The 144,179-nt window shown below is 37.2% G+C and overlaps 1 protein-coding gene across 1 annotated transcript; it reads right to left on the bottom strand.

The window, feature by feature from the left end:
- Positions 1-42,914: 42,914 nt before the first annotated feature.
- Positions 42,915-128,971, bottom strand: LOC145989852 (superoxide dismutase [Cu-Zn]-like). The gene is made up of 5 exons (XM_083125308.1): positions 128,771-128,971; positions 75,277-75,347; positions 57,382-57,582; positions 52,321-52,571; positions 42,915-43,554 (listed from the first exon to the last, which is right to left on the bottom strand). Exons 2-5 carry the CDS (start codon positions 75,334-75,336, stop codon positions 43,458-43,460), a joined length of 609 nt encoding a protein of 202 aa, XP_082981434.1. The 5' UTR covers positions 75,337-75,347; positions 128,771-128,971; the 3' UTR covers positions 42,915-43,457.
- Between the last annotated feature and the right edge of the window lie 15,208 nt (positions 128,972-144,179).

The following is a 144,179-nucleotide window of genomic DNA, read 5'->3' as shown; positions in this document are numbered from 1 at the left end:
ACACTACAATTTGGTACTCTGGAGCAAAGTAAGTCTGAAATTTCGCCACATCCTCCAGAGTACAACCGTTTTGCGCATCAACCTCTACACCTGCAAGCCTGCTTAATTCGATGGCCCTGTTCTTTTGTGTTTTTCTGACTGGGTTTTTAAGGTTTTTAAGTAAATTCAAATCTTTATCTGCCTGCGCCTTTGCTATGACCAGAGCTCTTGGAAGACAGTACACATCTTCCTCTTTAATCTTAAACAAGCACTTTTGGCGTTTTATACCATCGAATATTTGATGCAAAGGCGCATACTTTATTAAGGCACGGGCTCTCCCTTTTCCTAACTGAGGATCAACAATACAAATATTAAAGGTGACCCTGTCGGCTAGAAGAAAGTTCTCATTAGAATTGAGAACTTTTTCAATGTGCCTAAACATAATCTCGGTGTTGAGATTCTTGAGCCTCCGCATAGGAATGAAAAGAGGTCTTTGAATTATGCTGGCGGACGACTCAATTTGTAGACCGACATGTGACTCGGGGACTACGCCACTTAAGACCTCCTCGAGCACAAATTGGAAAAGGGAATTGACATATTCCCGAGGATCATCAAAACGATAGTTCCTCGGCTTTACCACTACTATCCTACCTTCCGTAGAAAACTTTGGAAAGTAGTGGGCCTCTTCACCTACAATTTCAAAGCTACCACTGTCTGTTTCGCCACCCTCGGTTTGGGTACCAGAACCGTGTTGCGGGACTTTGAAACAGATATTGGAAGGGCCAGGCTGTGGAGAAGGTGATCTAGCATCCGACCGTTGGTTGGATTGACCTTCGTACACTTCCATTGCTTCGATTAAAACATCGTCTTCATCGGACAGAATGGGCGATGGTGGCACAACAGCTTGTTTTAACCACTCTAACATTTCATCGTCAGAGGGTATGTCATAGATTGGTGACCTGGGTTCAAATCCTGATGCATCTGGTGTTCGATTTTCCACAGCACCAACAGCAGAGCGTGTGGGTGGTAAATTTGGAAAGTCGCGATCCAAGTTAAACAACTCTGCTGCTGCCATGTTGTTACCATTTCCATTCCTTTCATCATCATCATCATCATCATTCTGTCCGATGTTCCTAAATTTCTCTATATCCTCTTCGCGGCGGCGGTCTCTAGTTTCATCCCGTTCAATATTTAGTTCCATATATTTCCAGAATGCTTCAAAGTGATATTTCTCATCACGAAACATTCCAGCCATATACAAATCTAAAATAAACAAGGACGAACAACAATGATCTAAAACTTCACATGGTCTTGAATGGAAATTGCGGGCAATAAATTTCAAAAAGTTACTCACCGCTTCCTGGGAGACCCCCACACGCTCCTCTTCGCGCACGGACCTGGATAGCAGAAACAGAGCTTCCAAAAGTTGCCTCTCGTTTGCCTGCTCGGGATTCTCAATTACATTGTTTGCATTGGTGGCCATTTCCCTGAAAAATGAAATCTGGATAAGTCTCGAAGTAATTTTTTTCTTATTTTATAAATTTACTATATATAATAGAATTGCTATCAATATTTTTCCCCCACTGTACTTTGCATTTAGTCAACTACCCCCCCCAAAAAAAATATTTATCCACGCAATATTAAATCCGTGCCCGATGCGTGTGTGGCGATATGTTCCGCAGGGGGCGCCCTCTTCGAAATTTCCGTGAAGGTACATACATTTACATGGTTGACACAATATTATATTCCGATGCACATAACCTTATGCCAGAAGACAAGATTCCCAAATATCTTACCGTTTGGTGAAATGATTAGCACAGAGATCCTGGGTTCAATTCTCGGTTTTTGTATTGTTGTTCTTTCATCAATTGCATCAAATCATTACTTATCCTCACCGTCGCGGTTACCCAACGGTAGAAAGAAGCGACATTAGATTACAAAAGTTATTTTATAGCAATGCTGGCGCGCCAAAGGGGTCCCTTGTTCGAATCCCGAATTAGGCAAAAATAATATTTGTAAATATCCCTTCATCACATCATCACTCATCGTCGCGTTTAGCCAAAAGTGGCAGAAAACTAACATGAAATTAAAAAAGAAAAATCTTGGTACACACCAAAATAAAAAAAATCTTAGGTTCGAGTCGTAAATGTGCAATTCTCTTCAAATTTCTCTGTTTTGCTAATTACAAATATCTATCTCTTTCAAATAACGCTAGCTTCTTGGGTAGTAAAGAAAAAATCCTCACTGTAATACATACTGTTCTATTGCAAATGTAATTAACACATTTCATCTTCCACCGCCCCCCCAATACGCTCAGTAATAAACTCCGAAGCAACATCACTAGTTTTCATAGTAATAAAATAATTATATGCACTACGCTGTAACTGAAACTATTAAAATAAAACAAAAAATATTGTTCTTGTTTAAAAATTACTTACCGCTTCGTATTATCAAATGCACTTCAAACAAAATAGAAAAAAGGATCCGCACAAGTAATCTGAAAATAAAAAAATAATATTAGTGTTTTCGGTCCATTGTTCAATTAATCAAAACTCTAATAAATTTAAACAGATTATCGTATGCAACAAATTGTATTTGAAAATTATTTACATGCATTGTCAACATTCTTCCAGGCGGGGAAGTTAGCTACAAAGCATAGAATTCAAGATCGTTAAAAATGTCGGACCCCGTGGTCGAGTGGTTAGCACATCGCGCTCCGACGCTAGTTGTCCCGCTTGGGCATAAATGTTTGTGAGTGTCCATTCATCAATTTTTCATCCCATCATCACTCATCCCCATCATCGTAAATTAGCCAAAAAGCACAAAACACAAAATAAAATAAAGCAAATCAATCAACCAATGAAAATCAAAATCGTTAAAAATAGTTAGCGTGCTACAATGCCAAAAGAATCTAAGTTCAAATCCTATTTTATGTTTGACTCTTGATACTCGATGATACAGTGATAGTTGTGTTGTGTGTCTTGGCGTAGAAACATTGCACACACTATATACAATCTACATTTAATATATATATAGATCCAGTCACAATTATCCTATGCGAGCATAAAATAAACTTAATAAAACAGTTTTAATCTTGTCAACATTCAGCCTCATCGTCGCGATGTATTCAAGGAAATCTCTGTGTAGAAAAATATTGCATACTGACTCGTTTTTTCAACTTAGCAGTAATGAATGCATAGAAATAATATAAATATATTCATTGCAATGTTCACTGAATCATTAATTAAAATAAAATAGTGTTCTTTTAAAATTTACTTACCGATTTTTTATTTTCAAATATGCTTCACACGAAATAGAAGGGCGATTCTGCAGTGTTAATCTGAAAAGAAAAAAAAATAATAATATTAGTGTTTTCGGTAAATTTTTCAATTCATCTTTGCTCTAAACTAAAATCACAACAGGCCTCCCCGATGGCGTAGTGGTAACGTCGTCGCCTTTTAATCAAGGGGTCCCGGGTTCGATACCTGGTTGGAGACACATGGCACAGTGGTTCGGATCCCACTTTAAACTGTAGGTCCAATCCCGATTAGCCTTCCTGTACATAAAGTAGACTTAAAACAACAAATCAATCAATCAATAAAATCACTACAAATTTTATTTTGAAAGACATTCAGATGTCTTGCTACCATTCTCCGAATCGTAGCGGTTGGTTAACATAATACAGTGCCAAAAAGTTCCAAGTTCGCATCTTTGTGGCGTTTCCCACTCGTGGAGCCTCACTGCGACCGATGTCTTATATTAAAATATCGGTCTAGAAACAGCACTGGTTCGGATCTTAATTTAAAATATAGACACAGTCCTGATTAACCTATCCGAACATAAAATAAACTCGATAAGCCATTTTTAAAATTGTCATAATCATCATCATCATCGCGATTAGTCTAATAAAAAGTTAACAAAATGCACAAAATTCGATTTAAACTTTTATCTCAAATACGCAATTCAATATTAATCAGTAAAAATTATAACAATTTACTGCAGTCTTACCTGTTATTAATTTAGAGATGCAAGTCGGCAAATACAGCTTGCGTCTTCTTGAGCTTCTTTCAGAAATGTGACAGATGGTGACAATCATCTAATTTTATACTGTTGTCGATACAGTGGCTACTTCAACGTCATCAGTGCACAAAATTTTCCGCAAACACATTGTCCATGTTTGTCCCCATTATTAATCAGACGACACCAAATTTGGGGAAGTCAATCTTCCGAAATAGTGCGTCTCCCGTTAACACTTCAGGATATTAACAGACAATCGCAATCAAAATAGAAAATACACTTCTTGTCGATGAACGGTCATAGATCCAAGAAAGTATGTCATTACGCTATCTTTGAAACACCTTCCTGTTAGAAACCAGTCAATGTACTGGAGAAAGGGTGTCACAGTCCTATTCTAGCATTTTGAAAACAACATCGGGCATTTCCTTGTTTGGAAAAATTCAGGACACAACAACAGTTCCACGGGGGATCAACTTTCTTGCTAATTCTTCCTATATTCTCAATAATCATCTTTTCTTTCGTTCTCGCCTTCAAACTGACCACAGGGCTCGACTCCCGAACAAAGCATGTTTTGTGTGAGTATTCTTCCATTAATTACCATTTACTCAACTCTCCCTCTCTCTCATTTTCTCTTTCTTTCTCTCTCTCTCCCTCTTTCGTATTTCCTCTCTCTCTGTGTGTCGTGTGAATATTCTTCTATCAACTACCACTTATTCAACTCGCTCTCGCTCTCTCTCTCTCTCTCTCTCTCTCTCTCACACACACACACACACACACACACACTCTCTCTCTCTCTCTCTCTCTCTCTCTCTTTCTCATTCCCTTCATCTCTTTCTCCTGTTCATCATCTATGATCTCGCACTGTCTTTATCCTCTCTATCTCTCTATATCCACTTCTCTTTTTCTCCTGTTCATCATCTATGATCTCTCACTGTCTTTATCCTCTCTGTCTCCCTATATTCCCCTCTTTTACGTATGTGGTCATAGGAGTTTTTTTTTAATGTAATCATTCGGTCCAACATGTTAATTCATGTATATAATGAGTAAATTTTATGTTAATTGCCTCGCCACCCTCGTTATAGATATTAGTGGGCGATTCAGATCAATGTTTGTACACCTGGTGACAGCAGTGTACAGGACGGATGAATCAGCTGTTCATTTGAACAGTTCGTAAACAATACGTGTTCTCAGTCGACCTGGTGTTTGCATACAAATCAATGACTGTTTTCTCTTTAATTTATGTAAATGATTTATCATGAAAGCAAAGCCATGGTTTAATAATTTGTTTTGTGAAGAAGACACAACTTAAATTGGGTTATGGATGCAACGGTGCACGTAAGATTCAACCTCATCAAGGAACCGAAGAACGGATTCGCTTTCTGATGAGCAGGTCTAAGGAGCGATTCGTGGACTGGTTCGAGAGGAAGGAAACATGGAGTTTGTTTGAGTTTACGCCGATCAAAGACATCGGTGATCATCCCAACGCACAAAGGATTGCGATAGAATTTGATTGGATCCAACGAAACACAAAGGACTGTGTAACATGTTTTGCCAAAAATCTATGCGCGCAATATATAGTGTGGACAGATAATTGAAATTTTCTTTGACGATTGTGAGCTGCGTTATGAGGTAGCCGGATGGTCGTAAGTACAGTATCTTTACTTATCTAAGTGTCCTCGGAAGACTGCAGGATATTTCGTGGTACAGCGGAATCTATTTGCATCCAATTATAAAAGCTAGCTTTCGTGTGCATCGAATTTGGCCATTTTCGTCGACGCGTCGCATCGTTAATTTAGGCGGGAAGGGAGAGCGTCAGGTAGCCATCTTGGCGAGTATAAACAATCGGTCAAGAAACTGTAATGTATATATCAATTATTGTAAATATTCTTTGATGCTCTTATTCTGTGTATTCGTAACTTCCTTTGAACAGATGGTTTGGGTAATGTTTTATGTTTAAGCATCGGGTAGGTGACGTATGGTAATACGTAACTGCCTCACACAGAGTGAATGATTGACTTGTATGTTGCCAAGTTGTAACCGTAATCGTTCAAATTTTTATTGAAAGATAGACTCTTGATAATACTAGTCACCTACAAACTGCTTGTTTTAAAAGGGGTTTACATTGTAATTTCACAAGTGTACACCAGTAATTCGTCGAATAGATTTTAGCTGGGGATGACGTCACGTCATGTTAGCTTGAACAGCTGAGTTCTATAAATAACTGCACTGTTTCTTTATCGGAGTCAACGGACACAAAATGCTACTTGAATATTATGGCATGCAACTTTGTCGTTAATAATTGAGTAAAAAAAAAAAAAGGCGCTTGATCAGTTGGATAAATCTTTGTCTGTGTTTATCAAAATAAATATATATTAATAGTTCTTCCTGGCGTTAACATTTCACCACAAAGCAATCCCAGTGTTAAATGTATGGTTATGTATGTATTAATGACAGTGTTCCTTTTCAGAAAAAGGGGGGGGGTACAATTCGCACTAGTCTCTCTGGGATGATAAGTGTCAATTAACTCATAAATAATTGGGAAGTCATTGTTGCAGGATTATTTTTACTTTAGTTTGATCTGCCTTGTCTTATTTGATCACTGTAGTTCTAACGTCATCCCAAACAGCGCTACCAATCGGGTGGATGGCTCTGAAACTCAGCGAATAATTGGATGCGGTTTCAGTGTTTAAATTAAATTGGTAATATTCGTGAATGTTCATGCTCCAATTTAATATACCCATCTTACGAGGCTAAACGCTTAGTTTTTAGGGATTCCTATCATATACAGGGCTTCCCCTGGAGTTGTGGATTTAATTTGGGGTTCACAGGACCCACAGAGCGTTAAAGTAGATTATGAGACTCAGTGTTGTAAGTTTCATAGGTATTAAGCAAATTGTTATTTTAATTTTTTAGTAACAAAATGGGAACGGAAAACGAACCTGTGACGTTGGAATCGTTGTTCGCGTTCATCAAGCAGAGTGATGAAAGGAATGATCAACGGTTCCAAGCGTCAAAAGCTAGTATTCAGTTGCTGAAGTCAGAATTGCATGACTGTAACCAATTGCTGAAGTCAGAATTGGATGACAGTAACAGATTGCTGAAGTCTGAACTTACTGCCCACACTAGTAGCTTGGTGGGAAAACTTCAGTCAGACCTCAGTGATACCAGCAAATGTATCTTGGACTTGCAACAAGAGGTGGTCAAAACAAGTGAGGGTCTTCATGATCTCACTTTGACAGTATCACAATACAGGATTGAGTTGGTAGAAAAAAAGCATGAGTCTTTGACGAAGGAGTTTGATTTGTCAGGGAGTAAAGTTGAACTGATGAATGGTGTGGTAACTCCTTCTGCGGTCACCAATTGCATGTGTACTTCACATTCGGTCGAACATGACCACTGCACAGACACTCTGACTTCCTGGTCAGAAAGTTATGCACAGAGTACCAGCGAAATGAACCGAAACAGAACGTTAGAGCAAGAACACCACAAGGGTAATAAAGGAAAATATTTGATAAGCGAGGAGTGGTCTTTTGGGGTGTCGGGTAACAGAGACGAGTCTTTCCCTGTCGGCTTTTGCACAAAAGATGTATCTTTCCCAAAACCGAGCTTGCAATTTTCTTTATTGGGTGTTGGTTCTAAACAAAGTGGTTCTTCGGGTTCATCTTCGTTGTGTAAGCTTGTCTACACGGTGCAAGCTGATACAGGGTGTTCGGAAAGTAAGGTGGTTTCTCATTGCCTACACTCAAATGCAGTATCATCTCAGAACAAATCTACCCTGTCTGTAGTGTCAGTTGGGGAAAATAGTATTGACTTACCTTTAGTGTCAATAGTTCAAGATCATTCGGTACACAACGTAGTCATACCAGTAGTTGGTTATCCATTGCAGACTGGTGTGAGGAATTCAGTAATCCAACCCAGAAGTTGCATTAGGTGTGGTCCTATTCGTGTTCTTATGCCCAAAAGAATTGCCAGTATGGCATGTGTCGTTTCTTTCATGAAATTAGGCACTGGTTATTTAGTCAGATATGGGAGGCGCATCAGAGTTAAAATGAAGTCACCTACTGACTCACTTCCCAGGAAAACTTTGGTAGTCAGTCGAACTGTTGCTGGAGGAAGAGTATCTCTCCATCCAAGCCATATTAGGAAGAGAAGAACAAAAAGGTCTCCTCGGAAAAGTACCAATACAAAAGTTTTGGGGAAAATTTTGAGTATTTGTCTTCTCTTGGCTTTGTCTCTTTGGTACAGGGTTAGAATGATCTGGCATCGCACTCATGTCAGAAGAAAATGGCATGGGATGCATATGGTTGAGTATGATTGCTCAAAGATGAAGCCTGTTGAGATCATCGGAGCGATCATCACTCTTTGATCAGTGAAAGCAACTTCGCTTTGTACAAAATGTAAATATTAAAGATAATATATTTAGTTTGACGGATTTAATAACGTATGTATCTTTGGGAAGTTTAAAATAAATTTGAATTTAATTATCATTTGAATACTAACTTTTGTTTATTTTCAAACGTCAGTTCAGTTGGGGCTAGTGTCAAGTTTATAGCTCAGAAAAGATATCTGATGGACAGTCTGGTGCGGGAAATTTAAAATGGGAGCATTTAACAAGTCAAGCAGCCTCACTATCATTTTGGAGCCAACAGCTTTTAAGTGGGCAGTATCATTTTGAATTCGTTGTTACATGTGCTTGCAAGTTTCATTGTAAAATTTTGTGCGAATTTCTCGGGTAGAATCGTGTTGATTGGCGTTCTAAAGAAACACAAGGGAACATCAGGGACACTAGATGTTGTATTTGTTCGTCCTTGGGAAAATACGTCTCCACACATAGAGAATGTGAGAATGATAGGGTGTCGAGGGGACATTTGCCATTAGTGTCGGCCTAGTCCTGACACAAGTTCGTCTGGAGTCTGTATTTTGGAGAGTTTAAGTAACGACATTCAATAGGTTTGATTTCTCTGTATACATGACATGGTGATGGTAGGGGGTATCTGAGATATGCCACCCGATGGTAACCAGTATTCAAGAGGGAACAAATTAATTTCAATTAATCTTGCATGGCAGCATAAAATTATAAGTCATATAAAACGAATCTTTGGTTTACTCAAGGCGAGTATCCTGGTTCGGTTCCAGTATTAATAACAAAAATGTTAGTGGTACATTTGGTGGCAGTGATTGCGCGCCATGTAATTACGGGGCTGTTGACGTCAGTTGTTTGATGTAGCTTCTGGCTTTGGTGAATTCTCCTTGCACAGTCGCATTTAAGGTTACTGAGTTTGTCCAAACATCGAATTGTGTTTGTAAGAAAAACATATTTCTAGCTATCTGACACACCAAATTTTGAGTTTTATGGGATCTATTTTGAATATAGATATTGCGTATTAGTAAATTTAACATGTTAAAGGATTCCACGCTTTCATTAATAGATTGTGTGACAGGAGAAAAAATGGATCACCAGTCGATAGAAAATTGTAAATTATGGAAGTGTTCCATTGACAAATTAAAATTTTGGGTAAATAAAGTACTAGATATGAATCTGGATGGGGTAGAAGAAATGTTACTGAAACTGTTGAATTCCAATGAACAAGAAAAATCCGAATGTCAGGGTTCGAAATGAAGTTGAGGGTCGTTAAGCTTAGGGAGATTAATTTCTTGTGTGTCAAGTGAGTTAGCGCCTGCGGCGGGCAAGTTTGCCAAGTCGGTGCAATTTCGCGGCGGACCGGAACATAAGTGCTCCTCCCTTCCTTTCCGATGCTTGATTGCATATGTTCCATGTTGGTTCTTGCTTTTATGTCAATCTTCATTTCTAGATTGATGCTGGAATGCATATTTAAGGAAATTGTTGACAAACTCAAAACTGTTTTCGCTCTGGCGCGTGCTGGGTAACGGGTGGAAGTTCCTTCCATTCCAGTATAAAGAGAACACTGATGGTGTTTTGCACAAATAAGAAGGCCATGGGTATTGACATCATTAAAGACATCAGGCCAAATCTTTAAGTCTCGTGCACAATAAATTGATCTATCCTTTATGACGCTGAGTTTCGGAGGCAATATGTCGGGTTGACTTTTGCAGTTGCGTGATCAAGTGGGCATAACCTTTCGCCTGGATAGCATGCAATTGTGGGTTTTAATCAGGAGTCAGCACTAGCTGAAGTGTTCAAGCTCAGGGTGACTGGTGCGATTTGGACATTTGTCTCTCTGGGAAGATTCTTGTTATCACCAAGCAGTGAAAGTTAAAGATAAAATGTTGTATATAATTGATGATGATTCATAATTGTTAAGTGCATATGTATGTAATGGTTTTTTGTTTCTTTATAGTCTTGTAATATGAGTGATCTGTATTATCTAGAGTGGAATTGTACTGGTAGATATGTATTTTTGGGTTCAGCCTCTTGTTGGGCGCCAACTATGACGTATGTGGTCATAGGAGTTTTTTTTTTAATGTAATCATTCGGTCCAACATGTTAATTCATGTATATAATGAGTAAATTTTATGTTAATTGCCTCGCCACCCTCGTTATAGATATTAGTGGGCGATTCAGATCAATGTTTGTACACCTGGTGACAGCAGTGTACAGGACGGATGAATCAGCTGTTCATTTGAACAGTTCGTAAACAATACGTGTTCTCAGTCGACCTGGTGTTTGCATACAAATCAATGACTGTTTTCTCTTTAATTTATGTAAATGATTTATCATGAAAGCAAAGCCATGGTTTAATAATTTGTTTTGTGAAGAAGACACAACTTAAATTGGGTTATGGATGCAACGGTGCACGTAAGATTCAACCTCATCAAGGAACCGAAGAACGGATTCGCTTTCTGATGAGCAGGTCTAAGGAGCGATTCGTGGACTGGTTCGAGAGGAAGGAAACATGGAGTTTGTTTGAGTTTACGCCGATCAAAGACATCGGTGATCATCCCAACGCACAAAGGATTGCGATAGAATTTGATTGGATCCAACGAAACACAAAGGACTGTGTAACATGTTTTGCCAAAAATCTATGCGCGCAATATATAGTGTGGACAGATAATTGAAATTTTCTTTGACGATTGTGAGCTGCGTTATGAGGTAGCCGGATGGTCGTAAGTACAGTATCTTTACTTATCTAAGTGTCCTCGGAAGACTGCAGGATATTTCGTGGTACAGCGGAATCTATTTGCATCCAATTATAAAAGCTAGCTTTCGTGTGCATCGAATTTGGCCATTTTCGTCGACGCGTCGCATCGTTAATTTAGGCGGGAAGGGAGAGCGTCAGGTAGCCATCTTGGCGAGTATAAACAATCGGTCAAGAAACTGTAATGTATATATCAATTATTGTAAATATTCTTTGATGCTCTTATTCTGTGTATTCGTAACTTCCTTTGAACAGATGGTTTGGGTAATGTTTTATGTTTAAGCATCGGGTAGGTGACGTATGGTAATACGTAACTGCCTCACACAGAGTGAATGATTGACTTGTATGTTGCCAAGTTGTAACCGTAATCGTTCAAATTTTTATTGAAAGATAGACTCTTGATAATACTAGTCACCTACAAACTGCTTGTTTTAAAAGGGGTTTACATTGTAATTTCACAAGTGTACACCAGTAATTCGTCGAATAGATTTTAGCTGGGGATGACGTCACGTCATGTTAGCTTGAACAGCTGAGTTCTATAAATAACTGCACTGTTTCTTTATCGGAGTCAACGGACACAAAATGCTACTTGAATATTATGGCATGCAACTTTGTCGTTAATAATTGAGTAAAAAAAAAAAAAGGCGCTTGATCAGTTGGATAAATCTTTGTCTGTGTTTATCAAAATAAATATATATTAATAGTTCTTCCTGGCGTTAACATTTCACCACAAAGCAATCCCAGTGTTAAATGTATGGTTATGTATGTATTAATGACAGTGTATGTATTAATGACTAACGCAGAAAACCCCATGTTTCTACGATCATCCTTTCGAAAGTTATCGAAAAAAAAATCGGCAGTTGGCCCTTGACCCCTTCACCTTACAGGACCACCAAATTTTGTACGCGTACTCTATGTTACCAAAATTGACAAGGGAGTCAACGGGGGGGGGATTTTTTGAGTTATTTTGCGCTTTCTCTTACCGTTTTCGAGATACGTCCACTTCTGGTAGCTATTTCTTTTATGATTTTGCAAAATTTATGAGCAAAAAAAAAAAAAAAAAAACAGCCGTTGGGACTCTCGGATGTTGGAATTCTGCCAACTCTTTTTTTCAGTACGTCCCGAGAAATTCTCTATAAATAACACACCTGAAAATTCTACCGTACTTGCGACCATAGTTGTTTAACTTGTATTTAAGCTATATTCGATCAAATATTTCAAGTTAAAAGAGTCTTTTGAAGGTGTTTCAGGTTTTTTTCACCAGATTTCGACCAGATTGAATTTTGACTTGATCGGGCGTTACGTGTTGTTCCCGAGAAATTCTCTATAAATAACATACCTGAAAATTCTACCGTACTTGCCACTATAGTCTTTAACTTGTTGAAAGCTATATTCGACCAAATATTTCAAGTCTAAAGCATTTTGGAGGTGTTTCAGGTGTTTTCATAGTGATTTCGATCAGATTGAGTTTTACGTGTTGTCCCCGAGAAATTCTCTATAAATATCATATCTGAAAACTCTACTGTTGTTTACTTGACTTTTTATTCTCTTTGATTTGTGTGATTCCCTAGAAAGCGTGTAAATACAGTATTAAAAAAAAGTGGCATCCACCAGTTTCACTCGTAAAAATGACAAAACCAAATGCGATACTTGTGGAAAGCTAATCTCATGAAACAATTTATCAGTACATAGGGCAAGGTGTAGCGAAACAGGTACAAGAATAAATTGTTTGTTACCTTCTAAGCCCTGTCCTCAATGCGGAAAGATGGTTAGCATTCCTAATCTAAATAAGCATCTGAAAATTTGTAAACTATCGACCGGACAAGTAGCGAAACCTCTACTGAAAAGGAAAATTGATAATCCAGGAACTGAAGCTTCTACTTCAAAACAAATTAAGTTATCCAATAAACATAAACCAATTAGATCTGCATTTAACGGCCAGCTCGAGGATTTCCCTTTTACGTCGAACCAGGCTGTGACATTCCTAGTCTCTTGAGTGAAATAGAAACTTCTAAAATAAATATTCTGAAAAATAAACTGGAAAACAATTCCATTAAAGTATTTGTTGATCTATTTTCTGAATACGAGATACCCGATGGCACAACGAATATTTTTTATCACAGAACGAAAAACCAAGTTCTTCATTTGGCAGACATCGATAATTTGGACGACTTCTATTCTAATTTTTACAACAAACTGGTTAAGCAACACGACGATCTCGAGGCTAAGGGGTCAGGCTGGTCATTATGTGGAAGTCCTCAAACATTAACCGTTTACGTAAGCCAATTCACACCTCTTTCGGCTTCCAGCTACGTGTCTCTTCCACTCGATATTCAAAATACGTGTTACGCTGACACGTTCACTCTTACGCTTGGTCAGAAGTCAAACAACCAAGCATGAACAATACATCGAGGTTTGTACAAGATGCTTAACCACGTTCAATGGTCAAAAACAACTCAACTACCGAAAATACACTGGACACCAAATTGCTGCTCAAATACTTGCCGACCATAAAATCTATTGTGGCATCAACAGACCAGCTCGCAAGTTGATGCCAAAATCGAAAAAGATCGAAGAATTTAAAATGCACAGGGCTTTGTTGGAGCATCCAACCTTCGTCATGGCAGATTTTGAGGTTTTCCTCAAACCATTTTCCTATTGTGAACCGGATCCCGAAATTTCCTCCACCACGCCGTACCAGCTTCATGAACCAAATAGTTTTAGTTACGTTGTCGTATGGCAGGATAGAATAGATGAATCATACATATACCGCGGACCAGATACAATCAAACACTTCTTGGAAAAGATGGTTAAAGAGGTTGAGAAAATTGGCAGCTTCTTGCAAATATCGAAACCAATGCTTCTGTTATTCACTGATGAACTTCAACATTACAATAACACTGATGTCTGTCCAGTGTGTGATCAACATTTCACAGATGAGAACTGGAAAGTATTTCACCATTCACATACAGACAGCCGCTTCAACAGTGGAATCTGTAACACCTGCTATCTTAAAATTCAAAGACCTACGTTTGTACCCATATTCTTTCATGATGGATCCAATAACGACTTCCATCCCTTAATTAGGAATCTTGTGACTCAGTTGTTAGCATATGCAGATGATGTAGACTTATTAGGGGATGATATAAATACAATTAAGAATAATGCTAAAATATTTTTCAAAGCAGCTAAAGAGATAGGTTTGGAAGTTAGCAAAGAGAAAACTAAATATATGGTTACAGGCCGAAACTAAGTGTTAGGTAATAATCAAAATCTAATTATTGATAACAACTCGTTTGAACCAGTTTCCAAATTCAAGTACTTACGAATAATACTAACAAATGAAAATGATATTAAAGAGGAAATAAAAAGCAGGTTTAATTCAGGAAATGCATGTTACTTTTCTCTTCATAAACTTTTGTTTTCTCGTTTAATATCTAAGAAACTAAAAGTTAAAATATACAAAACAGTAATTTTGCCTGTATTATTATATGGATGCGAAACTTGGTCCCTTACATTGAAAGAGAAACATAAATTGAGAGTATATGAAAATAAGATCCTTAGGAAAATATTTGGACCTAAAAGGGATGAGGAGACAGGTGAGTGGAGAAGGTTACATAATTTAGAACTACATAATTTGTACTCATGTCCAGATATTATTAGAATAATTAAATCAAGAAGACTTAGGTGGGCAGGCCACGTGGTACGAATGGGAGAGGAAAGAGGAATTTACAGGATTCTTGTTGGGAAACCTGATGGTAAGAGACCTGTAGGAAAGCCAAGACGAAGATAGAGTGATAACGTTGAGATGACCTAAAGGAAATCTGTAGGGATGGAAAAGAGTATATAGATCTTGCTCAAGATAGGGACAAATGTTGCTGCAGCCATGAACCTTCGGGTTTAAGAAGGCTAGAGAGTTAGTTAGTTCGTTTGGATATGATACACAAAAAATAGATATTCTTGCTGAAAATGAAGAACGTTACATCTCTATAAGTAAGAAAGTTGAGATTCAAGGAACAAAAGAAACCATAGAGATGAGGTTTCTACATTCATACAGATTTCCAACGCCAACGCTCTAGCGAGTAAATTTTCAGACGATCAATTCAAAATAACGAGAGATAGTTTTCCCAACATAGATATAGAACTTATTAAACGTAAAGGCATTTATCCATATATATAAGTAATGAATCTAAATTTAATGTTAACAATCTCCCACCTCAAAGAGAATTCTACAGCAGACTCAGAGAGACAGGCATCACAAACGAAGAATACGAGCACGCGAAATTAATGTGGTATGAATTGAAATGCAATACACTTGGAGACTATCACGACGCATACTTGAAATTAGACGTAACAATACTCGCAGATGTTTTTCAAACATTCAGGAAAACGTGAGCGAATATTTATAAATTAGACCCTGCACACTTCTATAGCCTCCCTGGATTAGCTTGGTCAGCCATGTTACTCCAGACCAAGATCAAACTGGAACTTATTTCGGATTGTGACATCTTGCTTTTTATAGAGAGGGGGATACACCTTCAAACGAAAGATATAGAAAAATTGAAACTTGAACTTGAAGAGCCATCTTCTAATCTAGAAAAAAATTGTCCGAACTTCAAAACTTGATAGGCGACATTAAAAATGATTTTGACGTTGAACAGTTACATAACGCCATCTCTAACTTACGTGATGAATTTTTCACGATCGAAAGTTAAAAACTTACGTTGGATTCTATCAAAGAGAAGCTTCAAACAGAAGAAATTCATAATACTCTTGAAGAAATTAAGAGTAAATAGCAGATTTTGGCAGACACAATTACAAATTTACCTTCCTCCGAAGAATTGCGAATTATCGGTAAGAGCGTAGCGAATATTAAGCTTCAGTTTGAGGCGTACTAAGATTTTGAACACATTCAAACTACGATTGCTACACTTCAAGCGTCTTTGGAGTTGATTAATGACGAAATTAAAAATATCATGCTCTTATAGAGAGCTTCCAAAATCTGACGACTGCGTTGATCAGTATTCAAGACACATTAACTACGGTTCAGCAGAAGATTGATTACTTAGAAAATTTGAACGTTCAATCTAATCTTAACCATTTTCATCATGTCTTGGACAACATAGAGCATGGTCTCGAAATCTTGCAGACGAGTGTTCCATCGAATGAAGATTTACAGAAGTTGAAAACAGCGGTGTCGACATTGTTCGAATCTAGTGATGTGGAAAGTTTGAAAACTTCTCCGACTGCACTGGAAAACACAGTAGGTGGTCTTCCCACCTCGCAAGAACTTCGCACCCTTAAAAGAAATTTTGCACGCATACTGAAACAGATAGAAAAAGAAGTGACAAATACGGAACAGATTCGGGATGAAATTTCTTTGCTTCGTGACATGGTGTCCACGTTACCAACATCGCAGAGTGTAATCGATCTCCATACGCAGTTTACCGAGATAAGAAACGTAATAAACGATCTTACTGTGAAAAGTTCCAAATTGAATCTATTAGAAAATCTTCAGCAAATTGTCGTCAGTGTCAGAGAACAGCTTGGTGTTCTCGAAACCAATGCTGCTTCGCAGGAATCGACGCTAGCCGCTTTCGGATCTAAGTTACAAGAACTGAACGAAAACTACAAACAATTGAATGTTGAAATAAAAATCAAACCGTCATTTTCGTCTATAACGGTTTATATCGTCGAGCAATTGTTACCCATAGAAAATAAACTAAGACGTGTTAACAGTCATCTTGTTACTGTCGATACTAAAATTGCTAAATTGTTTTCCTTGCAAGCTATCGAAATCAATAGCATACCAAACAAGCAAAAAACTTCCACGTTTGTTAAGGACAACAAGTTGTAAGTATTAAGCCCACATAAGCTATATTACAGATTTTTAATGTATGGTACTATACCAATACACGAATACAAAACATATTGGGCTCATGGAAAACAGCTCGCTATTCCTACACTGATATTAATAAGTAAGCGCGGAGTCCAGAAGGTAGGAAATATCCCTTTACATACAGCTCGCTATTCCTACACTGATATTAATAAGTAAGCGCGGAGTCGAGAAGTTAGGAAATATCCCTTTACATACTGGGATGGAACTCATTCTGTATATGGAATACATAAGGATGAAGATCTTACAGTTTTTGATGTGATCGCTGGAGATAAACTTTTTATTCAAAATACCAGTGAAGTACCACATTCAAAACATCCAATCACGTTAGTCATTCTCTTCAAACGAAATCTCTCAATCAATGTCTAGGAAGGCTATAGTGAACGAGTTGCACAAACCTGCACGTCGCAACTACAAACGTTTAACGGTGGTGACAAGAGGCATAGACGATTTTTGGCATTGTGACCTCGTGGAAATGAGCAGTGGTAATTTGAAACTACAAAAAAGAACGGGGAGTTGCTGCCCGATAACATTCGTTGTCTAATCGTAGGCCCTTCTGATTGTGGAAAAACTACGTTACTGGTGGACAATTGTCTCCTCGCAACGAATTGGTTAGACTGGAAGAACAGGCATCTGTACGTGTTCTCCAAAAGTTTGAAGCATTCAAAGTATCAGTAACTTACGAAACTGTACGAGGGACTGGGTATAGCAACTTTTACATCCGAAATAAAACCTCTCGACCGTTGTCACGAAATTTCGGTCGTGGTATTCGACGATTGATGCTGGAAAATCAAAACAAAATTAGTAACTTCTTCACTCAAGGTCGTCACAGGAGAATGGATTGCTTTTACCTAGCTCAAACTTTTTCCAAAATTCCAAAACAGTTACTACGGGACAATGCTAATTTTATTTGTTTGTTTCATCAAGATCACACTAACCTCAAGCATGTCTATGATGACTACGTAAGAGGAGATTTAAACTACAATCAATTTTCGAAATTATGCGCTTCTTGTTGGAACAGGGAGGATTTTGGATTTGCTACACTCGATATGACTCGAAAACCAAACGACGGACAATACAGACTTTGTAAATGTTGCAACGTTACACGACGTTTAAAATAACCCCATATAAAAAAAATGACTAAACGAAAAATCGAAGACAACTTGAAATTGCGCGATTACCTTGCTAAACGCTTCAAAGGTTGGAAATCTGAGAATAGTGGATTTTACGCAGAGAACAAGCGCGAGGGTCAACCCATCATCGACGCCATAAGCGGTCTCGGTAAAGAGATTAAAAATGTTACAGAACAGAAAAAGGTTCTCATCACGGAACTCGTACCTCTTGCCGCTTAAAATTATGTCGATTTTCCATCCACGCCTCTCTCTAGCATTCACACTCCTCTCGAACTCAGACAACCGCCACCACCGAAACGTCAAGCCATAGGTAGCACTTCATCTTCTTCGGATAAGATAGAGTTGGGTCCATTGGCGAGAGATTATGTGAGCACCGGGATATTCGACAAGGACGAGGTGTTCGGATTGTATCCGAGCAAGGAAAATAACGGAGTGATTTGGAAAATTGGAAAATCGAATGTCACATTCAAAGGCGACAACGTAAAAGTTAATTTAGGTTAAAAAAATATTTGGGCCAGGTACCCTGGTACGGTGGGACTGGGAACTCATCACCAAAAAGTATCCGAAAGATTACACGGACGAAGATCTAAGTTACACGGACATTTTAATATTATCGGATGCACTGTACCAAAACAACGACGCTTCTCAGAACCGAGTGAAATCTAGCAGCTGAGAGAAATACAGGAATCTCATCAAACCTATTTGGAACGATGTAAAAAGTGGAAGCGGCGTCAAACGCTACAACACATTGCCGAAGGAATTCGTGTGGGTGGACGATGTTAGGAAACTCGAGGATCGGTTACTTGTTATAGCAGGCGAAGAAAATGCAAGTAATCGTAACTTTTACAATGATAAGGTGGGCATCGTGGACATGATCAGCACCAAACTCTCCAACTTCATCGTGAATGACAGTAAAGGAATAGGATACCTGATCAAAATAATCAACACTCTTTCACCAAAATTTTGGAACGTGGCCGAAGGCAAGGGTCACGTGAACGACATCATAAACAAATTACCGTTCGAAATGCACTTACCGGGTTATCAGTACTGCGGACCGGGTACCAAACTCGAGACAAGATTGGAAAAAGGCCACAGGGGAGTGAATCCTTTTTTGCGCTGCATGCAAAGATCACGACATCGCTTACAATACTCACACAAATCTAGATGTACGTCACGAAGCAGATAGAAAATTGGAACATGCAGCATTCGGGAACTTCTCTGGGGGAACGGGTTGCAGCGTTGAGCACGACCATCGCCATGAACACGAAACAAAAATTGGGATGGGGATTGTAACACATATATAAATATCCGATAGTCAAAAATAAAAATAATAACAAACTTATCACGCTAATTATTCGCAAAACTCAAAATTAGTTTGGTATTGAGAACTGAAGGAACATGCGTCACGGTGTTGCCATATCATGCGGTACGGTACGCAGTGCAGCCGTCTGACGCTGTGTCGAGGAACACGTGTTATGAAAATGAACAACAATGATGAAATGTGTTATTGTTTTTCGAGGAAAACGGGATAACAACGATGACAGCAACAATCATGAAATGTGTTATTGTTTTCTCTCTTCATTTCCATTTCCCTTACATGGATGAATTAACGAAACGAGCATTGTTTACAGGTTTTCAATCCATTCTGAAAATATTGAATATATACACTTTCAATAATCATTTCTTTCCGAAGTCGCCGTTAAAGTCTGCTCATCTTTCAATTATACCGCAACTGAATTGCACAAAGTCCAGTTGGTAGGGCGTCTGACTTTCACGCGGGAGACCCGCGTTGGTTTGTGGAACTTTTTCAAATATCCCGAGCGGCTCCGGGGTCGATTCAGCCCAAGTGAGTGCCTGGGGCAAACCTGGGGTAAAGGCGGTTGGTGAACCACATCACCTCCATAATATGGCTTAGGTCGAGGTCGAGAATGTGTGGAGCCCTACCTCCACATCCCCATATGCCTCCATACATTACTTTATTTTGCGTTCATTAATTTTTTTGTATGAGAATCCCAGAGATTTTATGACTGTCCTTAAGAGTGGGCTGGAGGTTGGCATGAAAGTAGTTTCCTGGCCCGATGCGATACAGAGACACCTAGCGACATATCAGAGGACTAGGAATTCTTTTCGGCTGTCCTAAGCCTGAGGCCAGAGAACCTTCCTTCCTTCACCACCCCCTCCCCTCCGCGTGACTCCCGCAGCGAGGTTTCCAGGAAAAGGACACCCACCTGTTTCTTTTAATTCTGGTTTCGGAGGCTAAAATTTCTCCACTGGCAAAGCAATTCGCATTTCTCTGCATGCTGGCTGACTCTTGCATGGAGCGAGACGAGTGGCAGGCTCCAGAGACAGAACATTCATGACTAAAGTTTTGATTGAATAAATTTGTTTGATTACAGTGGCTACTATAATTATGTTGAATTTTCTTGTTGAGGTTGGAATTTTATCAATTGAGAGTAAAGAAGGCGGTAGAGAATATCAGTTGAAAGAAAGTATTTTCCTTTGAAGGGGGTGTTTTTTTATACAAAATCAATATAATAATAATAATAAGGCAAGAATTAGTAACAATTATTATTTCAACTATTAATAATCGAGTCCCTATTAGAGATGGGCAGGAGCGAAACTACCTGGAATTTAAAAAGGGGAAACGTGGACATGCGTAATAACATATGGAAAAACTGAAAAGGAGAAAGACGGACAAAACAATGTAACAAAATGTACAGTAGTAACAAAGATGTCAGGAGACAATAGTATAATATTGAACATACACTTTGATGAAGTAGTTTTCTTTGTTATGATCTGAATTAAGTCCCTTTGCACAGTTCTCATCGTTGGAGTTCACAGCAGCTTTAATCGGCCAAGATTGATTGATTTTGTTTATTTTACTTCGCCTTTCTGCCACTCTTGGCTAATGATGATATGATGTAATCGATGAAGAGACGCTCACGAAGGACACGTATGCCCAGACCGGATTCGAACCCGGGACCACTGGCGTCGTAGCGAAATGAGATAAATACTCCGCCACGGGGCCGGCTAATCGGCCAAGGGTGGGGACAAACTCTCAGTGATGATGGGAATCCCCTGTGGAAACATATGACCAGTTCCTGCATCACATTAGTTGCTCTCTCCTATTGTGATTTTTCCCAATGTTAATTGATTGCTTGCCAAGTGAAATTTCAGTCCAACTAATTATAGTATGATCTTCAAGATCAGCACTATACGTGTTACAAAGTACTCTTAAAAAAATCCCAGTGAATTGGCCAAAAGAAAGTGACAGAATTTCGAGGAGAGGCCGAGCCTCTGTGGACCCACACTTGGTTACGCCAATATACGTAAGTAAACCCGTGGTGCTACAGCCCCTGAGGGCCAGAGCCCACCTACCGACTGTAGGCCTCACTTCCAGTCCAACCAGTTATGTGCGGTCAGCACGACGAACCCCTAATCTTTGTTGTAGGTTTCCGTGACTCACGATGGTGGGTGGCAACCGGCCCTATACACAGGCCGAAATCTCAGGAGAAAAGTTGATACGTTTCCCCTAAGAGACTCGAACCTGCGCGCGTCCCGTAGACGGAGCTCAAACCATGATGCATCGGACCATACAGTCACGATGCAGAACAGCAGGGCCGTAGCCAGAATTTTATTTCGGGGGGAAGGCTCATCCCTTATCAGCAGCTGCCATCTAAGGGCGAAAAAGTGGGGAATAGAACCCCTGAAAATGAATTTCTCAGTATATTACAAGTTATTGTACAGGATGTTTAATGTAAGTAAAATTAATCACCGCTATACCCTATTTTAATTACATATTTGTAGGATTTCGGAACGGTCTTCAGCTTCACCCTCCCTCCCCCCCCACCCGGTCACGTGCCTGCGGGAGAAAATATACATAAGTGCTGATCCCTTATTATGATTGGCGTTTTAAGAATAGAATATCCTTCAGAGCTTCTCTAAGACATGGTCTTTTAAAAATCAGTTCTAGAGAAGAAACCTTGTCCAATTTACATTTTCAACTTGTTTCCTTGTGTAGTTTTTAAAGAAGAGAAAAGTTATCACAATTGGTAATCTGATGGACAAGATCAACGTCGAATATGTAATTGAAACAAAAATTTTAATGTTCGTACCACGATGGTTTTACTGACTGAAAAGTTTATGTTTCATAATTTTGATTGAGCAGAGGGGGCTCTCTAACTGCACCAACCGCCGCCAACCCTATGATAATCGTTTGAGTATCTTGAGTTTCTGTTTTAAGTCTACTTTATATACAGATAGACTAATCGGGACTGGATCTATATTTATAGTGGGATTGAACTAACTATTAGGCGTCCACCTTATACCAAACTCAGGATATTTTAAATTACAAGGGTCACCTTTACCATTATGCTATAGGGGATGCAAAATATATCTGAAACTAAGAAGAAATTTTGAATGCAATGTAGAACGAAGGAGGCACCATTCACATTGAAGGGGAAGACGCCAGGAAATCCTCCCTCCACTTTCCTAACCTGTACATCTCTAATTTGATTCTCAGCGAAGGCAAGAATTTTATCCAATATTTTATATCACTTTTGTTATTTTTAATGAAGAATTCGAAGTAATAATTTGTCTTTAAATCTCAAGTTAGAAAGTCAGCAAAAATTATGTTTTTATACTAAATTTTACATTAATTGAAGATTTGCAAAGAAACGGTAAACCGTTTTGTTGGTTGATTGATTTAGTGTTTTAAGCCCACTTTATGCACAGTAAGGCTAAGCGGGACTGGACCTACAGTTTAAAGTTGAATCCGAACCACTATGTGCCTCCACCGGGTATCGAACCTGGAACCCCTTGATAACAAGGCTACGACGCTACCACTGCACCATCGGGGAGGCCAGTGTAAACTTTTCGTCATTGTTCCACTCCAAAACAGATGTTTCTGTAAGAGCCACATCAAGTTTGTTTGGAAGTAGTGATGTTCTATGACACACACACACACACGCATATATCTCCTCAACAGGTACTATAGACCAGCAATGTCAAACTCAATTCGTGAGTAGGGCCGCATAACGATAATGTCAAAACTATCCGGGCCACATATCTAGAACCCCAACACCTTAAAATCCAGAACTAAGTGGTTCGACCCAATGGGGTTGGGGAGGGGGGGATTCCAGTGATTATTATTGCAGCATCGATATGTAAATTATATAGACCTCCACCCATATTTTTTCATGGTTATAGTATTTTACATGTTAGTTTCGAGTATAAATTGGTTACAATTGTAACTGTTTGTGTGCAATTAAAGTTTCGTTTCGCACAGATTTCACTGTTTTTTTTTTAACAAGCTTCTCATAAGTCTGCAATAAGTTTTTTGTTAGCATGAAACTCTTAATGCAGACAACAAATGTTTTGTCAGTCATTCTTGATCATTCGGCTGTTTCATTAATCTTCATTATGGAAAACAACTTTTCACCAAGGCAAGTGCAACCAAAATTAATAAAATTTCTACAGCAAAATAGCTTATTCGAGGGTACTGCTATTGGAGATATAAGAAAAATCAAGGATAGCCCACCTCGCAATATTTATTTTTCAATACGAGTTGCACTGCAATTAAATAAGTTCCATTCGAAGTCAGGACTTTCACACGCACCATCTTAAAGAAAAGGGAGCAGAGCAGAACAAGATTATTGCCCTTCGCACCCTATGAAGTCTTGAAACCTGTTTCCAACTTCATCACGTAGTATTTTTACTTTGGACAAATTATAACTTTATTAAAAAGTTTTAATATAACGGAAGACTGTAACTTTGCAAAATGGCCTCCACTTCCTTCAAAATATCAGCTCTTGTGTCACGGGGAGGAATCATTCAAGTAGTTTTACTGTCATATCGAGATAAGAATCGCATCCACGAGTGAAGGGAGCAAACCGAGCTAGCTCACAGACGTCCGTAATATCGCATATTGTGAGCGAAAAGGCAACAACACGAACAATTTTCGCTTTCAATTGTTCGTTGACTAAGTAATAAATCCTCTCCTCTGATTTTTTTATTAGCGTTTCTTTTCTGCAACGTTTGGCTAATGGCGACGATGAGGATGAGTAATGATATGATGAAATTGATGAAGGGACACATACAAAGAAAACCCATGCTCAGGCCAGGATTCGAACCCACAACCTCTGGTGTCGCGACGGGTTGTGCTAACCACTCCGCCACAGATTATGGCAAATTTATTTCGTGATAAAGAAATATTTCTGAATGAATTTACTTTATCAGGGTACAAAATTTCTACGCTTTTCAGTTTTCACTTCACAACAAAAGTAAGCACTTCACTTGAAAAATCTGCATTCCTCTTCTATAGTCCTTTTCTTACTCCCACGAAGTTTGGGCAGCGATATGGTTCTCTGAAACTTTTACAGAAACTGGCTTTTCTTCCAGGTAAATCCTTAAAAATCAAGAAACAGACTCATAGGCGACAGAAAGTATGCACGCTGCCCTCCCCCAGCTGGCAAGATATTTTCGTACTTCAGAAGTAACCTGTCAATCAGCTTGCTTAGTTGACACAACACCTACTCTATAAGGGAATGTATACCTGTGTAGGGAAAATTGGTCAATGTGTGTTTGGATGAGTCTGGTCTTGTATCACAAGAAAAGAGAAAACGGGATAACTACAAATGTATAGATAATTTCAAGCATGAAGTGTTAAGTGGGGCCAAGGCGGGCCGCATTAACGAATGCTGGGGCTCACATGCGGCCCGCGAGTTTGACTGGCCGAAATATCAGGAGAAAAGTTGTCACGCTCATCCACGAGACTCGAACCTGCGCGCGTCCCACCGTTGACTCACAAAGTACTACATGTGAGGTAAAACTATCGAAATGTAAAAAGAAGAAGCGTCACCACCCTCCCCGCCTTTTCTACATTTTATTCAAATCGAACACGAGGCACGTATCTATATATATATTTCGGAGCGGCGTCCTAACGTAATGTCTCAAAATAATAATATTAATAATGTTAAATTAAAATAAGTATAATTATATAAAATTAATTAATATATTTTTATAAGATGAATAGGTAAGAAGGCGGTATAACAACAGTGATACAGTATAACATCACGTATTCATTATCTAGCTTACGTGTAGTTAAGGTCGGCAAAATTTAAAAAAAATAGAAACTGCCCTGGCAAGGAAATTAATGTCAAATAGATAAAGAATATAATATTTATTGAGTATGAAAAAATGATGTTAGAATCAGTTGACGAAAGTAAAATTCCTGGTAATATTTTGCATGTTATTATAAGTAGTAATAATTCTTGCATAAATCTTCTTTGGTACTGTCATTCAAAGTCGTATTACTTTCCAATATTTTTGCGGAAATAAACAATTTACGATTAAACAACCACCTTATTTTCATTACTTAATTGAAGTTTTATGATCTCATTATTTAATTTTTTTGTACTTGGTAAGTCTTTCGAGTAGTGGTATTTATGATACAACCAGCATCACTTACAAGTGTAGAAAGTATGAACCCCCCTCAAGCAGATTTTGCTACACTTAAAACAGGCTCAACATGCCTACATGAGCTTTTTGCTCAAGTGTGGAACCCCGTCTAATCCAAGATTTTTGTAAAAATGCCCTCGGGAATTTTTCGGAAAGTATGACCCCCTCAGATTGATGAGGCTACACTTATAAAAGGCACTTCTGAGAGATTGTTGTCCATAAATTTGCTAAAAATATGCCCCTCTTGTGGCCACACTTAAAACTAGGCCACCCACACCCACATACACACATACATACATATTTATTTCTGGTTTAAGTTCAATTGGATACCAGGTTCAATTTGTTTATCTATTATTAAAACAATGTATTGTGCAGAGACCTTCTAGAATTGCTCCGTGACTCTCTCATTTCTTACATCATAAACATATGATTTTTCCCCTATGAGAATAACACTACAAATGGTGTCATCAGGTAATGCCTCATGGAATTCACAGATAATTTTAATGTTTGTCCTGTCATTCACCACAACCTGTTTTCTTTTTGAAGTGTTGATTACAAACATGGGTCTCTGTGCTTTGAATTCATCTGGAGTGTAATACATGTCAGTATTGCCAATTGTAGAAAATTTGCCTGTTTTAGAGATATTCCATATATTTGATAAGCAACAACAACAGGGCCATCTATGTGCAAATGTCTGAACTCGGTGAACACTTGGGTACAAGTCAATTTTTTTCATTATGTCAATATTTTTAACTCTTTTTGCTAGTAATAGGGAATGGTAGTAAGTGTTAGACAAAGTACTTTGGAGCCGAATATGCCTTTCTTAGACGTCGTATATTGCTAAAATATCTTTAATTCACATATTTCTCATACCGCTGTATCTTGTTCTATTAGGCTTTTTCAATAAAATTGCCTCTTCAAGAAAATTGCACAACAGCAAAAGAGGTGTCAATAGGGCAAGCATACAATGATATGGGGATATGTGAATTGTTGGTTTCTTCGATTCAGATAAATGGATTGAATTGAAACTGGGATATTTTGCATATACAAAATCTGATATTTGTTACATCCAGCTTGTTTGTTGTAATCTATTCATATTCTGTCCAAGTTGTTATATAAAATCAATATACATGGCATTAGGTCAGTGCCTTCTGGGACATGCATGTCTATACAGGTATTTGTGCTAGGTCAGTGCCTCTGAAGGCCAGTTCCTCTGCCCGGATCAATACTCGGGGCAGTTTTTCAGATTCTCGCACCGAGGAACTGTGGTATGGATTGCATGTACGCTCAGCAGAAAAACGGGATGTACGCTCAGAAGAAAATACTTCAGCAAAAAATATTAGAGAAGAGCTCATGTTTCTGAATGCACCCCCAACCCACCCCCCACACCCACCTACCCACATCCATACATATTTACTTCCCGGTCCACTTCTATGCATCATGTTGTGCAATATTAATTGATTAAATGGTTATGACATAATGTGATGATGTGGTGTTTTCTGATTGGTTTAAATAAGCAGTGTTTCTATTGGCTCTGTAAATCTATATAAGCCAGGGCACAGTGCAGATTCTTCACCATTGCTGGATCGGCAGTGGAACCCACAAGTGGGGGATAGAACCTGAACAGGCTCCACCAAAGTATAGGAGACTTGAAAGCATATAATTTGGCGGAATAACCCAAGTAAGGTCATAGAGACAATATACACTGATACAATAAAAGCCAAATTTTTGGCAGGGGGGCCAAAGTGGTTCCTAAATACAAAACTCAAGAACTAATTGACATAGAGCTATGCAGTTTTTTTTTGTCTGCACTGAACCCAGCTGCTATTTTTATCCAGCATAGAGTTTTGATTTGAACCCCAAGAAATTGTATATAAATACCAAAGCCAAAAATATTAAGTGTATACACACATACACACACACACACATACAAAGCACAGTGCTGAACCCAACTGATATTTTTTATTCAGTATAAAGTTTTGAATTGAAACCCAGGAAATTGTATATAATAAACAACAACAAAAATGCCAAATCAAAAATATTGTAATCAATGCAATAAAAATATATCCAGCCCCAACTGGGCCAAGCATCAAAAGATTTGTAACCCGGACAAATACAGAACTCCCACAAAAATTTGCCCCAAATGCAATAGAAAATACAGCATGCAATACTTCACATATACACATAAAGATACTTGCTCTGCACAATCATCAACACAACCATCTACATCTGGTCTGAAAAGGAAGCATGAAGCACCTCTTAATGCCAGAGCAGCAAAGCAGCCAAGCTATGAACCTATCCATAGCAGTTTTAATGCCCAACTTAGGGATCACCGGTTTGTATCAGAGCTAAGATGTGGCATTGAGAATTTCTTGAACAGTATAAATTCTGATCTACAGGCAATTCTCAATGCACAAAATGGCTCTTATAAGCTCTCCCTCAAATTGTTTACACAATATAAGAAAGCAAATGGCACAAAATTTATACAGCCCCACATAACAGAAACTGTACCGGTATATTCAAACGCAAATTCCGACAAAATAATAAGCAGTTTGATGGATCAACTGAACATCAAACACTCTGAATTTGCAGCAAAAGAGTCAGGATGGAGCCTATGCGGCTCTCCGCACAAGTTATATGTTAATATTTCTGAATTCAACCCATTACAAGGATCTACATATTTGCCATTACCTGCCAATATTAAAAACAAACAAGCCGTGGTCAATATAAAAAATACCGACCAGAAATGCTTTTTGTGGTGTATATTAGCTGCTTTGTATCCAGTTTCAAGAAATCCTCAGAGAATAAATTATTACAGACAACATGAAAATGATTTTGATGAAGCAATGGAGGGTTTGGAATATCCAATGTATGTTCAGAATATTGATAAATTTGAAAAAAAGGCCAGGCACATCAATGGCAAACAATTATCTATTAATGTATTTATTTGTTCCACTGGCAATTGCCCGATAGCACCTCTCAGAATCAGTACATTTGATGATGAATCTGCTATTCCGATTGATCTGTTCTTAATTGAAGGGAATGATACACACCATTATACTCTGATACATAATCTTGAAGCTTTGGTGAGAACACAACTAGACAAATCCAATACAATATTCAAGTTGTGCAGAAGATGTTTAACTGTATTTGATGGTCAAAAAATGGTAAATAGGGTTCCTGAATGTAATACAGAAATTGCAAAAAACAAGTTAATTGAGCATCTGAAATACTGTGGCAACCATAAACCTGTTCATATGGTGATGCCCAATCCAAGTGAAAATTGCAAATTCAAAAAGTTTGAAGCCTTGTTGGAACACCCAGCATGTATTGTCTGTGATTTTGAATCGAACCTCAAACCTCTTGCATTCTGCAATCCAGATCCCGAAGAATCATCAATTACACCATACCAGCGACATGAGCCTTCCAGCTTTTGTTATATGGTTATACGGGATGGTGTTGTTATTAAAGAATATTCATACATGGGACCAAATGCCATCAAAATATTTAAACATAGAATAGAAAATGAGTGCCGTGACATAGCATCTAATTTCTTATTAAAATCAAAACCCATGTTGCCTTTAACAGAGAAACAGATTGAGGATTTCAACAATGCAGAAAAATGCCCGGTATGTCATTCTGAATTTTCAGATACAAATATCAAGGTGAAACACCATTCTCATACAGATGGTAAATTCTTAATGGCCCTGTGTAATAGCTGCAATATTAAGATCAAGAGACCAAGATTTGTCCCCATATTTTGCCATGGAGCATCCAATTATGATTTCCATCATCTAATCAGGTACGAGGGGTTTGAGAAGCAGAATTTAAACATTTTAGCTGAAAATGATGAAAAATATATATCTATTAGCAAAATAATTAAAGTTGATGGTGTTCCTATTCACATAAGATTTCTTGATTCTTACAGATTTTTATCTGCTAGCCTGCCTACACTGGCCACTCAATTATCTGATGAACAATTCAAAATCACACGTGCCATGTTTCCAAATCAGGATTTGAAATTAATTAGGCGGAAGGGTGTATATCCATATGACTATGTTACAGATTTTTCTAAATTTGATGAGTGTTCCCTGCCACCACAAGAAGAGTTTTACAGCAGAATCAGAGGATCTGGAATCACTGATGATGATTATCACCATGCCAAGTTGATGTGGAACAATTTAAAATGCAAGACATTTGGTGATTATCACATGGCATATTTGAAACTTGATGTCACCCTCTTAGCTGATATATTGCAGGCATTCAGAAAATCTTCCATGCAAAATTATGGACTGGATCCAATATATTTTTACAGTGCCCCGGGCCTAGCATGGTCCGCAACGTTTTTGAACACCAAAATGCATTTGGATCTGATCCACGATCAAGATAAGTATCTGTTTATGGAGAAATGTATAAGAGGGGGGATGGTGCAATGTTCCCAGAGATATGCCAGAGCAAATAACAAATATATGCCTGATTATGATCCAGCACGGCTATCAAATTATATACTGTATGTAGATGCCAACAGCCTCTATGGTCATGCCATGATGAAAAAACTGCCATATGCAGGGCTTGAATGGGTTGAAAATTTCAATATTGAAGATCTTAAGAATTTTGATGACAGTGACTATGGCCTATTCTTAGAGGCTGATCTGATAATTCCTGATGATTTGCACAATAAATTTTCTGATCTGCCCCCAATTTCCGAGGTTCAGTGCTCACCTGGCTCTAAACAGAAGAAGCTCATGATGACTCTGGAGCCAAAACAGGGTTATGTCACATATTACAAAAACCTCCAGTTCCTGATGAAACATGGTGTTCAAGTGACCAAAGTTGGCAAAGTTTTGAGGTTCAGGCACTCAGAATGGTTGAAACCATACATTGATACAAATACGGAGCTTCGAACATCTGCAAAGAGCCAATTTGATAAGGGCTTGTTTAAATTGATGGTGAATTCAGTGTATGGCAAAACTATTGAAAATGTCAGAAAACATACCGATGTTAAAATAATTACTGACCCCAGCCTGAGCAAAAAATTGGTTGCAAAGCCTAATTTCAATTATAGAAGAATTTATGATGAGCACATGGCACTTTTCAACATGAAGAAAACAAAAATTAAGTTTGATAAACCTATTTATGTAGGGGCTGCAATATTGGAATTGTCCAAATTACATATGTTAACATTGTATTATGATGTGTTGAAACCTTCTTATGGTGATAATATAAAATTGATGTACATGGATACGGATAGTTTTATTCTTGATATTAAAACAGAAGATGTTTATCAAGATATGTCACAGCCTGAATTGTTTCAATATTTTGATACCAGTGAACATACAATAATTAAACACCACAACAAAAAGGTGCCTGGCAAGTTAAAAGATGAGACACTTGGTGATGTTATTGTGAAATTTGCTGGGTTAAGTGCCAAGGTGTATAGTTTTAAAACATGTAGTGCTGTTGTCAAAAAGGCCAAGGGCATTGGCAAAGTAACTGTTGAAAAAGACCTCCAATTTGAAGATTATGAAAATTGCCTCAAATCCCAGAATTTAATCAAAACATCAGAAAATAGAATTCAGAGTGTGGATCACTTGTTGACTTCAAATATTGTAAGAAAAGTGGCCCTGGACCCACATGATGATAAGAGATGCATTTTATCATGTGGCATACATACTTTACCATGGGGGCATTGTGATTTGAAAAATGGAAATCAATGCCAAATTACAGAGCATGATTTGAAATAAATAAACATGCCTATGAACTTATTTGGGTTCAAAAAACAGGCTATTATGGATCTGCCAACACCACAACCCTCTTCTGATATGCTGTCTAAACTGAGTGGCTTGTTAATTATTCATCTGAACAGCATACTTACAGATGTTGATGATGAAACAGGCAAAACATTGTACATATTTAACAATAATTTAAATCATTACCAATTACCTGTAGGTGGGCAATTGCAATTTATTACAACCCCTGAGGGTGATGTTAAAATTTCAGTGGGGAGAAATATTTATAGAATTAAGCACTCAAACATGATTTCTGGTACTGTATATACTGTTTCTGCTGGTGACTGCTTATATATTGAGGTCCCGGGATCATATGACAAGCTTATACCCTTTTTTATAGAATTAAGAATCAGATACTCTATAATAAATAACCACTAAAACAAAAATGCCTAATGATATATTTGGCCATACAAGACATGAAGATCACAGTGATGAGATTCTGATGCTTGATGTCAGAGTCAAGAAATTAAGAAGTGATTTACAAGCTTTACAAACCACACTCAATGCCAGTCTTCAACTAGAAATTACAAATTTGCAATCACAATGCATGGACCCTCTTCTTAAAATTGATTCTGAACTCAAATTGTTGCTTCAAAAATATACTGATTTGGCCACATTGGATAATTTTCAAAGTTTAGAAGAAGCTGTAGCAGCTCTTCAAGCCAAATTTAAGACCCAGGCTAACAACTCTGAGCAATTGAAACAGCAATTGGAAGAGCAAATAAATAATATCCAGACACAGCTCCAAACAATTGTCAAAAGCATAAAATCACAAGAAGATTTTGATCTAGTGATTTCCACTCTAAAAGAACAGATTCAATCACTCCAAATACCTAATCTGGACCCCCTGAACAATGCCATAGCCGAGGTTAAAGAAAAAATTGAGACACTTGAAAATTTTATGAACAACTTGCCATCTTCTGATGCTTTGAATGCAATAACTCGGAGTGTTGCAAACATCAAGCTGCAACTTGAAACATATGAAGATTTTGGAAAAATTCAAAGTACCATAACCCATCTTGAAGGTACAATAGCAGCAGTGCAAAATGATTTGGCAAATGTACTAGAATCCCGATTGCCTGGAATTGTAGATACCCTTGTCAGTGTCCAGCACCAAATCACAAAGCTTGAAAACCTCAACACTGAATCTGAGCTATCTCATTTTCATCACTTGATCGATGATATCCAAACAAAACTTGAAATTTTACAACAATCCACACCCTCTCAGGCAGATATAGCCCTGCTCCAAAATGCTATGCAAAATGTGGCTGATGCTTCTGAATTAAACAATGTAAAATTGGCACTTGAATCTTTGCAAAATACTGTATCAAATCTCCCTACATCACAGGAACTTAAAAATATTAAGAGAGCTGTGAATCGCATATTGAAATCAGAAGATATCAAGAATATCCAGACAGAGATCAAACATCTCACTCAGACAGTGGCCACTCTACCAACCAATCAACATATTAATGAACTGCATGCCCTGTTTGAGGATATCAGAAGACAGGTCCATGATCTTACTGCTCAAAATTCAAAATTGGCAGTTATTGAAAATTTGCAACAAATTGTAGCTAATATCAAGCAACAGCTAGGGACCATGGAATCCAATCAAGCAAATGCTCTGTCTGTTTTTGCCACCCAGCTTCAAGAGATTGTGCAACAATACAAGAAACTTATTGTGGACATAAAAATCAAGCCAGGCCATGATGATGTTGTTAGGACTATCAATGAGCACCTTGAATCTGTAACAAGCAGATTGCTTACAGCAGAAAAAGAAATAACAGGCATAATCGAGAATCCGAAACATACAGTAATTCTTGAATTGTACAGCATCCCCAACAAAGAATATGATTCACCATTTACACCAGGTGGCAAAATATATATGCTGTCCCCTGCACAATTTTATTACCAGTTTTTTGTTGGGGGCACATTGAGACCAATCAAGATCAAATATTGGCTACAACCACAGGCATACCACTACCCTACCTTATCAATAACAAATGCTGATAACAAAGCAAAAATCACCAGTGTAGAGTTAGAGGATTTTATAGATCACAATACATTAGAAACAGCCTATGCTGAAGATGATGGCTCTCTGGAATTTAAAATACATATTGGAGACAAATTATATTTAGAAAATCCTGTAGTATCAGCTGCTGAACACCCCATAGTTGCAATATTCTTGTTTACATATTATGTCTAGACAAATTATTGTTGATGAATTACACAGACAAGCCCGACATAATTTTAAGAGACTGCCAGTAGTCACAAAAGGCATAGATGATTTATGGCAGAGCGACTTGATTGAAATGGCAAGTGGGCAGTTGAAAAACTTAGACAAAATCAACAAGGGCTACAAGTATCTACTCACTGTAATAGACACATTTTCAAAATTTGCCTGGGCTGTGCCACTCAAATCCAAGACTGGAAAATGTGTTACAGAAGCCCTCAGGACAATCATCAATCAGAGTGGAAGATCACCGCGCTATTTGCAAACAGATAATGGCAAAGAATTTTATAATTCTGTGTTCCAACAATTTATTAAAAGCCAGTCAATAAAACATTATTCGAGTTACAGTGACCTCAAAGCCTCAATTGTAGAGAGATTCAACAAAACCCTAAAAAATCTTATGTATAAACAATTTACCCTCCAAGGTAATTATAAATGGCTTAATATTCTTCCAGAACTTCTACATAAATATAACAACTCGGTTCATTCCACAATCAACATGAAACCCTCTGAAGTAACTTCATCTGATGAGCAAAAATTGATCAGGACTGTTTATTATCCTAGATACCAGCCAACAACAAGAAGGGCCAAATACAGGGTGGGGGATCAAGTAAGAATCAGCAAATATAAGCACTTATTCAAGAGAGGCTTTACAAGAAACTGGAGCACTGAATTATTTACAGTGGTTCAAGTTAAACCCGGGACCCTTAACACATATATAATAAAAGATCACCGAGGAGAAATTCTCAAAGGCAGGTTCTATGAACAAGAGCTCAGCAAAACTAAACAGCCTGACACATATCTCATAGAAAAAATCATCCGCAGAAAAGGCAACAAGTTATTTGTCAAATGGCTAGGACTTCCGGAACACAGCTGGATCGATGCAAACAAAATGATAATATGAGCACCTGGGATGTTATAAAAAGGCTGCCAGAACGTGAACAACAGAATAAGAGAAATGGCAACTTGCTGCCTGATAATATTAGGTGTCTTATTGTTGGGCCATCTGCTTGTGGTAAAACTACACTAATGGTTGATAATTTTTTATTGGCACCCAACTGGTTAGACTGGAAAAACAGGCACTTGTATGTCTTCTCTAAGAGCTTGGAACAATTAAAATATCAGCAGCTGATGAAGCTATATGATGGATTGGATATTGCCACTTTTGAACCAGATGTTAAGCCACTCCATGAATGTCTCGATAATTCTGTTGTTGTGTTTGATGACATTATACTGGATAATCAAAACAAGGTTAGAAATTTCTTTACACAGGGCCGGCACAAAAACATTGATTGCTTCTACCTTGCACAGACTTTTTCAAAAATACCCAAGCAGCTGATCCGAGACAACAGCAATTTTATATGTGTGTTTCATCAAGATCATACCAACCTCAAACACATACATGATGCATATGTAGGTGGGGACTTGAGCTACAATGATTTTTCCAAGTTTTGCAGTAGGTGCTGGAACCAGGACAGTTATGGGTTTGTCACAATTGATATGACAAGAACACCTAATACTGGCAAATACAGAAATAAAATCAACGATTTTCTAGACGTTGAGACATAAATAAATAAACATGAAAAGGCCAATCATTGATGATCTTAAGTTAAGAGATTATCTTGTAAAAAGATTTAAGGGATGGAAATCAGAGAACCGAGGAATTTATGAAAAACACAAACAAACAGAACAGCCTGTAATTGATGCTATTAATAATTTAGGTAAGAATATCAAAACTGTTACAGAGCAAAATCAAAATTTGATCACAGAGCTTGTACCTGTAGCTGCAAGAAACATATTAGATTATCCATTCACCCCACTTTCCAGTATTCATACACCTAGTCCTGTTGCTCCTAGAAGAATTGAAGCTACTCAGGATCCTATTGAATTGGGTCTTCTTGCACAAAAATATTTAACCACACCTAAAGACAACAAAGATGAGGTGTTTGGCTTATATGCTGACACAGAGCTTGATGGCAGTATCATACATAGAATTGGCAATTTCAGAGTAACTTTTATGGGGGATGATCTGATTGTTTATTCAGAATCTCGTCTCGGAGAAAAAGGTGCTTTTGTTAAGTACCCCGGAACACCTGGATTGTGGGAACTGATGACTAGGAAAAGGCCTGGCAGCTATACAGATCAAGATTATGAACACTACAAAGAAATATTAATAAAATCAGATGCTCTATACCAGAACAATGATCCCACACAAAAAAGAGTCAAGTCTAGCAGTGGAGCAAAATACAATAATTTAATCAAGCCCATATGGTCACAAATTAAGACTGGCAGTGGAATCAAACAATACAACACCCTGCCTAAAGAATTTGTGTGGGTTGATGATGTCAGGAAACTTGTAGATAGGTTATTGGTGATAGCTGGGGAGGAAAATGCTAGCAACAACAATTTTTACAATGAAAAGGTTGGAATTATGGACATGATAAGCACAAAATTGTCTAATTTTATAGTGAATGACACTAAGGGGATTGGATATCTTATAAAAATTATTAATACTCTACCACCTAAATTTTGGAATATTTCTGAGGGTCGGGGCCTGGTTAATGACATTATAAACAAGCTGCCATTTGAACTACACATTCCAGGCTATCAGTATTGTGGTCCCGGTACAAAATTGGACCATAGATTAAACAGAGGGGACCCTGGTGTTAATCCCCTAGATGCTGCTTGTAGAGACCATGACATAGCATACAACACAGATTCTGATCTTGACAAGAGACATGTTGCAGACAAGAAATTAGAAGAGGCTGCATTTGGTAGATTTGTAAGCAAAAATGCTTCTTTGAGTGAAAAAATAGCAGCATTGGGAACTACCATAGCTATGAGCACCAAACAAAAACTGGGGTGGGGGCTGTGAATATGTATATAATAAACCTACAATGAAGGCCAAGGGTGTTATGTATCAAATACCTTATGCAGGTCTCAAATCTCTTAAAACTATTGATAGTCTTTTAACCAAAAAGCAGCGCAAGAAAAAAAGCTCTTGTCTTGCAAAGGGCCATGGTATGAAATTGTTGCTTAGCACCCCCCAATTAAAAAAATTACAGCAATCCAGGAAAAAATCACATGTGGGGGGTTTCATATTTACTATCCCAGCCATCTTAGCTGCTCTCGGGGCTGTGGGGAGCTTGGCTGGGGGATCAGCTGCCATAGCAAAAACAGTAATAGATGCCAAGAAAAATAGGGCAGAATTAGATGAGCAGAAGCGCCATAACCTGGCCATGGAGAAAAAAGGCAAAGGTGTTAAGAGAGCCATGAATAAGTTTAAAAAAAACAAGAGCCGCTTACAAACCAAGATATTGAAGCTTTAATCAAGCCACTGGGCATCAAAAATTTTAGAGGTGTGTACATGTCTGATTCTTTACCGGAACAACCACTCAACAAAGAGTGTGGCATTGTTAATTTGGATAAGTACAAAAATCAGGGCACTCACTGGATCTGTTATCTTAAATATTTAAAAGATGAGGCATTTGTGTTTGATTCATTTGGAGGTGTTCCACCTGAAAATTTAATAAAATATCTAAATTCAGCTAATCTTTATTACAATAATGCCCGTGTTCAAAACTTCAAAGATGTTAATTGCGGACATTTGTGTTTATCTGTTCTCAGATATATGTCTCAAATAAATAAACCATCAATTGAAAATTTCCAAAAAGCCTTGTGGTATCTGAAACATCATGGGGGTATTCCATCTCACCAGCCAAAATTCAATATTGAAACTCAAATTACATGATGATATAGTGTATCCCAAAACAATAGCTCTCAGAGCATTTTACGGCATGTACTTGATCCCTAATATTACGCACCACAACAACAAAATTGCAGTAGGGGATCAAAAAATTGTCATCACTCCAGGGCAATATAATCTGTCCACTCTAAATGCTCAATTACCCAGAGGTATAGTATTAAGTCAAAATTCTGTCACTCACAGAGTAGAGATTGTATCTGCTACAGAAACAGTGGATCTGGGTACTATAGGAGAGCTGTTAGGCTTTGAGAACAACACAAAACTTGAAGCAGGCATCAAACACACTGCTATGAATATACCTAAATTCTTAGCCATAGAGACTCTGAATATTCACTGTAATGTGGCCGAGGGTATGATCACCAAATCAAATGGCATAGGCACTCACAAACAAACTGGCATCATTGCAACATTCAAACCTAATTCCGAATTTATGGAGCCAATCATCTACAATCCATCCCCAACATTATATTTTCCTGTGTGCCATAATAGAATAGATTACATTGAATTGATGGTCACTAATGAAAAAGAAGAATTAGTTGATTTTGCTGGAGCCACAACAACTGCAATCATAGAGATTAACATTTAAATAAAAATACATACAATGGAAAATATTGAGAGTTATGAGCTACAATCATTCTCCCCAAACAGGAGGACATTTGCAAATTTAAATCAACCCAACACAGAAATTGAAGTTGATCTTGATGTAGGGGATGGCTTTATACACCCCCACAGAGCAGATCTATACATCAAATTTGATGTTGTAAAGCTCGATGGAACAGATTATCCGGCAAATTCAAATATAAGATTGGTGGACAATTTTGTGCCGCATCTGTTCTCTGAAATTGAGATCAGAAAACATGGTGTTGTTATAAACAGAATAGATTATCCCGGCATTACCTCCACAGCTTTGGCCACACTAAAATTATCCAAAACCGAGGCTTCTTACTACAGAATCGGTGGATTTGAAGCTGGTGAGAAAATATTATCTAAAAACCACACAGTGCTGTTCCCTATGCGCCTGTTGCCAGGATTCTTCTCAGATTACAAAGATATCATGTGGAAGGGTGGTTTAAGAATTACATTTAGAAGAGCTGCAAATGATAATAATGCTTTGATGAGGTACAGTGCAATAAACTCTACAGGAGAAGCTCTGCCCAATACCCTACCTGATGAGGGCAAGTGCATTATTCAGACTATGGAGCTAAGAATCCCTGTTGTTGAGTATGAAGCCAGTTATGCTCTTAAATACAAAGCTGATATAATAAAAAATCCACAGGTTCTTTTGCAATTTTATACATATCAATGCGTACAGAAGCCCGCCGCTGGTTCTTATTATGAGTTTGATGCCACAAATTCATTCTCCAGTATTCAATATGACATGCCTGATTTTGTGGTGGTATTGTTTCAGACTGGAAGACACAACAATCAGGAAAAAAATTCAAGTAAATTTGATAGCTGTAACATCAAGAACATATATCTTAAAAATGGCAGAAATGAGGTATTTCCTAGAGAAAATTACAATTTAGACACTTCCAAGGATGATTTCCTCAAATTATATGAGGCATTTTCTTCCTTCAAACGTGTCACTACAGGCAATACTGACATGTATTACACTCCAGATGAATTCAAAGCACAGAGACCCATGTTTGTAATCAACACTTCAAAAAGAAAACAGGTTGTGGTGAATGACAGGACAAACATTAAAATTATCTGTGAATTCCATGAGGCATTACCTGATGACACCATTTGTAGTGTTATTCTCATAGGGGAAAAATCATATGTTTATGATGTAAGAAATGAGAGAGTCACGGAGCAATTCTAGAAGGTCTCTGCACAATACATTGTTTTAATAATAGATAAACAAATTGAACCTGGTATCCAATTGAACTTAAACCAGAAATAAATATGTATGTATGTGTGTATGTGGGTGTGGGTGGCCTAGTTTTAAGTGTGGCCACAAGAGGGGCATATTTTTAGCAAATTTATGGACAACAATCTCTCAGAAGTGCCTTTTATAAGTGTAGCCTCATCAATCTGAGGGGGTCATACTTTCCGAAAAATTCCCGAGGGCATTTTTACAAAAATCTTGGATTAGACGGGGTTCCACACTTGAGCAAAAAGCTCATGTAGGCATGTTGAGCCTGTTTTAAGTGAAGCAAAATCTGCTTGAGGGGGGTTCATACTTTCTACACTTGTAAGTGGTGCTGGTTGTATCATAAATACCACTACTCTTTCGGGGGGACGTTGGGACACCTGGACCCCCCTAAATACGTCCTTCGCGGTAAGATCGAGATAAAGTTACTGTGTCACTGGTTCCAATTCATGGTAAATATGCTCTGCTTCTCTACAATCAAACATAGCCTACACAAACTCATGGCCTTCCTGCTTTCTTGGTTTCTTGCCTGGGAAGAGGCAATAAATCAAGCTGTGACAGCTACGGGACCTTCTGACGAGGGGACGGAACCCAGCTGTGCAGAGGATTCAAACACCCGCGCGTACTAGCCCTCACCGTCAGCCTGAGGCAATTTTGCAACAGAGGCATCTAGTGGCCAAGTGTCGAACTATGATGAATGAAATTCGGCTGAAGCGGCCGTATCTTTCGCCGTCGATAATACATGACATTTTTAAACAATCATTTTGGGCTGTGCAAGTGATTTTTAAAAGAAAAGCCCTCCCTAGCTTAGTCATAAAAGGATTGAGCATTACGTTAGTATGCATCATAATGGCCATTTTCGTTGGTGCTACCCACAAATCCTATAACCATTCTGTGCTTATTTACGTATTTCCTTATGGGAAATTGAAAAACAATAATGGAATTTGTGCACATTTATCGGACTGAAATTGCATAAATGTGTCATGTACTCAAAGTTTCATAAAGTAAGTTCACATCTACTGCGTGTTTTCCGGCAAATTTTTGTCCTAAAACGTTATATTCAACAAAATGCAAAAAAGCCCATGTTAAATTTAAGCACTTTCCACGGCGACCTTCGCCAAACTCCACCTCCCTCTTAAAGATGTTTCCCCACCTTGAAAAAGTCCCGAATCTTTCAACGAAACTCGCAGTTTCCACAACAGTGGGATGATATTTCCTCCTATAATAAGAGTAAATATGGCTACGAATAGCATCTTGCTGAAAGAGGTATCTAAATTTGTCACGCGTTTATTGATATTCCTCTTCTTTCCTGGGGTTTCCAGTTTTGAAGCCTCGCATTTATTTATTTATTTATGTATTTTTACCACATTATATTTTTCTTTCCCTATGGTAACAAAAGTGTTCTTAGACACGCCGAAAGCAGCAGCAGTCCTGTCCAGAACTTTATTTACAGAAATGATTTGACCCCCATTGTTTTTCTCTTGCTCAAATTATTTGCGCTTAGAATAAACCATCTCCCGTGTTTGGCCTTTGAGAAGAATTCCTTTTTCTTTTAGTGCATGGCCTCCTTGGTACATTGTCATCTCGAGTATTGCCTCCTGTGCTTGACATTCTTCACACAAGCACACGACACACTCAAGCAGAACACAGAAAAGTATGTACAAAAAAATAACACACTAAAACAACACGCTACATACAACAAAGAATACTCTAAATTCAATAAACACTAAACAAACGGACCGGTTAAAATATCGCAGCAACACAACGCAACAAACAAACAACACGTCCTCTCCCAACTACATGAAAACTGATCGCAGGAAGAATTGCCCGATAAGCGGCAACACCGAGATAAACGGTTTCTGTTGCTAGGTAACTAGGGCTTGGGTGAAGCACTGGGAAGATTTTGATTGGCTCGCATGCCAGCAACCCATCCTCCCGCAGTGACGTAGACCCGATTTCTCCACGTGCTTCACAAGCGTTAATACCAAACTAATTTTGCGGCAGGTTTAGACATTACCACGAACGATTACCTCAAACTATACGAAGCGTACACCGCGTACAAAAGAGTAAACACAGGCAACATGGACATGTACTACACACAAAGCACAGAGACCGATGTTCGTAATCAATCAACACGTCAAAGATAAAGCAGGTGGTGGTCAACGATCACACCAACATCAAAATAGTGTGTGAATTTCACGACGCCTTCCCTGTCGACACCGTGTGCAGCGTAATCCTGGTGGCAGAGAAGTCATTCGCCCAAGACGTCAGAAAGGGTCACGGAACAGTTTTAACCCAAAAAAAAGTTTCAAAATTAAGAAAAAAGTATCATAGTTTTGTTTTGTTTTTTACTTATCATTTTTTCTTACACCATTTTAGAAATCATAAATTCGCACAAAATTGTCAAAAATTTAAAATACAAAAATATTTTAAAAAATTTGACATACTGAAAAAATTGGTAGAAAATTCGAACATCCGAGAGTTCCAACGTTTTGCTCATAGATGGCTCTGTCGTCGCCTATCAAAATTCTACACTTCCGAAAAAAAACATTTTTTCTAAAATTACAAAATCATAAAAATTGGCGACCGGAAATAGACGTATCTCGAAAACGGTAAGAGATAGCGCAAAAATAACTCGAAAAATCCCCCCCTTGACACCCTGTCGATTTTGGTAACATTGGTTACCATTGGTCCTGTGAGGTCAAGGTCCAACTGCCGAATTTTTTTTGATAACTTTCGAAAGGATGATCGTAGAAACATGGAGTTTTCTGCGATAGCATCGTTTGTCCTCCCTGACTGGAAGAAATTCAAAATGACGACCGGAATTCGAAAACGGTTAAACTTGGTCAAAATCTATTTCCGAAGTAGCAAGGACGTGCATACGTAGAGGTCAGCTGCTCCCATGTAGGTTAGTTTAGTCCGTAAAAGATCGTAAAAAAAAAGAGTAGGTCAAAGGGCGTGTCCACTTCATACCGTTTCATACTGCTCCATGAGGTTTAAACACAACGTGAAGATTACTCTGAGGACCCTTCTTACTTATGGTGACTTTGAAATGCACTTTTCCACGTATGTACTCGTAGGTCAGCTGTTTCAATGTAGGTTAGTTTAGTCCGTAAAGGATAAAAAAATAAAAAAATCATCATGACAGTTTTCAACTGGAAAGAGAACGACCTGTATGTTACCTAACTCGTGAAACATCGTAAAAAAAACAGAAAAAAGTGAATAGGTTAAGTTATATCACGTAAGATCGTAGCATACCTACAAAGTATGAGGTAGGAAAAACCGAGTTGCAGTGAGAATTGTACTGGAACATCGTCGAACGCCATAAAACCCACAAGAAAATCGTCATAATATGATACAACTCAGGCTAAATCCATAGAAATAGGGGTTACCTACAAAGTATTGCGCAGAACCGACTGACAAATATACACTACTTATAATGAGAGTAATGAAATAATAAAATAACTAAAATTACACAATGGAAATATACTGAGGTTTATTTATTTCCGCCAAACTTATCCGAAGGCAGGATTATATTGTAATCATTCTACTTTGAATTACAGTGGCAAAGTATATTTATGCAATATTTATTACTACTCATAACATAACATTTATAAAATATCACCAGGAACTTTACTTTTCGTCAATTGGATTTAATAAATATTCAATTTCCTTGCTAGGGCAGTTTTTTTTCTACAAATTTTCCCGACCTTAACTACACGTAAGCTATGTAATGAATACGTACTGTTATATCACTATTCTTCTACCTTCCTTTTACCTATTCATGTAATAAAAATATAATTTTAATTAATTTAATGTAATAATTAATTTTGTTTAAGCATTATTATTATTATTATTATTATTTTGAGACAGTTGGTTCGGATACGTGTCTGGTAGAGGGGTCACCCCTTCTGCACTTATTGTGGAAGTTAATTAGCAGATACTTACGTACTGTACCTCTCCAGGAAATACTATAATTTATAAAAACACAACGTAAATATTTTAAAAGCTATAATTGTAATGATGAAGTGTATAAATAAAAAAGACATATATACATATAAAAGGCATGCTAAGTAACAAATAACAGGTTGAATGCAATGGTAGTAAAGGTAAGGAAAGAGATGAAAATAAGTTTCCCAGGTGCAATTCTCTACATTGAACACTATTTTCCTATCTCACTGTGCAACTTCTTTAATCAAGGCCGACAGAGGAAAAGGAAGCTGATAGGTACTAAGGCTGTAGACCACGTGAGGCGCGAAGAACCAGATGATTCCCAATAGCCCACAGGAGATCTGAAACGAGAAAAACAAGCTGTCACCACACTGACTACGAGGAATTGCTATTTCAAGAGTGACTTCATCTAAAGACCGAATCACACGGAACTGGATTTCCAGTAGGAATGTCGTAGTTGGCGCTGGACTGACTACCTGGCCGGAAATGATGGTTGCCTGGCTGGCAGCTTGACTGGTTTTGACGAATAGACCGTCTTCTAATTCCAACTGACTTTCTCTGCTAGATTCTGTGGAACAGCCAATCAGATCGAAGTTATGTCATATGAAGATAATCTGTGAGTTTGGAAAGAGAAAGTTTCTTATCTGTGGCTTCTGGGTGGTGTTTGTTTTTGTTCGCTGCTCGATGAAAGAAAAGAACAGAGATAATGTGCATTCAGGTTCATTAATATTTAGGAACTTATCCAAAGCGATGAGATTTGTACACGACAAATGTGATAGCCGGTAATATTTTTTTTCTTTTACCAGTGTATTAAAGGTTTGACATACGTATATAATTGAACTACATATTTTATGAATGAGTCCTGCGAATTTCATATGTGATTACACCGACCAGAGTTCATTAAAAAGTTTGTTGAGTACAAGTTGATTACCATACTTTCTTTCGAGCCAATTTCTGGCCCATACAAAAATACTCTTATTTTAATTATTTTAATTTTTAATAACAGCAGCAACTATTCCCCTACAACGTTCTTCAAATCGCTCCTCCATCTTCTTTAGCTTGTCTGGTCTGCGCAATGTCTTGTGGGAACAAAAGCATGGTGATTTCAATACATGAATTTTCAAATAAACTTACTGTTTGAAACTGGAATTCAAACAGTCAACGGTCAGATATAAAGTAGCTATACATGCAGAAAAGAACAAATATCTGATTTCTTGGCATTGCGTCAATTTTATGTGCATCTTTTCAGTGCACCAAAAAATGTCATCATCTTCAATGCGTTACACATTTTAGGAAGCAATATCCCAATCGAAATATCGTATAAGTTTATTAAGCGTAATATAATTAATATAGGCCGATATTCAATTACCTAAATTTAGAAATTATTGAAACATAGTGCATAGCTACTTCTCTACATACAAGGTGTTTCACTCGCTGTCGGCCCATGATTTTTCGCTTATCAAATCAAAGCCGGGTTGTTTTAACTGATATGTATAAGCTCTACATCCTACTGGCTGCTCTAATCTCTCTACTTTCTACTGGCATGGACTAGTACTAAAAGAAAAGCTCTCTCGTGGCATCATTCGCTTATGTAGTAGCCAGTCCTTTATCACCTCCGTCTCCTGTGGATTTCTCCTATACAAGGAGGTGCAATTCAGGAGGCAGAGGCGACCGAATGCAATGTACACCCAACGGCGAATTGTTCACCACCATTTTCATTCGGTCTGAATTATGCAATGTGATTACAATGAATTGAAATAAAGACGTCAATAAGCACAGAACAATGCCTGTTCGAACCAACATATGTAGTTTCATTTCATAAAACAATACAGGATGTAGAATAAAAAAGTAGTGAAAATAGCAGTGGACAATTTGCCTACCATTATCTTTGCCGTTGTCCTTCACCTACATCCACAGCCATCTACGGGTACAGTAGAGAGGCGCTGATTGTTCTAATAAATCTTATTTTATTAGTAAAAGTTGTGTGATTTATTTCAAAATATTTTCTTAGGTCGTGCCTTGTTATGTATGTAACCTTATTAGGCCCTTGTCAAATGGTTTTTAATCTCCAAATAATGACAGTAATTTACATAAAAAACGAATTTTCTACAACGTGGAATTTTTGCATTAATATTGGAACAAATTGAAACAGTGAAAAGTATACTTATTCTTATCAAAAGCGATTTGCCCAAATAACTACCTGCAGACACTACATGGTTTCAGGTACTACTACGCCAGGGGTCCCGTGTTCGAATCCCGGCATGGGCATGGATGTTTGTGAGTGTCCATTCATCAATTTCATCACATCATTCATCCCCATCGTTGCAAATTAGCCAAAAGTGGCACAAAAAGCGAAGTAAAATAAAGTAATTCAATCAATCAGTACATAGTATCACTGGAGTCGCCAGAAAGTTTTCATAAGGTGGGCTCAAGGGTGGATAAAATACTTTTAGGTCGGCTCTGGTTCGATGGTCATGGTCAGGACCGGTCGTAGGAATTTTTCGAGGAGTAGCAACTTTTCATTAGGGGTGCCGCCCCTTCCCCCAATCAACGTTATGCTGTACAAGAGCATTCTTGTTTATGACTTATAATGCAATTATTACTAATATTTTGTACGCAATTTTTATCAGTGTTAAAAAATTCAGCACATAAATGTCCTGTATTTTGTAAACAAAAAGGAATATTATAAAAATAAAGCTAAATACGCTTTCATCAGTTAAAGAAGAGCTTCTCTATGCTTTTACAAGACAAACGAAGCTTGTAAACGAGCAACACAATGATGGGAAAAATAATTTTCAACTGATAACATTAAAAAAAGATTCGATTTACCAAAAATCATTTAATCACAGTTACTAAAATAGTAGGTAAATAAAATTCTGGAATAACAATTTTAATCAAATTTATCTTATTTTTTGTAGGTTCCCTCACTGTTTTTACATGTGTTAAAAATTTAATTGGATCATTTTGGCGTCCGCAGAAGACTGTTCCCAGCGCGGTCGTTCCGCTTGCTCCACCCACGGCAGAGTTAAAAATTACGGTCAAAGTAGGCAGCGTTTAACAAATTGTGCTCCAAGGAACACCAGAGAACAAAACAAGTCAATTGTATAGGCCGCTTTGTGTGCTTTATAGACCCTACTACAGTGAATCCATTTCCTTGCGAGGCCGAGAGATCGGGAGAAGTGTGGTGGGCGGTGCTAGCGGAGATGCCGACACTTTCGACCAGTAACGTCCAGCTTATTTTTATGGACATATTTTTGGCATGCAGATATTTATATTAATATTGCAGAAAGAGCTCTAACCTGTGTTATAATAGTTGTTCAAAGTGATGTCCACACGCAAAAGTTCTTCTTCCGTAATTCTTCCAAGTTATGCCCTTATATTCTTTTCGATACTATGAGGGTTATTTCGGTAGACTCTATTTCACACAGTACGAAAATAACACGCTCTTGGTTCAAGGTCTGTTCCTTACGGCATTCGCAGTTCTGTCCAGGGCACTTGTAGTCGCGAAGGAAAGAACAACTCAAGCTCGGAGCTTTCAGATTGCATACAATGCTCACGAAAACCATTGACATTAGGGGGGATCGAAAAAAGCAAATTTTTTATGATGCTTTTGGGGTAGAGCGGAAAAGTTGCCTCTATACATAAGTAACTTCTGTTCAAAATTTCACCACCCTAGGATAATGTCTTCTGTTCTGGCAAGGGACGTGAAATTTCAAAAATTTAGTAAAATCGGTTAATTTTTTTTTTATTTTTGAAATTTTTTCCAAATTTCACAGCACTTTGCGGTAGTGTGCAAAAGTTGCACCTATGTATGGTTAATTACAGTGCAAAATTTGGCGCCCCACGGACAATATGTTCTGTTCTGGCAAGGAGCCTGAAATTACCCAAAAATCGACAAATACACTGTTTTTTCATTATTTAACTAACATTTATTAAACATAAACCAGAATTGTCATACACTCGCATACTATTAGATATAAGAATTAAGAAATAAGTATTCAAAATTAAAAGTACGAAAATGTGTGTTTTGTAGGTAATAATAATGTAAAATATGTGTCTTTAGGTTTTGTACTGTCTCTTGCACCTAAATTCAGGCATGGCCTTTCTCGATTTCAGAGTGAGAGTTCGGACATTGACAATGATCATTTATCAGGTCTTTACTTCGATGGCCGACGTGACAAAACATTGTCAACAGAAAAGGAGGATGATAAATACTACCAAAGAACAATTGTAGAGGAACACTATTCCTTGGTGAAACAACCAGGATCTAGCTACGTTGGTCATGTTACACCAGCTTCAGGATCAAGTCTGGCCATTACTGAAAGTATTTACGACTATATCACAGCAGAAGTGCCCGGAGGTTTAAACCATATTCTTGTTCTAGGGTGTGATGGAACGGTCGTAAATACTGGAGTTCACAATGGGGTACTGCGTCGTCTTGAACTGAAGATCGGGATAGCTGTGCAATGGGCTGTTTGTCAACTACATTTCAACGAATTGCCTCTCCGCCACTTGTTCGAGTCCCTCGATGGTCCCACCTCCGGACCCAATTCCAACACTGGTTGCATTGGAAAATCTTTGAAGGCGTGTGAGCTGCTTCCAGTGGTAACATTTGAGCCAGTTAACTGCACCTTGCCATCAGATGATATATCCACTTTGAGTAAGGACCAGAAGTATCTGAGGGATATTGCTCTCGCCGTTAGCTCAGGCATGTGTCCTCCAGGTCTTGCTAAGCGCGATCCAGGTCCCCTAAACATGTCCCGCTGGTTGACAACAGCCAACAGGATATTAAGACTGTATATTTCCACCACGGAACCATCAGACAACTTACGTACCATAGTAAAGTTCGTTATCAGGGTGTATGTGCCATCTTGGTTCCGCATCAAAATCCATCATTCAATTAAGGATGGAGCTCGGCATCTTTACCATTTCATTCAGTCATCTCGATACTTGGATCAAGTTAACCGCAACGTCATCGACCCAGTGATTTCTCGGAATGCTTACTTCGCATCTCGAGAAAACATTCTGCTCGCGATGCTGACTGATAAGAGAACACATATCAGAGCCCTTGGCATTCGAAGAGTCATAAAAGCACGAGAATCATGTGAGACGGTTGGACACGTTGGGATTAGAAAGTTCGATATTCCAAAAATAAACTTCGAAGCAAACGACTATATCGAACTAATTGACTGGTCGTCCAGCGAAGTAACTCCATCACCAATACTCGATGATGTGACTACAGAAGATTTGAAAAGTATGCTGAAAGAACCAATACCAATTGACTGGACTTTTACAAAGTTCCCATGCCACACACAAGCTGTGGAAAGAACAGTAAAATTGGTTACGGAGGCCTCAAAGAAAAGGTGTGGTCATAAAAAACGGGATGGATTTATTCGCTGCACTCTGAAATCGAGAAAGGCCATGCCTGAATTTAGGTGCAAGAGACAGTACAAAACCTAAAGACACATATTTTACATTATTATTACCTACAAAACACACATTTTCGTACTTTTAATTTTGAATACTTATTTCTTAATTCTTATATCTAATAGTATGCGAGTGTATGACAATTCTGGTTTATGTTTAATAAATGTTAGTTAAATAATGAAAAAACAGTGTATTTGTCGATTTTTGGGTAATTTCAGGCCCCTTGCCAGAACAGAACATATTGTCCGTGGGGCGCCAAATTTTGCACTGTAATTAACCATACATAGGTGCAACTTTTGCACACTACCGCAAAGTGCTGTGAAATTTGAAAAAAATTTCAAAAATAAAAAAAAAATTGCCGATTTTACTAAATTTTTGAAATTTCACGTCCCTTGCCAGAACAGAAGACATTATCCTAGGGTGGTGAAATTTTGAACAGAAGTTACTTATGTATAGAGGCAACTTTTCCGCTCTACCGCAAAAGCATCATAAAAAATTTGCTTTTTTCGATACCCCCTAATTGACATTTAACGGTTTAGTCTGCAACGTAATCTTGATACAGGGTTGCTTGCACATTAGAAACCTCCAAACGATTCCGAGCGAAGCAAAACGCTTTCGAGGCTAAATTACTGGTCGAAAATGTCACCATCTCCGCTAGCGCCGCCCGTCACACTTCTCCCGATATCTCGGCCTCGCAAGGAAATGGACGCACGGTATATAATCCTTTACCAGATTGTTACTTTTCGTTTTCTAAATAATATATATCATGTATTTGGCGGGAAGACGGATGGGCTCAGACTACTACTTTAGGGTGAGCTAGAGCCCACCTTCGACCACCCAGTTGCGACGCCCCTGTATGGTGTACACAGTGTAATTCAACTTCATCTCTGTAATTTAAACACAAGTACAAAATTAACTCTCCTCTCATGAATTCTACACATTTTGTATGACAATGAAATTTCCATCCAGTAGATTGTTATGGATTTTCAATATAAACTGTAAGTTTGTTACTTGTAATGTATTGAATAGACTATAATTATTTTTACAATTGATAATAACGTGTAAATTGTATCCACGTGGAAGAAAAAAAATATTAACATTTGTAACATTCTCAAAACGGACACGACAATGCACGGTCTTCAGATCTATTGTTCGTAACTTAGGATATTCACAATAAAAAAAAAAAACTAAACTCAACATTTTAAACATATGAAATGTTTCTAGCTTTATGGGATTTTTCACTTTGATTGAAATGACATTACTTTTACTAAAATCATTTTACAGGTGATTTAAAGCATCACATCGAACATAATCTTTGAACTTTATATACTGTATATAAACGCACAATTGTCTGTTACTAAAATTCTCTTTTGTCTATAACCTGAAGAATGAAGATGTGACAAATATCTAAATATATTCTGTTTTTGATACAAATCATCAAACATGACACATCTATGGGAATATAATTAATTTCAAAATGAATGAAACATTTCTCAATAATTCAAAATACCATAGTTCAAAAAAAATTTGATTTGTCACATGTTTTAAGATGAGGAGCTCCAAAATAAAATAGTATAAATTTAAAGTAATATCAGTGTTTATTTCTAAAATTTTGTTTACAAAAATCAAATAACAAGTAGAACTGGATCTACTTAGTAAATAAGGAAATTCTTGAAAAACACAATTTGGTGAATTCTAATTATGATTATGTATTGCAGGTGTTTCATTACGAAATACATTAGCCACCCTCTCCACTCATTTACAGTTACTAGCTCCAGTTTGTTCAATAAATATAAATATAAATAATAATATTTATTAAGAATGTACATACATTTTCAGTAAATATAATTTTTGTTGTAGCGCCTTCCGTAAATTCATTAGAATCTTTAAGAAACTAAATGTTTTGAAACACATCACGGTACGAAGTCGGGAAGTGAGATGTATTTTTTTCTTTTTCAACGGACGGGAAGAACATGTTGAATCACACTTTGAACAAAATATTCAACAAGGAGATACATGAAAATGTTAGCAACCTGTCATGATGAAAACATTGGAATATTTCCTTTTGGTGACTTTTTATAGCCTGTGTGTCTTCTAAACAACTGTTATTTTTGATTCCTGAATGAAGATGTAAAAACACCCACATATATTCTACACATTGTTGTGTCAAAGAAAATATGATTTAAAGCAGTCCCATTTCAAAGCAATTCACCTACGTTCCATACATAAAAAAATAAAACTTAACTTATTTATATTATTAAAGATGTAATGATAATAGCTGGTACCGACTCCAGCTTTTAAGTACATGCGTATTGTGTGACTTAAGTTAGAATACCACTTCCTAAACTAACGTCCACCAAAGATGAAATGCAAATTGAGTAATTGAAAATTTGTGAATAGGACGTTTTAAAACATTTTCCTTACATTTGTTTATTATTGAAAAGATATTCAAACACAGGGAGATCAAAAAGTGACGCTACCTTATGGGGAAACGATTTATTGTACAATATTTACATTAAGTGCTGGAAGTGGTTGCCATTGTGCATACGGTGAATCATGTTTTAAAAGACTCTTCTTAATGTTTGCTGTGAAATTGCATAAACACAGTTTCGTCACGTTGTTGGCGGTATGGGCTGTAGCACTATCCTGTTGAAACCAAGTATGCTGTAACCTGTCTGCCTGTATAGTGGCTATTTTTTATATATTTCATTATTTTATTACCTTACCTAATCAGATGTTTATACAGATTAGAGTCTCAATTAATGCAATTCTCACTGTTACTCACCATCTCAGAAGCAAAAATATATAGTAATAATTAGGGCTATGATTTTCATGACAGCATATTTTTATGTGTTCCATAAATATATAGAAATTCACATAATGAAGAAACTAATTAAATTAAGGTGATTTTTGAGGTCATATTTAGGCAAATTTACCATTTCTACGTGATAGAGCATATTTTGATAGATCTGTTGGTCATATTCAGCATATTTTCGCTTTTCCAAGGAATATACAGCGATTTTCGAAGTTGATTCGTTATTACTCCCATGTTCACTCAAGTTGTTGAATTTTTCACATTTAAAAGTCTCAGTTTATTTCCTGAAAAATGGTTAAAACCAGTCTCCTTCTCTAATGGAAAAAAATCAGAAAATGACTTTGGCCCAAAATAACTCTGAGAAAATATTTGCTTATTGTTGAATTTCTTCGAACTGTAGATCACTGTTTATTTTATGCAAAATTCTGAGAACTACATTCTTCCCTACTGCAATGCAGTGCACAAAAATGACTTTACCCCCAAACACTTTTAATGGTTTCGCCAGAAGCAGGTAGCTACTGGACTGCAGCAATTTTCTTCATTTTTATTTGAAAACTTGCATAAAGTATTCATTGTACATTGGAACTCAGTGCTCATAAACTGAACTACATATAGTATGTCAAAATATCTCAGCATATGTTAAATATTGATGTTTGAAACAGTTCAGTTGTAAGGGCATATTTTTCAAAATATAGTGCATATTTTTAAAAATTTTAGGTCATAAGATCATTTTTAATTTGGCATATTTTGGTGATTTTTAAGTCATAAAAATCCTAGCCCTAGTAATAACGATCAACTACATTTCCTTCTAAGATATCGTTTCTTTTTTATCACCCTGTACAATATGAATGCAGACTATAATTACTCAATGCCGATAACTCCACAGGCCACTCTTGCTCCCGCGTGTCCAGTCGTCTTGCTGTCCGCCTGTCCTCCCCTGCCCAGGTCATCCTCCCCCTCATGGACCACCACTGCGCGCCCGATGATGCTGTTGCCTCCAGTCAGAGAGATGACGTTGTCGTTGATGTTGACGATAGCTTCACCATTGGAGCCTGCGTTGATGTTCCCAAGGTCCCCTACATGACGGACAGTGTCATTGGGGGCACCATGCTCAACCTATAAGTATAACACGACATGAAATCAACACTGAACGGATAAAGATGCTATGACAATAAAATAAGCACTACTTTAATTTACATATACAATACAATGAACAGGAAAAATAATCTCTAACATAATGTTTTTAACACCAGAATGACGGGAGGGGTCAAAATGGCCCCTACCTTTACTGTTTCTTTAATATCTATCTCTTTTTCATATCTTTTCCTTGTAATTTTGTGACTTTTCATAATTCTTTGTCCTTTTTAAAATGGTAGATTGAAGTCTACAAAATATAATTTCATCCTCTGGAATTTCATCTTATACCCCCAGAACAACGGGAGGGGGCAATTTGACCCCTGTAAAGTTTCATTTATAATTGCTGCAATAGGTTGCCGTTCCTGTATCGTCCTGTCTTGAACATGTTCCCACTTGTCATAGTTTACATGCATGTCGTCCTTTAGGTAGTGTTATTGGACCTGTAAGGACGTCGCCGAACATGTCGCGTCAAGAAACAGTTTCTCGTGATGAAATGTTGCGCATTATGGAGTGTTCATTTGTTCAAGATTAAAATTTTTATTTGTAATCAAAATGTATCATAAACCACCGAAACACTTTGATTATACTACATAATGCACAGAAAATAATAAAATAATATTATGTATCCATTCCAAAATAATTTGGAATTTTTTAACGCACTTTTTAAATAAACATAAAAATTAGCCTCGTCACTGTGAAAGACTTTTCATTCCAATGGAAGCATCCCTAATTGTTGGAAACAACCAGTCACAAAATTCAACCCTTCGGGGATATCCGGGATCAAAATCATATGCAATGGCATGCAAACTTCTCTCCCTAGACGTCAGAATGATCTCGATGCGTTACTGACGCGTTAAAGGTATTTTAATGCTTTTTTCTGACACCTCAAAAAAAAAGAAGAAGAAGCAAATTGGTACAATAATTCATTCATAACTTTTTGGTTAAAGATTTGTCGAAAAAACTTCACCACTGTGTTTCTCGTGGAATCCTAACCTGATTTGTTATATCATATCACCCCATTCCCATTTGAAATTTTGAAGTTGAATTCAAGGTGCCGGGTTTCAAGATGGCGGCAGTCATAGTCATATGCCCTATAACATTTTCCCCCACCCCTATTACAAACTTACAGTGCTAGTTTTGCGGAACAGTATGTCATTTAACTTTTATTCGGCTGTCTCCATACATTTGGATTACCCTGTATATCTTCAGGGTTTCTACCTCCCTCACTTTCTTCGCCTTTAGGTGGCGGCCACTGATAAGGGATGATCCCTCGCCCCGAAATAAAATACTGACTATATGGGCTTGTATGCATAGCTGTCATGAACATAGAGATTTTATGCTGAAATTCACAACGGAAATAAAACAAAATAGACAGTTGCTTTTATGTAACATTTGATCTCAAAATCTGTCAACACGTTTTGGGGTCTATCTGCTCCCATTTGCCAAATTACATTTTCTTAGAATAAGAAAGGAAAAATGCAAATAGTTACAGTACAGAATCATTCCAGCTAAAAGTTTTAAATATAATTGAGTGACATCGGAAGGACACAAGGGTCAGTTGATTGATGGATTTAATTTTTTTTCTTCGCTTCTCTGCCACTTGTTTTCTAAACAAAAAGATGAGAATGAGTGATGATATGATGAAATTGATGAAAGGACACTCACAAAGAACACCCATGGCTGGACCGGGATTCGAACCCGGAACCTCTGGAATCGTAGCGCGCTATGCTAACCAGTCCGCCACCCACGTCGGCAGCGGTCAAAATAGGGTAGTCCCCAAAACTGCAGCAATATTGGAGATTTTAAACAAATTCATGTAGATCCAGTACAGCCTTGGACAGCTGATATGGTGTTGCATTTCAGTAAAAGCGGTCAAGTTTCAAGACGGCGTGCGAGAAATATATATTTTTTCTATTTTTCCTCTCATATTTTTCAATCTCTGTCTAGTCTACATATTAGAAACTTGCCTTGCAGGAACATAGGGCATTATTTAAGTTAAAGCCTTTCCTTACATTGCGTTGTGGATAGGGTGATATGATATGAGGGTGGATCAAATGAAAACGGAACAGTGGTTGTATTGGGTTATATTTATGTATGTGTGTGGCGACAACCCTGTGTAGAGATAGAGCGGGAGGTCAGGATAATGCATAATGGACTCGCCCTAGATAGTTGCGCGTGAGCATGTGATATGCGTAGGCGGTCGGGCAGCAGTAACGTCCGAGCAGCAATCAAGGCGAAACGGCCTGTTGTCCTCTGGAGAGGTTTTCGTGCATGACAACGCCGGCCACATACGTCAGCTGTTGCAAAGAACACGTTGGCGACGTTTGGGTGGACAATGTTGGAACACCCCGTATAGCCCTGATCTATCGTCTTGCGAATTCCATATCTTTGGTCCCTTGAAAAAGGCATTGAAGGGTCGGCGCTTCCAATCTGACAATGGAGTCATGGACAATGTTCGCAACTGGTTCCGATCTCAGCCAAAGGAGTTCTACGAGCAGGGTATTCACCGCTTGGTGAAACGATGGGACAAGTGCATGTGTAACTTTGGAGATTACGTTTGAAATAAACCTTGTTGATTTTATTCTGTGGCCTCTGTTCCGTTTTCTTTTGATTCACCCTAATATTTTGATCCAATAACGGGACATCCGAAGGAAGTCAGTTTACCTCCTCCCTGTCCTGAAAATTCGGTTAGACCTAATAATAATTATTATTAATAATAATTAAAGTACAGGTCACATAAATGATAACTGATAAATAAATGAAAAATTTTATCCCGTTGCCCGTTTTATCGACCTTTGATATTAGTCCTACACTGAAGTTGAGCAGTGGCAGAAGTATTTATCAGAAGAATTAATCTTCTTGAGAATTACTTTATTCTCAAACAACTGTTCATAAAACTCCCCACACATCGGACACACTACCCGAGATTTGTCTTTTAAGTTCTTATGGAGATGCAGGAATTTAAATTCTAGTTGCAGGTCTGTGTTGAAACTATTATGCACATACACTTTTTGGCCATTCTTAATCATTGCTCTACATATATCGGAACACACACAAAGCAATGCAACTCGCTACAAGAGCTATCATAAACAGTAAACTGCTGTCTGGTCGAACATTCTCGACAACAATGGAACATTTGATTGTTATGAAGTGCTTGAAATACAGTCCAGCTGTTTTGCCACTGTGTTGCAATGACGCTAGTTTAAAAATTCCGTCAATATTTTTTTAGCATGAAATGTCTCTCAAATTTAGATTTGCTTGCCAAGATAACTCATAAACTTTTCAAAAACGGGACAAAGAGTGTTTTTTAATCATATCGACGGGACGACCGGCACACTCTTCTGAAACGAGGCTGTCCCGATTGAAACGGGACGTATGGTCATCCTAGTTGTGGAGGAGGTTTGGGTAGCAAGTGGAATGGTAAATAACCAATGCACCAACTGCCATGATAGATATTAAATTGGAGGGCCGTAACAAATATTTGGAAAATATGTTTATGTGCAGAAGAAGTATTTGAGTTTGTGGTGGGAAAACGTACGTGGTTAGATTATGACTCCCTTTTGGCCATTCCATGTGAAATCAACCAATGAAGAGGCATTTTTCAACCTTACATGTAAAGTCATTTGAAATTTGGCATACTGGAATTTCCGCCTGAGCCAGGAAAACATTCAAACTTGCATATCCACATGTTTTTCAATTTCCGAAATTACAGGGGTTCTAAATGAACGATTTAGATATTTTTTTCAACACCATGTAAACTTTAATTTGCAATATTTCTGCAATCAGGACACCTACAGAAGTTATTCAGACGGCGTAGGAAAGGTCTTCGAGGGCTCTTTCACACGAGATATTACGTGCCTATGGCAGGGTAAAAAAAGCAATTGAAACTGGTGCAAAGAAAATTTTGGTAGCCATTTTCTCAAAAAGGTTCTTCATTTTTTTAAAAATATGCCATACATATAAGATTACCCAATAACTGTACAATTTTTTTTTTAAAAAAATGGAATGGCGATGGGATCCGAAGTTATGTTACATTTAGATTAGGTTAGGGTAAGGTAGGGTAGGGTAGGTAATGCATGATAGCATGTTTTGATAGACAAATTCCTATAATTCACAAGAAAAACAGTAACGAAAATGATATACAATATTGTTTGAATTTACGTACATGAAGCTGTTCAGTTCATAGCAATACAGGGCGATTCTAAAGTCTTTCCCATACGCAACTCCGTTATTAGTGCACATAGCGAAAAATGGAAAGAGGGGATAGCTGTTGGAAACAGGCGAGTTTCAATCTAAAGTGCTTAAATTTTCAACGTACTCTGTATCGTTCAGCTAGCGCACTAACACAAAAAATATACACTAAGTTTATACATATAGTAGCTCTGAGGCACTACAACAGCAACAATACGTTGTTTGGAAAGAGTGACTGTCCATCCCCAATTCCTCTCGCTTAGTCGCTGTCTGAGTTAATTGGTTCATCAATTAGGTATTCACAGCTAATCTCTTACTTCACGGATTGTTCTATCACCACGTAGTAAAAATATATCTATTTTAAGAGACGTTGGAATTGTGTCATATTGATAATTAAACTGCTTTAGTGTGACATGACTCCAACTAAGATTGAGTAGTAAAGTGTTCTTGCACGAGAACTTGGAAATACAAAACTTTCGTGAGACGCTCGAAATGAACGTTCAAGGAGGAAAGATTGATCTGGCGCCTCAGGCTGAAGGACCTTAATAGCTCTGGAAGATTTTTATGTGTTTACCCTACTGCGATCAAACACACTCACCCCATCTGGGTTGAAATGTCCTCCAGCGCTTTTGCAGTTCTGCCTGGTGTCTCCCTTCTCGTGGATGTGGAAGCCGTGAAGCCCTGGTGTCAATCCACTCACCGTCCCTCTTATTTCCACCGGCCCTGAGGTGTCTGATTGGACGAAGCTGATGGTTCCCCTCACTTCCGATCCAATCAGAGTAACTACAGCTCTGCGCTCCTGCAATAAAGAAACGAAATTTTCCAACTGAAAAAAAATAATATATATATATATATATATTTTCCAAGTACCTTATTTATAATTTACAGTATTCCAAATATAAAGTACAATGTAGGCCTACTTTCAACAAAGAACACTTAATCTAAGTAGGAAAAAATACATTTTTATCTTCTTCCTTAAAAATCAGACATTCATATCCAGAGCTAAATGAAGAGTCGCTTGGATCCTCTTCTCAATCAGAATCTGAGTCCTCTGTAACATCCAGTGCATTACTAATAAATTACAACAGAGAAAATTTCCAAAAAATACGGTGAACCTGGACTATTTTGATAAATAAAAACAATTATTTGTTACTTTACCCCTCAGGTTCCAGGATGTTAACGAAAGTACTATTAACTAGTATATTTCATAAACCTGAAGATTTGGGTGGGGCAAGTGTCCCCCCACGCTTATGTTCATAGATAATTATATTTCCACAAAGAACTAACAAACTTAATATCTAGCCTTCTTAAACCCGAAGGTTTATGGCTGCAGCAAAACAGGCCTTTCATCTGTCCCTATTCTGAACATTTATCCAATCTTTTCCATACTTACCGATTTCCTTTAGGACCATCTCAACGTTATCTCTCTATCTTCGTCTTGGCCTTCCTACTGGTCTCTTACCATCAGGTGTCCCAACAAGAATCCTGCAAACCTTCTTTCCTCTCCCATTCGTGCCACATCACCGCCCACCTAAGTCTTTTGATTTAATCATTCTAATAATATCAGGAGATGAATACATATTATGTACTTCTAAATTGTGTATCCTTCTGCACTCACCTGTCTTCTGATCTCTTTTAGATCCAAATATTTTCCTAAGGATTTTATTTTCAAATACTCATAATTTATGTTCCCCTTTCAATGTAAGGGACCAAGTTTCGCATCCATATAATACTACTGGCAAAATTACTGCTTTGTATATTTGTGTACACTTTTAGTTTTTTAGATATTATACGAGAAGATACAAGTTGAAGAGAAAAGTAACATCCATTTCCTAAATTAAGCCTGTTTTTTATTTCCTCTTTAATATAATTTTCATTTGTTAGTATTACTCCTAAGTACTTGAATTTAGAAACTAGTTCAAATGAGTTGTTATTAATAATTAGATTTTGATTATTACCTAACACTTGGTTTCGTCCTGTAAGCATATATTTAGTTTCTCTTTGCTAACCAGCGGCGTAAATAACAGCCCGCAACCGTCGCGGTGCGGTGGGGAGCGCAAGAGTTTCAGGGGCGCAGTAACAATTATAAATTAAGAAAGACCGAGTTTACAAAAGTTTTCCTTTTGGCGTTAAATATATATTTTCAACCAAATATATTATATTTCCATGCAGGGGTTGCTTTTTAAAGCCCATTTGAAGAGAGAAAGAAGTCCTTATTGAACACCCTTTATTCCGCTTCCGAATATACCTTAATAATGACGCAGCGTAACGCACAGAAAATTATTTTACCAATTCAGCAGTAGCGTAAATAACACTTTAATGATACCTAGTGTAAAGGGAAAATTGATGTTTATGCAGAAAATAAAGAGATGGATGCTACCTTCATTTGGTGCAAAGGTACATAAACCTTAAACTTAAAACTCAGCTAGCTTATCTACAGGGTAGGGTTCTTTGTAGACAACGAAACCAGACAGGATGCCTTCCAATAGAGACGTTTAAACGAATATATTATTTAAACACAGGATACATGGAGTAAGAATATTTACATGATAAGCTACTTTCTTCTATGCTTTTTATTATTTTCTCTATCTGTATATTCTTCTATCTGGACTTCCTTCTCAATGGACAGATCTGGATCTGGACTTCCTTCTTAATGGACGGTCTGGATCGGGACTTCCTTCTCAATGAACGGTCTTGATCTGGACTTCCTTCTTAATGGACGGTCTGGATCGGGACTTCCTTCTTAATGGACGGTCTCTATCGGGACTTCCTTCTTAATGGATTTCAATTTAGGTTTTGACTATTTAACGAATTCCTTTATTCTTTTCCAACTTTTTCCTTTAAGCTTTGGGAATAATACTAATATCCTCCCTTGGGGCTGCAATTGGAACGTGCCACCACTAACTAGGTCCAACAGAGTGTATACTTGGTGCAGCCGATTGACATGCGCATCCAAGTAGGTGCTACAGTTAAACTGCGCAACCAAAAAGTGCTGTGGGGCGTCGATCAGAACGCGCTCGCCACTGATGTAAACAAAATTTCCCCTATAGGAATGGTAAATCAATCAGACAGATGCAATATCTGTTCAAAGACACAAACTTGTATCAGTGCTTTGACTTCCTTAATTTTCATATTAACTTACATGTGATCACTGATTTGATTTATAAAATATATATATTAATTTACTTCTTTCATATTTATTCTTTGTCTTCTTATAATATATTCTATTGTTTTTCATCTTTCCAATTTGCTTTGTTCTTATTTATAAAGTTATTCACATATATTATGCCAATTCTTAACCTTGCACGCCTGGTGCTGCCATCTCTATTCTTCTTTGGCAAACTATTTACATTACTTGGTCCTATTGGGTACGTAACATGGAGTTGCTTTCTCAACAGGATGAGATCGTTAATGCTATATGTGCTTTTCTACGTAAATTGAAAAAAAAATCTTGTTAGAGGCGTACCACGACAACGTTTCGATTTTTTAAAATAGAGAAGTGAAATGAGTCTGCAATGATTGGGAGAAGCTACGCCTAATATCCCCCTTTTCCTTTAGATTTTTTTTCTGGGAGCAAAACTGAAGGTAAATAGTATGTATGTACTGTGCAGTAACTGTTAATTTTGTTAAATGTTAAGGCAAGAAAGTATCCAGAGGGATAGGTGCTATATTTATAACCTTTTTCAGGCATTTAATGTTATTTTATTTATGAGAACACGAAATGTGCCGAATTCAAACAATGTTGAAAATTGAAGTTTAAGTTCACTTTATGCACAGATAGGCTATTCGGGAATCTGGACCACAATGTGTCTCCACCGAGTATTGAACCCATTGATTACAAGCCAAAAACTCTTGGAACATTGTCATGATTAAGCATTCAGCATATATTCATGTGTAACTATGTAATTGTTTACAGTTTGTCTGTTTACATTTTTGTCATTGAATTTGTTCAAAAGTTACAAGACAAAAACTTCAGGAAGTACTAAAAAAAATCACTTTTTGAAGATTATTTTTTAAATTATGACAAAACCACCGACATTATCGAAAAATTAAGCAGAATCTTTTTTGTAGCCCATCTAATGAGGATTAAGATTAAAAAAGATTACCTGCCTACGATCATTGGTTACGGAAATATAGGTCAATAACTGAGTCTCTGCAAAATTTATGTTCGGGGGGGAAGGGGCGCTGGAGGGAAGAACCGAGAGAAGGGAAGGTGACTTTTGGAATTTTGCATCTCCTTGTTTCCAGTGGCGTAGCGTTATAATGTGCCCGTACGCCCGACGTTCCTAGATTTAAAATTTCAAAAATGCTTAAATGCTGTGATTATAAAGTAAAACGTGACTAATTTCATATATGTTTGACCTTCATGGCATTATAATAGCTATTTTTTGCGATCCGCTTGCAACGCTCCACTCTCAACACTCGTTCTCTTTTCAATGCCTTTCCCGGCCGGACGCCGAACAGGTTCGGCGTACAGGACTCTCTATTCCTGGCTGCCTTTATGGAGGAAAAGCTTCGATTTCTACAGCACGCGCGTAAATGCTCTCTCGTGCGCCAGCGTGATGCTACAATACGCAATATTGACTGACGTAGCTTTACCAATCTCAAATATACTGCTTCTTAATGGCCACTGCATTGTATAATTTATCGCACGAACAGCGATGTGGATTAGAAACTAAAAGATCAACACAGTTTTTGTCAAGTAAGTTGGTGAAATCCTCGTGGTAGAAATTCAGCCTGTGGCTGCTCTACCACTTAACCCTCAAAACTATTAATTTTTTTATTGTATTTTTTCGTTATTATCTAACTACTTAATATTGTGTCAATGGAAATGTTTATCATTCATTTGAAAACTCTTAACATCGAATGGTCTCTGGAGAAAATTATTTTAAAATGTTTATCAGCATTCTCAAGATGTAATAAACAGTGGTCTGAATTACTAATCGGCACTGTTACGTCATTAGAGTGTACGATATTTGGATCATCCACTCTGCTTTGCACAGTGCGCCAAGACGACAGAGGTCCCTGGTTCGAATCCCGGCGTGAGCACGGGTGTTCTTTGTCAGTGTCCCTTCATCAATATCATCACTCATATTCATATTCGCAATTAACCAAAAGTGGTAGAAAAGCGAAATAAAATAAACCAAATCAATCAGTAGTTGGATCATCCACAACAATGACGTCTACTGTTGTGCAGAGGCGCTTATGATTCAGGTAGGTTTTTAATGACTTGCGTCATGTAGACAGGTATAAAAAAAGGTATAAAACACCAGAGTTCAAAACATGTGTGGCATAGTGAGTCATCTAATTTTCTAGCTAAAACATGCATGGATGATGTTTTATTGAAAACCCAGCTGACTTCAGGCAAATAAACAATACCTGTGGCGACTAATACCATAAGTAAATTATTAACCAAGAAAGGGCCGACCCTTCCTTCGGACTTGGCGTTCCCACCCGAAATGTCCATGCTACGCCACTGGTTTTAACCCATCATGAATTGTAAATTTGTCAGACACATTAATATCAACACGAATTTTACTTTCTGTTTCAATGGTGCATACTTTTATCATATTAACAAGCTTCTTAAGTATTCCAAACTCCACTAATATATTATATAATTTATCTCTTTTAACCGAATCATATGCTTTTTTTAAAATCAATGAATAGCTGCTAATGAACATTTTTATTATATTCCCATATTTTTTCAAGTGTCTGTCTGCTGTGAAAATTTGATCTATAGTTGAGCTGTTACGTTTAAATCCACATTCATAATCACCTACAATTTCATTAGCATATAGGGTTAATCTTGTTAAAATAATGTTAGAATATTTTTTGTGATGTTTAAAGGAGAGAAATTCCACGATAATTATTGCAGTTCATTTTATCACCTTTTTTAAACACAGGGACAATGATTGATTCTTTCCACTGTTGAGGGATTTCTTCTTTATTTCATATTAAACAAATTAATTTATGAATTTGACATATTAACGAATTCCCATCATATGTGGCTGGTTTTAAATCAATGCCAGGTGCTTTGTTATTCTTTAGGCTTTTAATAGCATGTTTAACTTCAGTCAAGCTAGGTTCTGGAACTAAATGTTCTGCTGTGTGTATTTCATTTGCTTATGATTTATCTCCTACATGAACATTTAAAAGGTCATTAAAGTAGTTCTTCCTTAAATAGTTAAAATATCGCTTGGATCAGCCAAAAATTAACCGTTTTTATCTATTATCAAGTTTACTTTAGGTTACCACCCCTTTGTAAATTCATTTACAACTTTATATAAATCTCTGATATTTTTATTATTGCTGTTTTATGATTCCACAAAGACTTAAAACATTTCATATCATTTATGCTAGAACGTGCCGGCAAATAAGTTTTCACTATATTTTTTTTCACTTTAATACCGCTTGCCGAAAAATTTAGTTCACCCTGTCACAATCGCACTGCATCTGTCGGTTGTGAGGAATACATTATGTCCTTAACAATTCCACACACAGCAAAATCGCATGGCACCTTCAACCGATCAGTTATCACGAAATATCACTATCAATGAACTTTTTCGATCATAATTTCTTCATTACGTCATTAGTGTTATGGGTCACCTAATTTATGCGCCATCCTGTACTTCTACAATTCGGATTTTGCACTCTGTTATACCTTCATACATTGAAATGTATCATTTCAACTACTGCTACAATATACGAATACATAACAACCTTTTGATAAAGTTTTATGGTAAAAAGTATTCTTGATAATATTCATGACAATGCTTATTTCGTCACCTTTATTGAACCTTATATACAGTGTGATTAAAAAGTGTTAGCACTATATGGGATATAGAAAATGTACTACTCACCGCCTACGTTTACTTCTTGAACGAAAACAAATATTGTAACACGCATGTTTGCATAGACTGTCACACACTAAACATACTGTATAACAACACACTTTTACGAATCAATTCGTGTCATTGCAGCAAAGGTTCCTCCTTTAAGTAAATTGTCTACTTCCAATATAGTGTTAACATTTATTTGAATCCCCCAGTACGTATATCTAAATTTGCCCAAGGGGTTACGGTTTTGCCATTCTGGCCATAAGTTACCCTGAAGTAGATGAACAATACCTCAAAATATAATTTATTTACTAATTACGTACGTGTTTTATCCTAATTCCATCCTAATAATTGTTATTCAAACAAATTCGGAGTAATGCGAACAAAGGTATAACCGTAAGTTCGAGAAGTCTGTATACTGTGAAGACTATAAAGATATGTTACTGTAAACAATTAAAGTAATTGAAAGAATATCATAAGCGATGATCATATTACTCAACTAAAAAGTGTGATGTGCAGGGTACGGATTTATATGTAGTAAATATGTGCTAAATATGTACTAAATACATATTTAGTTATTTCCACCAAAATATGGAGTTAAATATGAACTTAAAATTTTAAAAGAAACCTTTTTAATAATATAAGACGCTACATGAGCTACACTACATACAGTACGCTTACATTGACATTAATTGTAAAACAATACACAATATGTTTTCAACTAGAAAAGAGGGTGCTCGACTTGGGACTCTCTTACAACGTTGCCTAAACTTATCCGTTGTTTAAGCTGTATCAAGGTGGATGTTGCCAATGTCATTGTGAAAATTTTCATCTTCAAAACAAAGGCATGCTTTCAGAAATGTACAAACACTGGTATCGTGGTATAATAGATATGCATAAATATTATATTAGGATAAACATTTTGAAAAACAAGAAGTATTTTATTTGTAATTTAAAAAAATACTGATACTTACTAATTATTGCAAGAAACAAATGTCGTAGGACATAATTAAATATGCGTCAAATTTACTCTTAGACCAACCCTATACTTCCAAATGAAAAAGTTCTGAAGGAGATGGTTTATTGAGGAACCTGAATATGTGCGACAAGGCTTGTTGCCAAAGGACACCCATGCGCATGTGCATGCGCATATATAATGCTATATTGCTAAAATTTGTAAGTGAACCAAATGTAAACAAACGAATTACAAGTGAACAGTGATTTAACGTGAGCAACTACTTTATACATCGCGATAGGAGGCAACGTAGGAACTGTTTGAAAATGAGTACATGCTCTGCATGTTCAAAGCCTGTGTCTAGGGAGGACATTCTTTCAAAAATACAGTGTAAGGATTGTTTTAACTGGTATCACACCAAATGTGTTCAACTAGAGGAGAATGACGTAGAATTCATTAAATTAACAAATGAAGTATGGCGGTGTATAAAATGTGCGAAATCTAAGCGTGGTAGATTGTTAGAAGAAAGTGCAAATGAACCATCAGGAAAAGTAAAACCGTCTATTATGGATATGTACGACTATTACAGGGTTTGAAAAGGGAAGTTGAAAATCTGAGGAAACAGCAAGAAACCACTGATCTCGCACACGAAAAACTTGACGAAACTTGTGACAAGTGAACAGAAATTTAACGTGTGCAACTACTTTATACAACAATGTAGAATTGGTGAAATACAATCTGAAACCATCGCAACGTGTCTGGTTCAAAGAGAACAGTTGAAAGAAGATAATATTATTCCAAAAATAAATTAAATGAGTCACAATTGCAATTAAACGAATTAGAGCAAAATGGGAGAATAAACACTCTGGAAATATGCGATATTCCTGATAACCAGAATGAAAATTTGTTTGAAGTTGTAAAAAATGTAGGGCGAGTGTTAGATATTGAAGTAGATAATCAAATGACAAATACCTGTCATAGATCAAAGAAGCCTCTCAACAAACATCTGCAGCCATAATTGTTAAATTTGTTAGGCGAGTAGATAAGGATAAGTTTAGGGAAAGAAGAAAGGTTAAAATAAATCTAAATTGTCTTCATTTTGGTTACACTAACAATGATATGATATATATTGACCAAAGTCAATTTCCTTAGAAGGAAATTATATAGTGAAAGAAATTATGCCTATGTATGGGTTGATAATTCTGGAAATATAAGGTTGAGGAGGAGAGAGGTGACAAGGATGTATATGTAGTAAGAACAACTGATGACATAGATAACTTGAAACAATAAATGGTTTCGTCAGATATTACGATTTATTATCAAAATGTAAGGGGTCTCAATACAAAAACTAATGAATTTTATGTAAACAATCTAGCAAGTAGATATGATATTATTGTCTTAACAGAAACATTGTTACATATGATGGGGTCCTAAGCAGTGAATAATTTCATGATAATTATAGGGTCTTTCGTCACGATGAAACTGGTAATCATAAAGGAGGTGGTGTTCTTATTGCAGTAAAAAATAAAATACCATCAGATGTTGTTGCACTAGAAAGTAATCTTGATATGTTATGTATTAAAGTCTCTATATTAAACCAATTTTATTATATAATCGGGATCCATATCTCTCCTGCTTCCAAAATTGATATCTATAAATTATTTTACAATTTGTTTGAATGCAAAGAAGAGTTACAAAATAATCTATTTATAGTTGGTGACTTTAATTTTTTGTTGATATCTGACTCTTCATACAATCTACAAGAAAGTGGGCCCTGTTATAAATTGTTACAAAACTTTTTAATTTTCTATGACTCCATTCAATAAACAATGTGAAGAATAACAATAACAGAACCTTAGATCTTATACTTACTAATGTGTACAGCAACATTACAGTATCCAGAGATGAATATCCTCTAGTTAAGGAGGATATACATCCTCCTGCATTAATTATAAATATGTCTATGAAAATAAAAGTCAAGAATATTAAAAATAATATCACCCTTAAAAGGAACTCTTGTAAAGCAAACTTAATGTGCATGTACGAATTATTACGTGATATACACGGGACATATTTATGCAAAAGAGATAATGTGGAAGAGGCCATAACTTATTTTTATAATGTAATTAATAACGTATTTTATGAAACTGTCCCATATATATATATTAAGAAAACTAGCATACATAACAAATATCCACGATGGTTTACAGTAGAAATTATAAATACATTAAAATTAAAATAATATCATAGAAAATGAATGAAAAATAATGTAAATAGCGAGGTAGAATATAAAAAGCTTAGGAAAATAACTAAAATATTGATAGAAAAAGCATACAAAATCTACATCAAAGAAATAGAACAAAATATACAAAAAGATTCCAAAGGATTCTGGGAATTTGTGCAAAGTAAAAGGGGCAAAAGAACCAATTATATTCCTACAATGCTCTTTGGAAATAAATTACTTGACACGAGTCAAAATACTGCTAATGGCTTTGCGTCCTATTGTAAATCAGTGTATGTAATGACACTGGTTTTTTATAATCCATCAGAATATTCTAAAATGGAAATCCCTTATGAACTATCAATTAGTACAATAACATCTAAGAATATTGTGAAACGATAAAAAATATTTAAACCAAAAAAATCTAAAGACCGGATGGAATCCCTCCTTATGCATTGAAAGCATGTGCAGAAATATTAGAAAAGCCTGTGTGTTCAATATTTACTTTAATATAAAAATCAATACTTCCCTAATCTATGGAAATTAACGCAAGTCTGCCCTATCTTTAAAACAGGAGATTCTAGAAAAGTAGAAAACTATAGACCTATTGCAATTTTATGTGCACAAGCAAAAGTTTTGGAAAATATTATGTATATGCGAATATTTAGTAATGTAAAGAGTGGATTTTTTACTGGTAGGTCGACAACGACGAATCTAATTAATTTTGTCCAACATGTACACGACATATTGCATGATCGTTCCAGTATGCATGTAATTTACACTGATTTTTCCAAAGCATTTGATAAAATTAATCATGATTTCTTGTTAAATAAACTTTCAAGCTTTGGGTTGACACTTAAACTTTTGTCTCTTATTGACTCGTACTTGAATCATAGGAAACAGTATGTAACATATAAAAATGCTAAGTCATATATGTATACTGCACAGTCAGGGGTACCTCAAGGATCCAACTTAGGACCATTGTTTTCATTCTTTCCATAAATGATTTACCGTTACATGTTAAACATTCAAACTGTTTAATAGATGCAGATGACGCAAAGTTATATAAAAAAAATTAATGAGCCGCAGGATGTTTTCAAACTACAAACAGATTTAAACAGCTTATATGAGTGGAGTGTTAAATGTAACCTTGGACTCAACATCAATAAATGCTGTTTTATGATAATATCAAATAGTGAACATGCCACATATTATGAGTACTACAATAATCAGGAAAAACTGAAACAAAGTATTATAAAGATCTGGGAGTAATAATTGATTGTGATCTAGCATTTCATGAACACATATATCATGTAATAAATAGTGCGTATAGATCTTTCCTAATAAGAAGTTGTCTCAATTTTAGCAGTACTACCTCTACTAAACTTTTTTATAGTGGCTTAGTTATAAGCAAACTAGAATATGCATCTATTGTTTGGTCGCCAATTTACAAAACTCGCATAAAAAATATAGAACAAGTGCAAAAAAAGTGTTTCAGATATCTATATTACAAGAGGTACAACATGTCCGCATACGCAAACAGAGTTTCGTATGGCTTTTTAGTGCAGGAATTATCATGTAACACACTCAGCAACAGAAGAGAATTAGGACAACAGGTATTTATTGATAAAATTATAACTAGGTTATTGGATAATAGAGAGTTTCTTCACCAAATATGCTGCAATGCTAGTATATGTAATTTAAGAAGAAGAATTTTATTGCTATACATGATCCCTAAAACTGAAAAGTTCAAACAATCACTATTAATTAGTCAGTAGTATGTAAAATAGAATAACGTAAACAAATCCAAATATTGATTTTATTTTTAATATTTTGGATTATAAAAGTGCCATAAAAAAACACTTGACAGAGACACTTTGACAATTGGTTAATAAGATTAATAGGAAATAACAATGATATAAATTCATACACATATTAATGAACATATATCCATCCATCCATACATACATACATATATATCTATATAATGTACATATATATATATATATATATATATATATATATATATATATATGTATGTATGTATATGTGCATTAATATATGTCCGAATTTATATCATTGTTATTTCTTTCCTATTATGGTTATATTTATTCTGGACAAATCTTATCTAGTCCCTGTACTCCTTGTATTGGTTGTGGATTAATGGATAGTTTATACATATTTTTTTATGAGCACGTCAGTACTCTGTGTAAATATATTTACGTTGTAGTTATATCCAGGAAATATGTGAGCATGTTATTTAATTTCATTTGTATATATATTTACATTATTTATGTCGTTTCAATGCCTCTGTAATTGGATATATCTCTGTAGATGGCAAATAAATAAATAATTAAAATAACATGTGTAATTTTACTACTACTGTGTATTTTAGTATAAGGGCAATTATATTGTGACAGTTGTGACATTCAGACAAATTAATATTTATTTTATTATTTTCTTAGCATCTTCAAATATGTAACTCTATCAATTCATGTAATTTAATTTTCCTTGATGAAAGGTTCTTAGTTGCAGAATATTCCTCCCATTTTCAATTTTCAGATACGGAAAATACATTTTTTGTGCTTGTGACGGGTGTGACACTTCTGAGACTTGACGTTACGACTTTCCTCACAGAAAATTCAGTGAAATTCATGGGTTTACTGAAACAAATTTTATTTTATTTTCACAAAGCAAACTTCACTCGACATTTAGATGCTTTTAGTTTCTAAACATATTACTAAATACTTTTTTCTTAAACATATTTTGCCTGTGATGTGTGTGACATCATACACATGTGGGATTATTGAACAATATAAAGGCTATGAAAATTATCATAAATAGATTCTTCAAACTAAGGTTTGTATCAGAAATGAAGTAGGATACTTCAGAGTTTAAGATATAAAATCAATGAATGAGACAAGTAGAACGAATTTTGAAATAATTTATTTTCTTATGGTATAATACTGCATCATAATGAAACTAAATTAAGTGGAAACACCAGACATAAAATCCACTTTCTACTATTAAAAGTAATAGATTTGAAACAATATGTTATTTAAAAGCCATGAAACTATTGTTTGTATTAATAATTCCAATTTCTGCATAGTTTTCCCTTCAATGTCACATATAATAAGTGATATTTTCAATAAAAATGAATTAACCTTGGTTGTCTACTTTCACATGGAATGGCTCATGAGCAGTGGCGTTGATTAGAGGGGGCAGTTGCTGTCCCACTTTTCGCCACTTTTGCCACGCAGTATGCTAAATCTTATCTACAAAGGGAAATATACTGTTTTGCCCCACTAGTTTTGACACCTTACCCACGGTTTTGGAACCCAATCGCCGCCACTGCTCACAAGTGATTCTATTGTATTTTCAATTTGTAATTATTTTATTCCAATGTAAATTAATCTTATTAGTATGTTTTATCATGTAGTACACTTATTTAATTTTTATTGTTTATATTGTGTTTCTATGTCATTTACATATTGTATTAAACTGCTGTATTAGGCTTGTAACGGTATCTTTTGTGCTTTTAAGCTGATTCTCAGCAACATACACAATATACACTACCATACATTTTTGAATCCTTGTCCCGAGGTTCAAAACTTGCAGTACCTGAAGTTCTGTGGATGCTAGTTTAGGCAATAGACACGTACCTCTTCAAATTACAACTTAACGCCCATTTCCTTTTAGATATATATAGGTTTATTCATAATATATTTACAGAAGTTAATTCTTGGCCGTTATTCACAAAATTACATTCCGGTGTGCCCTGTCCCCCCTTCCCGAAGAGAGTGTGTAGACTCGCGTAGCCACTGGCTCCACGAGTAAAAAAAAAAATATAACCCTCAGTACCAAAAAAGGTGGCTGAAGGTATGTGTGTTGTGTACCCGGTTTCCCACATGAAATAAACTATTGGAATAATGTGAAAAGAGCAAGTGTGTGTATTAAAAGAAAGAAAGTTAACATCCCCGCCGTCGGTTCACATAGTAAGGAAAGAAAGCTCGCCCAGCCGCTCCCCTCAGAGAAAAAAGATACCTCTTACATTGCTGTACTCCGCCAAACATCTGAGGCCGACTGCTCCTCTGCCCTTCCTATTTATAGGCCCCGCTAATGACCTAAACCGTTACTGGAAACTTACCGCTCCCCCAACGGCCAAGAACCCAAAAGTACAGGAATACATAGCCATACACAATTTATAACATAAAAAGGATCCAGTAATGATCGCATCATTACATAGTCCCCCCTTCCTGAAGAGAGGAAAATCAAAGTTCTGTAACCTAGAAAAAATAATAATAATATACACAAAACACTTGTCCGCAGTTTCTGTTCACTACAAACACACTTTCATTAGATAACACGACACTGACAGTCAATGTTCACTCTAATTTTGTCCACAAGTGTACTTCGAGATCCGTGATCTTCCCTCAGCACTGGAGCTGGTTAACACACGTCGATTCTTACCCGCTCAGCATCTCTTCCATCCTTCCTCCTGGACCAATGAGAGACAGTCTCCTGGAAATCCATCCAAGTCATCAAGGCTGCTGGTTCGAGTCCCGGCAACGCCACTGGTCTGCGCTCCTGCCGAGATCGGAAGACACCGCTTCTACCGGTTTCCACATGAATGGATCGAAGTGGCTCTACATCCGAAGATGTCACTGCTATGCTCGGCGCTAGAACTGCGTTCACTCGCCACCGAACTGCGACTTCTCGACGAAATTACGCGGTAAAAGAATGCGCACTAACTTTGCGTTACTTTCGCGATGAAATTGACTGCGGAACGACACTTTTGTATGAGTACTGTATGAGGTATGAGGTAGAGAAAATAAGTGAAAGATAGAATAAAGAAAAGATAGATAAGTCCCTATGTACAATATTTACAAAAAATCCCCCTTTGAAATTAGACTAGAATCTGTTTCTCAGCTTGTAACGCATCCGGGATATATCTTCGTCTTGCTCCTCCTGCCGAAGTTACGTGCGCTCTCTTTGCTGAATTGGGTTCGGCTACTTTCCTTGCAAAGTCAGGTGGCGAAGAATAAGGCTTCAACTGGTCACTGTTGGCTCTCAATATTCTTCCGTCCCCGCTGTGTTTCATTTTGAAAGTATTTGCCGAAGTTTGCTCCACAATTGCGTGTGATCCAGAGGACTTCCCCGAGAATTTACTGGTTACTCTGCGGGCCTTACCAGAGATAGGATGTTCCTTAAGCCAAGCTTTAACCCCCACCTGAAACGTGCATTTGCGGCGTTTCCTATCACAAGCTTTCTTCTTGGCGTCTTCCATCCTGAATTTCGTTTCCTCCTTACTTGACATGAAATCTTGCTTCTTATTCCTGTCATCTTTTAATACGCAGCATGGCTGGCACGACTTACAATACTGGACAACGTCTTTAGTTACGCCTATCCAAGTGTATTCCTCCTTAACCTTCGCTAACGTTTTTAATCTCCCAGGATGACAAACGAATGCATTATCATGCAACGACATGAGAATTTGTGAACGTAGAGATGCAGGTGCCCATATTTTCCCTTTTCCCTTCTCTTTGTAATTTTCCGTAGGCAAATTTCTCCTAAGAATTCCCTCGTTGTCGAAGTACGAAGATTTGGCCTGGGTCTTCACCTTTTCCTTGTACTTCTTCGTTCCTTCCACCTCCTCATTCCTTGTAGCCCTCGCTACGTCAGCAAGAAACTTGTCTTCCATTTGCTCGGAAATGAGGGAGGCTGTGTCCAGAAGACTACGTGGCCCCTCGGAATTGTATTCTTCATTTCCCTCAGTGGCAGAGAATGGCAACAATGAAGAATCTTCCATTTCTTTACTTTCAGAGAGACGAACCATGGGCAGTTTTGTGCTCCGAAGCAAATTTTCCCTCTGTTTCTTCCTCATTTGCTTCGCACTTTCTGCAGTACACAAAGCGCTGAGATCTGCAACTGATTTCTGCACAGTGTCAGTCGAACATTCCACACGGTCAATCATGTCCTCAGTTTCGGGGTGTGGTTTGAAATTTCCCATCGTCGCGGTTGCTTCAGCTACAGTTTCATTTCTTTCCATCGTCGCAGTCATCGTCGCGGTTAGCCCAGGTCCAGTTTCCACAGTCGACGTCCTCCCCTGCTGCGAGAACGGAAGCCTCTTTCCCACTTCCCTCTTCTCCGCAGAAAATAAATGAATGACGTTACTGTCCTCAAAACTGTAGCCTCCCTGCTTCAAATGTAGCGATATGCCGGCCTTCCTTATGAACCCACGACCTGCGATAAATCCCGTGAAACAATTGCGCAGAACGACGAATTTATGCTTAAATTTCATCCCATTCAAATGTACAGTAAGATACATTTCCCCACATGATTGTACAGAGCCTACTGCCAAAGAAATATTAATACGTTTATTGTTAATCTTATTTCCTTGTTTTTCCAGTTCTCTTGCGATCTCAACAGACACGGTGCTCACAGACGCACCAGAATCCAAATATAGCGAGAAGTCCTTTCCCTGAACCTTACAGGTGACTAACGGTTTTTTGTCGCCAGAAGTGAAATTTCTGCAATTACGTATTTCCCTATTCCTCCTCCTGTTTTGCTTTCCTTCTACGTGTGCAAGAACCGGAGTTATCTGTTCTGGTCTAACGGTATCTTTAGAGACGGCACAGGTGGCGCCCTTCTGCTGACCATCATACCCTCTTCTCCTCGCCGGTTCTTCTGCTCTCGACGGGGTTCCAATATTCCCGGAAAGGCTCAAGCGGTTGAAAAGACCCGGATTTATGGCACTCATTGATACTTCTGTTCCCACGCGGCCGAAAGTGTTCATTGTCCCCGCGGCTGCTAATTGCCTTGTGCCACTCGCTGAAGTCGGCATGGCAGACAGATGCGGCGAACTGTTGTCCCTCAGTTCTGGACAATAGTACAGGGCTTCTGAATACAATCTCTTTTGAATGTCCATAGCGCGAATCTCCAGATCTTTCAAGGTTGCAAAGGTTCTATCGTACAGGTGCGTTCTGAATTTAGGATGGGAAAATTTCATAACGTGCTGGATGACCTCGTCTTCTGTCCCCCGTTTCTCCCTCATTGCAAAAAGCTTCCTGGTGTGTGGAATAAATGCAAGAAGAGACTGGTCTGGTGACTGGTAATTGTTCTGAATGATCCTTGCTATTTCCGAGTCGTAATCGACACTAAAGAATTCTTCAAGAAAAGCCTTCTCGAATTCCCTAAAAGTGCCGAAAGGTCTCGAAAATGTGAACCAATCTGCGGCGATTTCCTTCAACGAAAGCGGCAAGATTCTATCTAAGAGAAAAGTATGCCCAATTTCCATGATTTCCTGATAATTGCGTAATTCATACAAATAATCGTGTGAACTTACATCGCCGACGTTTCCCTTAAAGATCGGAATGTTAATGTTGCTTTTTTCCAAGATTTTGATCATTTTTTCCTCGCCGGCCCTTATCGAAGTTCCTTGTGTAACATTTAGAGAAAGTCTCTCAAGTTCCCCCACAATATCTTCCTCAGGCCTTCCTTCCAAGTTCGCATTGCCTAGCAACTTGCTAATGAGCTCCCTGTCTATTTGAATTGCCATTTTGTCTTCTATTATTTTCTTTCCACTTCACAATAACTAATGCCTTCAGTACTTCTCACAAAAAAATATCCCTGACTCTGAGCCCCCAGTATGTAACGGTATCTTTTGTGCATTTAAGCTGATTCTCAGCAACATACACAATATACACTACCATACATTTTTGAATCCTTGTCCCGAGGTTCAAAACTTGCAGTACCTGAAGTTCTGTGGATGCTAGTTTAGGCAATAGACACGTACCTCTTCAAATTACAACTTAACGCCCATTTCCTTTTAGATATATATAGGTTTATTCATAATATATTTACAGAAGTTAATTCTTGGCCGTTATTCACAAAATTACATTCCGGTGTGCCCTGTCCCCCCTTCCCGAAGAGAGTGTGTAGACTCGCGTAGCCACTGGCTCCACGAGTAAAAAAAAAAATATAACCCTCAGTACCAAAAAAGGTGGCTGAAGGTATGTGTGTTGTGTACCCGGTTTCCCACATGAAATAAACTATTGGAATAATGTGAAAAGAGCAAGTGTGTGTATTAAAAGAAAGAAAGTTAACATCCCCGCCGTCGGTTCACATAGTAAGGAAAGAAAGCTCGCCCAGCCGCTCCCCTCAGAGAAAAAAGATACCTCTTACATTGCTGTACTCCGCCAAACATCTGAGGCCGACTGCTCCTCTGCCCTTCCTATTTATAGGCCCCGCTAATGACCTAAACCGTTACTGGAAACTTACCGCTCCCCCAACGGCCAAGAACCCAAAAGTACAGGAATACATAGCCATACACAATTTATAACATAAAAAGGATCCAGTAATGATCGCATCATTACAGGCTTGTATGCTGCTTTTCAGCAGTATAATCTAATACTTAAATAAATTAGGTAGGATACACCATATGCCAGGCTCATCGCTAACAAGATTTATTTTATTACATACCTCAGCATGTGCGGCAGCAATAAGACTTGCAAGGCACAATAAAAGAATCTTGGTAGCCATATTCTTTCGTTCTGTAAATATAAAAAATACCACTATGTGAAATACACCTCAATTTCATAGTTAACATAAAGGAAAAGAACTAATGAACTAATGTGTTAATTAATGATAAACTAATTCTAAAAAAATCAACAAAGTTCTCTGATGATGCAACTTTAAAACTCTATACTTTTTCAAAAAACCTGAAAAACTTAATGGCAGTGTTAAAACATTCAATGTTGATATTATATGTTTCTAATTTTTATGAGAAAATAAAAACATCGATTTGAAGTTGTATTGCCAGTTGTACACTCCTGTTCACATAAAGTGGCACACAAATCAACTGTTCAACCCTATAAAATGTGCCACTTTAGTGAACAGGAGTGTACCAACACACAACATGTAGGTATGTCGAGCGTCAGAAAGCCATTGAAGTTTACCTTTGAATTTATCTGCATGTTTTCGGTGAAATAATTTTTGACAAAATTAAGGATAGCTCCTACACAGACGTGAAAAAGTATTTGTACGTCGAGTAATTTATTAGTAAATTCCGTACTCTACGTAATTTACGTACAATACGTATCGAGTAAATTATGACGTACTTTCAGCGTGATAAACTATATAGCTATGTTCATTTGTGAGTTTGTGAAATACCTACCTCTTCTCTTACAGCTGACGCAGTAGTACAACGGTCTAACTTAGTGAATGAATTCGATAAGTTGACTGATGTAAAGTCCAAACTATAAGTTAATGCCTAAATACACAAATATCGCTCATTCCCGCTTAAAATTGGTTTGTTCAATTCACGAGAGACTTTCGAAAAAGACACACCTGTCTGTCGATTGAAAGGGAAGAATGTGTAATACAAGATTCTCGTGCCTACGATAATTGGTATTTAGTCATCATGGGCCATGGTGCCATACTTTCTCTTCTATCTGAAAGCAGGCTGTGATGTCATCTTGGGCACGCTGTGTGACTGAAACGCTCTTCGGGTGAACATGACCTATTTTGTCTGAAGGTTGCCACCTTGAGACGTTCCAGTGCTTGCAGAAAGACCGTGAGGAAATCCCATTCTTTTTGGCGAAGGTGCAAATTAACTCCATAATCTTTTGCAAATGAATATGGTGAGGCATGTACTGGAAACGGCCAAGCCTTTAAAATGCTCTTAGCAGGCCCGTAGCTAGAATTGATCTCCAATGGTGGGCTCACGGGTTATCAGCGGGGGAGCTTAATAAAGCAAACTTACTTTTCAAAAGTTCAACAGTATAATCTTCTAAATCAAGATAAATTGTGAGTGTGGGAACGGGGAAGCAATTAAGTTATTAATAGTATCTTCTAAAACATCTTTTGTAGTGTTCGTTGACTGCTACTTACATAATCCCTTACTACACACACCGTATTTCAACACTGGACGAAGCGATAAAACTCCCCTTCGTTCCCAGCGCCGCAACCAAATTGCGCACACTTTAGATCCAGAATTGCGCACAAATCTCACTGACCTGTTTTGAGCACAGATTTTGATCCAACGTTGCCACTTTAATAGCTTTAAAGTCTATGCGCAAAACTGTTTTTTTTCTTTAGACAAGAAGAGAGACAGAAATTAGAAATAAAATAGTAAATCACTTAAGGATTAAATTAAAAATATAATTTGACCAGTAAATGTAGCAAGTCATGATACAATTTTCATACCAATTTACATAATACAGTAAGTCACTATTGATGTTTTCAAGATACAATTTTCATACCAATTTACTCAAACTCAAAAGTTAGGTTAAGTTAATGACTGCACAACAAACACTTCTGTCAATCGAAGCTCGTGACCTTCGGTATAAATACGGAGATACACCGACCATTACATTCTAGTCCACCAATCAGGTTCATCCTCTATGCCTATCTAATGCTACCCTTCCAGCAAAAGCACGTGTAAGTCCACACACACACACACAAACAAACAACAGAAGTGAGAACGGTTGGAGAACACTTTACATCTGACAACATCACCTCATTTTTTTGTGCGCAATCCTGTACATCAGCGCCTTGAATAACGTAGTGTGGAAGTGACCCAAGATACTGGTTCCCGAGACGGATGAGAACATAGATGGCAGTGAGATCAGCACAGCTGCTAATTTTCTTATGAAAGTAATGTGGCTTAGTTAGTTTTTGGAATATATTGTGTAGATTTGTTTGTCTTTAAAGGCGGTACGCGAATTGATGGAAACAGTTATATTTGTGGAGTGATTTGCAGTCACGAAATGGCATTAATTTGGAAAGAAAAGTAAAATAAAATTAATAAATAAATAGCATGCGTAACACACGAAGAAGCATCGCAATGTGATTCCGGACGTCAGGTGTTGGATTGTGTACTAAAGTTTATTTTTCTATGTTATTAGAATATAAGTAGTATCCTGTGAGATATTTCATACCGAGGCGACAAACCACAAGTGTCGCTTGGAAGCAAGCAGTTGGTAATCAATGCAGTCTTTCGAACCGTACGGACACAAGCTCTGACTGCACTGTTTCCTCAAAGAGATTTTAGATCAAAGCGACACGCGACAAACGATACGGGGATTTCACACAAAAGCGACACGAATCCTTCTGTCCAAGGCAACTTTCATACCGAAGCGACATGCGACACGTGTGACTTGGAAACGAGCCAATCAAGAGCAACATTTTACATCGTAGCGGCATGACGGGCAGTACAGGCTAGCGTTCGGTTGGTGAAATCCTCAAGCGATAAGTGTCGCGTGCCGCTTTGGTGCGCAATCTACATAAAGCAAGACACTCATTGCATCGCGCATGCGCGAACAACAAACCACGGCAACACGTTGCAAGCTATTGAGGAAAAGGGTCCTGTATGAGCGACACGCAAGCGACAAAGCGACACACGTGGCTTATCGTGTCGGCTAGATCTGTTGTTGTAACATGCAGTTTATCGTGTCGCCTAGACCTGCTGTTCGCACAATTAGCAGCAAACGGTTGCTATACGACGCACGCTTTTAGAAGCGATATCGGGTGGGGCCACGCAGAGGGTGTGCGAGGCGATCAGCCAATGGCAGGAATGCAACGTTGTACGGTTAGGAGACTGCGGCGCGGAAGTTAAAAGTCGTGTTCTGTATTTTTCTTGCGCGCAAGAAGTTTTCATAAAACTCGCCACTTTAAGGTTCATCATAAGATGGGGAAAGACATTTTGAACCTAACTGTCCAAGTCCCATGAATTTCCGTCGCCTACAGCCGGAGTTATTGTTCCTTGAAGAAACAAGGGAAACATCACCTTTCATTTCCTTCCGCCTGTTTTTTCGTTGCCACCGTGAGTTCAGCGTTTTCGTAGCAAGGCCGGTGTAAAATTATTCGCTTATCGTTCACTCGTGCTCCACAAAGAACAGTTTGTGAAAAGATTAAATACAGCCCTTTCGTGCAATAGTGTGTGTTCCGTGTGTTTTTTTTTTTTTTATTTTAAATAATGTCACTCTCGAAACTTGGCAGCAGGAGTACAGGTGCCAAGGGTACAGTCACGGACACTGCTGGGTTGTAACGACCTTATTGAAGAAGCACTGAAGCAAGCCATCCATGTCTGACCACCAAGCGCCTTGTGACTAAACAACCCAACCAGCATTGCAATTCTGCGGCTTGTATACCAGTCACGCCATGCATCTCTGTAAATTGAGTAGTGATGCCGAAGAGAAATACGAGATGAAGATTGTCGATCGTAATGTCTCGTGTTCTCGACATGGAATAATACTCGGTCCACGTTACGTTCCATTATCTAATGTTGTTTGGGAACGAACCTGACGGACTGGGTTTATATTTTCACTCCTTGCGTTACAGTAAATTCCATATTTTACAATTATATTAATGCTTTGAACGAAAATAATACCCAGAAAAACATCGAACACACGTACACACCACTCTTCTCGCACACATGCCACATGGCTAAGTTTTAACTTCCAAGTGAATTTCCAAATAACAGTAACAGTAAATAACACGATGTGCGAAACATGGGATTATTTACAGAAAGAATGCGTCTATTTTTGACATACGTGGTTTCTATTAATAGACAATGAAACAATTATGACAGAAATTACCATGCATTTTCGTCTTTCTGATAAGCCGATACCACGTGACTCCAGGGCCAACTGTGAGCACCGCAGAGAAGCTTCAGTAACTTTTGCGAGGTTCTTTCTAGTCTTTGAAAGAGCGCATGGTCCGTAATTATGTGCAGAAAACCCATGTTTTCTGTGTATAAAATTTACGTATGTTTGGATTGTGTGCTTAAATGTTGCAGTAAACATAACTCCGTGACACACAACAACAATTACAAGCGCTTCAAAGATTAGAAACTTAGCAAGCGTTACTCACAAGACGATTATATTGTTCGACTGACAGAAGAACAGGTGGTGGGGTGGTAGCGTGTTAGTTTGACACACAGGAGATACTGGGTTCGATTGCCTCCAATTTTTTTCTTAACTCGAGCGACTATATATTTCAATTCATTTATTTTGCTAACATTCTTATCTTATTTGCTGTGCGAATTGTTGAATTTTGAATTGAATTTTGTTTTCCAAACGATTGCGTTAATTTCTTGTGAATAGTATATTTTTGGATCATTTTCTCGAAAGAAATGGATACTTTTCGCCAGGCATATTGACATTTTATTGAGTATGTTTGTAAAATGATGATGAGAAATGTGAAAAAACTATCGTAAAAAATAATTTTCACAAATAAAATTTGAAACGGTAAAGTAAAGATTTCCACCCAAAAATAAAGTAAAAATGTATTTAACTTTTACTCCAATAAATTATTAAATAAAATGCAATAATTAGTTGCTCGAGTTATTTAAAAAAAATAGGGCAATAGAACGGGAATCGAACTCAAAGCCTTCTTTACGTGAAACCAGGGGCCACTTGAAAATCATGTAATAGCTTCGCCTCATCAAGGCACTTGGAACTCATCGAAACCTTCAAACGCTTTTCCTCGATTTTTTTCTTCTTTTTTAAGTCCACTTTATGCACAGTAAGAAAACTGGATCTATAGTTTAAAGTGGGATTCCAACCACTTGTGCCTAAACTGCATATCAAACTTTTCCTCTGGAATAGTTGGCTTGCGTGCGATATTACCAATACTAGGTTCGGGCATGGATGTGGGTGTTTGTCTCAATGAGAATTCACAGAATATAGAGGAAATTGACATGTCTGAAAACCGAGAAAAAGGTGAAGAACGGGGACACTATTAATGTTGTAAATACATTACACATTAGTGTAATGTGCCAGAAATTGAATGACCTATTTTTGACCGTGAACGTGTTTCGTTTATTCAATTAAAACTTTTAGATTACAATTTAGTTCATCATACCAACCTGTGTCCTTCTCCCTTGTTTATTTATAGGTATAAATAAAATACCATTGGAGCATGGAAAAACCTTTCACTGTTCATAAGTCAGTCATTGTTGTCTGCAGTTTTCAATGCAACATTCAGGCTCTCTGATCGTGCATCGTACGTTTCACATCAGGTATGCACATAATTTAATATATTTATAAGTAAGGAGCGGAAGTTGATGACCTAAAAAATATAGGTATATGACCTATAGAATATCCTAAAAAATGGGAAAAAATGACGTAAAATGCAAAACATAACCATTAAACTCGAACTCGGGTTGACTGCATGCTAGTCCAACACGATAACCAACACTCCAAACGGGACAACACGAAACTCTTTCGCAAGTAGTCGACTGAAACGCAAGTTAATTTTCAGATTGCTAATTCCCAAGGTATATCATGCTTATGCAGATGTGTCTTGCATTTTCTGTACTTTTGTTATTTCAGTCGCTTTGGTCTCTCCCTAGGTTAATCACGGCAATAATGAGGAATATTTTTTTGACAAAGATGATAAATAGACACACAAGAATAATCACCCTCGCAAAAAAACCAGAACTCGAGTCTTGAACCTTCGACGCAAGGTGTGTTTCTTATTCTAGCTATATCTGTGTGTTTTCGTTAGATTCATGGTATTTCGTGAGTTGATATGAATGAAGTAAATAAATAAGACAAGTGGGTGGAAGGGACTGGAGAATCGTAGCTACGGAACCATTGAGAAGATATCCATCGCCTAGATAGAGAATCTCTATATCGCCTTGTAATAGAGAACTTATTAGAAGAATGAAAATACAGATTAAACGAACAAATTTGATGTGTATCCTTTCGTCAAAATTCCTAGAAAACAATATTACATACTTCTTCATTAATAGAAAAGAATAAATAAAATTGTCCTTGGTGGGGATCGAACCTAAACCTCACTGATGAAAGCTCTGTACGCTAACCAACACTCTATCAATACCACTATGTTTTGTTTTTTCCAGTCAGTCTGTTTCCTTCCTCAACACCTGAAGACGAAAATGCATGGTAATTTCTGTCATAATTGTTTCATTGTCTATTAATAGAAACCACGTATGTCAAAAATAGACGCATTCTTTCTGTGAAAAATCCCATGTTTCGCACATCGTGTTATTTACTGTTACTGTTATTTGGAAATTCACTTGGAAGTTAAAACTTAGCTTTGTTTGTTTGTTTTCACGTGCATGTGTGCGAGAAGAGTGGTGTGCACGTGTGTTCGATGTTTTTCTGGGTATTATTTTCGTTCAAAGCATTAATATAATTGTAAAATATGGAATTTACTGTAACGCAAGGAGTGAAAATATAAACCCAGTCCGTCAGGTTCGTTCCCAAACAACATTAAATAATGGAACGTAACGTGGACCGAGTATTATTCCATGTCGAGAACACGAGACATTACGATCGACAATCTTCATCTCGTATTTCTCTTCGGCATCACTACTTAATTTACAGAGATGTATACCCGTGACTGGTATACAAGCCGCAGAATTGCAATGCTGGTTGGGTTGTCTAGTCACAAGGCGCTTGGTGGTCAGACATGGGTGGCTTGCTTCAGTGCTTCTTCAATAAGGTCGTTACAACCCAGCAGTGTCCGTGACTGTACAATAATACATTCACAAGGGAGAAATATCATTTTTAAAGTGTATTCGTACTTCAAGGAATTGGCGTCGGAAGAATTGCGTGCTGAAACAGTGTTTTCACATAGTAGAGAACTTACGGCTAAAGCGTGTGGTGTAAGTGTTCATACTGTGTCGCGTATTGTAAAATAGGGTAAAACATCTACCACAGAAATCGGTGAACCCCTATTTAAATCTCCTGGGAAACATGCCAGAAAACAGAAAAGTGTTAGTAGCTTAGATGACTTCGAAAAAGATGTACTCCGTCATACAATATTTGAAATGTATGACAACGGCGAATATCCTTCTATCAAGAAACTTGTGCGTCATGAGGGAAAGAATTAATTACACTGGTTCCTCTATTTCTATGGGGTTAATACTAAAACGCTTGGGCTTAAAAATATATATATATAAAAAAAAACAACGATGGGCGTAAATTTCTGTTAGAAAGGGGTGATATTGTTGCCGCGAGAATTAAATTTTTGAGAACAATGCACAACCTGAGAGCGGCTGGTGATAATCTTCGCACGTCGAAAAGCTTCAGGGAGAGGATTTTCACAATGAAGTGCCCCGAGACAGCATAGTGCAAAATCTAATCATTAACCTCCAGGAGAGTGACTCGGAAATGAGTGAAATCAGTAACACGGAGACCGAGGAAGACGACGAGAGCGGTGATTAATAAATACCTTCAAGCTTTTTTCAATAATTTCACTGTACGCCATGGCATTCTCTCTTTCACAACTTGTTTTTCATTTAGATCATTCGGCGCCCATGGCCGACTCCCACCGGCCCCTGCCTACGGCTCTGAACTTGACAAGACTGAGAAAAGCATGGACTGCGAGCGAATCGAGCTAGAAAATTTTACGAAATGTATTTTTATTTGCATAAAATTTGAAATCGAAGGGGCAAATGTTTGTTTGCCCCCTTGCGGGAACCCTTTGTCGTCAATGTTTGGCCCCCTTGACCTCACCTATTTGCCCCTGATAAGCTACAAATAATATCACGGGGCGCCAAGGCATTCTCTGTCTCACAACTTCTTTTCATTTAGATCGTTCAGCGCCCATGGCTGACTCCCGTCGCCTTCTAGATACGGCTCTGAACTTGACGAAAATGAGAAAAGGAGGTATTGCGAGCAAAGCGAGCAAGAAAATTTTACGAAATGTATTTTTACTTGCATAAAATTCGAAATTGAAAGGGGTAATTGCTTCTCTGTGCCCCACCCTACAGGTACCCATGGCCGTCAATGTTTGCGCACCTTGCCACCCTAGAATTGACTTCCGTCGAAGGTTGGGGGAGCAATGCCCCCTGACCCCCTGTGGTTTCGCTACTGGGGGGAAGGAGCAGACAGACGCACGCGCGTGCGCGCACACATCATTGTTCACAGCATTAGTGGTATACGTGTATTGAAATCTCCAATTTGCAATCACATTTTGAATGAAGAACAGTCGGTACAATTGTATTGTGTATTTTATAATATAATTTGATTATTGAATAATAATATATATATATATATATATATATATATATATGTGTGTGTGTGTGTGTGTGTGTGTGTGTGTGTGTGTGTGTGTGTGTGTGTGTGTGTGTGTGTGTGAATTATTAAATAATCAAATTATATTATAAAATATACAATAATATTTCATCGACTGTCCTTCATTTAAAATTCGATTGCAAATTGAAGATTTTAGTACACGTATACTACACATGCTATGAACCATGATTTGCTGGGGGAGTGGCAAAAGTGAAGACACATTAAAAGATAATAGTTTCATGTATAAAATTCACATCTAAATGCTATTACGTGTTTTATTAATATATTTACCTAGGTATATACTGTACGGTAGGTGACGAAAGACGATGAGAAATGGAGAAGAAATAACAAGTCGGACTAATTCCTGTGTTATGGGGATTGCTGGGTTCAGTGTCCTTAGAGATGAGGCTCTTTGTTGTTCGTTCTGTGTGTGTGAATTCCGTAAAATATATTGGACTTCAAAACTAATTGTTTATATTTTGTTTTTAGAACAAAGACTCTTCCCTGTGGGAAAGTCTGATGGGGGATTTAGGGCAAGATTGTTGGTGGGGGGGGATTCCCTCTGTCCCCCCAGGATTTCGTACCTTGCTTAGAAGTGCAAGGCAATAGTTTAGCTGGTAACAGGGACGTCGTTGGGGGGAGGGCACGCGGGGGCACTGGCCCAGGCAAACTATTCTGTATTTGCTGAAAATTTTACTTTGATGACAAATATTGGAAAATAATTCTTCAGTAAATTTTGCTTGCAGTTTGAAACACTTCTTCAATTTTCAGTAGCACGAACCCAAGCAAGGCATTTCTTTCTTATTTCCCTGTTTCTTGCTTGTTGAACACAAACAGATGTATTGGGAGGGGATGTAGTTAATGGTTTTGAGGTCCGCCCCGGTCAGGGAAGTCTGAGACCTATTGAAAATGCATTTTTCCTCCCTGCTGCACACCAGATCCAGGATCCCCCCAAAACCCGCACATTCTCTTCATCTGGCCCTGCACTGGCTCTATGGGCGCCGAAAGGACGACACAAACAGGAAGATTTAGCTACGGGTGGACAACTTTTTGCGTTAATGATTTTATGGTTCAGAAAAGATATCCCTATGCGTTTCAAATTCCAAGAACAGAATTCTATTGCTTGTCCCTTTTTCGGCGCGGGAATGAATGGCATAGCGGTTCTTCTCACATGCACTCAAGTCTCCTGCTATTGACCTGCCCTGCAAAGGAGGGGAAAGGCCACTTTCTGAAAATTCGAAGAAACATCGAAGCGGTCGGTTCATCTGTTGATTTGATGGACAGTTGATATCTGTCAGTTTGAAGTAAGATTTGTTATCCGAGCGGTGGTAAACTTCTGTAAACGCGAGAAGATAGCATCACGAAGTGTTTGTGATCTCGTTTTCCTACATCGCGAGTAAAATGTCGAATGAGAAGTTGCCAGATTGTCTTCCTCTGGAAACAATGGATCAGGATCGACTGATCGACCAAATATCCAACATATTGGCATTCTAAAAGAGAGTCTGACTACCACACAAGTTCCTGGATTCGACTCCCAGGGGGGTTGATTTCATGTGTAATGAAGAATAAACCACGTTTAAATTAAGGAAGGAAACTAGGTATGTAGCAATTGTTTTTACAGCCGTGTGCATGCTCTATAAGTATTATGTTACAAAATTTGTATACCTTTCTGACTTTCTGTGATTTCTCTTCATTTAGGCTCCACCTGCAAATGCGGAAGCTGCTGCTGCTTAGGTGGCTAGGTTGGCTAGACATACAAATATAATTAATCCCTAGTCATACAGCGAATAACACTTATAATATAATCATGAGTTATGGAGAAGCAAATAACTTATCAAGCATTTGCTGTTTCTATTTGTTGTGCAGTGGTTAACAAGGTGCATTACGATGCCAGGGGTCCTACGTTCGAATTCCGGACTGGGAGTGTGTGTTCTTTATGATGGTCCTCTCATCAATTTCACATCACTCATTTTCATCTTCACGATTAGCCAAAAAGTGTCAGAAAAGAGAAGTAAAATAAACCAAATCAATCACTTATATATGTATTTCTATATTACGCCGCTTTTCTACCTCTTGAGTTAAATGCGACGATGAGGATGAATGATAAGCCGAAGGAATGGCGATGGGATAGACATGATACAACCATACCTGTCCAATGTCCGAACCTTGGACCTCTGGTTTCGTAGCGTGTTATACTCAGTGGAATTCTTAGGAAGAAAAACTGTAAAAGTAGGGTGAAAAGAAGCAAAGTTGTACGATGCATAAAAAGCCATGTTTAGTTCTTCTAAAACCTTCCAATTATCGAGTTCGTGTTTTAAGTCCACTGTATGCACAGTAAGGTTAATCGGGGATCCGAACCACTATGTTCATACACCGGGTATTGAACCCGGGATCCCTTGATTGCAAGGCGGCGACAGTACCACTGCGTCATCGAGGAGGCCGAGAAAAACTTACAATTAGTCAGTAAAATTAATATTGAGGGACAAGGCCTGCGAAGAGTTCTTTCATTCGGTTGCGCGTGGTCATCACATCGAGTCCCATAGTTTCGAGAGCAGAATTTGCTTCCATATCTCTTTCAAGTACTTCCAAAATTGTCCACACGATGTTGGAACAGCACAGAAATTTTGGAACTAATACAAGCAGGCACATACCCAGGGAAGGGGTTCGGGGGCTGCAGCCCTTTCCCGAAATCCTACAAATATCTGATTTTAATAATGTGTAGTAGTAATTAAATTTACTTCATTAACAGGATTAAACATCTTGTATATGGTAAGTTGCAATATACCAAGAAATTCATCTTCAGCGCATTTACTCCTCCCCCTCAACCTTTTCGTCTTTAGATAGCTGCTGCCGATAATGGATAAGCCCCTTCCGAAATCAAATTCTGGCTACCGGCCTGACCACCAGCGATCGAACCTTGAACCTTTCGATTGATTGATTAATCTGGTGTTTTAAGTCCACTTTATGCACAGTAAGGCTAATCGGCACTGGACCTACAGTTTAAAGTGAGATCCGAACAACTATGTGCCTCCATCGAGAATCGAACCCGGGCAGGTTGTTGAACCTGCCGAACCAAAGACGAGAGCGTAATTATTTGAGCGTGTGGGAACTTTTTTTATCCAGTGCCATCATATATTCAGTTTTCCACACACAAATAAGATTAATTTAAGAAATTAGACGTGTGGATATAATTTCTTATCGTCTTCATTTCCCAAGTGAACAATCAGATGCCATAGAAGACTCGGGCCCGCCCTTGAACAAAAAGATACCGGCTTCGATTCCGGTATGAATTGTATACATGAGATGCCTAGCTTGAACTCATTACGCACACATTTCATATTTGCACTGTTGCCAATACTTGTAAACCTGGTTCGAGCACTTTATATCTAAAACCACGGAAAAGGGTTTTATCTACTTCTCAATTTTTTCCAGCAAATTTACAAATCTTAAGACTAATAACATTGTTCTTGGTGTATAAGCCATTAAGCTAATGAGTTCATTCTGCACTTAGTTTCCCAAATAATGGCTGTGTATTTCGCTAGAGTATATCCGTAGACTGTTGGGGGCTACAGAAGAAAATGATGTTCCTTTCCAATTTATTGATCGATTGAGTTGGTGTTTTTTTAAGTCCACTTTATACACAGCAATACTAATCGGGACTGGTTCTACAGTGTAAAGTGGGATCCGAACTACTATGAGTATCCACCAGGTATCGAACCCGGAACCCATTGATTACAAGGCGACGATGCTACCATGCGCCACCGAGGAGGCCCTTGATCCTTTTCTTTCCAAGACTATATATATATATACCGGGTGATTTTTTTTAACCTGAATCATTTGAATATCTTGAAAAAAAATCATTCTACAAAAAAATGTTCCAAATAAAATGTTGATAGTTTGGAGGGGGAAGTTTAGTGGTGCAACAAAAGAACACCCCCTCCCCCTCTTGTAGGTGGGGCGGGGGGCAACTTTGAAATTTCAAATCGAAACCCCTATTTTTTATTACAGATTCGGATTTTACGTAAAAAAATACATAAGTTTTGTCTGAAACATTTTTTTTCGATTCGTGATAGATGGCGCTATAATCGACAAATTTTCATTCCTTGAATGTTTACACTTTAAAACCAATGTATTTCATTTCGCAATTCATTTAAATTCAAAAAATAAAACATCTTTGTTCCAGGACTTGAAATTGTTGTAAAACAAATAAATTTATTTTGAAAATACAAAATTACTCGACAATTCTTAGCTCTAGATATCTCGATGGCTAGTAAACTACATTCACTTCTCAATTACATTAAGTTTCAAAATGGTTCCGTGGTTTGTAAAAGATGAATCATCAGAGAACAATACCAGACGAAAGAAATTTGTATTTGTTCACGTGCCCACTGACAAAACGTCACTCGATTTTGAAAATCATTGCCATGAAGTTCTTGATGCAATGACACATGATATGGATGATATTTATGACGCTGTAAAATCTTCAAAACACTGCTCTGGGACAATCCGGAATTTCGAGCTACTTCTCGCGAGCTGACATGAGGATCATGGGCCACAGCAGCCAACACATTAATTTCATTTTCTTCTCCAGTAACTGTTCTTCGACGGGTCCTTTGTTTAGGTTTAACACTTCCTTCAGTAGTAAATTGATTGACTGTACGTTGAAACGAAGCGAAAGAACGCACCCTGTCTGGAAAACGCTGAGCATAAACAACGACAGTTTGACGGAGATTCCTGCCAGATTCTCCATACACAAGAACCATTTCAATTTTCTCTTCTACAGTTAATACATCCATTGATATTAAAAAGTATCAACAGCTTAGTCAAATTAATCGCTCGGGGCATTATTGTGATCTAAAAAACAATGAAAAACAAACGATGATTTAACAGGAAAAGTCTAAAAAGGAATTGTTTCTTGACATTGTTTTATTTTTATTTTATTTTATTTTTCTGTTGGAGCTTTGTTAAGCATCTTTGACACAACAATAAAAAAAATTAAACAAATAACGAATCTAACTTTTAAATGTTGTAAATAGGCGAATTACCAGCTTAATGAAATCTCAAAAGATTTGTCAAGAATTAGTACAAAGTTCATGCATGAGAATGTTTTATTTTTTTAATTTAAATGAATTGCGAAATGAAATACATTGGTTTTAAAGTGTAAACATTCAAGAAATGAAAATTTGTCGATTATAGCGCCATCTAACACGAATCGAAAAAAATGTTTCAGACAAAACTTATGTATTTTTTTCCGTAAAATCCGAATCTATAATAAAAAGTAGGGGTTTCTATTTGAAATTTCAAAGTTGCCCCCCGCCCCACCTACAAGAGGGGGAGGGGGTGTTCTTTTGTTACACCACTAAACTTCCCCCTCCAAACTATCAACTTTTTATTTGGAACATTTTTTTGTAGGATGATTTTTTTCAAGATATTCAAATGATTCAGGTTAAAAAAATCACCCGGTATAGGCCTATATGGTGTATAAATAGTTTGTTAATTTATAATAGTTTGATAGAAAAATCTTACGTTTGGGCCCCCCCCCAAACTGATCAACCTAGTTACGTCCCTGGCTGGTAACATATACAAATTTGCATTTCCATGAAAACCTAATCTCCAAAATAAATACGTCACTTAATGGGCCTCACCCCAAAAAGCAGTTCTGTAATAAATGATAATTATTATGATGTTTGAGTACAGATCGTTGAAATAGATGAACGTCTAATGGGGATATATGAAGAATATATCTTGGTACTGTCTATGGATGTAGAAATACAATACACGCAAAAGGCAGAATTTATGGTGATGGTTAAGAAAGTCCCAACTTACTAGCCGGAGCAACGATACATATCTTGGAGTTAAGAGAGGGAATAAATACATTGTTTCAACGAAGTGTTTCATATGATAGGCGTGCGCACACCCTCTGATTAGAGAGGGAGAAAAGCCTCGTAGGGGAAAGAAAATTCACATTCCATCTCGACGATTTACAAACTCTGTATTGATATATCCAGACCCTAAGGGTGGGGATTGGTTACTTCTTGCTCCCCGTGCGCACGCCTATATATACCTAGATATTTTTGTATATTGTTTTGCCAAGGGAAAGCAGGCTTCCCCGATGGTGCAGTGGTAGCGTTGTCATCTTGTAATCAATAGTATGGGGTGGATACCCGGTGGAGGCGCGTAGTGGTTCGGATCCTACTTTAGACTGTAGGTCCAGTCTCAATTAGCCTTACTGTGCATAAAGTGAACTTAAAACACCAAATCAATCTACTTGCAGTGTAGTTGAATCTTCCAATGCAACTTTGATACTGGGTACCAAACGGTGTTTCGGTTTTCTGAAATTGATTGACTTCGTTTATTTTTACTTGCTTTTCTGCCATTTTTCGCTAATCTCGCGAACATGAAGATGTGATGAAATTGATTATGAGACGCAAAGTACACGCACGCCAAGGCCAGGATTTGAACCCAGGACCCCTGGCGTCGTAGCACGCTCTGATATCCATTCCTTCACAGAAAACGGCGGGTTTTTTTTTTTTTTTAAAAAAAGAAAATTGTTGATGAAATGTTGAATGTTACTTATCTTAATCTATATTTCCATTTGCATCGAAATAAACTAAATAAATACGTTAAGTGATTTTTTTTCAATAATTTGGTTGGTGGAAAATGTGAGGTTCCGATTGTGTAGTGGTTGCGTGGTCGTCTTGCAATTAAAAGGTCAAGAGTTCGATATACGGTGGAGGCAGATAGTGGTTCGGATCCCACTTTAAACTGTAGATCCCCATTGGCCTTTCCGTGCATAAAATGGAATTGAAAAACAAAATTAATGAATAAAATGCGAGGTAGGAAATATTTCCTCGAGTTTTATCGACGCCATCACTAAAAAAATACTTGGTTAAGTCTTGGACAAGGTAATCTGTGGCTGACTTCGTTCTCGGTTGAAACGGCCTTGCGTGTTCGTTTCGTGCCAGTGATTCTAACCTTCATCTGCGTGTAGTATCCTTGCAGAACATCCAATTTTCTGAGGACCGTAAAAAAATGTATTTTTGATTGGTGGAAAAGCACAATGGGTGTTTAAATTCTGAAGACAAAAATTGCATATTTTTTTCCACGGTGCTGTATCCGGAAATTGGTAGGGATGAAAAAGATTGGATTGATCTTGCCCAGGATTGGTACGGATGGAAGGCTTGTGTTACTGCAGCCATACAACTTCGAGTTTAAAAAGGCTAGAGAGTTAGTTAGTGCTGTATCCGGGAGATTTTCTCCCGTTTCGCAGAATCCCCTTTCGCCAAATGCCCCAGAGATAAATATCTCAGATAAACAAAATTTTCGGCAAAACGGGAATTCCCCTTTCGCCGAATGCTCTAGAGACAAAAATCTCACCTAAGCAAAATTTTCGGCAAAAGGGAAATTCCCGTATGGCCGAATCCCTTTTCGCCGAATATTTTGAAGGGAGGGAATTTTCCCTCCGCTGGGAAATTTCATGCACTAAAGTGGAAGATAATTTGAACGAAGTCCGATACTCATTGTACACTTCTGTTCGCATAAAGAGGCACACTCGTTGAGTTGAAGTCCAGCTTCGGAGTGGGTCGACTGTGGCGGTACTCTCGAAGTAAATTTTCGGAATATAGCACCTTGCATTGTTGCTTACTAATAAAATGTTTCACAACACGCAGATAATTTTCTGACTTGACCATATAGAGAGAGCAGAAACAGAGCAAGAGAGGGAGAGAGAGAAAAAGGGGAAAGAGTAAACTGATAGAAGGGGAAAGAGTAAAGGGATCCCTTCCTCTTCCTCCTCTCTTCTCTTCCCGAAGAGAGGAAATTAAGTAAGAAGGACAAGACAAAGGAACGGTTACGGAAAAGCTATGCATTGCAAATATTAAATGAAATACAGTGTCGAAGTTTAGAGTCGAACGACAGAAAATAGTTTCTGAAAAATTGTTTGAAAAATTTTAAATGCAATAACTATGGCAAAAATAACTATCTCAGTTTCTTCACTTGACGCACAGCTAATTTATTTGAAGGCATTAAGGAGTGGCTGCATTGCCTCCTCCACCTAGCTTAACGTAATAGCAAATTAGACATTAGAGATGTTTGGCCTCGAAGTCTCACGTTAATTTTTTCTTCGTTTCTTTCCAGTAACCATAGCCTTTGTCTTGTTCATATTTATTTTTATCACGAATGCTCACAATGGGCAATTAAGTATTCACCCTCCTTTCGTCTTCTGCTAACAAAGCAATGTCGTTCGCAAATTTCCTACATTTTTCTCTTCTTCCTATCATTACACTGCTTTTCACGGTTGAGTTGGCCCCGGAGCGGCGGCAAGCGTGCCAGGAAGTAGTAAGAGCGCATCTGCCGGCTTTTAGGCCCACTACCAGTGCCGGATCTACATCCCGCAAAACCCCGCAGTGCGGGGGGGGGAGGGGGGCGGAGACAAGTAAGCGTTTAGGGGGCCCTCAGCCATTGACATAGTAGAGGGTTAGCATATGCGTATGTAAAAAATAAACGTAAGTACTCAGGAGTACAGAAACTAATTCAATATATACTGGTAAAGGTAAAGTTCCCTGTGCATATTGCACCATGCCATGAAGGCACATTTCGGTTGTGTAGGCCCCGCATATTTTCGATGTCGGCCATTTTGGAGGTGACGTGATCAGCACCATGCTGCAGCCGCCTTTACCAGTCACACTACAATTAAAACAGGCTGGAATTTTACGAGTAATGCAGTAGTGAAAAAGTTATGACTGGATGATTGTAACAAATGTATCATTTTCCAGGTGTGAGACAACATTGTCAATCACATCATCCCCTTCCCATTTAAAAAAAATTGAGTTCAATTCAATATGGCAGACGTCCACTTGGAACCCACTAATGTGGTTCCCCCTAAGGCTAACCTGTTTCTATCATGACCAATTATACTCGTACCCTAGCCTAACTCTCTTGCTTTATGTAAGGGGTGTTAAGGGACTTTTGAATCATCTTTGTCAACATGAGATAAAGAATTACACACACAAACACATACATTATATGTGTGTGTGTGTGTGTGTGTGTAAAGCTAGGTAGGTAGACAGGGCCTTTAGTAATATCTTGCGGGGGGCCCAAGATTTGTAGATCCGGCACTGCCCTCTACGCTGACCTTAGAACTGGACGCGTCAGTGCTTCAGCATCCAGATAGCTGGTGTCCAGTTTGCACGTGATTGTGAAGTGTTAAGGTGTTACAATTGTTATAGATTGTTTTGTTTTGGTTTATGTATTATTGTTTTGTTTTAGTTTACGTATTACTGGTGCTTTTCTGCAATCTAATAATGTTACGCTACACGTACAATTTAAAACAAAAATGTACGACTGTGACATCATTACGAATTGTTGTAGGAAAGTTAGAATGCGTTTTACAACAGAATTCCCAGATGTTCTTGTTTCACACAGAGACAGTGTTCGAAAACTTTTGAACAAATTTAATTAAAAAATGCCTGTTCTTGATAAGAAGCGAAGGGTGAAACGGTGTGTGCTTACTGAGGTAAAACTAGACAACATTGGAGCAAGATTAGAACTCCTAAAAAAAATCCCTTTGTCGCCTTGCAAAAGAAACAGACATTTCCATGACGTCTGTGTGGCGAGCTACCAACCTTTTAAATCTGAAGACATACTCTATATGATCAGAAGTATCCGGACACCCACCTCAAAATAAAGTACAAGTTTGGGCAACCCTCCATTGGGAACACTGACAGTCAATACAGTGTGGGCCCACCCTTAGCCTTGATGACAGCGTTCACTCTCACAGGCATACTTTCAATCAGGTGCCGGAAGGTTTCCTGAGGAATGGCAGCCCGTTCCTCGCAGAGCACCAAAATGAGAAGAGGTATTGATGTGGATCGGTGTGGACTAGCACGTAGTCTGCATTCCAAAACATCCCAGAGATGTTCTATGGGTTTCAAATCAGGACTCTGCGCAGGCCAGTCTATTAGTGGGACGTTGTTGTCGTCAAACCACTCCCCCACAAGTCCTGCAGCATGGACAGGTGCTCGGTCGTGTTGAAAGACACAATGGTCATCCCGGAACTGGTCTTCGACGTTAGGCAGCATGAAAGCTGTTAAAATGTTAACGTAAGCTTGTGCCGTGACATTGCCATGTAAAGCAACAAGGGGGCCAAGCCCCCTCCAGGAGACACACGACCACACTGTAACCCCGCCACCTCCGAATTTCACTGTCGGCATTATACAGGCTGGTAGATGTCGTTCACCAGGCATTCGCCACACCCACACCCTACCATCGGATCGCCACATTGTGTACCGTGATTCATCACTCCACACAACGGTTTTCCACTGTTCTATGGTCCAGTTTTGACGCTCCTTGCACCACACGAGGCGACCTTTTTGGATTTGTCTGTGTCATGTTTGACTTATGGGCAGCTGCTCGGCCAAGGAAACCAAGTTGCTGCATCTTGCGCCAAACAATAATGGTGCTCGGAGTAGATCCTGATGCAGTTCGGAATTCCTGTGTGACGGTGGCGATGGATGATTGACGATAATGCTGTACGACCCTCTTTAACACTCGATGGTCTCTGGAGGTCAACATGGGAGGTTGGCCTGCACGCTTTTGGATTGTACACATCCCTTCACTATAACATTTCAAACAGTGGACAGAGGGATGTTTAGGAGGGTGGAAATCTTACACACAGACATCCTACACAAGGGGCACCCAACCAACTGACCACGTTGAAAGTCTGTGAGTTCCTCAGACCATCCCATACTGCTGTCTCACACTGTCTGCAGACTACTGAGTTCGCTGACTATGTGTTCCACGCGGTAGATGGCAGTACTGTGTCGCCCTCTATGATAAACACATGTTTTGCAGTGTGTCCGGATACTTTTGATCACATAGAGTACATTAGAAGAATTTAAAGAAAATATTAGGAGAGGAATCGAAGCAATTTCGGAAGAGGAACTGCCGTAAATGTGTGGATGCAGGAGGACATAATTCCCAACACCTCCTGTAATAAGGTACGTGCTCATTTTAATTGTAACTGCCAATGTAATTATATGAACTTATTGGATTACATAGCTAGCTGTTCCAGTTACGCGGATGTTGCATCCAGTTTCCTTGCAAGCGCGCTCTAGCCGCCCCTCCACTGTCAACATGACTGTGGAAAGCACTGTATTAGGCCTCCTTATTCTCGAAACAATTCGTTACTAATTCCTCTAAGTAGATATTGGGTAATGCAGGAGATAAGCAGCATCCATCCTTACACTCCTCTCCCAATTTCACTTCCCTCTCTCATTTCTTCTCCTACTATCTGTTTAACTCATAGTTTCACACACAGATTTAGCACCGGATCTACAAACTTCGTGCCCTCTCGCAATATTACTATAGGCCCCCCTCTATATAAAATACACGTACTTGTGAAAGGAGCTGTCAAAGCTTTTGCTATTATTCAGTTTCTTCAGTATGTATGTGTACCTCCGGAAAGATCTGATTTGTTTCCTTGTTATTTAGCGTCGCTTTTCTGCCACCTTTGGCTCATCGCGAAGATGAGCATGAGTGAAATCCATGAAGGAACAGTCACGAAGAACACCTATGCGCATGTGGGAATTCGAACCCGGTACTCCTGGCGCCGTAGCACGATAAATAGTTCTTTCGATCTATTCACGAGTTTTTCCTTCTTTGCTTCGCGTGTTGGACTTCTAGAATAAGACTCGTTTCACCTCTTAACTCATATGTACACCCAACGGCGAAAGAAACAGTAGGCGAATTGTCCAACACTATTTTCATTCGATCTGTATTACACAGTGTGATGACAATGAATTGAAATAAAGACGTCAGTAAGCAGAGGGTAATACCTCCTTCAAACCAACATAGTTTCATTCCTTAAAAACACAGGATGTAGAATAAAAAAAAAAGTAATGAAAATAGCGGTGGACAATTTGCTTACCACTATCTTTGCCGTTGACTGTACCTGCAGTACAGTCTCAACTAGTAGTCCCACACCACAGAGCTAGGGGAAAAAACGTGCGGTTAAAAATAAAGGAATGTTTAGTTTGTGGTATGGAGCATTATGCAGAAGTTGTTAATCGAAAACTACTGTATGTTATCCAACTTAAAATGATTAACAACAAATCCTTTCACAACATTTAGGTGGCCTTTTCTTCTCTGCTCTGCCTTTTCTCCCCCTTCCCCCCTGCACTGAGGGGTTTTGAAGTTTATACCTAGCTAGATCCGGCACTGCTTATGAGTCTCCACACTTTCCCATCTACACCAATCTTTAGTCAGTGCCTTTGTAAGCTACTCTATCGAATGGTTTCTCCAGATCCACAAATACTCAAGTTATCTTTCGCCACATTATTTTTTATATAATTTTATTTTACTTTTTTTTTGTTTACAAAAATTAAAGAGGTATCGTTTGGTCTCGAACACCTGAAATTTCCCAGTGGAGGTAAAATTCCCTCTTGAAACGGGAATTCCCCTTTCGCCGAGAATTTTACTTAGGTGGCAAATCTGATATAATGCGCCTATGGACCATTCGTTGAAATGGGATTCGGCGAAAGGGAAGACATGACCCGGACAATGTTATTTAATATTTTACCGCCTTTGACTTTGACCCAACTTCCCTCACCCACAAATCGAGTAGATACATGAGACTATAGTGTAATATAGTAGCACGAACCAATTAAAGATGAAGCCCTCTTGGGTCATATTCTCTGTCCATAGCAAATTTCAGGCCCTGATCTTCTGTGCTCTTTAACATGTGTTTAGGCTTTTGTAGAGAAGTGACTTGTTCACCTTGACCACGATAAGCACTCCGAGTTCTTGTTTCTTCACGCAGAGTTTGACGGAGCCAAGGCCAAGAAAAGGCCTCTACGCACCACGAGGATTCACGAACCAACCAGCGGCAAAATAAAACTGCATGTTGCGAGATATTGGAACTGTCTTCCTCATGATTTTAGAGGATGCCGGAGGCTAAATTCTTGTTTACTGGAAATTCTGAATAAACCTACATCCACATAGTATCCTGTTTGATACTATGAGCAAAATACTGTTTCATTACATTATGACACTCCATTCTAGGAATGCTACTAGATTGGAAAGATATGTACAGTATGTAACATTGTTATTCGTACACACGGATTTTCAAAGAAAATGCTTTAATATCTGAAAGGAAATACACTCTTTTGAAATTGTTTCTTTACAATTCAATAACTAATATCATTAGGAACATAAAATCTTACCAAAATTCTGTATAACCAATGACAATAATAAATTAAATGAAACTGAAAGAGAAACATGCCATTTTTTGTACAACTTTTCTATTCGTACACTTAATAATATAAAAGAAAAAAGTATATTCAGAGCAAATTGACTGACAGTTCTAATACTTTGATGCGTATCTTTTGGCTTTAATTACTGCTTGACACCTGTTCTTCATAGAATTAACCAGTTTCCGACATGTTTCAGAGTTTATTTTATTCCACTTGGCTTGCATAACAGTTTTCAACTCTTGTTTGGACTTGACGTCTGCTTTATGGTCTCGCCTCTTTAAAATTGCCCATAAATGCTCAATGGGATTTAAGTCTGGACTTTGAGTTGGTGTCTGTAGTAGTTTGGGCACATTCCATATTAGCCAATTAAAGTTAACTCGCGCCTTATGCTTACTGTCATTGTCTTGTTGGAATCTGTAGATAGGCGGCATGTCCATTTTTTGGGCACTCCGCTTTACATTGTTCTTCAATATGTCCAAATAGACATATGCATCTATGATACCATCAATAAACTGGACGGTACCAACACCTTTAGACGACATACAGCCCCAAATCATTAATGGCCCACCACCGTCTTTAACTGTTGGAACTGTGTTAACACATTGACTGCCGTGTGTATGATATGTCATACACATGGCTTCTTGCTTCTGGGCCACGTGTATGCTACTCCATACACAAACAAGAACCTGATTCTTGGCCACGTGTATGGAAACGCATACACAGTTCAAGCAAAACTATATGACTGTTAAATAGCCGTGGCGTACAGCTAAGATGGGGCAGTAATAATTTTAATTTCTGTAATGTCTTACAAGAGTAAAAAAATCTTCAAAACTTTATTTACGCTTACGTATTCTTTTCACTAGTACAAATGTATTGACAACTAAAAAAGAAGGGTAAATGTGTAAATACATTCTTTTCTGGTTGGAATTCACAGCAAACGATTATACATTATGGAATACATTGCTAGTACATCATAATTCTTACAAAACGATTCGTTATATAATATTTTTTTGTAAACTTGTTCCTTGTAGATATATAGATACATATAAGAATTACATATTTTATACTGAACACTTTGGAAGTTCAATGATTTTTGTTGAAACACTCCCGGCACATAAAAGGATTTTTGGGACATTTGTCAAATACTGTCTTCACCCACCTGGCAAACTTCCTCCCTGTCGAGTCAGAATTTCCACTTCTGCCATAGATTTTGAAGCAATGTTCACAGCGTCCTTGCTTCTTTCTTCCATTATCCCCTACTTTGTTTATCAAGTGATGAGTTTGAATTTTTCTGTCTTGTTGCACAGGTAAAGTGAGTTTGCTGTCCAGGAGGTAATTGTTCAGAAATAATATTTAGGATTACAAGTTTCCTGAATTCATTTATGTGTATGTTACTGGACTGGATGCAGTCACTGTAGAGAATGTAGGCATTCACGAGAGCCGTTCCCCATATAAATTCAATAATAACTTTCTTGTACCATTTTGTAGTCTTTCCCAGAGCATTCCCATATGAAGCGAATTGATCACTTACGTCAATGAAGGACTTGCTAGTAGTGTAATCAATAATTGCGGTAGGCTTTCTAATTCCTGAACCACGTCTTTCTGTTACAGTTACCTCTTCAGCAGTGTGAGCTGTAGATAGGACTAACACATCTCTCTTATCTTTCCACTTCAGAATAGTCACACCTTCCTGAGTTTCCATTCCTACAATATCACCTATCCTCAATTTATCTTGAACAACATCTGCTGGCAAATATTTACGGTTAGACCTAATTGTACCGATCAGATGGGTATTATTGTCAATGGCAAGGTAAGCAAGAGGAACGCTGGTGTAATAATTATCTGTGTAAAGACGCCGGCCTTCACAGAGAAGATCTCTTACAAGCTGTAACACAACAGTTTCAGGAACTGACATGTTACCGGCCGTTTATATTTCCAACATAAAGAATAATGTTCCATGTATATCCCCTGCTGGCACACAACTTGAAAACTTTCACTCCGTATTTATTCTTTTTGGAAGGGATGTACTGCCGAAATGAAAGTCTTCCCCGCCATGGTATCATACTTTCGTCGACACAATTTTTTTCCCCTGGTGTGTATATTTCTTGGAATTGTGAAATGAGTTTGTTGGTGATGTTCGTAATTCTATGTAATCTATCATTAGGGACAGCACGTGAATTGTCTGCAAAATGCCACATTCGTAGAAGCAGTTCAAATCTGTTTCTACTCATTATATACTTCGGGGAAAAGGAAAATCAAACAAAGCACTAGTGCTCCAGTACTCTGATAATTTTGGTACTTTGATCACCACAAAATTTTAAAACAGCGTGATATTCGGAAAGAACAAGACAAAATGTGGTAACACAAAGCAAATAATTACGTGTATGAAATCATATACACGTGGCGTACAACGTCAAATTGAAAACCTACGCCGCGTGTATAGAAATGCATACACACCACAAAAACGTCAACAATGGGCTTAATTTCAATTGTATTGAGATATTATGCATACGCATTTCATTCACAGTCGGTCAGTAACAAGAAAATCGGATTGGCCCAGAAGAGATACATTTTCAGTTACACGGTGGCTGTGATCATTGTCTTTATTTGATTTTCTCCAAACCCTATTTATCACATCTGACCCGTATATATTAATCTTGGACTCGTCTGACCATATGACACTATCCAAAAATTCCTGGTCCTTCTGGGTGTGTTCTTTCGCGAATGAAAGTCTATTCCTTCGATTCACCTTATTTACATACGGCCTCTTTCATGGTATTCTGCATCTGATATCCATGCTTCCACAACGCACGTCGGACATCATCTTTCCAGCAACATTTCCTACTAACGGTCGTAACTGAGGAACACTTAGTCGGGGGTTTTCTCGCACTCTTTTTAAAATAAAGCGTTCATCACGTTTATTCAACCGTCTCTCTTTTGGTTTTCTTGGCACATTCTGTGTTGAACCTTCCTCTCTAAATTTGTTTTATTATGTATTGAACTGTGGAGTGTGATTTATTGACTGTTTGTCCAATTTTTCTTAACGAATAACCTCTAACGGCCAAATTTATAATAACATCCTTCAGATCGGAACTAAGTTCCTTCACCTTGCCCATTTCGAACACGCTGATAGATAGACGATAGGCCTACAACAATACCTACGCCAGCATTTGGCTTGACGGGGAGCGCGCCTGCATGTTCAAACTTGTTACGAAGTTACAAACTGCACGAAATCGCCCGAATAGCGGTGGCGCTGTATGCGAGGAAGATTGAAAATCTTGCCTGTACGAATAACAATGTTGCATGAAACAGCGTGTTTTTCTCTTTTCACACAAATTATATGCTCTCTTTATACACTTTGAACATACATTTTTATTGACATTTGTTGGTGAAACCTTCATTAATATTAATTTCCAGGTACATATGAAAATTATTATATTTACTAGTAGATATTACATTTTTTCCTCGGAAATTCTATGTGTACGAATAACAATGTTACATACTGTATACATAAATGTAAATGTGAAAGCCATTTAATTGGCCCGAGTTGAAACGTATCATGGCATCAAGGAAACAAGCAGGTTGCCACAATCACTGATTTACTCTTCCAAATAAACCTTGAAGCCTGGTTTCTTATTGCGCCAAGAATACAACCACTTTCAATTATCTTATCTATGTGCGCATTAGAGCACAGAGGACTTCATGTACACATTCCTCAAAGCAACGGATAATTTATAACGACTTTCACCGTTTCAGTGAAACGCGACTGAACCTACAGTTTAAAGTGGGGTCCGAACCACTCTGTGCCTTCACCGGGTATCGAATCCTTCGTTACAAGGGGACGACGTACATTTTCTCGGAGGAGCCTTAGTGGGGTGATTATTTCTTCAGGGCGACTCTTCACCACGTCAGCGTTTTTTTATTGTGTGGATGGTAAAGTTTGTTCTTTTTCTGTTATTTTGAGCGTTTCCTAAAACTTCACGATAAAAGTGCAACTTTAAGTTATCTTACCTTATTAATGGCACAAAAACGTAACATGTTTGCTTATGAGAACAGAAAAATGTCCGTCAGCTTGCCTCACTTTCCTGTCACCACAGTAGATGTTGAACGCGCTAAGGACACTTTTCTTCGTGGGTGGTCCTTTATTTGCATATAATTAAGAACTAATTTGCATAATTTGAATAAATTTGCATATCATTAGAATAATTTATATTTATGTATCTGCATATCATTAAGAACTAATTTGCATAATTTGAATAAATTTGCATATTATCAATAATTAATTTGCATAATTTGAATAAATTTGCATATTATTAGAATACTTTACATTTATGTATTTGCTTATTTATAACTTTTATCAATATATAATTATTTATTTTATGAAAAATATGTATATAGAAGGTAATTAGAGGTACTAAATGCTATGCATATGATTTTATATTCATTACTGCAAAGTATATACTGTATGAATCGATAATATTAATGTTTATAGTAATGAAAATTGGAATTTATGGTTTATGAACCGCTTTGAATGGTGGTAATGGGTGTAGGTGCAGGTTCAATTAAGATTTAGGATGGTCACGGTACTCGAACCAACGATATGTAACGGTAATAATTATAGTTCTCTAAGGAATAATAATAAATGGCATGTAAGACATTGAGCGGAGACGAACTATGTATAACGTGTGAGCTGAGTCTGATGCCAGACAGAAGACTGTGAACTCCGCGCAGGTAGAGGAGAAAGGAATTTGGGAGATGTGCGGTCAAGGTCAAATGACGTCAGAACGCCGGAACAAAGAAAGAACCCGATTGACCAATCAGAACCGGTTTTTCAAGGTTAACCAGTACGCAAGAACAGGAGAAAGGTATGCAATGCCGTAGGGCAGGGGAGGGATTCAACCAGACAACAAAGAATGTCTGGAAATGCGCAGCAAGGGTCAAATCTCTGAAGCTATGCGTGGCTTGTAGAACCGGTTTCCGCCGCCAATTAATATTCCGCTCAGGTTTGCCTTCAAGGCACAGGACGCTTTAGCGCAGGGTCTTTTTATCTGTACTATGAAGAAGGGAGAGCTATTAGGGACGGGGCCTACAGTTTTTTACCATTTGCTTTTATCACGGGGTAACGAACCTAGGACCCTTTGATTATTGATTTAGGTAGTAAATGTATGTTACTGTGTGCTATTTAACTTAATTTTGAGTTTATTTTTTACCAAACTTTGACTTTATGTCAAACATTTTCACAGCTTATTTTTATTTTTACAAAAATAACACTATTTGTACTATTCAGGCAACATTTTTTCATTAAATTTTGGATTCACAAAGACATTTTTTCAACTTTTAACTTATTATTTTACAATTTTATGTTAATTTTTTACCAAAATAACACTATTTGTACTATTCAGGCAACATTTTTTCATTAAATTTTGGATTCACAAAGACATTTTTTTCAACTTTTAACTTATTATTTTACAATTTTATGTTAATTTTTTACCAAAATAACACTATTTGTACTATTCAGGCAACATTTTTTCATTAAATTTTGGATTCACAAAGACATTTTTTTCAACTTTTAACTTATTATTTTACAACTTTATGTTAATTTTTTACCAAAATAACACTATTTATACTATTCAGGCAACATTTTTTATTAAAGTTTGGACTCACAAAGACATTTTTTCAACTTTTAACTTATTATTTTACAACTTTAAGTTATTTTTTTACCAAAATAACACTATTTGTACTATTCAAGCAACATTTTTTATTAAATTTTGGACTCACAGACATTTTTTTCTACGTTTAACTTATTATTTTACAACTTTATATTATTTTTTTTACCAAAATAACACTATTTGTACTAATCAGGCAACATTTTTTATTAAATTTTGGACTCACAAAGACATTTTTTCTACGTTTAATTTATTATTTTACAATTTTATATTAATTTTTTTACCAAAATAACACTATTTGTACTAATCAGGCAACATTTTTTATTAAATTTTGTATTTACAAAGAGATTTTTTCAACTTTTAATTTATTATTTACAAGTTTAGGCTTATTTTTATCAAAATAACACAATTCTATCTGTTCAGGAAAGACTTTTAAGTTACATTTTCGACACACAAAGTGTGTGTTCTCAACTTCTATCTGTTTATTTCACAAGTTTAGGCTTATTATTACCAAAATAATACAATTCATTCTGTTCAGGAAAGACTTTTAGTCGCATTTTCGACACACAGAGTGTGTGTTCTCAACTTCTATCTGTTTATTTCACAAGTTTAGGCTTTTTATTACTCAAATAACACAATTCTATCTGCTCAGGAAAGATTTTTAGTTACATTTTCGACACACAAAGTGTGTGTTCTCAACTTTTATTTGTTTATTTTACAAGTTTAGCCTAATATTTACTCAAATAACACGATTTGAACGTGTTTTTATTACATTTTGGACACACACGCACTCTCACACACACACACACATCCACACATACACACACACACACACACACAGAGAGAGAGAGAGAGAGAGAGAGAAAGAGAGAGAGAGAGAGAGAGAGAGAGAGATTTTTTCCAAGTTTAGGTTTCTTTCCACTCAAATAACACAATTTAGATGTGTTTTGAATTATATTTTGGATGCAAAAGTATGTTTTGACAAGTTCTACCCTTTTATTTTACAAGTTTAGGATTTTTATTACTCAAATAACACAATTTAATCCAGTCAGGAAGGATTTGTTATTATATTTTGGATGCACAAAGAGATGTTTTCAACCTTTTTAATGATTTTTTGCAGGGTATGTATTAATTTGTATTTATTTTGTTTCGTATCATATATACATTTACAAATTTTTAATTTAGAGTTTAGTATTTATTTAATTTTTTTTCAAAAACACTAAAGAAAAAGTACTTTTAGCTAAAATGTAAGCCACAGAATATATTATTATTATTATTATTATTATTATTATTATTATTATTAGGGTTTACTGATTTCCACTATGCTATTTTTGGTTCTGTATTTCTATATGTATTTATTTAGGTCAGGTTACGCCTGCTACGTAGGAAAGTTTGTTTATTTTAGAGTTTGCTGAGTATTTTGTTACTTTTATACTAGGTAAAGTTTTCTAAATATATCAGGAAGGGCTCCATCCATATACTTTTGTTTTTGCTGTTTGGAGATGATGCGATCAGCATCACTCTCCATCTGCTTTTTATTTTATGTACCCAATATTATTTTGAGGCTTAGTGAATTCTAGAGCCTATTTATGCAGGAGAGAGGGCTTGAAAATTTTCATTTCAGATAACCCACAACTATTTGTCAGAGTATTTTAAAGGATATTTGATATTTATTATGTGCTACTAGAATATCAAAGCTTGCTTAATTTTTATGTCTGTAACGCTGTTATTGTATTTCTAGCTAAGCCTTACTGGATAAAGTACACGAAATGTTTATCATTTCGACTATTTACCTTTATACGAGGCCAAATTTTTAGTGTAACGAAAATTATTGTGTGTCTATGAGGTCTGAAATTCCTTTACCGAGGGGTCCATAACTGGACGTTTACCAACATTGTTTTTTTTTTTTAAAAAATATATAACCATTTATCAATATATTGACAATTCACAGGACAAGACGAAGTTCACAGACGACTGACTATATGGACCATAGGTCCACTTGCTAAACTTTTTTTCTATTCTAGAAGAATAATTTAGCCTTATAGCCTTTTTCAAGGTATTTTTGAAGTATTACTGGCTTCTTTGGGTGCATCAACACTTGGGTTATTTCCATTTGGTTTATTATACGAGGCTACAATCACTATCTGAACACTGAAATCCTCAGATTGAAACTAAAAGCTTAGGCTGTAACTAGGGATTTAGTATGTATATCGACAATTTATAGGACAACACGAACTTTACAAAGGATTGTAGGTGATGTAGGGCCACACGCCAGAGCTTTGTTAACCTGCAAGAAGCATTTACAGCTAATATTACGAGGAAATGAGGTTGATTTTTACTGTTTCACAAGGAGGCTATTTTTTATACACCCAATATTTGCTTTTTCAAGTAACTACATGTACCAGAAGTACTTACAGGCCAACTCTAACTAGACTTCAACTTATTCTATATCAGGTGCTAAATTTATAAAGAACTATGATTGTGTATATTTCTGAGGAAGTACGCAAAAGCAGATTACCCGATTAAAGTATCTGAAAAACTAATTTTTCTATGTAAGTATATTTTTATTGACTGGCTTATTTAACAGATCAAACAGAAAGACTGCAAAATTCATTAAATGTAGTTCTATAGTATAGGTGGTTTCAGAGATATAAAAAGAACAAATATAAGATTTCGCTTTTTTTTTGCTTCTGAGGCTAATCGCGACGCTAAGGGTAAATGGCGAGGAAATGTAACGGAGGAGGAACAGTCCCAAAAGTTATGGGCTGCATGTAAGTTAATACCACAGAGATATTACAGTAGGTGTAGGTTCTACCACCAGAACTTTTCTATCATAATAATACTGGTTATGCTGTACTGTTAGCTAAAGATGCTGATATTTGAGAAACTTAAAAGGTTATTGCAAAATTTTAGATAAATAATAATCTGTTAGACTGTAAACATATTTTATATCCATTCTGCAAAAGATCCGATGACAAAATTTAAAAATTGTTATCGCCCAGACAGGGACTCGAACTCTGGACAGATAGGTTAAAAGCCTAACGCTATACCAACTAAGCTATCTGGGCACAAGGTATTCTTTTCTTGAAAAGTTAGTTATGTTAAGAAATATATTGAAACACTTGAGAACACTCTTGCTCTGGTTCGACAGAGAAGGAGACAACATTTCCAAATTTTTACAGACTGGGTGTATTTTTCCACTATAGAGGCCTTCACTATATGTAATTCGAAACGCTAAAGTTCAGCTAGCTTCCAAAATTGAGGTAAAGATTGTGTTTCGCGAGATTAACAAGTTACAATTATATCCAGTTACGGACAAATAAAGCTAAAAGTCTAAGATTTGCTGTACTAGCCAAGTTTTAGTAACATTTTCTTCACTTTAGTACAAATATCAAAGAAATAGGTATATTTTATTTATAATTTGACAAAATGTACTAGTATTTAATTCACAAAGTTAGGTAAAAAACAGTATTTTTAAAAAATATTGTTACTGCCTTCAAATTTTATGTTATTTAGCCACTAACAACTGGTTTACACTGTTTGGCATCCTTTAAATAGGAAAAGAAGGAATTATTTGTTTAGTATTTTTACTACTTTATATTTATTTAAGAAAACAATTCTACAGTTTAACTTAATTTTAACAAATTGTTACTAATTTATATATCAAAGTTATGTTATTTAGAGTGTATGAAGGCGTATAAAGTTAATATTTGTATTTATCAGTTCAACTAACAATTATATTTTACACACAAAAGGTAATGTTTACAGTTAAATTACTTGAATCAGAGAATAATATTTTACAGTAATTGATTCATTCAGCACTAGTCAGTACTTTTATGCATCAGAAAGTTTTCTTAATTTTCTATTACGCATGCTATTTTGGGCTATTCTTAAAATGTATTTCTAGGGCAAACTGGTTTAATTTTCTGCTTATAATGCAAAGTTGACATAGTTTTCGCACAATGCTTTGTACATTTGTTATATTCACTACTTACAATTCAAATATTATGCTTATTTAATGTATAACTAACTAACTCTCTAGTCTTCTTAAACCCGAATGTTCATGGCTGCAGCAACTCATGCCTTTCATCTGTTCCTGTCCTAAGCAAGATCTATATACTCCTTTCCTTCCCCACCAATTTCCTTTAGGTCCATCTCTACATTATCCCTCCATCTTTGTTTTGGTCTTTCTATTGGTCTTTTACCATCAGGTTTCCCAACAAGAATTCTGTATATTTTTTTCCTCTCCCATTCGTACCACATGATCTACACATCTAAGTCTTCTTGATTTAATCATTCTAATAATATCTGGACATGAATACAAATTATGTACTTCTAAATTATGTAATCTTCTCCACTCATCTGTCTCCTCATCTGTTTTAGGCCCAAGTATTTTCCTAAGGATTTTATTTTCAAATATTCTCAATTTATGTTCCTTTTTCAATGTAAGGGACGAAGTTTATTTACTGTATTTAACTTTTATTTTTTGTAATTAACAAAAATTAAAAGCTTATACTGTAGTTATTATATCTTTTTCTATCAGCTTATTTTGAAATTAATATTATTAGATATAGTCTTTGATTTATAACTATATTGCTTTTTTATCAATTTATCTAAGAGTACACACAGACAAACACATCTGTTCACACTTTTATGTACATAGATATGCCTTTTTTCAATATTTTAGTATGAAGATTGCACTTTAGCTATTTAAGCAAGTGTAGGAAAGGTAGGATTTCTGAGAATTTCTTGCAGGATTTTGTTGTCCAAGTATAGATGAGAACTGAGCTGGGAGACTGCTTTGAACTTTTTCATGAGAGTTTCCATGTGAACTGTATGCAAGTTGAGCACTATTGACTGTGCATGCTTCTAAGTTTTGCTGTTATTTTATATACTGAACATAGGATTGCTTGTCTATTTTATTCCTATGTTGTTGAGTTTCTCCATATATGCCTTGGAAGAATCTAGATATATTGTGTTTGAAGTTTTATGTTTCTCTAAGGTTTCAGCTATGTAGTTTCTAACTCTGCTATCGGTGTGACTATTGATTTCTCTTTCTGAATGCCATGTTGGTTTCTGTTTATTCTTTTTTTGCTTGCTTTTTTTTTCAGATCTTTTATTTTTTACTTTTTTAGATATTCTCTTTACATAAAAAATTCAAAGTACATTGTTAAAGTCAAAGTGTTAAAATTAATTTTTTCAAAGTTAAAGTTTTAAAAGTACAATTTTTTAAAATTAAAAGTAATAATAGTACATTTTTGGTAAGTTGTTAGTATTGTTTGTTAGTAGTTTGTTTTGTTGTTAAAGTAAAATATGTTAGTTAATGTAACATTAAAATAATTAAAATTTAAAAATTGTGGAACTATTATAAAATAGCATTCAAAATATCAAAATAGTTAAGCCATAACAAATACAAAACAAACAAATAAAGATCTAAAAAAAGCAAGCAAAAAAAGAATAAACAGAAACCAACATGGCATTCAGAAAGAGAAATCAATAGTCACACCGATAGCAGAGTTAGAAACTACATAGCTGAAACCTTAGAGAAACATAAAACTTCAAACACAATATATCTAGATTCTTCCAAGGCATATATGGAGAAACTCAACAACATAGGAATAAAATAGACAAGCAATCCTATGTTCAGTATATAAAATAACAGCAAAACTTAGAAGCATGCACAGTCAATAGTGCTCAACTTGCATACAGTTCACATGGAAACTCTCATGAAAAAGTTCAAAGCAGTCTCCCAGCTCAGTTCTCATCTATACTTGGACAACAAAATCCTGCAAGAAATTCTCAGAAATCCTACCTTTCCTACACTTGCTTAAATAGCTAAAGTGCAATCTTCATACTAAAATATTGAAAAAAGGCATATCTATGTACATAAAAGTGTGAACAGATGTGTTTGTCTGTGTGTACTCTTAGATAAATTGATAAAAAAGCAATATAGTTATAAATCAAAGACTATATCTAATAATATTAATTTCAAAATAAGCTGATAGAAAAAGATATAATAACTACAGTATAAGCTTTTAATTTTTGTTAATTACAAAAAATAAAAGTTAAATACAGTAAATAAACTTCGTCCCTTACATTGAAAAAGGAACATAAATTGAGAATATTTGAAAATAAAATCCTTAGGAAAATACTTGGGCCTAAAACAGATGAGGAGACAGATGAGTGGAGAAGATTACATAATTTAGAAGTACATAATTTGTATTCATGTCCAGATATTATTAGAATGATTAAATCAAGAAGACTTAGATGTGTAGATCATGTGGTACGAATGGGAGAGGAAAAAAAATATACAGAATTCTTGTTGGGAAACCTGATGGTAAAAGACCAATAGAAAGACCAAAACAAAGATGGAGGGATAATGTAGAGATGGACCTAAAGGAAATTGGTGGGGAAGGAAAGGAGTATATAGATCTTGCTTAGGACAGGAACAGATGAAAGGCATGAGTTGCTGCAGCCATGAACATTCGGGTTTAAGAAGACTAGAGAGTTAGTTAGTTATACATTAAATAAGCATAATATTTGAATTGTAAGTAGTGAATATAACAAATGTACAAAGCATTGTGCGAAAACTATGTCAACTTTGCATTATAAGCAGAAAATTAAACCAGTTTGCCCTAGAAATACATTTTAAGAATAGCCCAAAATAGCATGCGTAATAGAAAATTAAGAAAACTTTCTGATGCATAAAAGTACTGACTAGTGCTGAATGAATCAATTACTGTAAAATATTATTCTCTGATTCAAGTAATTTAACTGTAAACATTACCTTTTGTGTGTAAAATATAATTGTTAGTTGAACTGATAAATACAAATATTAACTTTATACGCCTTCATACACTCTAAATAACATAACTTTGATATATAAATTAGTAACAATTTGTTAAAATTAAGTTAAACTGTAGAATTGTTTTCTTAAATAAATATAAAGTAGTAAAAATACTAAACAAATAATTCCTTCTTTTCCTATTTAAAGGATGCCAAACAGTGTAAACCAGTTGTTAGTGGCTAAATAACATAAAATTTGAAGGCAGTAACAATATTTTTTAAAAATACTGTTTTTTACCTAACTTTGTGAATTAAATACTAGTACATTTTGTCAAATTATAAATAAAATATACCTATTTCTTTGATATTTGTACTAAAGTGAAGAAAATGTTACTAAAACTTGGCTAGTACAGCAAATCTTAGACTTTTAGCTTTATTTGTCCGTAACTGGATATAATTGTAACTTGTTAATCTCGCGAAACACAATCTTTACCTCAATTTTGGAAGCTAGCTGAACTTTAGCGTTTCGAATTACATATAGTGAAGGCCTCTATAGTGGAAAAATACACCCAGTCTGTAAAAATTTGGAAATGTTGTCTCCTTCTCTGTCGAACCAGAGCAAGAGTGTTCTCAAGTGTTTCAATATATTTCTTAACATAACTAACTTTTCAAGAAAAGAATACCTTGTGCCCAGATAGCTTAGTTGGTATAGCGTTAGGCTTTTAACCTATCTGTCCAGAGTTCGAGTCCCTGTCTGGGCGATAACAATTTTTAAATTTTGTCATCGGATCTTTTGCAGAATGGATATAAAATATGTTTACAGTCTAACAGATTATTATTTATCTAAAATTTTGCAATAACCTTTTAAGTTTCTCAAATATCAGCATCTTTAGCTAACAGTACAGCATAACCAGTATTATTATGATAGAAAAGTTCTGGTGGTAGAACCTACACCTACTGTAATATCTCTGTGGTATTAACTTACATGCAGCCCATAACTTTTGGGACTGTTCCTCCTCCGTTACATTTCCTCGCCATTTACCCTTAGCGTCGCGATTAGCCTCAGAAGCAAAAAAAAAGCGAAATCTTATATTTGTTCTTTTTATATCTCTGAAACCACCTATACTATAGAACTACATTTAATGAATTTTGCAGTCTTTCTGTTTGATCTGTTAAATAAGCCAGTCAATAAAAATATACTTACATAGAAAAATTAGTTTTTCAGATACTTTAATCGGGTAATCTGCTTTTGCGTACTTCCTCAGAAATATACACAATCATAGTTCTTTATAAATTTAGCACCTGATATAGAATAAGTTGAAGTCTAGTTAGAGTTGGCCTGTAAGTACTTCTGGTACATGTAGTTACTTGAAAAAGCAAATATTGGGTGTATAAAAAATAGCCTCCTTGTGAAACAGTAAAAATCAACCTCATTTCCTCGTAATATTAGCTGTAAATGCTTCTTGCAGGTTAACAAAGCTCTGGCGTGTGGCCCTACATCACCTACAATCCTTTGTAAAGTTCGTGTTGTCCTATAAATTGTCGATATACATACTAAATCCCTAGTTACAGCCTAAGCTTTTAGTTTCAATCTGAGGATTTCAGTGTTCAGATAGTGATTGTAGCCTCGTATAATAAACCAAATGGAAATAACCCAAGTGTTGATGCACCCAAAGAAGCCAGTAATACTTCAAAAATACCTTGAAAAAGGCTATAAGGCTAAATTATTCTTCTAGAATAGAAAAAAAGTTTAGCAAGTGGACCTATGGTCCATATAGTCAGTCGTCTGTGAACTTCGTCTTGTCCTGTGAATTGTCAATATATTGATAAATGGTTATATATTTTTTAAAAAAAAAAAACAATGTTGGTAAACGTCCAGTTATGGACCCCTCGGTAAAGGAATTTCAGACCTCATAGACACACAATAATTTTCGTTACACTAAAAATTTGGCCTCGTATAAAGGTAAATAGTCGAAATGATAAACATTTCGTGTACTTTATCCAGTAAGGCTTAGCTAGAAATACAATAACAGCGTTACAGACATAAAAATTAAGCAAGCTTTGATATTCTAGTAGCACATAATAAATATCAAATATCCTTTAAAATACTCTGACAAATAGTTGTGGGTTATCTGAAATGAAAATTTTCAAGCCCTCTCTCCTGCATAAATAGGCTCTAGAATTCACTAAGCCTCAAAATAATATTGGGTACATAAAATAAAAAGCAGATGGAGAGTGATGCTGATCGCATCATCTCCAAACAGCAAAAACAAAAGTATATGGATGGAGCCCTTCCTGATATATTTAGAAAACTTTACCTAGTATAAAAGTAACAAAATACTCAGCAAACTCTAAAATAAACAAACTTTCCTACGTAGCAGGCGTAACCTGACCTAAATAAATACATATAGAAATACAGAACCAAAAATAGCATAGTGGAAATCAGTAAACCCTAATAATAATAATAATAATAATAATAATAATAATAATAATATATTCTGTGGCTTACATTTTAGCTAAAAGTACTTTTTCTTTAGTGTTTTTGAAAAAAAATTAAATAAATACTAAACTCTAAATTAAAAATTTGTAAATGTATATATGATACGAAACAAAATAAATACAAATTAATACATACCCTGCAAAAAATCATTAAAAAGGTTGAAAACATCTCTTTGTGCATCCAAAATATAATAACAAATCCTTCCTGACTGGATTAAATTGTGTTATTTGAGTAATAAAAATCCTAAACTTGTAAAATAAAAGGGTAGAACTTGTCAAAACATACTTTTGCATCCAAAATATAATTCAAAACACATCTAAATTGTGTTATTTGAGTGGAAAGAAACCTAAACTTGGAAAAAATCTCTCTCTCTCTCTCTCTCTCTCTCTCTCTCTTTCTCTCTCTCTCTCTCTCTCTCTCTGTGTGTGTGTGTGTGTGTGTATGTGTGGATGTGTGTGTGTGTGTGAGAGTGCGTGTGTGTCCGAAATGTAATAAAAACACGTTCAAATCGTGTTATTTGAGTAAATATTAGGCTAAACTTGTAAAATAAACAAATAAAAGTTGAGAACACACACTTTGTGTGTCGAAAATGTAACTAAAAATCTTTCCTGAGCAGATAGAATTGTGTTATTTGAGTAATAAAAAGCCTAAACTTGTGAAATAAACAGATAGAAGTTGAGAACACACACTTTGTGTGTCGAAAATGCGACTAAAAGTCTTTCCTGAACAGATTGAATTGTATTATTTTGGTAATAATAAGCCTAAACTTGTGAAATAAACAGATAGAAGTTGAGATCACACACTCTGTGTGTCGAAAATGCGACTAAAAGTCTTTCCTGAACAGAATGAATTGTATTATTTTGGTAATAATAAGCCTAAACTTGTGAAATAAACAGATAGAAGTTGAGAACACACACTTTGTGTGTCGAAAATGTAACTTAAAAGTCTTTCCTGAACAGATAGAATTGTGTTATTTTGATAAAAATAAGCCTAAACTTGTAAATAATAAATTAAAAGTTGAAAAAATCTCTTTGTAAATACAAAATTTAATAAAAAATGTTGCCTGATTAGTACAAATAGTGTTATTTTGGTAAAAAAATTAATATAAAATTGTAAAATAATAAATTAAACGTAGAAAAAATGTCTTTGTGAGTCCAAAATTTAATAAAAAATGTTGCCTGATTAGTACAAATAGTGTTATTTTGGTAAAAAAAATAATATAAAGTTGTAAAATAATAAGTTAAACGTGGAAAAAAATGTCTGTGAGTCCAAAATTTAATAAAAAATGTTGCTTGAATAGTACAAATAGTGTTATTTTGGTAAAAAAATAACTTAAAGTTGTAAAATAATAAGTTAAAAGTTGAAAAAATGTCTTTGTGAGTCCAAACTTTAATAAAAAATGTTGCCTGAATAGTATAAATAGTGTTATTTTGGTAAAAAATTAACATAAAGTTGTAAAATAATAAGTTAAAAGTTGAAAAAAATGTCTTTGTGAATCCAAAATTTAATGAAAAAATGTTGCCTGAATAGTACAAATAGTGTTATTTTGGTAAAAAATTAACATAAAATTGTAAAATAATAAGTTAAAAGTTGAAAAAAATGTCTTTGTGAATCCAAAATTTAATGAAAAAATGTTGCCTGAATAGTACAAATAGTGTTATTTTGGTAAAAAATTAACATAAAATTGTAAAATAATAAGTTAAAAGTTGAAAAAATGTCTTTGTGAATCCAAAATTTAATGAAAAAATGTTGCCTGAATAGTACAAATAGTGTTATTTTTGTAAAAATAAAAATAAGCTGTGAAAATGTTTGACATAAAGTCAAAGTTTGGTAAAAAATAAACTCAAAATTAAGTTAAATAGCACACAGTAACATACATTTACTACCTAAATCAATAATCAAAGGGTCCTAGGTTCGTTACCCCGTGATAAAAGCAAATGGTAAAAAACTGTAGGCCCCGTCCCTAATAGCTCTCCCTTCTTCATAGTACAGATAAAAAGACCCTGCGCTAAAGCGTCCTGTGCCTTGAAGGCAAACCTGAGCGGAATATTAATTGGCGGCGGAAACCGGTTCTACAAGCCACGCATAGCTTCAGAGATTTGACCCTTGCTGCGCATTTCCAGACATTCTTTGTTGTCTGGTTGAATCCCTCCCCTGCCCTACGGCATTGCATACCTTTCTCCTGTTCTTGCGTACTGGTTAACCTTGAAAAACCGGTTCTGATTGGTCAATCGGGTTCTTTCTTTGTTCCGGCGTTCTGACGTCATTTGACCTTGACCGCACATCTCCCAAATTCCTTTCTCCTCTACCTGCGCGGAGTTCACAGTCTTCTGTCTGGCATCAGACTCAGCTCACACGTTATACATAGTTCGTCTCCGCTCAATGTCTTACATGCCATTTATTATTATTCCTTAGAGAACTATAATTATTACCGTTACATATCGTTGGTTCGAGTACCGTGACCATCCTAAATCTTAATTGAACCTGCACCTACACCCATTACCACCATTCAAAGCGGTTCATAAACCATAAATTCCAATTTTCATTACTATAAACATTAATATTATCGATTCATACAGTATATACTTTGCAGTAATGAATATAAAATCATATGCATAGCATTTAGTACCTCTAATTACCTTCTATATACATATTTTTCATAAAATAAATAATTATATATTGATAAAAGTTATAAATAAGCAAATACATAAATGTAAAGTATTCTAATAATATGCAAATTTATTCAAATTATGCAAATTAATTATTGATAATATGCAAATTTATTCAAATTATGCAAATTAGTTCTTAATGATATGCAGATACATAAATATAAATTATTCTAATGATATGCAAATTTATTCAAATTATGCAAATTAGTTCTTAATTATATGCAAATAAAGGACCACCCACGAAGAAAAGTGTCCTTAGCGCGTTCAACATCTACTCACCACATCTATAGCCTTTCCATGTTTTCTTCATCTCATATTCGTTCCCGGGTTCGATACCCGGTGGAGGCACATAGAAGTTCGGATCCCACTTTAAACTGTAGTCCCGATTAGCAATTATGTGCAGAAGTGAACTTAAAAACAACAAATCAATCATTTTCGTTCTGCACGTACTCCCATTCAGATACATTTCTGAAAACAAACTGGAGCTTTATTATGTTAGTCAGCAGTGTCCGGTACTGGGGCCACGCGAGAGGTTAGAATACAATTCCAATATTTATTAATTTATGTGAGTGGTGGCGATGGGGTTTCAAAACTAGGGGGGGGGGCAAGATGCCAAAACTGGCGGGGCAGGGGTGGGCAAGGACAGTTTACTTTCCCTTGGTAGATAAGGTTTAGCATAGTGCGGGGGCAAAAATTGCAAAAATTTGGGAGGCAAGTGCCCCTACGCCCCCCCTAATCGCCGCCACTGATTTATTATATTATTAACGAGCCTTAGTACAGAAGTACGTAGAAGTAAGAATATGTAAGTTACAAATTTAAAATACACATTTGATAATGAGGTAATATCTAAAATGTAAAGGAGCAATACAAAATATGATACCCTAAGAAATATTTTCTTCATGTCAGCGCCACACGTATAATCATGTGAAATATTTAATAACATGTAACACATCTGTTCAAGTAACTTAAAAAGGGTCATTTAACGGGATAAAAGTTAAACACATACTGCAGTTACAACTTCTGAGCAAATACTTTCACAATTGCAAGGCCATTTATCAAGCGGCGCTATTAACTATATTCTTTTGTTTTTCCTACTAGCCTATAACTATCGGATACTACTACCTAACATAGGAATGTGTAAACCTCTGCTGTCCGGTAGGTTATCCCGACAAAACGTACCACTTGGGTTTTCGCGATGAAACGTACCACTCAGATAAACAGCTACTTCTGAAGGATCCAATAATAACTTTAAAATATTTACTCCGCGACAAAACGTACCACTTCAAGGAAAACGCTTGAACTTGCCCTTGACATGTCAGACATTCCAATACGGTGCGCTATCTGCCACCCGAATCAGCACCCAGCTAACTTGAATTTGAGTTAGGTTAGGTTAGGTTAGGTTATAGGTTCATGCTACCAAGTGTTTCCTTCGACAGAAATCAGTGGGTGCTTCTTCCATTTTAAGAAATACCTTTGGCGTAAAGGTCAAGATATAGTATCGAGAGGATGGGACAATCCGTTTGCATATATGCATGTGTGCCGCTCTGGCCTTCTTTAGAACGGAGGAAGTTCATGATGGATGGCTGAAAATACACTCTCAAGCCCCAGAATCAACGAAGCTAACTCTTTTCTTTGATTACTTCGTGAATAGTTAGTTGCAAAACGCGGAAATTCGAATAACAGTGTGGAACTGTAATAACAAACGACACGATTTTTTATGCCGTCCCATCAAGTGGTACGTTTTGTCGCATCGCAAATATTTGAAGACTAATTAGAAGACCCTGCGCAGGTAGCCGCCCAGGTGGTAGGTACGTTTTGTCGATGGTACGTTTTGTCGCGTATTCTTCCGTTAGTGGGGCAGTCTCCCCTACGTAGTGTTACGTGTTGCTATAATTTGAAGCCAAAAAATGAAGCCAATACAACGGCCTTGCATTAGCTCAAGGCTTGTGCATTAGATTCAAATAGGTAACGTGACAAATGATAGGAATGCATGTCGACCCGTTCAAGTGTTTTTGAGAATGTATAGTATGCAATGTATTGAAAGCAGGGTCCAGGAATTTTAAATAAATTCAATTCCGGTCCAGGAGAGAACATCAGCAAGCGTAAATAATTTCTGGACGGTAAAGAACCTTTTTATCTGTAAAGTATTTCAATTCGGTCCAGGAACCTTTTTACTAGATCAATTTAAATACGGTCCAGGAACCTTTTTTCGGGCTGAATTTATATACGGTCCAGGAACCTTTTTTCTGGCTCACACTTTTTCGCATGGTCCGTCCTGAGTGGAAAAGGGTCACGAACCACAGAGATACTCAGCGTTTATTGGCGCAACTACAGGGCGGTGGGACAGGCGAAAGAACGTTGAAAGTAGAATCAGTACGGTAGTACCAGTTTCTCTTTCATCGTGATGTACAACTATACTGGCCGCAATTCTAGCTGGCGGCTGGAAAACAGCGAATCAGCGATCAGTTCATTTTGTTTCGACTGACGTCAGGTGTTTTCGAGTCACAAGGCACCGAATGCTATTAGCGGGACAAAACAAATGAACGTCGGGTACACCGCATGTTGCCAAACGTTCTGTTAACCGAGAAAGTCCTCCGACAACGATGTCGTCAGGACCAGAAATCAACGGGGGTTAATGGTACAACTGCACACGTGGTCCTCCACAATCAAGTTTCCGTAACGACCGGTCGGTATGCAACTGGCAAAAACAGAAGAAATCTTGGCAACGTTGTTTCGGGAGAGGGATGTTACCCCTACATCTTTTCATTCGCAACTGAGTTCGTTGACACCCATCGAGCCACACACCCCCGAAGACGATTGGGGGACAGGAAGGGCCACGAAGGTCAGCCAACAGCTGGAAATGCGACCAGTACAGGAGCCCATAACGGAAAATATCAATTCCACGATCCGTCTTCATTTTATTTAAGAAACTTCCCTCTTGCCTTCCGTTTCTCCGATCTATTCAGTAGGAATAATGAGGTAGCTATATAAAATGCAGCATGCAAAACAGCATTATGAATTATGAACAAGCTATTACAATCAAAACGATTCCTAGTACTGAATCAAAAATATACTTTGAGGAGAGATTTCAAATATACCTAGGTAGTGTTGGAGACTTTCCATAATTTTCTATCAAAACCGATTATAAGCTGATTGTCTGTAAATTGACTATTTCAATATTGATAGAAGACTTTTCCACAAAAGTTTTAAACAGTGTTATTCGGAGAAGTGCACAAAACTTATGTCTGCATTAAAATCTACTCCCTTAAAATTTAAATTTTAATAAGTTCAATTTAAATGTGCATGCAAAATCACCTGCACAAAATTTTATGACTATTACTTATGCAGGGCATTCTATGTCCCCATTCCTCTTTAACTCATAAAAGGTAAAAAAAGGTAAAGTGTTCCCCTGTGCTTAGCACCACGCCATGAAGGCGTATAGGGGGTGTGGGGATAACGCCCCACACTTTCTTGATCCGGTCGTGAGTGGGGGTGATGTGATCAGCATCACGCTCCTGACCGCCTTTACCCCCCAGGGTTCCCCCCAGGTACCCATGTTATTCGACGATGGGTGGGCGCCGGGGCCGCTTCCATCGTTAGAAAAGTTCCCGGATTTGAACCGGCCGGGGATGGTAGTCCTCTTTAACTCATAACGGCATTATACTTATAAAGGCGTACGTACGTAGATTCAACTTTACGATAGGATATTTGTAACACCGAATTTCAATAATCTAAATCGTATTATGAGAATTCATCAATGAAAAGGTGGGATTGCATTATTATTCAATTTTATTCAACATAGGATCTACTTTGTTGGGTGTGGAATAAAAATGTATGCACGTGTACGGAAACGAGCACATTAATAAAGAACGTATAAAATCTCCCAAGTCGTCCCCAATTTTTTTACCATAAGATTTTATGAATCACATATCTTTAATTTCTGACCATGAAAAATAAAAAGTTGCCGTCAATGGAGAACATGCTAGGAATTATCCGCGAATTAACGATCATTATGACCTACAGTAAAATCTTTTTGCCATTGTTCTGCTTAGTTTATGGCTTCGTCCTTCGGATGAAAATATCACGCACTCGTAATTCAACAGAGATTTGCACTTAAACGCACGGCCATGAAATTTGGCGGGTGGCTGAAGTTCATGATGTTGCCATATCGGAGCATAACCCCATGCTTGGAGGTTTAAGAGAATGAAAGATCTCGTTGTAGAATTGATCTTGTAACCTATGTGATACAAACTGACAGTATTTGCTCGAAAGCTCAGGGATGACACAAAAGTGGCCCGGAGAGAGGTCGGTCTGACGCTCGAACTAGGCAACGCAGCCTGGTTGACGTTGCCACACAGTGCGCGGGAACCAGCGGCTTTTGTCCCGCTTTCACTTTGCTTTTCCCATGTGGCACCAGCGCAATTCTGCCCAGACGCCTATTTTCATGGCCGTGCAATTTAGACCTGTTTCGGCTGCGATAGCCGCGGTAGCTCAGTCGTTAGGGCCAGGGACTGCGAACCGAATTTGAACTCGAACTGAAACATGCTCCAGTTCGACTTATAGTTCGCACTCGAACCTGAACTGAAATGTTTCGCTACATTCTACATTCTAGTGCACCATAACCCTCCGTGTACTTTCAGTTTCAGTTCAGTTCCGGAATGAAACTTCATTGTGAACACTTTTGGTTCGCACACGAACCTAAACTGAAATGTTTCGCTACATTCTGGTGCACCATAACTACCGTGTACTTTCAGTTTCAGTTCAGTTCCGGAATGAAACTTCATTGCGAATACTTTCGGTTCGCACCCGAACCTGAACTGAAATGTTTCGCTACATTCTACATTCTAGTGCACCATAACCCTCCGTGTACTTTCAGTTTCAGTTCAGTTCCGGAATGAAACTTCATTGTGAACACTTTCGGTTCGCACCCGAACCTGAACTGAAATGTTTCGCTACATTCTGGTGCACCATAACCCTCCGTGTACTTTCAGCTTCAGTTCAGTTCCGAAATGAAACCTCGTTGTGAACATTTCCGGTGCGCACCCGAACCTGAACTGAAATGTTTCGCTACATTCTGGTGCATCATAACCCTCCTTGTACTTTCAGTTTAAGTTTTGTTTCGGAATAAAACTTCGTAGTGAACAATTTGGTATTTTGGGGGCTGCCAGATCCGAATATTTGGAAATAGATAAGATCCGAAATGCCATTAAGGCAGTGTTTCTCAATTTTTTTGCCTGAGAGTCCCCCTTGACATAATTGAATATTTCTGTGTACCCCCTGAATTCTCAATATTTTATATACCTAAAAATTGTATGAAATAAGTGAGAAAAATGACACCAAACACGAACTCATTGCTTCCAATACGCTACTTAATAATATGGATACGTAGTTACTACTTCTGAGTGGCAATATGTTTGTAATTCGTATCTTGGTCGTGTTTGGTGTCATTTTTCATATTTTATAGCCCAGATTTCAATTATAACAAAAGAAATGTAATATTGTTACAACATAAAAAAATAACATTGTTGATTCAAATAGTCAGTAGGTGACTCACTAGTCACTACGTCCGTCCGGTCCAGTTTCTATTGCGTCACCACCTGTAGGAAGGGAACAGGAAGTATGTATTTTCCAACAGTGCCTTACAGCGCATTGCATTCCCGTTCCCAACCAATCACGTGGCCTCCTACCCGACTGCCATGCCATCAAACTGTTTAAATCCAGGTACTATAAATAACCCTGTTCATACAAGATATTAATCAAATCCACATTGGAATCGTGTTTTTCACCACAGCTGCAGCGCAATTCAAGAAACAATTCTCATATCGGCATTGTCCAAGAGTGGTGGTCATTGGTTCTGCGGTCACGAAAGAAGTTTGATCGACACACTGTCGGCTTAAGCCACAATACATTTTCTTTCAATGGGTAACTGGGGAAGGCAAGTGCAATGCGCATTTTCCCCACTTTTCATTGTGCTTACTCTTGAGAGGGCGCATTTTTCCCACTTTTATTGCGAGAGCGCACTTTTCCTGGACGCATTTTACCCGACACCGGTGGTTTTGGCTGCACCAGCCACCCAGGTAAGCGTGGAGCGGTTGTTCTCAAGTGTGAAGTTTGTAATGTCAGATTTGAGGTACAACCTTTCCTCTCCAACACTTGATGATTTCATGGTCTTGCGGACGAATGCTTTATTCCAAAAGCTTTCTGATCAGCACTTGCCAGCCTTAAACCAAGATAAAAATTCTTTCAGTTCCTCTATAAGCTCCAGTAGTGTTTACGAGTTCGTCGAGGAGGAAGGTCAATAGTCATTGTTTTTAATGCTCACATGTTTGCTGTCGTTTTTCATAATTCTCGTTTGGAAAGACATTTAAAAGATTAACATTGTAAGATTTATGTATGACCTAATTTCCTTTTTTATTCAAAATTTAAATAATAGCTGTTAAAGTGCAAATACGAGGAGGAGGAACTCGTACTACAAAATTATGACATGTATCATTTACAATCAACCAAAGTTTGTGAAGCATATTTTTAAGTGATTTTTCTTTAATCCATGGTTATTTGTAGGTGTGAAAATATCCATCGAGGATAGATGCTTATTGCGTTTTTCATAAATTAACAGTTCATACACTATTTTACTTTAATTTTCTATTTTCAGGAATTCAGAAAACCAAATAAAATTATGTAATTACATACAAAAGAGTAATACAAAAGAGTAAATGCCATTTTCCATGAATTGGAAAATTTGCTGCCATAGGAAAATCTAATGTGTATTAATCTTATTGATGTAGTTTTGCGCGAAAATGGACACACTTATGAAGCTAGCCACAGCTCACATAGAATTGTATCTGTTTTATTAACTACAATTTGGTTGCTGTACTGTGCTGACATACGTTACTTTCATAAATGTATTTGTTTAACTACAATTTGGTTACTGTACTGTGATGTCATACGCTACTTTCAGAAATTAAAAAAGAACAAGAGTTTTCTTATCCCCTATTGTAAAAAAACAAATAACAACAAAGCTGGAACCTGCCATGGTTGCCAACCCATAAGAACTTGTTTGTTACATCTGCACATGCGTTTATGTGTGAACAAGTATGTTGAAAACTGAAAACTTTCATTCCGGGCCAAACTGGAAGTGAAAGTTCAGACCATCCATTTACAGTTCGGGTAGATATACTCCGGTTTCGTTCCAATTTTAGTTCGAGAACTGAAAGTGAACCGAAAGGTTTCATTCCGGGCCGAACTGAAACTAAAACCCCTGATCATTTCAGTTACGGTTCGGATAGATATATTCTGGTTTCATTCCAGTTTCAGTTCAAGAACTGAAAGTGAACCGAAAGGTTTTATTCCGGGCCGAACTGAAACTATAACCTCAGATCATTCCAGTTACGGTTCGGACATATATATTCCGGTTCCATTCCAGTTTCAGTTCGAGAACTGAAAATGAACCGAATGGTTTCATTCCGTGCCGAACTGGATGTGAAACATCATATCATTCCAGTTCTGGTTCGGACATATATACTCCGGTTTCATTCCAGTTTTAGTTCGAGAACTGAAAGTGAACCGCAATGTTTCATTCCGAGCCGAACTGAAACTGAAACTGAAAGTAGGTTTCAACTGCAGTCCCTGGTTAGGGCGTCCGACTACCATGCGAGAGACCCGGGTTCGATCCTCGGCGGGGGAGAACCGGGGCTTTTTCATCCTGTTCAAGCGGCTCCGGCGCCCACCCAGCGTCGTATAAAGTGGGTACCTGGAGGAAATTTTGGGGGTTAAGGCCCAGGGGCGTGGTGCCGATCACATCACCCCCAGCTCAACCGAGATCAATAAAGTGTAGGGCCCTAACCCCACACACCCTATATGCTTTCGTGGCGTGGTGCACTTCACTTTTAATTTTTTACTTCGTCTGCGATGAGGAATGTATTTTGCGTACAGCTGAAATTGCTTCTATACTTCTAGACTTTGTGCCATATGAACTTCAATCCGCATTTATTTCCTTAACTTTAGCCAGTGGCGTGCCATGACATTTTACCCAGGGTTCACAACAGGGTGCGAAATCATTGAAGACTGTTGGGGTTGGGGAGAAAGAGCTTAATTTACACACACGCGCGTGCAGATACACACCCACACATATGGGGCATTCCATGTCAAAGTCCTCCTGAACCTCAATTTTTAAAATTAAATGAAATACTGTAACTTTATCTTGTGAGTGAGCAATCTAAAATTGTCTGTTAGATAAAAATTGAAGTATTATACATAATTAACTTAGAAAAAAAACATTTAATTTTTCCTATAACTGGTACATTTTCATCTCAACTATACTACTAGAATATTCTGTCTTTGTCTTAAAGAATTTATTTTTCATCATTTGAAAATTCACAGATATTCAAATAATTTTATTTTTTCGTAAAGAGGCAGTGTTTCCTCTGTCCCACCCGTGAGACAAAATTCTTCACTTAAAGCTACAAATCTGGAAAAGTGTTTTTAGGGTAGTTATGCCCAAGAAGAATTTCTGACTCTTGCCTGATTGTGATTTCCACAGAGACAATATATTCAGTGACCTTGGAAGCCTGAAATAAGGTAGTGACAGTTACACGAAGGCTAAATTGGAAAGTGAAATCCAGAGTTTGTTCTTATAGATTTCGAGATTGCCATCGTTCAGTCAATGAAATCTTTGTTCCCAGTAGTAAGTAATTCTGGTTGCAACTATCGTACATGAAGCTTCGACAAAGCTTGAAGAAAATGGAGTATGGAAATGAATTTATGCAGATCATGATTTTACCGTTCTTTTCTGGGGGAACCAAACCACAATCCTGCCTAGAGGGCGCCAAAATATCTAGCTATGGGGCTGTGGTAAACAGTGACAATAGTGAAGAAATACTTATTGGTTTTTGTCCATAATTCAAATGAATGATTTTAAATATACATAATGTTACGAGTTTTTAACTGAAAGAAAGAAAAATATATTCTTCCTTGTGGGTCAATGAATAATCCTTACATTTAGCTCGCCTGCCTCTGTGGCAGAGTGGTTAGCACAACGCGCTACGACGCCAGGGGTCCCGGTCTCGAATCCCGGTCTGGGCATGGGTGTTTGTGAGTGTCCATTCATCAATTCATCAATTTCATATCATCACTCATCCCCATCTCCGCGATTAGCCAAAGTGGCACAAAGGCGAAGTAAAACAGCAAATCAATCATTATACTTCGCTCGCAGGGGTATTCCAAATTTGATACGTGTATATGAATCTTTGTATTAAATATTTATGTCTTGTTAGGAAAGTTTTAAATCACTTTTGTTCATTCTGCATTACACTTTACGCACATCAAAACGTGAATTTTCAAGCAAGCTAAAACTAAAAATTGTAAAAATAAAATAATTTGTGGAAAATATATGTACATCGAAAAATCTATATCATTGGAGAAGCTATCACTTGCTGACTTAACCGATGCAGGAAAAGAGAAGTTGGATATGGTTCAACGGAAATATCCACAGAGATCGAGAAAGCAAATGAGTTTACATGCTTTACGTATATTGTAGGAAGTAATTTACGCAAAAAAAAAAGTGGTTGTTATGTAAAAAATTCTCTTGTTCACACCTTACCTTCATATAAATGTGGTTTCTCTTGTTCATTGCGCTTTGAAACTCTTGGAAACAGTTTCAGTTACTGCCAATTACCACACGAGCGAAATAAGTCATCCATTACCAAAAAAACGTACAAGATTAAAGAAAGTTATAACTCGAAGATCTGTTTCATTCATATTTTCATCATCGTCTAAATATTGCAAAATATGAAATCTATTTGACAGTTTAATTTGGTAATCTTCCTTAATTTTATCATCAGCATATTTTCCTGTCTTAAATTTTAGAACTTTTAGATTTTATTACTTATGATTTATCACTGAGAGTCTTTTACTTAATGCAGCAATTACAGCTAAATCCGGACTGCAATCTAATATTAATAGCAATACAACCATTGTAGTTTAGAGAGATGAAAGGGGCAAATATGTCGTTTCCATTCACATGATACTACGCAGGTAACGTCTGGGGTAACTTATCGTATGAATTGGTTTTAAGTAAATTCGACGTTACATTCCATGGAATGTTTGTTTCCTTGTTACGAAGTATCTAAATAAAAGCTTCCTCTTGTCTGTTGACTTTCGCGGGATCTGCTTTAGACTGCCAAGGTCAAATATTCGCCGTGTTCGAGTAAGGTAAGCACCAGTGATGTAGTCACGTGAACCTGTCAATCCAACTGTTTCTTCTCTGCGACCGAGAAGCAGAAACAATTAATTTTGCTTTGGTATCAATTAACAAACTGCAAGGGTCGAATGTTCGAACCCTGTCAGGATCAGATTTTTTCTCTTCTCTTTATTTACGAGGTAAACAGAAGTGTAGCAAGATTCGAAAGTAGATTTTGATATTTCGGTTTATTTTGGCCATCGATGTATAATATGTAATTTCGAAAACCGCCAACGTTCAAATCAATAGCAAACATTCAGATGTAAAAACATATGGTGATAACGGGAAACCTATATTTCTGCGCTTTTAGAGGTTACATAGAGAAGGAAAAATTATACATTTATTTCAAATATATATATATATATATATATATATATATATATATATCTTGATTTTTACAGGGGCACGTGGCAAACTGATTTTTTTTTCAAAACGTGTCAAAAGTCTGTGGATACGTCACACTCACACTTCAATTATACTCGGGAAGGGACTGCCACCTGCTATCGAACCCAGAGCCACTCTATTTACAACACAACATATGAAAGCCTCTCTCTTATGTCACGAAATTTATCAATTTCTAATTTAGCTCACGATTAAGCTGGAGAACTATAAAATTAAACTATAAAATTAACTCTCCAACCAAAAATTATATAATATTAATAATAATAATAATAATAATAATAATAACCCACAGCGCGACAGCGCTTGAGAGCCTTGGTTTACCTACGGACTGCTGGTCTCCCTCCCACACTGTTCCTCCGTCACCTGTTATAGCGTGGAGATCTTAGACCAGTATTGGGGTGAAGGGTGGTCAGCCCGACGAACCCCCAGCCGTTGTAGGTCTTCTCGACCGGGTTACCGCTCACTCATTCGGAGCTCCCCAATTTCCTCACGATGGTGGGTTGCCACCGGCCCTATACGTAGGCCGAATAAATTCCGACCAGAGCCGGATTCGAACCTACGCCGTCCCGCAGCGAACGATCTCAAGACGAGTGAACGCCTTAATCCGCTCGGCTACGGAGGAGGACAACCAAAAATTAATTAAATCAATCATTTTTCAACAAAATAAAAATAAAATAATACACATTTCTAGATAAAAAAGAGACAGGCAAACTTTCCATCATGTTTATGAATTATATAGTCGCTTAAAATAGTGCTTTCTTTTTAAACAAACACTACTAGAAAGCAATTTTGGTCGAAAATTTGAGTTAAAAGTAGATTTTTTATTTAAAATTCTTAGTCATAACTCCTGCAACAGGATCAAATGATATTCATTGACGTATACAAACTTACATTTTTAGAAGGGGATCCAAACACTTACTCGTGCACTATGAAATAACTCAAATAGGTGATCATCTAAAATACATATTTTACAGCTCTATTCTAAGTGCCATAAGAGTGATGATTAGGTAAGTAATTGTAGTTACTGATTAATTCTGTTTGTTTCTGATAATAACATCTACAATCTGGGCACGTCTTGACTTTACAATTTGGATTAGACTTTCTTTTTTTCCCATCTGAAAATTACTCTTTAGGTGCGAGCATTCATCGAGTGAGTCACTTGTAAATATCTATCTATGTATAAAACGAGGAGAGTGACACGTGAATGACGGAACATCTTAAAATACATATGCTGATGTTCCTCATAACTTACTCACTTAATTTCAGTGGTTTTCTTTTTCAGAATATTAACGGTGTTTTTTTATCACACAACAATTTTCAATTTTAGCACTTGTTTTAAATATAGAGGCTTAGCAGTAACTAAAAAATCTCAATTTCAAGTAGTCTCGAGTAACAGTCACGTTCTCTGAACGAGTAATAGTTTCAATGCATATTTTCCTATTGGCACGCAAACAATAACAAACTTTCAGGCTGCAATTGGTGTGACGAGAATAAAATACATTATGTAGCACCCATTTAGTAAGAATAAATATTTTGGAGACACGGGGATCCTATGATTTCAGCTTACAAAGCTGGCCTTTAACCGACATGGCCACAAGCCACGGTGAAGAAACCAAGCTATTCGAGTAATTTATCCATAAGATTGCATCTTTTCTTGTCCAGCTCGAAATTTTTATTTTAATTACATTAATTTGAAAGCAATACGCTTCATCAGATAGGTTTCATATGCTGTACACATTGCTGACAAAATACAAGTGAAGCTTGTGCATGAAAATTAATGAAGACTTCGGGAAATCGTGCTTTTGTGGAAGGTTAGTGTTTGCAACCCTAAATGATAACCGTTCTCTAGTATCCGTCAATATAGCGGATTCTGCTATGTGACGAGGAATCTAATTAACCAACGACACATTTTTTTTTTAATTTTAAACTATTTATTTCAAAATGAAGAGTCATTATTCTGGAATCTACGGAGACATTCATTCATTCGGTAAGAATTTTACAAGAGTCACAATTCTATTTTTGTACTCCATTGCGAAACCAACGTGCACGTGTAAAACAAGTAAAGTCCGACAATTTTTATTTTACAAAAATTCCATTTACTGTCAATAATAAATGAGAGGACAACAATTGACTTATTTTTAATAGGCTGGATGACTGATGTGGGGGGGGGTACTTCCTCTCATGTGCCCCCCTTGCTGTGACAAACTCTTCATCCATTAGGATTTCTATTATTTTTCCCATCGCATATTCAGTGCCAACTTAGCGATTCTGTTTGACAAAGTGTATGGGGAAGGAGTTTATTTATTTCTCAAGCCTTCTCCTGGACTATGGTAACTGTATTTAAGAAATATTTTTTTTGCATTCATTTTCAGGAATTGCAACAGCACTATTTCTGTCTCGCTTATTCTTATTGCGTTTTATCCTTTTCGTTATTTAGTGTTGCTCTTCTTCCATTTTCGACGATGAAGAACACCCAAGCTCAGGCCAAATTCGAACCCGGGGCCCTCGCATTCTAACGAATTGTGATAACTACTTCGTCACGAACATAAAAAACGCGTTTCTTTTTCAAATAAATTTCAGGAATATTTCACATTTACAGTACTTTGATTGTAAACGTGGAAAATCCAGTTAATTAATATTTACGCTGCAATCTTTCCGTTAGCCATTTTCTTTGAATCTGAGAGACAGAAAATTCCCTGAAAATGGTTAAATTGATTGATAGTAAGCAACATTGCTGTTTTCCGAAGACTTACTTCGGCTGTACTTCCGGCCACGAAGCTGGACCAACTCAAACGAGTGTGCCACTTTTTGTGAACAGAAGTGTACATTATTTAGTGTTAACATGTTGCACATTTATTTTCTTATTTTACGTCGTTCCAAGTTGCATATCGTTGTATGAAAGTTATGCATGCCATGTGTATAAAAATAATTATATTCGGAATGTATATCATGAGTCTTCTGTGTTTCAAAAATACAGTTTGTGTGCTTGTTTTCCATTATTAGCTAATGTGAAATTCAACATGTCGAAGAAATATTTCAAATCGTTTGTTGCAACACAAATGCTTTAGCACCGACTTCTACCCCCTTTTTGCGTGATTTACGAGGATAATAACGACTTTGATACTATTAATACTACTACTACTAACAATAATGTTATTATTATTATTGTTGTCGTTGGCAACCCCGTTCCCTGCGTAGACAAAATATCGTGGTTGAGATTCTGAACACACTTGCGCACGAACTCCTTTTCCAGGGTTCGAACGTGAAACCTCTTACTTCGTAGCGCGTTAGGCTTACAATTCCACCAGGCAGGACTTGTTCCCACCCGTGACATTTGTGCATTTCTTCACCCAAACTCTCCTTAAACAGGAAAACACACACAAAGCCATGTGATATTGATTAGTTCTCACTTACCGTTAAAACAGCACGGTGAAATGAAAGCTTCAGGAATCCTTGCAATTCACTGTGAAACAGCTCGAAGACTAACTAAAAGAGAATTGCTACAGAATAGCACACCCAAGCACACACTTTCACTTTCGTGCGTTCTATTCCACCTCGTTTAGCCGGGAGGAAAACGACGCTCAGTGGAAGACCACGACCGCACCAACCTGTCGGCGCATTACGTAATCAACTGGCAGTGTTGCCAACGCACAACTAATCTTGTCACTAGAATGAACGAGTCCTCGGCTGAAAAAAAAATATTCATTGTTCCATGGGCAATAAAGGGGGCGATGGAATAACCGCGAAAGTGATTAAGCGCGAAAGGGCACAACCGCGAAACGTAACACAGGATTAAACGAGAAAGGAATTAGAGCGAAACGGAATAAACGCGAAGGAATAACCTCGAAATAGAATAAGCGCGAAAGGACCAACAGCGAAATGGATCAAGAGCGAAAGGAATTAAAGCGAAACGGACTACGCTCAAGTGGAACAAGAGGGAAGGAACACGAGCGAAATGAGTAAGCGCGAAAAGGATTGAACGCGAACGGAATAACCGCGAAGGAATAAGAGCGAAAGGCACAACCGCGAAATAGATTAACCACGAAAATTTTACTTTCGCGCTTAATACCTTTCGCGGTTGCTCTGGCACCCAATAAGGTTGATCGAAAATACTACTTTTAAACTTATTTCTCGCAATTGTAAACACATGCGGAAAGGCTGTGTGCAGATGTATGTAGAAAACATGCAAAATGTTGGCACCAAAGCTACACATCGCATTTTTAAAGCAGTTTTCAAAGGTATTCATAACTTATTTTACTAGTAAGTAATAACTGTAAAATATATATACCAACGGATGCCCGCAGGAGTTATTCCAGGGAGGGGCAAGCAAGATGATTTTTTTTTTCAGGTGGGGCAAAGTCTGAAATTATCATGTTCCTCATAATAATTAACATCAATAATTCTGACTGAAATTAATTTATGTGTGAAATATATACTTTTTAGGTTGACATTCATTTTCCATGGGGGATGCGGGGACTTTCTCCCTTCCCCATGTAGGACGCACATGAATATACCGAGTTTTTCGTATTTTATCTTTCTACAATAAAGATTATTGGCATGGGTAATGGCAAGGTAAATTTCCCCGCACATGAAGGCACATTTTAGTGGATTCTTGATCTCAGCCATTTTGGAGGTAATGCGATCACCACGCTCCGGTTACATTTATCCCGCAGGGTTGCCCATTGATTTGAGGCTGGGTGAACCCCAGAGTGGCTTTATGCGGGGACAAGGCCGAAAAATTCCGACCCATCACGGAAATCAAACCTGGGTCTCCCGTGTGGCAGTCAGGTGCCCAACCGACTCTTTTTAACGGAAAACCCCTAAGCCTTAATGTACTCCGTAAGTTTCTAAGTTTTCATATATATCAGTCTTTACTCAATGCTCTGTTTTCTATTTAAGGAGAAACACAAATATCCATATCTTAGCCGGGATTCGAACCCAGGAATCCTGGCGTCGTAGCGTGGTGTAATAACAACTTCGCCAAAGAGGTCCACTGCGTCTCTTATCGACATGGAAACTTTTCTATAGTAGTGGACAGAACGAAGTCCCAACTATTTTCAAAATTCTCTTTATGCACTTACTTCATCCAATTGAGAATATCGGAATGAGACGTGTTCAGAATTACGAACTTCAGTGTTAAGTAATGTGAATATGATATTCTATTATTTTTTACTTATAAAAGTATAAGTTTGTGTGGAAATATTTTTACATCTGAAGAAACCAAAACCCAGATTTAAAAATATTGTGATTATAATGTGGATTTAAACGTAACAGATGAACAATAGATCAAATTTTTCACATCAGACAGACTCTTGAGGAAAACTGATAATATGATCAAAATGTCCATCAGGTACAAAAGCCTATGCCTATGCTTCGTGGCTCAGTCGGTAACGCGTCTGACTACCATGCTAAAGGTCCCGGGTTCGATCCCCGGCCGGTTCAAATCCGGGAACTTTTCTAACTTTGGAAGCGGCCTCGGCGCCCACCCAGCGTCGAATAACATGGGTACCTGGGGGAAACCCTGGGGGGTAAAGGCGGTCAGGGGCGTGATGCTGATCACATCACCTCCACTCACTACCGGATCAAGAAAGTGTGGGGCGTTACCCCCACACCCCCTATACGCCTTCATGGCGTGGTGCTATGCACAGGGGAGCACTTTACCTTTTTTTATGCTTCGGTTATAAAGGATAAATTATATAATACATTAGTTGAGTTTGGAATACCTAAGAAGCTTGTTAATATGGTAAAAGTATGGAATAATGAAACAGAAAGTAAAATTCGTGTGGGTATTAATTTGTCTGACAAATGTACAATTCATGATGAGTTTAGACAGGGAGATGCAGTAAATCCATTGGTCTTTAATTTTGCCTGAGAATATGCTGTTAGGAAGGTAAAAGAAACGAACGAAGGTCTAAAATTAAATGGTCTGACTCAGTTGTTGGATGGTGGAGGGTGAATGGAGACCGGCCCAAGTACCAATATGAGATGAGGAACCCTGATCCAGAAATTAGTTCTGGCTGCCTATGACAGTGGAACAAGACAACTAAAAGATGCGACTTATAGATTTAACGGACATTGCTACAGTGCATCGTAGCATTTTACGACGAAAACCTTACAGTCGTTGTTCAAAATGGCGCCCCCAGCATTTATGCAGGCGCGACAGAGTCGCATCCGCTCTCCCTGGAGTCATTCTGAGCATGTCACAGGCAGCAACGATTCTTGCCAGAATGGGAGCAAGGGGTGTCGTTAAGTCCTACTACACACTGTAGTAGTGTTCGTATTAAATCTAGAAGTCGCATCTTTCAGTTGTTTATTCCACTGTCATAGGCAGCCGGAAGTAATTTTGTGGATCAGGGTTCCTCATCTCTTATTAGTACTTGGGTCGGTCTCCTTCCACCCTGCAAATTTGAATGAAGGTCACAAAAACACTCTGTGTATTTACTCTCTATGACTTTTCCGATTATAATATAGTCGATGTGAACAAGTACGTACATCTGTCCTGTTACCAGCAAACAAATCAAGCCAGATAAAATTTGTATTCAAGATAAGAAGACGTTATTAATATATTGCAAATAGGATCAGGTGGCATTCAGGGAAAACTGCAACTCTACAGCAGGTTGCTAATCCCGTAACACTGAAAACGTCTGGACCTCATAATTACTGTATTAATTATAAGTTACGTGTAACAACTGCCAACAGAAAGGCACAAAAGTGTATCTCTAATACGAAGTCAAATGCAAATATAGTCACTGTAATAAAGCTTCTCGTGTGGTCGTCTGCAGAATTTGTTCTCAGTTTGGGAAACAGTGATCAAAGAGGAGGGAACATGGTGGATGCTATCCCCCTGCTAAGAAAAACAAATCATGGAGCACTTCCCCAGTACGATAATTTACGTACGCCCCCGCCCATTGAATTTTCTCCAAGTTCTCCAAGATCTATACAACCATCACTTTACCTAGGGGTGTCTGACTGGCTCGTGGGAGACCCGGGTTCGATTTCCGAGGTGGGTGATCTAAGGTCGGAATTTTTCCGGCCATGTTCCCTCATAAAACTGACTCTGGGGCTCACCCAGCCTCAAATCAATGGCTACCTGGGGGCAACCCAGTGATAAAGGTGGCCGGAGTGTGGTGCCGATCACATCGACTTCAAAATGGCCGAGATCGAGAATATGTGGGGACCTACCACCAAAACCCCTAAATGTGCCTTCATGCACGCACGAGGAACTGTAGCTTTTCCTTTTCGAAAAGTGGACAACCCACTCCCCGCATACTAGGAATTTCCACTTCGGGCACTTCGGGCAGAATAAATTTAACCTTTTAGTCACAAGAACTCATCCTTACCTTTTAATTATTACTTTACAAATCATAAAATTGAAATCGATTTTAAAATTTCTCGACGTTCCTTTCAACTTCAGACTTGAGTCCACTATTTAAATAGAAACTGGAATTGACGTGTTTCATTTTCACAATTGATGAACAGTTCTTTGTATTTTTGTACTTTTTCAGGATGTCTTATTCTGCTGCCTTATCTGGCAACCCTCATAGCTTCACGCTACATTTCACCATTTGAATTAGTGTAAGTTTTTTCTGATGTCTTTGGAGATGGTGACAGGCAATGCGCCCGCCCTTGGTCCTTCATACAAACACACATACATTGCATATGTGTCTCCAAACACACATACGCATATGTAGAGATGTGTGTGGTGTGTGTGCGGGCGTACGAATAGGCCTACTTTGTTCTTTTGTAGTTTCCGCTTTCATTACCTCTCTTTTGAAGGCAACGTTCACCACTGGTTCTAACTAGTATAACTAACTAACTCTTTAGCATTCTTAAACCCCAAGGTTTATGGCTGCAGCAATACAAGCCTTCAATCTGTCCCTATCTGGGCAATATGAATCCAATCTTTTCCATTCTTACCAATTTCCTTTAGGTCCATCTCAACGTTATCCCTCCATCTTCGTCTTGGTCTTCCTACAGGTCTTTTACCATCAGGTTTCCCAACAAGAATCCTGTAAACTCTTCTTTTCTCTCCCATTCGTGTAACATGACTGCCCATCTAAGTCTTCTTGATTTAATCACTCTAATAATATCTGGAGAGGTATACAGATTGTGTAGTTCTACATTATGTAACCTTCTCCACTCACCTGTCTCCTCATCCCTTTTAGGTCGAAATATTTTCCTAAGGATTTTATTTTCAAATACTCTTAGTTTATTAAAGTTACCTACGTTATGGTTGAAACTAGTATTAGTGGCATAATATCCCTTATGACCTCGGCTGCTGACTCTTCAGCAGCAGCGATAGTGATGCCGGACTTCAAAGGAGCATTAGTGGCATAATTATGCGTTGGTGAAACTACAACCAACGCACCATCTGCAATATTTTCTTTGTCTAGAATTTTCCCTTTTTAGTGTGTTTCTTCTTCGCCCCGATTAACCCAACAGTAAAATTTCAAGTCAGTCAAACTATAAATCCAATCTCTGACGAAACGCAAGATAACAATACTGAAACATCTTTCTCTTGCACAAATTGATTTTTTAGTATCATTAAGACAAAGTATTGAGGTGTACATTTAATCCAAGTTTTCCCCCTCTTGGACGAGCTCACTTCCATTCACGATTTTCGTCTGTTTTAATTTTAAGAAGAATAAAATTCGAGATGCCTATTGTCCAATGTAGTTTGCATTATGTGGTGTTTTATATTTCATTAAGTGTAACACAGCATATCATTTCATTAGTTGTTAATCTCGTCGCTGTAGTAATCATGTAACCATGTTAACGAAACTAAAGCGTTCGTTTCATGAAATTTTCCATTTGAAGCCCTCATGTACCTCATATCACACTTTTCCTGCAAACTCCCCGTGGAGGGTTAAATTACAACCTCAAGCCTACACCGACATATCAACATGTTATTTCAGACTCATATTTCTTATTAATTATTTACGGCCCATGTCATACGTACATACATGACGTGAAATTTTGTGCCCAGTTTACCCAAGTGCTCTTATGACAGATCATAAGTTCTCTAGTTGAAAATGTTGTATATAAAAATAATCACGCTGTACAAATTACAACTTTGCCAGCAATGTGTAAAAAACTACAATGGCAATCACGCTGTACAAATTATAACTTTGACAGCGCTGCAAAGAAAAGTCATATTGGCAATCGCATTGTATAAAATAGAGGAATAGGAGGGTGGAGAGATTCTGTGGCTTAGCTTAATGGAAGCGATGGCTGTAAGTTTTTGCGATGCATGTGAATCGGATTGTTTTCTAACAAATTTCAAGCATGTTTGCATGTAATATTTAATAAAAATCTGAATTTACTAACACCAGACTTGTTTTTTGACATTTTTCATGAGTTAGCGTATGTGGTTTAAGCCTGAAAGGTAAAAATCCAAGTAAGGAAGTTGGTCCCTGCGATTCTCCAGTTGCCAGAAGTGCTACGAGAATAGGTAGGCGGTCATTCTCTTACCCCCAAAATTTATTTATCTGCTAACAATAATAATATAATTTTGCTACATGCTAATACTCTGTCCAAAAGTGGATATTTTTGAAATGAGAATTAAATTTATCTGAATCATGCCAAGGACGCGGATAACGCATACCTCACGTAATGTCACTTTATTCCCCAACGTCACCTGATAATCATGCTTGATAATGTGCAGAAAATATTTATTTCATTTTTGTCCTTAAATTTCAGACTCTCTAGATTTTATTATGACTATTATAATTTAATAGATAATCTTAATATTTAGCGCCTCTTGGGTAGAAGAATGCTAACGATCACAATTTTATTTGTAAAACTTGATATTCTCTACCTATTATCTAAAATTACTCTAAGGACTCGTCACTACGCACTCAGAAATAACTGCTCTGCAATTTCTGTCATTTTCCATTTTGGAAATAATAGGCATTTTCTCATATCACAATACGATCATAGTCTGTTGGAGGCAAATTACCTTTTATTATTAAAATAACATGTGTAATATTAATACTAACGTGTGTTTTAGTATAAGTGATTCCATAGTAAATTTTTAATTTTTAAATTTGTAATGGTTTCATTTCAACGCAAGTTGGTGTTCTTAGCATGTTTTATCATGCATGCTTATTTAATTTGAAGACCACAGGGAAATAACTTGCTTTGTCCATTTTCTTGGTTTTACCGGAGAACACGTTATTTCCTTGTTATGACACGTTCTTTATCTGTATACTCAACCAAAACCTCTTTGTAATGAATGGAAAAATCACGTTCTATTCTTGTACAATTCCTAGTTAGAAAAACCCTTCACAGAGCTACCTTTATCTCAATTTGGCTAAAAATGGACAAAGCACGTTCTCTGTGGTGTTCATTTCTTTTTCTGTATATTGTGTTTTTGTCATTTATCTAATGTAATAAAATGCGGTATCATGCTTGTATCCTTTTGTTCAGCAGTATAATCCAATACTTAATAAATAAATAAATAAATAAATAAAATATGGAAAACGTATTGGTGCCACCAAGAGAGAGATATGACAAAACAAAAATCGTATCAGAAATGCTGCTACGTTGATTGAATTAGGTTACTTTAGGTTCTTTTTCTGCCAAGTTTGTCTAGTCGCGATGATGAGAACAATCGATGATTTGATGAAATTGATCAAGGAACAAACTCACAAAGAACACCTGTGCCAGGCTGGGATTCGAACCCGGAACCCCTTGCATCGTAGCGCAGTTTGCTAACCACTCCGACACGCTGGTTCGAGAAATGCTGTTTCATTGATTGATGGAGTACATATCGGTGCATAATGCTTACTTTAGAAATATACAGAAAATAGCTAGGTAATTGTAACAAGATAGGCCATTTCATCTCAGAACATACAGGCAATGTTCGCTCACCATAACGAATTTTTCTTTTAAAAAAATATGCTATGTTAAAATATCATGTGTTAAATGTCCAAAAATAAAATATTTTTATTTTCTGTTATATTGTTGCAATCTCACATAAAACACCGTATTTGGCAAAAAAAATTACCCAAGGATAATAATGCAATTTTCAAACCACTATAAATCAAAGACAATTCAAAGTACCTATAATATCTTGTTAAGAAACTATTCAACTCTAACATTAAAAGTCGAAATACAAAAATTTGTTTTAAAGTTCTATTTCTTTAATTGAAAAACCAAAGGACATGAATTTTTCTACCGTTACAGAATATTCAAGCTGGACTAACCATAGTCATTGCCATTATTGCACTAACTTCCAACACTATGTAGAAAATTATTTTTAAAAATGAAGAAAAAATACATTTTTATCTTGTTTAGAAAGTGTTTTCTCAGAAACACTCATTTCAAAATATCTGAAAATTGTACAAAATGTTCTTTGCAATCAGATCGGTAATATTTCTGTGTGTAACGTGGGATAATTTTTTCAAAAAGTCCTCCATATCCCATATTTTTTAAACATTTTTTCTGTGACCAATGTCCAATCACAAATTACACGCATGAACTATAGTACTGAAACATAGTAGTGTAATTGATGATACTACTGGGTCGATAAAGTATGAACCCCCCTCAGGCAGATTTGGCTACACTTAAAACAAGCTCACCATGCCCATATGAGTTTTTTGCTCAAGTGTGGAACCCTGTCTAATCCAAGATTTTTGTAAAAATGCCCTCGGGAATTTCCCGTGAAAGTATGACCCCGCTCAGATTGATTTGCCTACACTTATAAAAGGCAATTCTGTGAGATTGTTGTCCATAAGCTTGTTAAAAATATGCCCCTCTTGATATTTTTTTTGGATACACTTAAAACTAAGCCAAACGTATTAACACACACACACACACACACACACATATTGACCTTGACCTTGACCTTGAGATGACCTTGACCTTGACCTTGACCTTGAGATGACCTTGACCTTGACCACACACACACACACCCACACACACACACACCCACACACACACCCACACACACACACACACACACACACACATACATACATATACATATTTATTTCCGGTTTAAGTTTAATTGGACACCAGGCCCAACTTGTGCAATATGCAGAGGCCTTCTAGAATTCCTCTGTGACTCTCTCATTTCTTACATCATAAACATATGATTTTTCACCTATGAGAATAACACTACATATGGTGTCATCAGGGAGTGTATCGTGGAATTCACAGATAATTTTAATGTTTGTCCTGTCATTAACCACAACTTGTTTCCTTTTTGAGGTGTTGATGACAACATGGGTCTCTGTGCTTTGAATTCATCTGGTGTGTAATACATGTCAGTATTGCCCGAGCCTGGCTGATATTTCTACAGCACTGATGAGCAGGGATTTGGAACTGCATGTAAAACAAGACAGGAAATTTGTTACACTGATGAGAAGAGCCTATTATTGTAGAATTGATTACTGACAAGAATAATAATTATGAAGAAACACAGTCCCTATCTCTGACAGAGTTATGCTGTGATGCTATTATTAGGTACAGGCTTCAAAAAATTATACCCAAGCAGATTTAAACTACAAATATCTTGCCTGTTCCTGCATAGAGACCCGAGCCTGGCTGATATTTCTACAGCACTGATGAGCAGGGATTTGGAACTGCATGTAAAACAAGACAGGAAATTTGGCAGATATTGTTATAGTGATGGCTGCACAGAGAAACCAGATTGTAACAAGAGAGCCTGACATCCAGATTGTTGCAGGTTGTCATATCTTACAGAGGTTTGTTCTGAATATATTTTATTGATTTTATTGAATATGATTATTGATTATGACTAATGTAATAATTATGAAGAAACACAGTCCCTATCTCTGACAGAGCTATGCTGTGATGAGGTACAGGCTTCAGAAAATTATACCCAAGCAGATTTCAACCTTGCCTCTTCCTGCATACACACCAGAGCCTGGCTGATATTTCTACAGCACTGATGAGCAGGGATGGAACTGCATGTAAAACAAGACAGGAAATTTGTTACACTGATGAGAAGAGCCTATTAAAAATTAAACTTGTTAGAATTGATTATTGACAAGAATAATAATTATGAAGAAACACAGTCCCTATCTCTGACAGAGCTATGCTGTGATGAGGTACAGGCTTCAGAAAATTATACCCAAGCAGATTTCAACCTTGCCTCTTCCTGCATACACACAGACCCGAGCCTGGCTGATATTTCTACAGCACTGATGAGCAGGGATTTGGAACTGCATGCAAAACAAGACAGGAAATTTGGCAGATATTATTATAGTGATGGCTGCAGAGAGAAACAAGATTGTAACAAGAGAGACTGAAAAATACAGAAACATAACATCTCATACATCCAGATTGTTGCAGGTTGTCTTATCTTATAGAGGTTTGTTCCGAATATAATTATATTTTATTGATTATGACTAATGTAATAATTATGAAGAAACACAGTCCCTATCTCTGACAGAGCTATACTGTGATGAGGTACAGGCTTCTGAAAATTATACCCAAGCAGATTTCAACCTTGCCTCTTCCTGCACACAGACCCGATCCATTTCTACAGCACTGATGAGCAGAGATTTGGAACTGCATGCAAAACAAGACAGGAAATTTGGCAGATATTGTTATAGTGATGGCAATGTTGCAGAGAGAAACAAGATTGTAACAAGAGAGCCTGAAAAATACAGAAACAATAAAACATCTCATACATCCAGATTGTTGCAGGTTGTCATATCTTATAGAGCTTTGTTCTGAATATAATTATATTTTATTGATTATGACTAATGTAATAATTATGAAGAAACACACTCCCTATCTCTGACAGAGCTATGCTGTGATGAGGTACAGGCTTTAGAAAATTATACCCAAGCAGATTTCAACCTTGCCTCTTCCTCCATACACACAGACCCGAGCCATTTCTACAGCACTGATGAGCACGGATTTGGAACTGCATGCAAAACAAGACAGGAAATTTGTTACACTGATGAGAAGAGCCTATTAAAAATTAAACTTGTTAGAATTGATTACTGACAAGAATAATAATTATGAAGAAACACAGTACCTATATCTGACAGAGCTATGCTGTGATGAGGTACAGGCTTCAAAAAATTATACCCAAGCAGATTTCAACCTTGCCTCTTCCTACATACAGACCAGAGCCTGGCTGATATTTCTACAAGGCAGGGATTTGGAACTGCATGCAAAACAAGACAGGAAATTTTTTACACTAATAGGAAGATCCTATTAAAAATTAAACTTGTTAGAATTGATTATTGACAAGAATAATAATTATGAAGAAACACAGTCCCTATCTCTGACAGAGCTATGCTGTGATGCTATTATTAGGTACAGGCACCCAAGCAGATTTCAAACAAATATTTCGCCTCTTCCTACCTACAGACCCGAGCCTGGCTGATATTTCTACAGCACTGATGAGCAGGGATTTGGAACTGCATGCAAAACAAGACAGGAAATTTGTTACACTGATGAGAAGAGCCTATTAAAAATTAAACTTGTTAGAATTGATTACTGACAAGAATAATAATTATGAAGAAACACAATACCTATCTCTGACAGAGCTATGCAGTGATGAGGTACAGGCTTCAAAAAATTATACCCAAGCAGATTTCAACCTTGCCTCTTCCTACATACAGACCAGAGCCTGGCTGATATTTCTACAAGGCAGGAATTTGGAACTGCATGCAAAACAAGACAGGAAATTTTTTACACTGATGAGAAGATCCTATTAAAAATTAAACTTGTTAGAATTGATTAATAACAAGAATAATAATTATGAAGAAACACAGTCCCTATCTCTGACAGAGCTATGCTGTGATGCTATTATTAGGTACAGGCTTCAGAAAATTATACCCAAGCAGATTTCAAACAAATATCTTGCCTCTTCCTGCATTCAGACCCGAGCCTGGCTGATATTTCTACAAGGCAGGGATTTGGAACTGCATGTAAAACAAGACAGGAAATTTGTTACACTGATGAGAAGAGCCTATTAATAATTAAACTTGTTAGAATTGTTTACTGACAATTATTGATTACAGATATGTTTGCATCGATTATACAATTGTTAGAGCATATAATCATAGAACATGTGGCAGAGTGATGGCAATATTGCAGAGAGAAACAAGATTGTAACAAGAGAGACTGAAAAATACAGAAACATAACATTTCATACATCCAGATTGTTGCAGGTTGTCATATCTTATAGAGGTTTGTTCAAAAAATTATACCCAAGCAGATTTCAACTACAAATATCTTGCCTGTTCCTACACACAGACCCGAGCCTGGCTGATATTTCTACAGGGCAGGGATTTGGAACTGCATGTAAAACAAGACAGGAAATTTGTTACACGGATGAGAAGAGCCTATTAAAAATTAAACTTGTTAGAATTGTTTACTGACAATTATTGATTACAGATACGTTGTTAGAGCATATGATCATAGAATATGTGGCAGATATGCAGAGAGAAACAAGATTGTAACAAGAGAGCCTGAAAAATACAGAAACATCTCATACATCCAGATTGTTGCAGGTTGTCATATCTTATAGAGGTTTTTCAGTACCCAAGCAGATTTCAAACAAATATCTTGCCTCTCCCTGCATACAGACCCGAGCCTGGCTGGTATTTCTACAGCACTGATGGGCAGGGATTTGGAATTGCATGTAAAACAAGACAGGAAGAGAAGAGCCTATTAAAAATTAAACTTGTTAGAATTGATTACTGACAAGAATTTTATACTCAATGTCCCTATCTCTGACAGAGCTATGCTGTGATGCTATTATTAGGTACAGGCTTCAGAAAATTATACCCAAGCAGATTTCAAACAAATATCTTGCCTCTTCCTACACATAGACCCGAGCCTGGCTGATATTTCTACATCACTGATGGGCAGGGATTTGGAACTGCATGTAAAACAAGACAGGAAGAGCCTATTAAAAATTAAACTTGTTAGAATTGATTACTGATAAGTTATTGATTAGTGCTGTAGAAATACCAGCCAGGCTCGGGTCTGTATGCAGGAAGAGGCAAGATATTTGTTTGAAATCTGCTTGGGTACTGAACAAACCTCTATAAGATATGACAACCTGCATCAATCTGGATGTATGAGATGTTTCTCTATTTTTCAGGCTCTCTTGTTACAATCTTGTTTCTCTCTGCATATCTGCCACATGTTCTATGATTATATGCTCTAACAATTGTATAATCGATGCAAACATATCTGTAATCAATAATTGTCAGTAATCAATTCTAACAAGTTTAATTATTAATAGGCTCTTCTCATCAGTGTAACAAATTTCCTGTCTTGTTTTGCATGCAGTTCCAAATCCGTGCTCATCAGTGCTGTATAAATATCAGCCAGGCTCGGGTCTGTATGCAGGAAGAGGCGAAATATTTGTTTGAAATCTGCTTGGGTGCCTGTACCTAATAATAGCATCACAGCATAGCTCTGTCAGAGATAGGGACTGTGTTTCTTCATAATTATTATTCTTGTCAGTAATCAATTCTAACAAGTTTAATTTTTAATAGGATCTCCTCATCAGTGTTACAAATTTCCTGTCTTGTTTTGCATGCAGTTCCAAATCCCTGCCTTGTAGAAATATCAGCCAGGCTCGGGTCTGTATGTAGGAAGAGGCAAGATATTTGTTAGAAATCTGCTTGGGTATAATTTTCTGAAGCCTGTACCTCATCACAGCATAGCTCTGTCAGAGATAGGGACTGTGTTTCTTCATAATTATTACATTAGTCATAATCAATAAAATATAATTATATTCAGAACAAACCTCTATAAGATATGACAACCTGCAACAATCTGGATGTATGAGTTGTTTTATTGTTTCTGTATTTTTCAGGCTCTCTTGTTACAATCTTGTTTCTCTCTGCAGCCATCACTATAACAATATCTGCCAAATTTCCTGTCTTGTTTTACATGCATTTCCATCCCTGCTCATCAGTGCAGCTCTGTCAGAGATAGGGACTGTGTTTCTTCATAATTAATACATTAGTCATAATCAATAAAATATAATTATATTCAGAACAAACCTCTATAAGATATGACAACCTGCAACAATCTGGATGTATGAGATGTTATGTTTCTGTATTTTTTAGTCTCTCTTGTTACAATCTTGTTTCTCTCTGCAACATTGCCATCACTATAATAATATCTGCCAAATTTCCTGTCTTGTTTTGCATGCAGTTCCAAATACCTGCTCATCAGTGCTGTAGAAATGGCTCGGGTCTGAGTGCAGGAAGAGGCAAGGTTGAAATCTGCTTGGGTATAATTTTCTGAAGCCTGTACCTCATCACAGCATAGCTCTGTCAGAGATAGAGACTGTGTTTCTTCATAATTATTACATTAGTCATAATCAATAAAATATAATCATATTTGGAACAAACCTCTATAAGATAAGACAACCTGCAACAATCTGGATGTATGAGATGTTTCTGTATTTTTCAGTCTCTCTTGTTACAATCTTGTTTCTCTCTGCAGCCATCACTATAATAATATCTGCCAAATTTCCTGTCTTGTTTTGCATGCAGTTCCAAATCCCTGCTCATCAGTGCTGTAGAAATATCAGCCAGGCTCGGGTCTGTGTGTATGCAGGAAGAGGCAAGGTTGAAATCTGCTTGGGTATAATTTTCTGAAGCCTCTACCTCATCACTGCATAGCTCTGTCAGAGATAGGGACTGTGTTTCTTCATAATTATTATTCTTGTCAGTAATCAATTCTAACAAGTTTAATTTTTAGTAGGCTCTTCACATCAGTGTAACAAATTTCCTGTCTTGTTTTGCATGCAGTTCCAAATCCCCGTCCATCAGTGCTGTAGAAATATCAGCCAGGCTCGGGTCTGTGTGTAGGAACAGGAAAGATATTTGTAGTTGAAATCTGCTTGGGTATAATTTTCTGAAGCCTGTACCTAACAGCATAGCTCTGTCAGAGATATGGACTGTGTTTCTTCATAATTATTATTCTTGTCAGTAATCAATTCTAACAAGTTTAATTTTTAATGGGATCTTCTCATCAGTGTAACAAATTTCCTGTCTTGTTTTACATGCAGTTCCAAATCCCTGCTCATCAGTGCTGTAGAAATAGCTCGGGTCTGTGTGCAGGAAGAGGCAAGATATTTGTTTGAAATCTGCTTGGGTATAATTTTCTGAAGCCTGTACCTCATCACAGCATAGCTCTGTCAGAGATAGGGACTGTGTTTCTTCATAATTATTATTCTTGTCAATAATCAATTCTAACAAGTTTAATTTTTAATAGGCTCTTCTCATCAGTGTAACAAATTTCCTGTCTTGTTTTACATGCAGTTCCATCCGTGCTCATCAGTGCTGTAGAAATATCAGCCAGGCTCGGGTCTCTATGCAGGAACAGGCAAGATATTTGTAGTTGAAATCTGCTTGGGTATAATTTTTTGAAGCCTGTACCTAATAATAGCATCACAGCATAACTCTGTCAGAGATAGGGACTGTGTTTCTTCATAATTATTATTCTTGTCAGTAATCAATTCTACAATAATAGGCTCTTCTCATCAGTGTAACAAATTTCCTGTCTTGTTTTACATGCAGTTCCAAATCCCTGCTCATCAGTGCTGTAGATATATCAGCCAGGCTCGGGTCTGTATGCAGGAAGAGGCAAGATATTTGTTTGAAATCTGCTTGGGTACTGAACAAACCTCTATAAGATATGACAACCTGCAACAATCTGGATGTATGAGATGTTTTATTGATTTTATGTTTCTGTATTTTTCAGGCTCTCTTGTTACAATCTTGTTTCTCTCTGCAACATTGCCATCACTCTGCCACATGTTCTATGATTATTGCTCTAACAATTGTATAATCGATGCAAGAAAATA

This window comes from Lepisma saccharinum, chromosome 7 (assembly GCF_977018435.1).
Source record: "Lepisma saccharinum chromosome 7, izLepSacc3.1, whole genome shotgun sequence".
Lineage (NCBI taxonomy): Eukaryota > Metazoa > Arthropoda > Insecta > Zygentoma > Lepismatidae > Lepisma > Lepisma saccharinum.
This window is presented reverse-complemented; position numbering and strand designations above follow the sequence as displayed.

Excerpts from the sequence above, each read along its gene's own strand:
- LOC145989852 (XM_083125308.1), bottom strand. The coding sequence starts at position 75,336 with ATGGCTACCAAGATTCTTTTATTGTGCCTTGCAAGTCTTATTGCTGCC. Across the intron at positions 57,583-75,276 it reads TTGCTGCCGCACATGCTGAG|GAGCGCAGAGCTGTAGTTAC; the intron begins GTATGTAATAAA and ends TCTTTATTGCAG. Across the intron at positions 43,555-52,320 it reads TGTGGAGTTATCGGCATTGA|ATCTCCTGTGGGCTATTGGG; the intron begins GTAATTATAGTC and ends TTCTCGTTTCAG.